Source organism: Furipterus horrens, unplaced genomic scaffold (assembly GCF_987537825.1).
Source record: "Furipterus horrens unplaced genomic scaffold, mFurHor1.1.pri manual_scaffold_5, whole genome shotgun sequence".
Taxonomy (NCBI): Eukaryota; Metazoa; Chordata; class Mammalia; order Chiroptera; family Furipteridae; genus Furipterus; species Furipterus horrens.
Genome location: NW_028327175.1, coordinates 93,091,301 through 93,203,087, shown reverse-complemented (window position 1 = coordinate 93,203,087; position 111,787 = coordinate 93,091,301). Strand labels below are relative to the sequence as shown.

General features: G+C 39.3%; 1 protein-coding gene, 1 non-coding gene and 1 pseudogene across 2 annotated transcripts; all 3 read right to left on the bottom strand.

Annotated features, from left to right (window-relative positions):
- Nucleotides 1-37,028: 37,028 nt before the first annotated feature.
- Nucleotides 37,029-79,732, bottom strand: LOC150008970 (cytochrome P450 3A12-like). The gene is made up of 13 exons (XM_090276690.1): nucleotides 79,557-79,732; nucleotides 69,904-69,997; nucleotides 67,904-67,956; nucleotides 66,306-66,405; nucleotides 59,951-60,064; nucleotides 59,603-59,691; nucleotides 57,849-57,997; nucleotides 49,926-50,053; nucleotides 48,314-48,380; nucleotides 45,166-45,326; nucleotides 42,179-42,405; nucleotides 39,569-39,731; nucleotides 37,029-37,349 (listed from the first exon to the last, which is right to left on the bottom strand). Exons 1-13 carry the CDS (start codon nucleotides 79,625-79,627, stop codon nucleotides 37,266-37,268), a joined length of 1,500 nt encoding a protein of 499 aa, XP_090132816.1. The 5' UTR covers nucleotides 79,628-79,732; the 3' UTR covers nucleotides 37,029-37,265.
- On the bottom strand, nucleotides 40,486-40,626 carry LOC150008971 (U4 spliceosomal RNA). The gene has a single exon (XR_016511524.1). It is a non-coding gene; the product is annotated as a U4 spliceosomal RNA (small nuclear RNA).
- Nucleotides 79,733-93,129: 13,397 nt separating the features above from the next.
- Nucleotides 93,130-93,471, bottom strand: LOC150008969 (eukaryotic translation initiation factor 1 pseudogene; annotated as a pseudogene).
- Nucleotides 93,472-111,787: the final 18,316 nt, after the last annotated feature.

Below are 111,787 nucleotides of genomic sequence, written 5' to 3'. Positions count from 1 at the left end.
GGTCTTACTTTTAAAAAAAATTTAGCCTGTCAGTTTTTAACTATTATTCTTAAATCATTTACCTTTAAGTTCATTGTTTGTATAGCTGTATTAAAATATACTCTCTTGCTAGCTATTTTCTATTGGTTTCATTTCTTCTGTTTCTTTTTCCCTTCTCTAGTTTTATTGAGCCTTTTAAAAAAATTTGTTTTATATCCTGTATTTATTATTTAAACTTCTTTTAAAAAATTTTTCAGTCATTCTCATAAGGTTTACAATACACACTTTGAAAACTATGAATCTACCTTCAAATAATGTCACTTTATGTGGTGAAAGACTTTAACACAATATGACCTTGATTCCCAGTTGTTTCATTGTCACACATTTCACTTTTACATATGCAATAAATATCAACACATTGTTACTATTGATACTTTAAACACGTTTGCTTTAAACATCTGGTATTGATACAGAGAGATCTGATTAGATCACTGGGGAGAAGCAGGGAGGGGCAATAGGAAGAGTTTGACAAGACGATGGCAAACAGCCTAGGATGGGATTGGCTGAGAAGCTGAATGCCTCCAGAATTCATGGAATTACAGGCAAGAAGATTTGAAATAAAAGAAGCGCTCTCAGGCTCTTGGACGGGTACTGGTGGGCTGGTACTGGCTCTCTGACTCTTCCTCGAGGATGCCTGGATGATTGTTCTGCAGCTGCCTGCATTTCCCAACGAATGGTATTTTGGATGGGAAGAAACTCTGAGTGCAGCCTAGCAAGGGTCAGGCTGGCCTGGCAGAATGTGGTAGGGTTATTCTTCTTTGGGTTTTCTAGAGCGGATGACCTCTTAGGCAGAAGCCTGTCATTCTTCCAAACTTGTGTAGCTTTTGTATCTTATGTTGTTTTATTTTGTAAACTAACCCTATAGAAATAATTAAAACTAATGGGGGGAGGGGGGAAAAATGCTAGGAGAACTCAGGTGTTAAGAGTTTAGCCTTAATTGATAGGCTTAAGTGACTAATGCATGTGGAAAGCTGTTATTCCAAAATTGTGAAGAAAAGCTGTAAGAGGATCCAAGATGGCAGAGGAGTAAGTGGAAGCTACACTAACCTCCTCCCAGCACCAATCTGGAATCACAACTAAACTGGAGAGAAATCATCCAAAATAACCAACTAAACATTAGCTGGAAAGAAGCCTTATAACCATGGACAGACAGAAGAAACCACTTCACCACAACGTGACAAGTAGGGAGTGTGGAGGAAGAACAGGAGGGCTAGCTGGGATCTCATGGGTGGCAGCTGAAGTTCCAGAGGGTTTTCATTGGCCGGAGGGTTCCCCCTGAGAAGTGTAGGGTCTAAACCCCAAGCTGGGCTCCCCAGCCTACAGCACCAGAGCTAGAAAGAAACCCAGATAACATCCAGCTTTGAAAAGCAGCAAGGTTTCTGTCTGCCAAGGAGAAATAGCTGGAAACGCAAAGAGCTTCTTAAAGGGCCAATCCACAAAATCTCATTTGCAGCCACTTACCCTGGGCTCTGGCAAAGGCAAGGCAGAGTGGACTAGAGATGCTTGAGGAGAGTTTGGGGTTGGTGGTTCTGGGAGAGAACTGAAGGAAGAGCCACCAGGATCCCTGTGCTGAGTCATTTCCCATACTGCAGGAGTTGTTTCTATCAGGCAGAGCATTCCTCTCAAAGTGGCATCAGCCTGAGGGGAAACAATACCCCCCCCCCCCGCCCCCACCTCACAGGAATTACTCCATCCCACCCCATAGTGCTTAAGTCCAGCTGCTGATTACAGTTTCATTAGATTAAAAACTGATCAGTTTAACCACTGATTAGGTTCAAAAGTAAGGCTGAAAATACAAAGAAGCAGCCAAAATGGGAAGACAAAGAAACAGACCCCAAATGAAAGAACAGGAGAATCCTCCAGATGAACTAGATGAAATGGGAGCAAGCAATTTAACAGAGAGTTGAGAGTAATGATTATAAAGATACTCAACAGCATGAAAAAAGACATAGAAACCATAAAAAAGGACCAGTCAGAAACAAGAATGCAATATCTGAAATAAAGAATACACTGGAAGGAATAAACAGTAAGTTAAAATAAGCAGAGGACTGAATCAGTATTTTGGAAGACAAAGTAGGAAAAAACACCAAGGCAGAGCAGCAAAAGGAGAAAAGAGTTTTACAAAATGAGGAGAGCTTAAGAAACATTTTGGACAACATGAAATGTAACAACTATCACAACATGGATGGACCTAGAGGGTATTATGCGAAGCAAAATAAATCGGAGGAGTAAGACAAATACCAAAATGAAATAAAGAAACAAAATAGACTCATAGATACAAAGAACAGACTGATGATTTCCAGAGGGGAGAGTGTTGGGGGACTGCGTGAAAAAGGTGAAGGGATTAAAAAGTACAAATTGATAGTTTCAATATGGTCCTGGGGATGTAAAGTACAGCATAGAGGATAGAGTCAGTAATATTCTAATAACTATGGTGCCAGAGGGTACTGGAAACATGGTGGGGGGAATCAGTTTGTAAAAAAGTATATGATTTAGGGGGGAGGGGGGAGGGAGAGAAGTGAGATAAGTAAGGGAAGGGTTTAGTCAAGGAACATGTATAAATGACTCATGGACATGGACAACGGGGAGGGATATGATTGTGGGAGAAGGGGTGGGCTGGGTGGGGGGGAGCAATGGGGGGGATATGGGACAACTGTAATTGAAAAACCAAAAAAAAAAAAAAAAAATTCAAAGTACAGGTATTCCCCACTGCCCCCCCCCAACACACACACACACACGCAAAGTATAAACCTGGCTGCTGTGGCTCAGTGGATTGAGCGTCGGCTTGCGAACCAAGTGTCGCTGGTTCGATTCCCAGTCAGGGCACATGACTAGGTTGCACGTCAGGTCCCCAGTTGGGGGCATGAGTGAGAGGCAACCACACAGTGATGTTTCTCTCCCTCTCTTTCTCCTTTCCCCTCTCTCTAAAAATAAAATAAATAAACAAATAATTTTTTTTAAAAAAGTATTTGATTGTCTGACTACTATGCTGTATGCCTGAAACTAAAACAAAATAATAATGAATGTAAATTGTAATTGAAAAAATAAAATTTAAAGTAATTTAAAAATAAAATCTGCCTTTTTTTCTACTTTCCTTTTCGTTTTTTTTTTTTTAGTTAATATAATATTTCAAATTTTTATTTTATTTTGTCTATTAGATCTTTAAAGAGCTGATCCTCTTTTGAAAACTAATTTTAAATTTGACATTTTGGTCAACTCTCCTTGACAAAGGTGCCAATAATGCACAATGGGAAAATTATAGGCTCTTCAATAAATAGTTTTTGAAAAACTGGCTATCCACATGCAAAAAAATAAAATTGTATCCTCATTTTACACCATAATCAACTTTAAATGGCTTAAAGAATTAAATGTTAAGACCTGAAACTATAAAACTCCTAGAAGGAAACGTAAAATAAAAACTTCCTGACGTTTGCATTGGAAATTATCTCCTGGATATGACACCAAAAGCACAGGCATGAAAAGCAAAAACAAGTGGGATTACATCAAGCTGCACAGCAAAGGAAATGATTAACAAAATAAAAAGATAATATATGGAATGAGAGAAAATATCTGCAAACGATGATCTGATAAAGAATTGTTAACCAAAATATGTAAGGAATTTCTACAGCTCAACATAAAAATGAAATAACCCAATAAAAACAGGGCAAAGGATCTAAATAGAAATTTCTCCAGAGAAGACATACAACTAGCCAACAGGTACATGAAAAGGTGCTCAACATGACTAATCATTAGGGAAATACAAATCAAAACCACAATGAGATATTTCTTCACACTTGTTTAGATGGCTATGATCAAGAAAGCAAAAGATTATGGCAAACAATATGGAGGTTCCTTAAAAAATTGAAAAATAAAATTTCCATTTATGACTATATCTAGAAGACTTGGAATAGGTATCTCAAAGAAATAACCACACTCTTTGCCCTGGCTGGTGTGGTTCAGTTGGTTGGAGCATAGTCGCATAAACTGAAAGGTCACGGATTTGATTCCTGATCAGGACACATACCTAGGTTGTGGGTTCAGTCCCAGGTTGGGATGCATGCAAGAAGCAACCAATTAATATTTCTTTGTTACATCAATGTTTCTCTCCCTCTCTAAAATCAATAAGCATATCCTCTGGTGAGGGAAAAAAAGAGATAACCACAGTCCAATGTTCATTGCAACATTTTTCACAATGGCCAAGACATGGAAGAAACTGAAATGTCCATAATTAGATGACTGGATAAATAAAATGTAAGCATATACAGTAGAATAGTATTCAGCCTTAAAAAAGAAAATGCCACCATTGTGAAAACATGGCTAAACCTGGTGGACAATAGCTAAGTGAAGTAACCACACACAGAAAGACATATTACATATCACTTATATAAGGAATCTAAAATAGTCAAACTCAGAAGCAGAGATTAGAATGGTGGTTGCAAGGGGCTGGGGAGGGAAAAAAGAGGAGGTATTAGTCAAACAGTATGAAGTTTTAGTTTTACAAGAAAAATATGTCCTAGAGATTTACTATACAGCATAGATCCTATAGTTAACAATGTTGCATTGTGCACTTAAAATTTTGCTAACAGGGATATTTTATGTCACTTGTTCTTACCACCAAATAATAATAATAGTAAATATAATAAATAGCAAGAATAAACATGTATGACAATCATAAAGTGGTTTTTAAAAAACAAAACAAAATACTTTATTTCTCTCTTGATTTCTCCTTTGATACCAGTTATTCAGTTTCCAGATATTTGAGATTTTTCAGGAGATCTTTTTGCTACAATTTCCAATTCTTTTGTGTTCTGAGAAAAATACTTTGTATGAATTAAGTTCCTTTTAAAAATGTGTCTACTAGAAAATTATATATATATAATATATATTAAAGTATGTTTTATTGATTATGTTGTTACAGTAGTTCCAATTTTTTCCCCTTTGCCCTCCAGCAATCCACCCCCCTTAGTTCATGTCCATGGGTTGTGCATATAAGTTCTTTGGCTTCATCCTTTCCTATATTATTCTTAACTTCCCCTGTCTATTTTGTACCAACGAATTATGCTTCTTAGTTCCTGCACCATTTCCCCATTTCTCCCCCTCACCCCTCCCCGCTGATAACCCTGCAAATGATCCCAATACCTATGATTCTGTTCCTATCCTGGTTTTCTTAGTTGAATTTTGTTTTTATTTTTTAGATTCAGTTGTTTATAGTTGTGAGTTTGTTGTCATTTTAGTGTTCATAGTTTTGATCTTGTTTTTCTTTAGTAAGTCCCTTTGCCATTCCATATAATAATGGCTTGGTGATGATGAGCTCCTTTAGCTTCATCTTGTCTGGGAAGCACTTCATCTGCCCTTCCATTCCAAATGATAGCTTTGCTGGATAGAGTAATCCTGGTTGCAGGTTGCCTTTCATCACATTGAATACTGCTTGCCAGTCCCTTCCTGCCTGCAAAGTGTCCTCTGAGAAATCAGCTGATATAGGTACCCCTCTGTAGGTAACTCTCCGTCTCTCTCCTGCTGCCCCGAGGACTCTTTTTATCTTTCACCTTTGGCATCTCAATCATGATGCGTCCTGGTGTGGTCCCCTCCGGGTCCAGCTCACCCAGGACACTCCGTGATTCATAGACCTGTATGTCCATCTCCTTCACAAAATTTGGGAAGTTTTCCTCATTTTTTTCAATTGTTGCTTCCTCATTCTGTACTGGTTGACTGTTTATTTTTCTTCCTTATGTTCCAAATCATTGATTCGAACCCTGGTTTCCTTCCCTTCACCATTGGTTTTGTGTGGATTTTCCTTCATTTCACTTAGCATGACCTTCACTTCTTCTCTTACGCATCTGCCATACTTAAGCATACCTGTCAAGCCTGTGAGCATCTTTATCACCAGTGTTTTGAATTCTGTGCCTGTTAGGTTGCCTATCTCCTCATCTGTTAGGTTGGCTATCTCCTCACCGCTTAGTTCTCCCACAGGAACCTTGATCCACTTCCCCTTTTGGGCCATACTTCTCTGTCTCCTCATTCTGACAGGCTCCTATGTTTTTTGCCTCTGCATCCCAGGTAGAGCTGTCACTCCTGTTACGTTGTAAGGGGCGGAGCCTTAGGGGTTCGTCAGTACAGGGCGACCTGTTTTACCACGTTGTGGCGCTGTATGTGGGGGAGGGTCTGAGAGGGAAAAATGCCGCCTGCCCAGCACTCGCCCCTTTTCCAGGTGCCTCTCCCACTTCCGCAGTGGACTGGTGCCCCTCTAGCTGCTGCCCTGGCCGTTGTTCCCAGAGTGGGTGGGTCTGCAGACGTTCTAGGATCATGGGGGCCCTTTCAACAAGTGGACTCTCCTGAGACCTGCAGTTTCTGCCTTCACCCCAACCCCTACTGGTCTGCACAGCCAGAAGCAATGAGGCTTGACCTTTCCTGGTGCTGGGCCCGTGAGCTGCGATGTTGCAGGAACTCAGATCTCTGGGTAGGGGCATGTTTACATGCACCTCCGTCCAGGTGTCCTGTGACTCAGGAGATGAGCTGGCCTTGTCTCTGCCTTCGGCTTTAGGCTGTTGAGGCCACTGGTCATGGAATCCTGAGAACAAAGAGGCCTGTTAAGTACTCCATCTGCCTCCTTGTAGATAAAGTCTTTAATTGGAGCTGGCCTTGAGGATCAGTGGGTCTGCTTTGTATCTTTGAGAGGTGCTATCTAAACCATAAGTTACCCTGGCTGTATTTTACACGTTAATGATACATTGTAAAAATTCTTTCACTATTGGCTGTAAAGCTCCCCCCCCCCGCCATGTTCTATTTTTTGTAACTTTTGAAATCCTAATAAAAGGTGAGTGAGGCTTCTTGCTCTTTGCTGACTGCCAGAGTGTGCTGTGCCCCCCCCGATCGTTTTTTTTTCATTCTGCTTGCTGGAATTATCTCCACGTCCAGGATCACAATTAAAACTACACTGCAATGTCCGGTGAGGAGCTGGGAACGCTTCCCAGGTGTCCCTCCTGACTTTTTAAAACATGTGACTGGGCTTTCTTCTGGCCTGCCTGCTGCTGCCACTGCTGCCACCACAACACCATGTCCTCTCCACCTCCGCTCTGCCCCTCCTACCTTTCCAGATATTTCTTCTTTATATCTTTGTTTGCTGGACTTCCATGCAGTTTGATTTTCTGGAACTTTTGGTTGTTTCTAGTTTTGAGGTAGTTGTATTCCTTCTTAGTTGTGGAGGAAGATGCAGTGTGTCTGTCTATGCCGCCATCTTGGCTGGAAGTCTATATTTTTGTTTTTATTTTTAAAGTATATTTTATCTATATGCTGTTGTAGTTGTCCCAATTTTTTCCCTTTTGCTCCCCTCTGCCCAGTACCTCCCTTCCCTCCAGCATCACCCCAACCCGTAGTTCATGTACATGGGTTGAGCATGTAAGTTCTTTGGCTTCCCCATTTGCTTTACTGTTCTTAATGTTCCCCTGTCTATTTTGTACCTACTAGTTATGCTTCTTGATTTCTGCACCGTTTCCCCAATTCTCCCTCTTCCTGCTCCCTGCTGATAACCCTCCATATGAACTCCATACCTAGGATTCTGATCCTGTTCTAGTTGTTTGCTTAGTTTGTTTTTGTTTGTTTGCTTTAGATTCATTTGTTGATAGCTGTGAGTTTTTGTCATTTTACTGTTCATAGTTTTTATCTTCTTCTTTTTCTTAAATAAGCCCCTTTAATATTTCATACAATAATGGCCTGGTGATGATGTACTCCTTTAGCTTTACCTTGTATGGGAAGCACTTTATCTGCCCTCCCATTCTAAATAATAGCTTTGCTGGGTAGATTAATCTGGGTTGTAGGTACTTGCTTTTCATCACTTTGAATACTTCTTGCCGGTCCCTCCATTTTTAAAAAAAGTATATTTTATTGATTATGTTGTTACAGTAGTCCCAATTTGTTTCCCCTTTGCTCCCCTCTGCCCAATAACCCCCTTTCCTGCAGCAATCCCACCCCACCCCCCTTAATTTATGGCCGTGAGTTGTGCATATAAATTCTTTGGCTTCACATTTCCTGTATTATTCTTAACTTCCCCCTGTCTATTTTGTATTAACCAGTTATACTTCTTAATCGCCACACCATTTCCCCATTTCTCCTCCTTCCCCCTCCCAGCTGATAACCCTCCAAATGATCCCCATACCTATGATTTCATTCCTATTCTAATTTACTTAGTTGGATTTTGTTTTTATTTTTTTAGATTCGGTTGTTGATAGTTGTGAGTTTGTTGTCATTTTATTTTTATTTTTATTTTTATTTATTTTTTTTAATGTTTTTTATTGATTATATTGTTACAACAGTTCCAATTTTCTCCCCCTTGTTCCCCTCCACCCAGCACCCCCCTCCCCCAGCAATCCCCCCCAAGTCCATACCCCTGGTTCGTAAAAATTAACTATCCCCCCCCTCTCAAATATTAGGACCCTTTGTAATCTTGTAAAGGACAATGGGCGAAGGTCTCAAGCTCCTCTAGCTGCTTCAAGCTGGACTTGGTCGTCGTCCTACCTACCCTTGGGTCCAGAAAACCCTAATAAGAGTGGGGGTGTGGAGGGGAGGGTGGCCTTCCCACATGGGGAAGGATCGTGCAGACTCCAGGTCAGTTGGCTGTCTCCGGTCAACGGCGTGCTTGGTTTAACAGGCTGGTGTCCTTGTGTTCTGGGGGCAACAGATTTGGCAAAAAGGGTTAAGAGACATCATTCAATCCATAACTACTAGATGACAAAAGGCAGGGATTAATTTTTCAATGTTCCATATTAGGGAAAAAAAAAAAAAAAAAAAAAGCTTCTTTGTAAGAAGGTGTGCTAGGCACATCTCACCTGTCCAAAACCCTTTTGCACATTATACTTAGTTTGGGCTGAGGTAAATAGTTTAGGTTTTTCCCCCTCTCAGACCTCTGGGCCTTTTCTGTCCAAGCCATTAGGACAGAAAAGAGAAACCCGTTTTAAAGTGAAGCCCACAGACCACCCCATTCTTCCCCAACCCAGCCATTTAGTTCAGCCAAACCGTTGAGTCTCAGGAGGCAGCGCTGCAGAGAGGATTAAGTGAGGCTTATGCGTACAGATAATCACTCAGGTAATGCGATCATTGGCTTATGTCCTTTGAAAACAAAAAACACGTGTTAATTTATGTAACATAACCCGCAAACAAGTCTCTAAATCTGGAGAAGAAACTTTTAAGACGGTTAGTTGCCCTGTTTTATACTCTACTACTGATCATTGTGATTTTCCTTGAATAATAATTTTTCTCCCTAAGGTTACCCTCCTTGTCTTTAAAGGGACTACATTAAGTCCATTTTTAATTTATCCTGTTCGTTTGCATAAACATAACAAGAGCAGCAAATGATCACTTAAGATCTTTAGTTCTGCTTTGCTGGATCTTACCCAAGGAATATTTGGGGTGACCTTCAGTCTGTTCTTCAGGGCACAGAAGCTGTGCCACATATCTGGCATTCATCCTTGCCTGTACACACCTGTTTTTTCCAAGTCTTTCTGGTCTTTCCTTGTGCCTTAAGGTCCCTTCTAGCCATCTTTCAGGAAAACAACCTTCGTTCCTTCCCTGGAAAGATTGCTGTGGACCGCACAACCAACCATGGTACCAGGCCTTTTATCTCACGGGCTTTTATTACCTTTGAAAGTCATTCCCAGTTCCTCAGGGCTTTCTGGTAACAATCTGAGCCCAAGTATGTTTCCTTTAGGCTTGACATTCCAGTCAAAGACTTGGTCAAAAAAAAAAAAAAAGAAAAGAAAAAAAAGAACCTCTGTTGACAACTGGTCTTATTAGTTCTATGCAAAGGAACTTATGTCTTTACTTACTTGTTTAGAATGCCAAACTCTGGAGGGATCAAATAGGGAGAAAAATATACAACGTGAAGGAAAATCTTTGTCCTAATATTCACTGAACTGGCATTTCCATTCTTCATATTTTCATTTTTCCCCCACTAAAAAATTTTTGTTTGTTTTTCCATTACAGTTGTTTCACTTTTTTAGCCCTCTTGTTTCCCTGCACCCTGTCCCTCCCCTCCCCCACATTTAGTCCCCACTCAGTTGCACCTCTCTGTGGGTCATTCATATATATATATATTTTTTAACTTGACCCATCCCCTTACACCTTTCTTTTCCTCCCCCCCGCCCCCCTTGTTACTGTTAGTCTACTTCTTGTTTACATACCTCTGGTTCAATTTTGCTCATTTGTTTGTGTTGTTCATTAGTTTCCTGTAATAGGTGACAGCATAAGGTATTTTTCTTTTGTTGCCTGGCTTATTTCACTAAGCATAATTTTCTCTAGTTCCATCCATGTTGTTGCAAATGGTAGAAGTTCCTTCTTTCTTTCTGCTACATAGAATTCCATTGTGTAAATGTACCACAGTTTTTTGATCCACTCATCTACAGATGGGCATTTAGGTTGTTTCCAGCACTTGGCTATTGTAAATAGTGCTGCTATGAACATAGGGGTGCATAGGTTCTTTTGAACTGGTGTTTCGGGATTTTTTGGATATAATCCTAGCAATGGAATTGCTGGTTCAAAAGGCAGTTCCATTTTTAGTTTTTTAAGGAAATTCCAAACTGTTTTCCACAGTGGCTGCACCAATCTGCATTCCCACCAGCAATGCACCAGGGTTCCCTTTTCTCTGCATCCTCTCCAGCACAAGTTGTTTGTTGATTTGTTGATGATTGCCATTTTGACTGGTGTGAGGTGGTATCTCATTGTGGTTTTAATTTGCATCTCTCTGATGGCTAGTGATGTTGAGCTTACTTTCATATGTCTATGGGCCCTCTGTATGTCTTCTTTGGGTAAGTGTTTGTTCAGGTCCTTTGCCCATTTTTTAATTGGGTTGTCTGTCTTCTTGGTGTTGAGTCGTATAAGTTCTTTATATATTTTGGAGATCAATCCCTTGTCTGAGATGTCATTGGCGAATATATTTTCCCATATGGTTGGTTTCCTTTGCATCTTGCTGATGTTTTCTTTAGCTGAGCAGAAACTTTTTAGTTTGATGTAGTCCCATTTGTTTATTCTTTCCTTTATTTCCCTTGCCTTAGGAGATATATCAGTGAAAATGTTGCTACGTGGGATATCTGAAATTTTCCTGCCTATTTTTTCCTCTAGGACTTTTATGGTGTCACGGCTTACATTTAAGTCTTTGATTCATTTTGAGTTTATTCTGGTGTATGGTGTGAGCTGGTGGTCTAGTTTCATTTTTTTGCATGTCCCTGTCCAGTTCTCCCAACACCATTTGTTGAAGAGGCTCTTTTCACTCCATTTGATGTTCTTTCCCCCTTTGTCAAATATTAGTTGACCATATGAACCTGGGCTTATTTCTGGGCTCTCTATTCTGTTCCATTGATCTATATGTCTGTTTTTATGCCAGTACCAGACTGTTTTGATTACCGTGGCCTTGTAGTATAGTTTGATATCGGGTATTGTGATTCCTCCTACTGTGTTCTGCCTTAAAATTGATGTGGCTATTCGGGCTCTTTTTTGGTTCCATATAAATTTTTGAAGTATTTGTTCTAGGTCTGTGAAATATGTTGCTGGTATTTTAATAGGGATTGCATTGAATTTATAAATTGCTTTGGGTAGTATGGACATTTTAATGATGTTGATTCTTCCCATCCATGAGCATGGTATACGCTTCCATTTATTTGTATCTTCTTTAATTTCTTTCTTCAGTGTTATGTAGTTTTCTGTGTACAGGTCTTTTACCTCTTTGGTTAAGTTTATTCCTAGGTATTTTATTTTTCTTGTTGCTATGGTAAATGGGATTTTTCTTTCAGTTTCTATCTCTGAGTTTTTATTGTTGGTGTATAAAAATGCCTTCGATTTCTTAATATTGACTTTGTATCCTGCTATTTTGCCGAATTCACTTATTAGATTGAGTAGTTTTTTTGTGGAGTCTAAAGGATTTTCTATGTACACTATCTTGTCATCTGCAAATAATGACAGTTTTACTTCCTCTTTTCCAATTTGGATGCCTTTTATTTCTCTTTCTTGTCTGATTGCTGTGGCTAGAACTTCCAAGACTATGTTGAATAGGAGTGGAGAGAGCGGACATCCTTGTCTTGTTCCTGATCTCAGGGGGAATGCTCTCAGTTTTTGCCCATTGAGTATGATGTTGGCTTCAGGTTTCTCATATATGGCCTTTATTATGTTGAGGTATGCTCCCTCTATTCCCATTTTGCTGAGAGTTTTTATCATAAATGGGTGTTGTACTTTATCAAATGCTTTTTCCGCATCTATTGATATGATCATGTGGTTTTTGTCTTTCATTTTGTTTATGTGGTGTATCACGTTTATTGACTTGCGAATATTGAACCATCCTTGCATCCCTGGGATGAATCCTACTTGATCGTGGTGTATGATCTTTCTAATGTGTTGCTGGATCCGGTTTGCCAATATTTTGTTGAGGATTTTAGCATCTATGTTCATCAGCGATATTGGTCTGTAGTTTTCTTTCTTTGTTGTGTCTTGACATGGTTTTGGAATTAGGGTTATACTGGCTTCATAGAACGAGTTTGGGAGTCTTCCCTCTTCTTGTATCTTTTGGAATAGTCTGAGGAGGATAGGAGTTAGTTCTTTCCTAAATGTTTTGTAGAATTCACTTGTGAAGTCATCTGGTCCTGGGCTTTTGTGTGCTGGGAGTTTTTTGATTACTGCTTCAATTTCACTAGCTGTTATTGGTCTATTCAGACTTTCTGCTTCTTCTTGATTCAGTTTGGGCAGACTATAGTTTTCCAGGAATCTGTCCATTTCCTCTAGGTTGTCAAATTTCTTGCCATACAGTTGTTCATAATAATTTCTTATAATTCTTTGTATTTCTGTGGTATCAGTTGTGATTTCTCCTCTTTCATTTCTGATTTTATTTATTTGGGTTCTCTCTCTTTTTTTCTTGATGAGCCTGGCTAAAGGCTTGTCAATTTTGTTTATCTTTTCAAAGAACCAGCTCCTACTTTTGTTGATCTTTTGAATTGTTACTTTAGACTCTATGTCATTTAATTCTGCTCTGATCTTGATGATTTCCTTCCTTCTACTTGATCTGGGTTTTGCTTGTTGTTCTTCCTCTAGTTCTTGTAGCTGTAGGGTTAAATTTTTTATTAGAGATTCTTCTAGCTTTTTTAGGTAGGCTTGTATTGCTATGAACTTTCCTCTTAAGACTGCTTTTGCTGTATCCCATAGGTTTTGGGTTGTTGTGTGTTCATTATCATTGGTTTCCAGGAACTTTTTGATTTCTTCCTTGATGTCATTGTTAACCCATTCATTATTTAATAGCATGTTATTCATTCTCCATGAGTTTGAATGTTTTTGAGTTTTTTCCTTGAGGTTGATTTCCAATTTTAAGGCATTGTGATCTGAGAAGATGCTTGATATAATTTCAATTTTCTTGAATTTATTGAGGCTTGTTTTGTGTCCTACCTTGTGGTCTATCTTTGAAAATGTTCCATGTGCACTTGAGAAATATGTATATTTTGCTTCTTTGGGGTGTAAACTTCTATATATATCGACTAAGTCCATTTGATCTAAAGTGTTGTTCAGTGCCTCAATATCTTTGGTGTTTCTTTGCTTTGAAGATCTGTCCATTGTTGACAATGGGGTGTTAAAGTCCCCTACGATGAGTGTGTTGCTGCCTATATCTTTCTTGGAGTCTTTCAAAATTTTCCTTACATATTTGGGTGCTCCTAAGTTGGGTGCATATATATTTATAAGGGTTATATCTTCTTGATGGATTTTTCCCTTAAGTATTATGAAATGCCCTTCTTTGTCTCTTTTTATGGACTTTGCTGTGAAATCTGTTTTGTCTGATATAAGTATTGCTACCCCGGCTTTTTTTTCATGTCCATTTGCTGGGAATACATTTTTCCATCCCTTTACTTTCAGTCTGTGTAGATCTTTTGTTCTAAGGTGGGTCTCTTGTAGACAGCATATATGTGGGTCATTCTTTCTAATCCATTCAGCTACCCTATGTCTTTTAATTGGAGCGTTTAATCCATTTACGTTTAAGGTTATTACTGATAAGTACTTATTCATTGTCATTTTCCCCCTTTGTACTCGGGTTCTTCTCTGTTTCTCTCTGTTTCTTTATCTTCTTAGAGCAGACCCTTTAGCATCTCTTGCATTGCTGGTTTGGTGGAGATGTATTCTTTTAGTCTTCCTTTGTCTGAGAAACTCCTTATTTCGCCTTCCATTTTGAATGAGAGCCTTGCTGGGTAGAGTATTCTTGGTTGTAGGCCTTTGTTTTTCATTGCTTGGAATATTTTTTGCCATTCCCTTCTTGCTTGTAGTGTTTCTGCTGAGAAATCTGAGGATAGCCTTATTGGAGCTCCCTTGTATGTTATTAGTTGTTTCCCTCTTGCTGCTTTTAGGATTCTCTCTTTGTCTTTGGATGTTGCCATTTTAATTATGATGTGTCTTGAGGTGGGCCTGTTGGGGTTCATCTTCATTGGGACCCTCTGTGCCTCCTGGATTTGCGTGACTCTTTCTCTCCTCATGTGAGGGAAGTTTTCTGTCATTAGTTTTTCAAAGAGGTTTTCTATCCCTTGCTCTTCTTCTTCTCCTTCTGGAATTCCAATGATACGGATATTGTTACGTTTCATGTTGTCCTGCAGCTGTCTTAGAACCTCTTCAGTCTTGTTCAGTCTTTTTTCATTTTGTTGCATTGTCTGGGAGTTTTTGTGTACGTTGTCCTCCAGCTCGCTGATCCGATCTTCTGCTTCCTCTAGCCTGCTTTTAATTCCTTCTACTGTGTTCTTCAATTCAGAGATTGTATTCTTCATTTCCTCCTGGCTCTTATTGATAGCTTCCATGTCCTTTTTGATGCTGGTATAATTCTCAGTAAGTTCCTTATAGTTCTTCTGGAGTTCACTGTAGTTTTTCTGGAGTTCTTTGTAGTTTCCGCTGAGCTCATTTAGCTTCTCCATAATCCATGTTTTAAATTCTGTATCTGATATTTTGCTCCCCTCTATTTCATTTAGCACTCTTTCTGGGGATTCTACCTTTCCTTTTGATGGGGGGTTGTTTCTCTGTCTCCCCATTTTTGTGATTCCTTTTGTTTGTTGGTGCTTCTTGGAATGATCAGTTCTTCCTGGATCTGCCTCTGGTAGCGTCAGATCATGTACCAGACTGGCCCTAGGCAGCCTGTTGGAGACTTCCAGGGATCTACTGCCTTTGTCTCTCTTCTTTAGTTGTTACTATACTCAATCTGTGATCAGCCGTCAGGCTTAAGGACTGTGGGTGTGGCAACTTAATTCCTGTAGGCAGGGCTTTTATTTCCCCTTAGTATGACACCACTTGGAGGGGGATGGTCTGTCTGCTGTACTGGGGCTGAGTCAGCACTGGCTGGTCCTGGGAGGGGGTTAGTGTAGCTTCCACTTACTCCTCCGCCCTCCTGGATCTCCGTCTGTATTGTCCTTGATGATATTTCTTTAATCTGTCTGGTTGTATTTCAGCTACTTTTTGGTGGATCTTTTTCTCTGGTTAGTTGATTGAGAGTCACTCTGCCCACCTTGTCTTGAGATCTTTTGTGAAGGTGCTGCTAAAACATAATTACACAACCCAGGCAAGAAACCCACACCCTCCAATGTCTCCCCCAAATACAATCCCACTATAGGCTGCAAATGAGCCCGTGTTAATATACTTGTGGAGATACTGGGACTCTTATTTCGTAGGAGAAACAGAAAGGAGTTGTTTTAAATGAAGGAAGGGTAATTTTTGAGCTGGAAGTTGATAGAGTATTAATATTAGCAATTGGGATCAAGGTTATGTAAGAGAGCAATTAACACTTGCACTGTCTGTTTGAAAAGGAGGGGAGGGTTACAGTGTGGAGAGAGAAAGTGGAAGTGTATAGTATTAGGATTATATAATCGGTACATACTATATGATTAGCGTGGGAGGTAGGGCAGACACAACAGACATCCAGGTAGACAGACAGCCAGAAATTGAAAGAGAGGGCTGGGGAGGTTAGAAGGTAGGAAATAGATTGAGAGAGAATTTTTTAAGGATAAAAATACAGAGTAGAAAATAGCAAGACAGGAAGGGAGAGAGGAAAGAGAGAGAGAAAGTAGAGAAGAGAAGGGTAGGAGAGAGAACAAAAGAAGAAGGGGAGGTAGAAGAGAGGGAACTGGATTAAAATTCTTTTTTAAATTATATGTTATAAAAAAGATTAGGAGATTAAAACATGATATAAAGTTGCAAGATAGAGAGAAAAGGTGAATATAGAGAGAGAGGAATAGGAGATAGGAAAGCAAGAGGATTTGGGAGGAAAAGAGCTCAGAGGAGAGAAGGAAATCAGGAGGAAGAGGAGATATTAGGGAGGGGAGGATTGAAATTGAAGAGTTGGCAAAAGATAGGATGAAGGAGAGAAATACAAGAGGTAGGGAAAGAAGTGGGGGGATGGGGTAGAAAAAGAGAAGGGGTAAGAATGGGAGAGTAAAGGGAGAGGGGGATAGATTAGAATTATAATTTGAATATTAAGAGATTAGAATATAAAGTGTAATAGGGAGAGAGAGAGATTATGTATAGGGAGAGAAGGAAAATAAGGACAAGAGATGAAAGAAAAATGAATGTAGACTGAAGGGGGACAAAATAAAGAAAGAAATTTAATAAAGTTGAAGGTGCGTAGCGCAGAGAAAGGAGAGGGTGAGAAAGGGAGAGAACTTAAAATTATAAAATTAACTGAGAATAGGATGCAGGGGAGAATGCTAAGGGGAGAGAAGGGAGGGAAGGGGAGGGGAGAAAAGGAGCGAGAATAAGAAGGGACTGACGGTAGGGGTAGTTAGAGAGAGAGTGAGAGATAAAAGAATGAGGATTTTAACTCAATTCAACTTTTATGCACAGTCTCTGGGTATTTTTGGTTTGTTTGTTTTTTGGTTTTTCCTTGCTTCCTTCCTGAGTCTGCTCCTATTCAAAATTCCATGAGTTTCAAATCTTTTCTGGTTGGTTGGCTGGCTGTGGGAGGGTTCTGCTTGATTCTGGGGTTGCTAGTCTTTTTTGGGGGGGCCTACCACCGCTCTGCTGTGAGCTGCCTTTAGTTGTTCCCTCCTGAGGCAGCCTCAGCCCTCCTCAGGCTTGTCCAGCTACGCCTTTCCACTGTTGGACCAGCCTGCGCCTGCCAGCAATGCCCGCCCTGCCTCCAGTCGTGTCTCTATTCCCGGGCTACAGCTTCTGCTCGCTTCCCTGTCTATATGCCTGCGTGGGCTACCTCTCTCCCTGTCCCAAGACCGCCCCTTTGTTCTGCAGGACTCTGGCACAGTCGGTCAAAGCGCTGGGCCCAATGGCGCTCTCCTGTCCAGGACCTCTCCCCTAGTCTGGAGCTTTGCAGTGGCTTTCCTGCCTGTGCTCTTCCCCTTGCCCCAAAACTTTCTCTATTCCGAGCTACCGCTTCCGCTGGCTTCCCTGTCTATCGGCCTGCGCGCTCTATCTTTCTTCCCGCCACAGCACCGTCCCTTTGTTCTGTGGGACTCTAGCACTCTCCTTCCCCGGAGCTCTCTGCCAGTCTGGAGCTTCGCAGCAGTCCTTCCCTGCGGCCCCTTCTCCTTGCCCTAAAACTGTCTCCCCTCCAGAACCTCCGCCTCCGCTCTCTTCCCTACTTACACACCCTGCACGTCCTATTTCTCTCTTAGCCCCAAACCTGCCTTTTGTTCTGTGGGATTCTAGCGCGACTAAAGAGCAAACACTGATTTCAAGAACACAGTTCTCCCCCGGTCCAGAGTTCCGTAGCAGCTTTTCTGTGCGGCCCGTCTCCTAGCCCCAAAACTGCTCCTTTGTTCTGTAGGGCCCTAGCGCAAGTGCTGGGCGCGCCCGGGATGCCGAGCTTTCTGTCGGAGGTTGCAGTTGAGGATGTTTCTCTCTAGACACAGGTCACACAGTTTTTCCCAGTCCTGGTTGTTCACTGTTCTCTCCATCCTCTGGCTTTTTCGGCCAAATCCTCTCCCTAGCTCCCTACAAGAATTCACTCCTGGCTAGTGAGCTCTCCGGCTTGATACTGCAAACGCACGGAGTCTCAGAATGACTCAGCCTGCAGTTTGTGATAAACCCCTCCACCCCCCTCCACGCTGCTCCCACGATCTCCTCCCCATTCACGTTATCAGATATTCCCACTCACTCAGTCATTCCTCCCCGAGTTTGTTCCTCCTGGATTGTCTCCTTAACAGGAGCGAGCTGAGAACACTGTTCCTACTCCGCGGCCATCTTGGTCCCCCCCCCCCCGAGTTTGTTGTCATTTTAGTGTTCATAGTTTTGATCTTCTTTTTCTTAAGTAAGTTCCTTTGACATTTCATATAATAATGGCTTGGTGATGATGAACTCCTTTAGCTTTACCTTGTCTGGGAAGTACGTTCTCTGCCCTTCCATTCTAAATGGTAGCTTTGCTGGGTAGAGTAGAGTAATCTTGGTTGTAGGTCCTTGCTTTTCATCACTTTGAATACTTCTTGCCAGTCCCTTCTTGCCTGCAAAATTTCTTTTGAGAAATCAGCTGATAGTCTTATAGGTACCCCTTTGTAGGTAACTCTCTTCTTTTCTCTTGATGTTTTTAGATTCTATCTTTATCTTTAACCTTTGTCATTTTGATTATGATGTGTCTTGGTGTGGTCCTCTTTGGGTCTAGCTTGTTTGGGACTCTCTGCTTCCTGGACTTGTATGTCTATTTCTTTTGCCAAATTTGGGAAGTTTTTCTTCATTATTTTTTCACATGTATTTTCAATTTCTTGCTCTTCCCCTTCTCCTTCTAGCACCCATATGATTCAGATGTTGACACGTTTAAAGTTGTCCCAGAGGTTCCTAAGCCTCTCCTCATTTTTTTTTAAAATTCTTGTTTACTCCTTCTGTACTGACTATTTATTATTTATGTTCCAATTAACTGATTTGAACCCCAGCTTCGTTCTCTTCACTATTGGTTCCAGTCAGATTTTTTTTTTCATTTCACTTAGTGTAGCCTTCACTTCTTACCTTATGCATTTGCTGTACTCAATCATTTCTCTGAGCATAATTATCACCAGTGTTTTGAACTCTTCATCTGTTAGGTTGGCTATCTCCTCCTCGCTTAGTTCTCCCTCTGGAATCTTGATATGCTCCTTCTTTTGGGCCATACTTCTTCGTCTTCTCAACTTGATAGCCTCCTGTGTTTGCCTTAGTCTACAGTATCCCTCACTTATCTCGGGTATTACGTTCCAGACCCCCCTGTGAAGTAGGAACCTTAAATTTATTCTACACTCTTAAACCTACTTAACTTTAGCAACATACGTATATAGTACCACAAAGTCCCATGATATAGAGGAAAACCCACGATAAATAAGTATAATATTTTTTAAAATCCCGCAATACAGTGAGGCCACGATAAGTGAACCGCGATATAGTAAGGGACTGCTGTATTAGGTAGAGCTGCCACACCTGTTATGTTGTAAGGGCAGAGCCTTAGGTATTCTTCAGTGCTGGGTGATCCATTTCACTGCCTTGTGGCACTGTATATGGGGGAGGGGTCAGAGAGGGAACAATACCGCTTGCTCGGCACTTGTCCCTTTTCCAGTTCACCTGTTTCCTGGCTTCCTGTATGTGACTGGCATCCCTCTAGCTGTTGCCCTGCTGATGGTTACCAGGGTGGGTAGGTTTGCATATGTTCTAGTACTTTGGGGGCCTCTAAGTGAACTCTCCTGAAAGAAGGGCAGGTTCTTCCACTGCCCCAACCCCCACTGGTTTTCACAGTTAGAAGCAATGAGGCTTTATTTTCCTGGTGCTGGAACCATGAGCTGTGCAGTCTAACCTGGGACTGGGATTGCTCCTTAGGTGTCCATTCTAGCTTTTATAATGCATTACCACTAGCTCTGCCAGCTGGCCGCAGTTACTGCCTTGCTGCTTACTCTGCTGCCACTACCACCACACCACATCACATCCCCTCTGCCCAAGCTTGCTGTCTCCACCCCTCCTATCCATCTGGATGAGTGTTAGTTTTTTAAATCTTTATTTGTTGGACTTTCATGCAGTTCAATTTTCTGGCAGTTTGGGTTGTTTTTTGTTTTGAGGTAGATGTAATTCTGCTTATGATTGTGCAAGGAGGTGAAGCGTGTCTACCTATGCCTCCATGTTGACCGGAAGCCTCTTGACTTAAATTCTTTTAAAATTTATTGATACTTTTATTATGGCCCAGAATGTGGTCAATATTGATAAATGTTTCATATACACTTTTTATTTTTGAGTGAAGTGTTCTGTGTCAATTAGGTTTAGTTATTGAATAGTATCCTATTATTTCTTCAAATATTTTTTTGTACCTTCTGTCTCTTCCCTTTCAGGATTCCAATTATACATATATTAGGCTGTTTGAGGTTGTCCTAAAACTGATAGATGCTCTGTTCATTATTTTTTAAGACTTTCCCCCTATCTGGTTTCATTTTTAATGGTTTCTAGTTTCTGTCTTTATGTATGAATATTTTATTTTACAGTATGAAATATGCTGCTAATTCTTCTAATGTGTTTTTCATTTCAGACATTGTAGTTTTCAGTTATAGAAAAGTGCATATGTGTGTTATCTTTCTTGTCTCTACTAACATGTTATACTTTCCTCTAGCATTTTGACTCTATGCAATACAGTTATAATGTGTTTTAATGTCCTTGTCTGCTAATTCTGTCTGATCTAACCAACATAATCAGTATTAAATCAGTCTATTGTGTACCAGTTCTGGGTTGGTTTCAAGTCACAGGTTTTTAAAATTCATTGTGGGTAATATTTTCTTGTTTCTTTGCATGCCTGGTAATTTTATATTGGATGCTAGACATTGTTAATTTTACTTCATTGTGCTGGATATTTTTGTATTCCTACATATATGCTTGAGCTTTGTTCTGGAATGCAGTTAAGTTATTGGGAATCTGACTCTCTTGGATTTGATTTTAGGATTTATTGGCAGAACCATAACAGGGTTTAATCTAAGTTTAATTATTCCTCACAATGGAGGCAAGCCTTTCTGAATATAGCACCCAGTACTTCAAAACTTGTTTTGGCTGATGGGGACGGGCACTGTTCCTGGCCTGGTCCAGGTTCAAGCACTGTTCACTCAATATTTTCAGGTACTTCTTTTTTCCAGTCTTTTGTGGTTTCATCAAGCAAATGTGCTGGTCAATTCTATGCTAAATACATGGAGAAGAGCTCATGCTCAACTCTGTTTCTTTCTCTGTGAAGCTTTCTTTTCTCCAGTAAGCTTGGAATTTGCAGACTCTTAACTATCTTCTCAACTCAGGGAACTGGTTCCACATGGTTTCTTCCTCCCAGAACTGCAGCCTGGGAACTCTCAAGGCAAAAATCATATCCTTTCTCTTTCCTCTCCCCCTCCCCTCCCCTCCCCCTCATTTTCTTCTTTTTTTGTCTGATGTCCCAGTCTTAAACTGTTGTTTCATACATTTGCACAACTTTTTAGTTGTTTCAGGCAGAAAGAAAAATCCCACCTATGTCACTCCATTTTGGTCAGAAACAGAAGTCCCTAGAAGTATGTTTTAAGCAATTAGAAAATAATTCATTTCTCACATCTAAACCATCTCTTTCCCTCTTATATTTAAATTTTATTTCTTAATTACAGTTTATATTCAATATTATTTTGTATTACTTTCAGGTTACAGCATAGCGGTCTGACAATCACAAAGTGCTTCCCTGGTATTTCCAGTACCAACCTGGCACTGTACATAGTTATTAAAATATTATTGACTATATTCTCTATGCTGTATTTTATATCCCCATCACTATTTTGAAATTATCAATTTGTACTTTTAATCCCTTCACCTTTTTCACACAGTCCCCCAACATTCTCCCCTCTGGAAACCATCAGTCTGTTCTCTGTATCTATGAGTCTATTTTGATTATTTCATTATTTATATTTCCACATGTAAGTGAAATCATATGGTATTTGTCTTTCTCCATCAGACTTATCTCAGCATAATACAGTCTAGGTCCACTCATGCTGTTGCAAATGGTAAGATTTCATTTGTTTTTCTGGTGGAGTAATATTCCATTGTATATATATATGTACCACTACATTTTTATTCACTTGTCTATTAAATGGCACTTGGGTTGCTGCCATACAAGGGGGGGACCCAAAAAAAACCCCAGAAATTATTTATTTAAATATTGTGTGCCCTGGCTGGTGTGGCTCAGTGAATTGAGTGCTGGCCTGTGAATCAAAGGGCCACTGGTTCAATTCCCAGTCAGGGCACATGCCTGGGTTGCAGGTGGATCCCCAAATGGGGGCACAGGAGAGGCAATGACACATTGATGATTCTCTCCCTCTCTTTCTTCCTCCTTTCCCTTCTCTCTAAGAACAAATAAATAAAATCTTTTTAAAATGGTGTATTTAGTTTTATATGACTAAACTTAAGTCACCTTCAAAGTACTCTCCATTTGATGCAAGACACCTATCAAGATGTTTTTTTCACCGCTCAAAACAGTTCTTGAACTCCGTATTTTGATGCCTGTTAGTGCTTTGACATATTTTGTTTCACCCTTTCCACCTTGCCACATGTTTCCCTTTGAGAATTTTTTCATCCATGGAAACAAAAAAATGTTGCTTGGGGTGAGGTTGGGTGAATAGGGAGGGTGGGGCATGGGGAACATGCCTTTTTTGGTCAAAAACTACTTAACAATCAGCATGGTGTGGGCAGGTATGCTGGTGAATTACCCATCATGAAATGGGCAAACATATTAAATGAGTCTTCAAAATAAATTTACTGAGGCCAAATGCAGCCTCTCACAACAATGCCAGCTGGTACACTGATACATATAGGTTTCTAGAACACTCACCTAGCTGGCGAAGCCAGAAAATAATTGTGGATTTTTTGGGAGTACCCCTTTGTGTACTGGCTATTGTAAGTAATGCTGCAATGAACATAGAGGTGCGTATATTTTTTTGACTTAATGTTTTGGATTTTATTGAATATGTATGCAGAAGTGGAATCACTAGGTAATAAGGCAGTTCTATTTTTAATTTTTTGAGGACCCTCTATAATGTTTTCCATAGTGGCTGCACCAATCTGCATTCCTACCAGCAGTACATTCTCACCAGCACTTGCTTGTTCTTTGTTAATTTATTGATGGTAGCAATTCTGACAAGTGTAAGAAGATATCTCCTTGTGATTTTTTCCAGAAGTTTAAATATTTTATTGTTGTTCTATTACAGTTGTCCAATTTTTCCCCCTTTGCCCTCCTCCACCCAATCCACATCCCGCTCCCACTGCCAGTCTCCACACTGTTGTTCATGTCCATGAGTCATTCACCATGTTCTTTGATTAGTCCCTTCCCCTTCTTTCCGCTAATATCCCCCTCCCCACTCCCCTCTGGTTACTGTCAGACTGTTCCTTGTTTCCATGCCTCTGGTTCTATTTGCTCATTAGGTTCCTGTAATATGTGAGATCATATGGTATTTGTCTCTCACCACCAGGCTTATTTCACTAGTCATAATACTCTCCAGTTCCGTCAATGCTATTGCAAAAAGTAGGAGTTCCATCTTTCCTTCTGCTGCGTAGGATTTCATTGTGTAAATGTATCACAGTTTTTTGATCCACTCATTTATTTATGGGCACTTAGGCTGTTTCCAGCATTTGGCTATTGTAAGTAATGCTGCTATGAACATAGGGGTGCGTGGGTTCTTTTGATTGGTGCTTCAGAATTCTTAGGGTATTATCCAGGCAGTGGAATTGCTGGGTCAAAAGGCAGTTCCATTTTTTTTTTTTTTTTTTTTTTTAGGAAACTCCATACTCTTTTTCACAGTGGCTGCACCAGTCTGCATTCCCACCAACAGTGCACTAGGGTTCCCTTTTCTCAGCATTCTCATCAACACTTATTGTTTGTTGGTTTGTTAGTGATGGCCATTCTGACTGGTGTGAGGTGGTATCTCATTGTAGTTCTAATTTGCATCTCTATGATGGCTAGTGATGTTGAGCATCTTTTCATATGCCTATGGGCCCTCTGTATGTCCTCCTTGGTGGAGTGTCTGTTCAGGTCTTTTGCCCGTTTTTTTTTTTTTTTTTTTTTACTGGATTGTTTGTCTTTCTGGTGTTGAGTCGTATGAGTTCTTGATATATTTTGGAAATCAAACTCTTGTTGGAGGTATCATTGGCAAATATATTTTCCCATCGATTGGTTCCCTTTTCATCTTGCTGATGTTTCTTTTGCTGAGCAGAAAATTTTTGTTTTGATGTAGTCCCATTTGTTTATTTTTCCCCTTTATCTCCCTTGACCTAGGAGATATATCAGTGAAAATATTGCTGTGTGAGATACCAGAAATTTTACTGCCTATGTATTCCTCTAGGACTTTTATGGTATCATGACTTATATTTAAGTCTTTTATCCATCTTGAGTTTATTCTTGTGTATGGTGTAATTTGGTGATTCAGTTTCATTTTTTTTGCATGTTCCTGTCCAGCTCTCCCAACACCCTTTATCGAAGAGGCTATTTTTACTCCATTTTATGCTCCTGTTTCTTTGTTAAATATTAATTGACCACAGAAAACTGGGTTTATTTCTGGGCTCTCTATTCTGTTTCATTGATATATGTTTGTTCTTATGCCAGTACCAGACTGTTTGATTACTGTGGCCTTGTAATATGGTTTGATATCAGGTATTATGATTTCTTCTACTTTGTTCTTCTTTCTCAAGTTTGCTGAGGCTATTTGGGTCATTTTGGGTGCCATATAAATTTTTGAAATATTTGTTCCTGACCTGTGAAATATGTCATTGGTATTTTAATAGAGATTGCATCGAATCTATCGATTGCTTTGGGTAGTATGGACATTTAAATGATGTTAATTCTTCCAATCCATGAACACTGTTTACGCTTCCATTTATTTGTATCTTTCTAAATTTCTTTCTTCAGTGTTCTATAGTTTTTCTGAGTACATGTCTTTTACCTCCTTGGTTAAATTTACTCCTAAGCACTTTATTTTTCTTGTTATTATAGTAAATGGGATTTTTCCCTAGTTCGTTTCTAATATTTCATTGTTGGTGTACAAAACTGCCACCAATTTCTGAATATTGGTTTAGTATCCCACTATTTTGCCAAATTTACTTATTAGGTCAGGTAGTTTTTTGGTGGAGGCTATAGGGTTTCCTTTGTACACTATCATGTCATTTTCAAATACTGATAATTTTACTTCCTCATGTCCAATTTGGGTGCCTTTTATTTCTTTTTCTTGTCTGATCACTGTGGTTAAAAATTCCAATATGATGTTGAATAAAAGTGGTGAAAGCGCACACCCGGTCTTGTTCCTGATCTGAAGAGAAAGCTTTTAGTTTTTACCCATTGAGTTTGATATTGGCTGTAAGTTTCTTGTATATGGCCTTTATTATGTTGAGGTATGCTCCCTCTATTATCATGTTGCTGAGTGTTTTTATCATAAATTGATACTGTATTTTATCAAATGTTTCTTAAGCACCTATTGATATGAGCATGTGATTTTTGTCTTTAATTTTGCTTATGTGGTGTATTAAATTATTGATATCCATATACTGTACCATCTGTGCATCCCTGGGATGAATCCTAGTTGATCATGGTGCATGATCTTTTTAATGTATTGCTGGATCCTGATTTCCAATATTTTGTTGAGGCTTTTAACATCTATGTTCATGAGAGGTATTGGCCTATAGTTTTCTTTCTCTGTTGTGTCCTTACCTGGTTTTGGAATTAGGATAATACTGGCCTCATAGGAAGAGTTTAGGAGTCTCCCTTCTTCTTGTATTTTTTGGAATAGTCTGAAAATAAGAGTTTGTTCTTCTTTAAATGTTTGGTAAAATTTGCCTGCGAAGCTGTCTGGTTTAGGGCTTTTGTGTGCCAGGAGTTTTTAAATTACTGCTTCTATTTCACTAGTTGTCATTGGTTTATTCAGGCTTTCTGCTTCTTCTTGATTCAGTTTGGAAGCTTGTATGTTTCTAGAAATTTTTCCATTTCACCCAGGTTGTCCAATGTCTTGGCATATAGTTGTTTGTAGTAATTTCTTAACCCTGGCTGGTTTGGCTCAGTGGATTGAGCGTCGGCCTGTGAGCTAAGTGTCGCTGGTTCGATCTTCCAGTCAGGGCACATCAGAGAAGGAAAACTCTGACTCCAAAAAACCTCCGCTGCCTTGCGGCATACCTCTTCAGGAGAAAGGCTAAGGGAGTAAACCCCGACAGAAAATCCGGAGCCGGAGTCCCTAAGGCGGTTTGACGCTGTAGTCAACACCGGCAACTCCTGCGGTGCACCTGAAGCCAAGCTGTATTGACTCCGTCTTTCCCTTGGACCCTTCAGCTGTGAAGAGAGGGGGGGTCTGCTGCATGGGCAACAGCAGACCCTCCATATCACTCTGCCCAGGCTCTGTAGCTTCAGCTTCACTGGAGAGGACACTCCAGCATCATCGCAGGATGTCGATTCAACACGGGAGGAGACAGATACCGTGTCACTCCCGAGTTGGACTGCACAGCCATTCTCGGCGGTGCAGATGGACTCTTAAGAAGCTACACCATCGTCTCTCGAGACGGACGGCTGCCGACGACGAGTAATTTCTTACAATCCTTTGTATTTCTGTGATATCAGTTGTAACTTCTCCTTTTTCATTTATGATTTTATTTGTTTGGGTCCTTTCTCTTTTTCTTGATGAGTCTGGCTAAAGGCTTGCCAATTTTGTTCATTTTTTCAAAGAACCGCTCCTGGATTTATTGATCCTCTGATTTTTTTTTTTTTTTTTAGTCTTTATGTTACTTAATTGTACTCTGATCTTGATTATTTCCTTCCTTGTACTTGCTCTGGGCATTGTTTGTTGTTGTTCCTCTAGTTATTATTGATGTAGGGTTAGGTTGTGCATTTGAAATTTTTCTGTCTTCTTTAGGTAGGCCTGTATTGCTATGAACTTCCCTCTCAGGACTGCCTTCACTGTATTCCATAGGTTTTGGGCTGCTGTGTGTTCATTTTCATTTGTTTCCAGAAACTTTTTGATTTATTCCTGATCTCACTGTTAACTCATTCATTATTTAATAGTATGTTATTCAGTCTCTATGTGTTTGAATGTTTTTGAGTTTTTTTCTTGAGGTTGTTTCATAGTTTCAAACCATTGTTATCCAAGAAGAAGCTTGATGTGATTTCAATTTTCTTGAATTTGTTGAGATTTGTTTTGTGTCCTACCATGTGGTTTACCTTTAAAAACCTTTCATGTGCATTTGAAAAGAATGTATATTCTGCTTCTTTTGGGTGAGAGGTTCTGTATATATCAATTAAGTCCATTTGATCTGCAGTGTTGTTCAATGCCACAATATCCTTGTTGATTCTTTACTTAGAAGATCAGTCCATTGTTGACAATGGGGTGTTAAAATCCTCTCCAATGAGTGTGTTGCTGTCGATATCTTTCTTGAAGTCCTCCAAGATTCTTCTTATATATTTAGGTCCTTCTATGTTGGGTGCATACATCTTTACAATGGTTATATCTTCTTGATGGGTTATTCCCTTAAGTATTATGTAGTGTCCTTCTTTGTTTCTTTTTATGGCCTGATTTTTGAAATCTATTTTGTACGATATAAGTATTGCTACCCTGGCTTTTTTTTCTTCATATCCATTTTCTTGGAATATTTTTTTTCCATTCCTTCACTTTTAGTCTGTGTATATCTTGTTCTGAGGTGTTTCTCTTGTAGACAGCATATATGCAGGTCATGTGTTCTTATCCATTCAGATACTCTATGTCTCTTGCTTAGAGCATTTAATCTATTTACATTTAAGGTTATTATTGATAGGTTTGTTCATTGCCATTTTCCTTTTGTACCTGTGTACCCCCACTTTCTCTCTCTCTCTCTCTCTCTCTCTCTCTCTCTCTGTGTGTGTTTGTCTGTCTCTCTCTTTTCATCTTCTTAAACCAGACCCTTTAGCATCTCTTGCAGTGCTGGTTTGGTGGAGATGTATTCTTTTAGCCTTCTTTTGTCTGGTAAACTCCTTATTTCACCTTCCGTTTTAAATGAGAGCCTTGCTTGGTAAGTAGTCTTGGTTGCAGGCCTTTGCTTTTCATTGCTTGGACTATTTCTTATCACTCCCTCTGACTTGTAAATGTTTCTGTTGAGAAATCAACTGATAGCTTTATCAAAGCTCCCTTGTATGTTACTAGCTGTTTCTCCCTTGCTGCCTTTAAAACAAGTCTTTAAATTTTGCCATTTATTTATGTGTCTTGGAGTGGGACCCTCTGTGCTTCCTGGATTTGCATGACTTTTTCTCTCATCAAGTTAGGGAAGTTTTGTCAATACTTTTCAAACAGGTTTTCTATCATTTGCTACTCTTCTCCTTCTGGTGTCCCTATGATATGAATATGATTACATTTCATGTTGTCAGTGCCATTAAGCCCTCTTTGTTCTTTTAGAGTCTTTTTTCATTTTGTTACTCTATCTGGGATTTTTTTCTTTTTTGTACCTTGTTTCCAGCTCATTGATTCAATCCTCTGCTTCATCTAGCCTGCTCTTAATTTCTTCTAATGTATTCTCATTTCAGTTATTGTATTCCTCATTTCCTCTTGGCTCTTATTGATAGTTTCTATGTCCTTTTTCATGCTGGTGTAGTTCCCAGTAAGTTCTTTGTAGCTTTCATGTAATTCCTTATAGTGTTCACTGAGCTCCTTGAGCATTCTTATAACCATTATTTTGAACTCAATGTCTGATAGTTTGCTTGCCTCAATTTCATTAGCACTCTTTCTGGGGATTCTTCCTTTCCTTTCTATTTTTTTTTAATCTCCCCATTTTAAGCGACTCTTCTTGTTTGTTTCTGTGTATTAGATTGATCTGTTTTAGCACCCTATCTTTGTGGTGTGACCTTCTGTGGTAGGAGACCTGTGGGACTCAGTGTTGCAGTCTCCTTGATTTCCTGAGCTGGATACTCTTGGTATGTCCTTTATGCTGTTTATGTGAGCACTCTGGTGTAACTGGGTTTTGGTTGTTGAGTTATTGTTAGGTGGATTGTTTCCTCCAGCTGGCCGAACAAGAGTCACACCACCCACCACATCTTCTATGCTGTTGCATGGGTGCTCTTGCATCCTCAGTAAACTTTACTAAAGTGCGCATTTTACTAAAATCTCTCAAAGGTCTTCCAGTCCCTGGAAGGCGGCAGTTGGCCTTGTCATACCCATGGTATTTTTCTAACTGGTGCCACACCTGGAACTGGTGCCAAGTCTGAATCTGCATTAACTTGATGAACAACACTCAACCCACACTGGTGACTCCCTGAGAGCTCGTCTCACTCAACTCTCATACCACCTGAGTCTCTTTCAATCTCTCCTTGTGATTTTAATTTGCATTTCTCTGATGATTAGTGATGTTGAGCATCTATTCATATGTCTATCTGCCATCTCTATGTCCTCTTTGAAGAAGTGTCTATTTATATCCTCTGCCCACTTTTTAATTGATGTTGTTGTTGAGTTGTATGACTTCCTTATAACATTGGGCATTAACCCCTTATCAGATGTATCATTGTTGAATATCTTCTTCCATTCAGTAGGTTTTCTTCTTGTTTTGTAGGTGAGTTCTTTTGTTATGCAAAACCTTTTTAGTCTGATGTAGTCCCATTTGTTCATTTTTGCCCTTGCCTGAGGAGATACATCAGAAAAAATCTTACTAAGAGAGATGCCAGAGATTTTACTGCTTAGGTTTTCTTCTAGGAATTTTATGGTTTTGAGTCTTATGTTTAAGCCTTTAATCCATTTTAAATTTTCTTGTACATGGTGCAAGAAGGTGGTCTAAGTTCATTTTTTGCATGTATCTTTCAAAATATCCCAGCACCATTTATTGGATAGACTGTCTTTATCCCATTGTATGTTCTTGAAGTAAGCCTTTAATGAGTCCCATAGATTTGGGGTTGCTTTCTTTTTATCCTCAATATTTTCACTTGTCTCAAGATATCTTTTGATTTTTTTCCTTGATCTCATTGTTATACTATTCATTGCTTGGTAACATGTATTTTAGCCTCCATGTGTATGTGGGATTTCAGTTTTTTTCCTTGTAATTGATTTCTGGTTTCATATCATTGTGTCCAGAGAAGATGCTTGATATTCCCTCTTGTTTTGATTCTATTTTCACTGGACAATGTTTTATTTAACTGAAGTTTTTGAGTACATTAACATGTGTCATATTTTAATGAAACTATGTATCTTTAATGTGTAATGTACATTGTAAACTGAATTCCAATGTGGATGTGTCATCAGAGAAATTTAAACAGATGTGTTAAAATTTTTTATTTTCTAACTAATCTTGACAATGTGGTTATATAAAATTGTCTGTGATCAGAAAATTTAAATCTTGCTTTAATATTCAGCATGTGTCAATGAAGAAAATGAACATATCACTTACCCTCATAGAGCTTACATTCTACTGGATAATAATGGCTTATACTTACATAGCACTTATTATGCAATAGGCACTATGGCACTATTCTGTGTGTTTTAAATATGTTAACTTATTGAATTCTCATGAAACCCTATGAAGTATATATTATTTTACCATAATTTTTAAAGAAGAAATAAGCATAGAAATAGCTTGTCTGAGATCATATTGCCAATAAGTAGTAAAATTGGGATTTGAACTCATTGTCTCTGGTCCCATAATCCTGTACTTAATCGTTACACTGCCCAGGTTCTTTCAGTAAGCCAATAAGAGCTATCTTATTGGTTATGTTGGTTAGATATCTCTTTTTTCCTTCATTTTTTACTTCTATTTGTCCTGTAATCTTTCTTAACTGAAAGAGATGAATTAAAATTTTGTTCCTTCAGTGAGTTTCTCTTTCTTTTCTTTTTTTTTTGGACCCCTTCCCCCTCTTTCTTCTTTTTTTAATTTATATAATTTGCTCTATAAAAAGTTGCTGCTATGTCAGTGCTTACATTTTCAAAAGTACTAGGCCTTCATTACATATTGCACCCATTTTTATAATCTTTTACAGATTTTAGTTTCAATGTTATATACACTTCAGAGAATACCCATTGATATGACAATGTTTTCTTTGTCTTTCATGCTTTTGGAGTTGAATTCCAATTTTTTAGATGATAAAATCTTTATTTTCTAAAATTTTCATTTTTCTGCCCATTCTATTACTCTTATTTTCTGAAATACTTTTTTAAAGAGACACATTCTTTTAAGAGACACAGTCTGATTTTGCTTGGTTACTTAATTTGAAAATCCTTTTCTGTGGGTAACTGAGTTAGGTCAAGTAATAGCCCAGGTATTTTTGTCCTGAATTCTGTCACACTGTATTTATATATTTTCTCTTATTTTTAAATCTTTGTACATATATCTATTTTCTTTGCTCTTTAAAATAGTTCTAAAATTTAGGAAAGTTGTATATTTTTGTCCTAGTAGTTTCCTTCATAATTAACTTTACACGATACCTTAACCCTTTGTTTTTAAAGCACTTTTATTAGTTTCCTATTATGAGGTTCCCTTATGCTCAACTCTCCACATTAAATCAGTCATAGGTTATGTTAATGAGACATCTTTAAATATCTTGAAATTATTCATTGCTACAATCTTAGTCTAAAGCACGATTATCTTTTTCTTAAAATAGAGCAATAGACTCATAATTGGCCACACTGCCTCTATTTTTACATTACAGATCCACCCTTCTACCACCTCTACTGTGAGCATAACAACACATAAGTTTTATATTGATACTCCTTTGCTCAAAATTTTTCTAAGACCTCACGTTCTACTTTGAATAAAACCTACTAAGGCTTGTTTGCTTTTTGGACTTATGCTTACATTTCTGCTGTTATCTTCTATTTCTCTCCTCATTGCAGCTACTGTCATGTCGGCTATTTTTTTTTCCAGCTTCTCAAATACATGAATTTTCTCAACTCTTGGATTTTGTACATCTTTGACTTTATCTAGACCTCTTTTTGCCTTTTATCAATATTACCTGGCTACTCCTTACCTCAATTTAGAGCGTTGATCTAGATGCCATGTCTTTAAAGAGACTTTCTCTTAAGACTAGTGTAATAGTATAATATATACTATTAACATTATTATTTATACTATTAACATATATTATGATGGAGTATGATGTGTGCTGATGGAGTTCAAAATGTGAGCACAGATTGCAAGAACATTACAGGATTACACATACTGTATATATGTACTCCTGATGATCCTCTGTCACTAGGATAATTAGTGTGCACAGTGGTTACTCTGTGTGGACAATATCTCCTATGCCATTCCATCATTATATATAATGTATTACATGTAATATAATAATATTACATTAATATAACAATTATTGTAATATAAAAGTATTATAATTTTATGTTACACATTATGTCATAACTTTATTAAGTTATATCATTGTATTAAATTTATTACATCAGATTATATTTATTAACTATTAATAAATTAAATGTTATATTAAATGGTATTATAATTTTATATTCTATATTATAATAATTATTATAATATAAAATTGGAGTATGACAAACAGGTAGGTGGGATATACTAGTGGTAATTGCCTGCCTCCATTCTTTGAATTCTTTTTTACAGATATGGCACATGGGAAAACCCTCAAAAATGTTGTGTGGACATTTGAGATCTTTTACAGACTATTCTCAAAAGGGTGGATAGAGAGGGGCTAAAGAAATGTGGGTTCCAAGATGAAAAATAAGCCAGAAGACCCTAGGGACTTTCTGTCCAAAGTTAATTGGCCCTGAGTGATAATAGTGCCATGTTCTCTTTAAAGCCATACTTCCCAAAATATCTCATTCCCCTGACTCCTACAAACCAACTCCAAACAAAGCCCTTTGGAAATGCTTATCTCAATACATACAGCATGCCTAATTGGCATTTTGAGAAATGATCCAGAAGAGATTCAGGATGTGTCCCCTGGATTGGAATCCCTGATGCCATATATTTCATGTCCTCAATTTGCCTCAGCTGGTATCTCAGGTGCTCAGGGTTAGGGTTAGAAATGTTTTATTTCTCACTGATGGTACTCCTCCTCCTTCATGATTGCTCATGTCAGGCCAAATGTGTCCTCATTCTAATCCCCATCATTGCTGCTGAAGAAATATTCAGGAAGGGGGTTAGTCTAAAACACCAATGCTAAAGCCAGATTCATATTTTATTAAGTAGGGAAGGAGGTGCAAAGCTAAGACAACAGTGCCTTGACTGATCCAAAGTGGCAGAAAATCCAAAACAGATTTTCTTTCAATTCTGGATTCACTGATGATTAAACTGGTATTAAATTTAGCTTCTTAATCAGGTAACATTAATGGAAATTCTTATTGCTCAAGCTCTCATTGCCATTTTGGAATGGAGAAGCAGCTCATATATATGTTTAGAGGCAGAGAAAGTATTTGTATGACTCAAACGACAAATAATAGAGGTTAAAGAAGTTCATTTACTTCATTTGCCCTGATGTGTGCTGATGGAGTTTGAAGTGTGAACACAGATTGCAAGAACATTACAGAACTACATGTACTCCTGATGATGCTCTGTCGCTAGGATAATTAGTGTAAACAGTGATGACTCTGTATGGACAATATCTTCTGTGCCATTCCACCAGTAAATGGAGATTTCCAGGGTCAGAGAAGGAAGAGTGATGAGCACTTTCTCATTAGTAGCCAATGTGTGAGTCAGTGTGGGCTTATCCTGTCCTTTCCATTTCATTTATATACTTGTTCTGCCTACAAGTCTCTGCAGAGAAAATTTCAAGTAAGATCATATTGGGGGGGGGGTGATGTATCCAGGAACTAGATTAGAAACTAGGGTATTCTTTGGCATTGTCAGCTTATTTCCCCATCCTTTAAGGCATGGGGTGATGTTTGAACAGTCCATGAGGAAAGCCTTCTGAGAAGGCAGAGGAAAAAAGTCACCTGAGAGTCACAAATCAGAATGGGAAATTATTGGAAAAGTTACTTAAGGAAGGAAGAGACTTGAATCAGATGATGAACAATTTTACTCTATGGAAATTTACAGAGAGAGAGATGGAAAATAATGAGGAAAGAGGGAAGTGTATGGATACCTAACTAAAAGGGAAATGTGGGGATGTCTTGCTGGGTTGGCCATTGGGAATGTTGGGCTGCTAGTCCACAAGAAGCTGAGTTTGAAATAACTGTGAGGTGACAGCCAAAAAAAAATGAGATACTAGGTTGCATTAATAGGGAGAGAGGTAGTAAATGTGACCTTTTTCTTAATGCAAATTATACTTTGAAGAATACATTTAGTTCTGAGTTTTTTGCTTCCAAAAGTAAGTAGGTAATCTAGAATGCATACAGATCTAGAATGAAGTTTGGGAGGAAAAACACAAAGAGGGATAGGGTGGATATTTTGGGGATTGATTTAAATTGTTACTATTTTTTTTTTGGCTTCACCATAGAGACCAAGCTCTCATTCTGATCAGTATTCATGTGAGAATTAAATAGCTGATTGGAAAATTTGACTAATTAAATGTTATAATCCCAGTTTTAGCAGACTGGTCTATAATTTGAAGGTTCTCAGGACTATCCAAAACATCTCTCTTGATGGTTTCCAAGTACATAAGTATTGTAGATTTGTTATGTGTAAACTTGGCATCCATATGCATCTCTTTAAACCATACTTAATCTTTAAACAAAGACAATATGAAATTATCCTTCCAGCTATCACAATATCCCATATACAGCCCGAAACATGTTAACATTTTCTCAGGAAGAGGAATAAAACACACCAACTCTTCCCCTACAAGAAGATATAAATCCCATTTTCTGTCTTTCTGAAATTCATTCTATGCCTATCTGCTTCATATTCCCCATTTTATACCCTGTAGCTTAAATACTGGCAGTAACTTGTCAACAAAAGAAAGCTCAAGTCCACTGAGAAAACATACAGATTATGACTGAAACATATTTATATCCATGAGATGGGGGAAAGAGTATAAAATCTATTCACTGGGTTATGACATTAACTATATATTTTTAAATTAAATTTATTGTGGTGACATTGGTTAAAAAGATTATGCAGGTTTCAAGTGTATATTTCAATGATAATGATCTATATATTGCATTTTGTGCCCACCACCTAAAGTTAAATGACTTTCTATTACCATATATTTGACCCCTTACTCCTTACTACACCCCACCCCACTTCTCTCGGATAACCATCCTACTGTTGTCTGTGTCTAAGAGTTTTTGTTTGTTGTTTTCTCTTGTTTGTATAAAATCTATCTCAGAGGTGTTACTGAGTTCTTTTCATTGTGTCACATCAGGTAATGCAGGATTAGTTCATCTTATTCTTGATGATGCTCACTCGGATTACTTGATTAAGGGAGTGTCTGCAAGTGTTCTCCACTGTGAAGCTACCCTTTCCCCTTTGTAATTAATGGGTATTTTGAGCAATAGTATTTGAAATTGTGTAAATATCCTCACCCAGTTGCAATTTATCCATTTATTTATATATGGCTGTATGTACTCCTTTTCCTGCTTTATTCAATGTATTATAATTTCTTACCATCATTATTTATTTTGATGCTCAAATCATCCCTGGCTTGGTCAGTGAAAGCCCCTCAGTCTGGCTTCTATGTCCTTTTGACATGCCTCCCCTCAGGGTTTAGCATTTCCTTGCTTTCTAGCACAAGATGTTCCAGGCTCATCTTGTACTTTCTCAAACCTGGCCTTCAAATCAGCTATTTTTCCAAGGAGCCTGATCCCTTTAGGTGGAAAATAGTATTTACAAACAAAGACCTGGGCATGAGGTGTACTCATTGCTATAAAGTTTTTAAGTTCTGTCAATGGAGAGAAGTAGAGAATATGTGTTTTTGTACACAGCATACACACAAATATCTATATCTGTCTATGTATTAATATCTATGTAGCTATCTATCTGTATAGAAAAGCATACATTTATACAATCCATTCAGTTCCAATCTCTGAATCCATAGGGTTCACTATGTTTTTTTTTCTCTTTCTGAATCAGTGACTCCCTTCTCCAACAGTGAGAAATCTGGTTTTCATTATCTTTAATATGTTTACTTCTTTGATCAGTCCTCTTTTATGTAGCCAATATTCACTTTATCCCTTTCCATTAATGGGTGCCCCTCTGCACAGTCACATTTCTCATCTGGATTCCCACACTCATACCAGGCTGCCCCCACATGTGGATACCCTCCAACCCTGCTCAGTCTCCAAGTTGGAACCACTGTGACTATCTTCTCTGCCCCTACGATGTGTGTCTATCCACAAGGCTGTGCCCCCCCTGTTGGCTTTAGAACTGAATTATTCAGGAAGTAAAGGGAAGGGAAAGGGATGCAAAAGAAGGGAATGGAAGGGCAAAGAAAGGAAAGGAAAAAAGGGGAACTAAAGAGGAAGGGTGGGGCAGAGAAAGAAAAGGAAGAACGCTGTGCACTTCTGACACTGATGAGTGCTTGTAGCCTTTCTGCCCAATCAATTGACCAATCAACTTTTATTCCATGTTTATGCTGTTAAGACAGTTGGGAGTTGAGGATGACATACAAAGAATATAAGAAAACATGTTTCCTGTCTTCCAGAATCATCAGGTGAGGTGAGAGATGAAACATTAAATCGAAACTAATAATATAATAAGTGCCTCAACTGAGTGTTACAAAATAAGTGCTCAAAAAAATGTAGAGTTAAAATATGAATGTGCTTTCTAAACAATGGGAAAATCACAGTGGATTAACTCTCATCCATCTTAATATATCAAATTGGAGTTCTGAAAAAGGCCCCAGCCAACCAGTGATTGTGATGGTCAAAAACACTTAGTCACTGGCTCCCACTGATTTGGTTCTATAGGTTCCACCTACAGTGCAGGAAAGCATTAGATAATACTATTGTGAAGAGGTGTTTATTGAGTTGCTATATAACACAAAATACAGAATATTCAAAATGAAACGTGATGAAAATGTCACTACTGCTATTACTACAATTAATTCTTGTTTTCATTAGTTTGTTGATAAAATTGTAGAGAAATTTGTATTCTTGATTAGTGCTAAGGAAGAGTTAATAGTACTAAGTGGGGGTGGATGAATACAGTATAATAAGAACCCGATAAGCCAGGCCTCCATATCTGGCATTTATTTAGTCACCTTCTTTATATTACACAATATAAAATACTCTGTATAGACACTGAGAAAGCTAAATGAATGTACAGAATCCCTAGTTATTTATCAAGCACAGGAGGTTACGCCCATCTTCATTTCCGGGTTTTATTCACAAAGCACACTGAGATCGCTGGTGTGAGGGGATACAGCTCCCTTGAGAACAGGGTGTAAGTCCTTAGGGAAACTCAGGCTCCACTTACAGTCCATCTCTCAACTCAGCCATTAGAACAATGGGTTTTTGTGGTTGAATAATTCCTTGAGCCACTATTTTCAGAGGGATCTGCAAATGTTAAACAAGTATATGAAAACCAGTTAATGAAGCACTGTCAACAACAGAAGCAAAGTAGATGAGGTACACTGAGGACAATAATGCTTTACAAACATATGAAAGTTACTTTTAGCATAATATATCTTTGATTCTTTGTACTTATATGGTAAGCTGTCTCAAGACTGGTCATTCAAGAAAATATCAGTACAGCACCTATTCTGTACCAGGCCAGAGACAAAATCATTTTAGTTTATGTTTGTTTTTGGTTTAAATGTTAAGCAAAATAGTGGATTTTTAAAAATTTAAACCAGATTCTTAGGCATATGGCAAACTATTTGGAAAAACCATACAGTATAAATTTTGTGCATGCTGAAACTTGCAAGGTCATCCTGAATATATATTATACATTTTAATTATTTGAATCATCCTTGACTTCTAAAGAGTCAGTTACCTCTCCCAGTGGAATCCTTTCAGTTCAATATGGGAAAAGCTCTTTGTGAAGCATTGTGCCTGTTTTTTAACATCTCCTGGCTTCCAAGTGTAGTATAAATGGTGAACTTTTGAATACCTATATAGTGTTTTGACTAATTTTTTAGCTCTATTCTCATGCAGTCACTACCTCAGTGTTGGGGGAGCCACCAGCATGGTAACCTTCTGATCTTATTTGACTGAAGATGCACAAAAATTGCCACGAAGGGTGAGAAGCATGAGCCATCGATGACTGGGAGCTCGCAGGGAGTGTCTGCCCCACCCCAGGTGTGCCTGAGGCCCACTGCCCTTTAGGGCTGAGTCCCCTATTTGTATACACCTATAGGACTGCTACACAGTTGTCCAAAGCCACAAATAAGATGAAAACCATCTCCATCCTTCTCTTCTTCTCTGACAGAGCCTACTGAGGAAAGGATCTGCCTAATAAATGTATGAGTCCAAGAAATAAGCCGCTTTATAGGGTTTTGCCTGACATGAGTCAATGGAAACTATTCTATATGTTCTTCACAGGTGGCAACTATGGTCCTCAGGAGAGATTCCAGACCTTTCTACTAATGTAAAATCTTTCTATTTTATAATTTCAAATGGAAAGTATATATTTCTCCTGTACACAGACCAACACACATAGAAAATACACACTGCAAATGTTATCTGTTAATCTTTCAGATTAAATCACTTAAGATTTGTATCCAAATCTCCAAACCAACTGCAAAAAACAAAAATCCTTTAAGCATTTCCTGCATGGGAATGTATAAAAGGAATTAAATGAGGTGCTGGAGTTAAAGACATTCTTAGGTACAAAGAAAACGCAAAGAACCAAGCTGGATAGTTTAATGAGAAAGAATTAGGTTAGATGGTATGGCTGATGATACCAGCCTGCAATAGCAACAGTAGAGCAGAGGAAAGAATGGGCTCTGGACTGCATGGGGAAGGCTTCTGGAGGGGTTTTCAGTGTGAATTAGGACTCAAAGGATGAGAACAGAATGGGGAGGAGAGCAGGAACATCACAGAGCTCTTATTAATGTGTAAACAACCCCAACATGATTGCAGCAGGGCTCCCAGAAGTAGGGTTCAAGTAGCCAGATGGCCCTGGACTGTCAAGAGTTCTCCACATCAGGCAAAAATGCTTTAATCATTGATTCTCAACCTCAGCTGCACATGAGAACCAAAGGGGTGCTTTTAAAGCCACACAGGATGGATTATTTTAGAATCTGAGATGATCTAGGCATAGAATTTTTTAAAGCTCCCTGCTGATTTCATTGTACAGCCAGGGAGTGAGACCACTATCACAAGAGCTTCTGTAACTTCTGGTGGAGAAGAGCAGTGTTCAGAAGTCATGACCCACTATTATCATTGCACTCATGGCTGTACACAGTGCTTTCCCTTCCTTCCAGTGGACTTGAGATCAAATTTAAAACTTTTCTCAAAGGACTCTCCATCATCATGTCACACTAATTGCATTAACTCTAGACGGCCTTTTTAGTTGGGTATTTATAAATCACAGACTTAGCGCTCCAGACTAATGGGATCTTAAAGGTCACAGGTGATTCCAAACAGATTCTCTGGCCAACAGAACAAATTATTAAACAATGAATGAGCACACTCATGTATTATATATGTGTGTGTATATATATGTACATATACATATATTGAATATACATGTATACATATATATCTCAATTTAGTAAAAACTCTTAGTCAAGCATTATTTATGCAGAGTGGTAATGGGTTAAGTATCTTACCTGTGTTTCTTTGCAAGGTTTGAAGGAGAAGTTTTGCAGGACTCTGACGATAGCAACTTTCATGTTTATGAGAGCAAACCTCATGCCAATGCAGTTTCGGGGTCCACTTCCAAAGGGCATGTATATGTAAGGATTTATGCTGTCCTTGTTCGTCTTACTGAACCTGGTTCCAAGAGAGTAGGTGAAAACAATTATTGAAACATAAACACCACAGAGCTACATGTTGGAAGTTCTCACTTAGGGCCCTCAACCAGTAGTATACAGGCTACTTCTGTGGGCTAGGCAGTGAGATCCTGCTATGGTTATTTGCTGTGAGAGGTGTAAACTACAGATACTCTCCATTCCCCTTGCCCTGTAGGAGATTTCAGTCTGATTGAAGAGATGACATGAATGCTGTTTAAAGGAAAATTTATCTTTAAACACTAAATTACATTCAGGGTGCTGGGATGTTCACATTCTGAAAGGCAATAGGAAATGAGTAATTAAAGGAAAAGTAGGCTCCTGCCTTCATCAAACTCATGTTGGTCACATGCTCATGTGGGAAGGAAGCAGGAGTCATATCTTCCATTAGTTAAATTTTTATTTTTTCCTTCCCTTTCCTTCCCTTTCCTTTCTCCCCCCCCTTTACCTCCCCTCCTCTTCTCTCAACTCTCCTCTTACGTCCCTCTCTGTCCCGTTGAATGGCTTAAATCAGATGACTTACATGGATTTTGATGCCCCTCTACTCTAGTGTAATCACTGGTTTCCTCGTATATCAGTTCCACTAGGCTATAAATTACTTGAAGGTTAGATCTGTATTTTAATCAAATTTGATTTATCAACATTTGATTATATTAAGGAAAGAAATGAGTATTTGGAAAAGTGATTACGACATTGTGTTTTATTTATTTATTTATTTATTTATTTATTTAATTCAGTCTCCATAGAGATTGTCAAAAATTGCCAGTGCTGACTGTATTTCAAATCGTCATGGCAGGGTACTGGGAAATGTTTTCAGTTAGCAATAATCTTGTCTCGGCTAAAGCTCATTGGCTATGACACTGCCATTGTGAAAAGCTGATTATGTATTTTTAAAAGATTCTTATATTTTGGAGAACATTGGAATATTTATAGATGGTGTGCCTTAAAATAATATGGGAGTCAGGCAAATGGGAGAAGGGGCATGTGGATGGGGCAGTGAATGTAGGTTGATGGCTGTAAGGCAGGTGATGGGTACACATAGATGCATTAGAAGTATTCCATGGACACAAGTATTTGTCATATTTTTACATGACATATAAAAATGCTTTTTATATGTCAAATACACAAGTATTTGTGTAAATGTCAAACATTCTACTTAATAGGCATTTTTAACATTTGGATTTCTAACTGCCCTGCCCACTTCCTAAAACAGTAAGCACTTACTGTCTGGTGATGACTGAGCAATCAAAGAGAAATACAGCCAGTGATCTCTGGTTTCATGCTCATGAGGGTACAGGGGGGAAACTGCTGAGCTTGGCGGAACCACAGAGGCCCCTGGTCCAGAAAACGGAGGATTTGGTCATCTCTAATTTCTTCCTACAAGTACTGTATGTAGACATTAAACTAGAACTAAGAACATTGTGGCAAATGAGACAAGGTCCCTAGCATGAGGGACATTATAGTGAGGGTAATGAAAGTCTAGATCCCAGCTACGGCTCCCAATAGTTCATTTCAATTCTGCTTACCAATACAATACATGGGAAACATCAGCTCTTTCCAGAGTTCAGGCTGTGCACAAAGCCAGAACCTGGATCTGAATTTCCAAAAGAACATGCTAACAACCACCTTAGGGGGAGTATCTCAGATGTCAAGAGAGCAGATGACTTCCTTTGGAAGTCACCAAATCCTGAGAGTAGAAGGAAGCTGACACAGGACTGCAGCCAAAGACGGCACCAGGGACCTGTGTTCAACTCTGTCCTCGGTGAGGTTGCTTAAACCATCAGGGATGAAAACCTCTCAGGTTGTCAGCCTGCACTTTCCCAATAATGTTAAAGGAATAGCAGCTAATGAGAAATAAACAGAATATGGGAACATTGGTGGTAGATTCAGACAGCTAAAGAAAACAGAAAAACTTAAAGAAATTTTTAAAAGCCTGTATTTCTAAAATCAGATAATGGTTAAGTAGTTTATGGTATATGCATACAGTCATATATATACATACACATATATTATATATATATATATAGTATATGTGTGTGTGTATATATACTATATATGATGGTTATATATAATAGAACATTGTTTATAGTTTACTGTTAAATAAAGCAGTTCAAAATAAAAATATATTACTTTAGTTTTAAAAAATCTATATGTGCTTAGAAAAATGTTAATGATATACATCACATTATTAATGAAACCTATCATAAGGTATTAGGACTATGGGCAAACACAATTTTCTTGAGTCTGAATTTGTAAAATTTTGACAACGAACAATGATCACTCTTGTAATAAGAAAAACAAATATCTAAAAATAAAGATGTACATATAAATGATTATATGACCATACATTTGTCATCTGTACTAACAGACATTAGAATATCCCCACCCAGCCTGGATCAGGGAGGGTTCCCTTTCCCAGGGGCCCAGTACCTTTCAGGACGGAACTCCTCTGGCTCTGACCAGTACTCTGGGTCTCGGTGAAGAACAAAATTTGGCACCATCACCACTGTCCCTTTGGGAAAGAACACCCCATTGATTTCCACATCCTTCTTACAGGCCCTCTCAATTCTACCAGCAATGGGAAATAATCTGAGAGATTCATTCAACACCATGTCAAGATACTCCATCTGGACCAGGCCATCATAGGTGGGAGGTGCCTGGGAAGAAAGAAACAAGTTTGATAGATTAAGATTTGGTATCAACTTTTGATTCAGTCTATGCAGTTCTACAGGAACATTAGAAGCCCCAAAGAATATCTTATTTTGGTAAAGGGCCTTAGGATTTACAGTCATTTTAATATCTGTCATGTCCCTTGACCTGCTTAATGGCCCATTGAGTTGTGTGGAGTAGTTATGTCTATATTTGGGCAATTCTCTTAACAGGACCTGAAATCCCTCACATTACCATGTAGTAATTTTTCCACCTCATGTGAACAAATGTGACTAGAGGCTTTGACCCTTAGTCTTAACTAAAATATGCCAAAGTCAACATACCCTTCAAAAGAGAGGCCACACTTCTGTACCAAGGAAAGAGAATGTGTAAAAGAGCAAAATCCCTATCTGACAAAGTTTTTTAGTTGAAAAATCCTGCTTGCTAACTCTTTAGATTTTATATGTAAAATTTGGAGATAAACACTATATTGTATAGAAAGTATGAATAATTTGGAAAGAAACAAGTTCCTTTCTAAACTAAATATGGCAAAAGAAGGGTAGAACTGGATGCTAGCTACCAGGGCACACAATTTCATTCTAGTGAAAGTTATAAAAAGGTGGAACCCCACTCAGCCCTTGCTGCTTGCTGGAATAGTCTCCTCATTGTTGCCTCAGGGGTTGACTGGAAGCTGTGAAGACCTCAAACAAGACTCTCCAGCACCAGAGGCCAGTCTCTTCATACCACAAAGAATTCCAGTTTTGTCAGATATTTGAAAACTGTGTGGGCAATATGTAGTTATCACTTGATGTTATACTGAAGAGGCAATATTGTAGAGGTTAAAGGTTTGGCAAGTGGCTTCTTCATCACTAGCTATATGACTAGTGTATGAAAGTTATTTCACCTCTCCATAACTCAGTTTTTCTGATATGCTACATGGAGATAATTAGAGTTGACACTTCTTAGGATTGTGTGGCAGAGATATTCACTGCTCACCCAATACCCATGTAGTCCCCACATCTCCCAGCCCATCTGAAGTTAGAGAAAATCTGCTTCAAGAATGGGCTGTGAACTGAATTGACATATGTCAGTTCAGGGTCAAAACATATGAATATCTAGTGAGCAACACTCTAGCTCTTCATTCCTCAATGACATGAAGGCCTTGTGTTCCAGAGAGTGAAGTTATAAGAATGTGGAGCCTTTTTAGCTTATATTTTCAAGCAACTACGTGGAGGATAGACTCCCACTCCCATCCTCCTCTTACAATCTGTTGTTGTACATATTTAATGCCACTTGGAAATAATCCTTTGCTATGTTAAGCCACCGAGAATTGGGGACTAATCTGTAGCTGTGGCATGACTTAACTTTGTCCTAATACATACTTTTAAAAATTAAATTTACTGCATGATATTGCTTAATGAAATTATGTAGGTTTCAGGTGTATAATTCTATAATATAGCATCTGTATATTTTATTGTTTGTGGACCACCCCAAGTCCAGTCTCCTTCCATCACCATTTACTGCCCCTATAATGCCTTCTACCTCTCCCACTCCCCCTTGCCCTCCAGTAATCACCATGCTGTTGTCTGTGTGTATGAAGTTTTTTTTTCTTAATTGCTTTACCTTTTTCACTCAGACCCCCAACTCCCCTCCCCTCTAACAGCTGCCAGTCTGTTCTCTAAGAGTCTGTTTCTATTTTTAATATGTAATACTTTAAAATATTAAACTCATTTATAAATATAAATTTATAAGGCACAGTAAGAAGTATATAGCTATAGTGTTGTTGCTGCTATCATTGTAATTATTATTATAAAAAGGGGAGAACATAATGCTTTCGCTAGTCTCTGTCTCTTAGTGACCTTTTCATCTTCCTGCAATAAAATGAATCCCAATATAGGCTTACCCAGAGAAAAAAGATAATCTAATTTAGTTGGACTCTAAAATGCATCTTTTGCCTTATATCTGAAGGACCTATAACACAGAAACGTCTTAAGACCTGTCCAAAACCACAGTCTGGACCCAAACTCATGTCTTCCATTCCCTACCCTATGTTCTTTCCTGTATACTTGGCTTCTCCTACAATGCAAAGTTTCCTCAGAGTGGTAGATTGCAGTAATGGTGCCAGTTATCCACCTCAACCTGTGTCCATGACCTTAGTCATCTAATTTTGTCCTCTCACATTATGATGCTGGGGTTGGCCATCTGGCATGCGTTGAACCAGTGGAATGTGGCTAAGTGTGATGCAAGCAGAGTTTCAAAAGGCACCCATATAGTTGGGCTTCTTGCTCTTTCCTTCTGCCATCACCTGAGAAGAACACACTCATGCTAGTTGTCTGGAGTAGGGGAGACATATGGAGAATGCGTGGAGCTAAATCAGTCCAACTGGCTTAGCTATGGCCATTCTAGATCAGCCAAGAGCCAGACCAAAGTAAGTCCAGCCAATATCAATAGAGATAACTATCCAGACACTTGAACAATAAGTGTTTATTGTTAATTGCCACTAGAGTTTTTGATTTTCACTTGGCATTATTGTGATAACAGATAACTGACATAGCAGGAGCAATGCTTTTTTCAAAGATCTTATATACCTGTGAATGGCACACATTACCTATATTTCTTTGTTTTTGTCTCTTTACATCCTTCCTAGATAGCACTGGTAAAAGAATTGGTGCTTATGCTCTTTGCAAAAATTCTCCTAGGAAGTGGTGAGGAGGCATTCTTGCTAAGGTTTCACTTTCTCCCTACTGCTCCAGGTGTCACCCACTCACCTTATTGGGAAATGTGGCATCAATCTCCTCCTGCAGTTTCTGCTGCACATCAGGGTGACTGGCCAATAGATACATAAGGAAGGAGAGAGAAGTGCTAGTGGTCTCATATCCAGCAAAAATAAAGATAATAGATTGTGCCACAAGTTCCAGATCAGACAGAGCTAAAAGGAGAAAAAAAGATATTTTATAAAGAAGGTCAATGTACAACATCACAGTTTAGATAATGAGAGGTCCAAATAAAACTCCCAAACCCCTATGAAAAAAATTGGAATAGCAATTCAACTTTATTGGAAGTGTTTTGCACTCTGATGTGTATGTTACACAGCCAGAAAAAGGCAAAAAAAATTTTAACCTAGTTTTTCACAAGGTCTATACTATTCTTGACCATATGCATCTGGCTATGCCACCCTCTCCACACATTGCTGTGTAATTTCAAGATACAGTATTTCTGTGAATGTGCACAGTTCCATTAGCATGTTTGTTGCAGAATCCTAAAAACAGTTTAGCTATAAGTAATTTGGGATAGGATCCTACCCCCAGGAAAAATTTAAATTACTCTAGATAAAATAAACCTGGAAAAATTTTGAGAGACTTTAAACTAAGGGTTATGCAGGGGAAAATTAAAGGATCTTTCATCCAAACATGTTTACAGAAACTGAAGAGAACAATATTGGGCTACACATAAAATATGGTTACTCTATGTATCATCATGTACCAGCACCATCAGCAGTATCTGAAAGGTTATTAGAAATGCAGAACTTCAAATCCCACCTGAAACTACTGAATCACAATATGGACTGTCAAGAGATGTAATGATTTGCAGAACTAGAACAAAAAATCCAAAAATTTACATGAAACCATAAAAGACCCCGAATAGCCACAGCAATCTTGGGAAACAACAAAGTTGGAGGGGAAACAATAAAGTTGGAGGTATCACACTACCTAATATCAAACTATACTACAAGACTATAGTAATTAAAATAGCATGGTGCTGGCATAAAAACAGACACATAGATCAGTGGACCTAAACAGGGAGCCTACCTTCTGCAACAGCATGGATGGAAATGAAGAATATTATACTAAGAGAAACAAGCCAGTTGGTGAGAAACAGATACTATATGATCTCACCTATAACAGGAATCTAATGAACAAAATAGACTAACAAACAAAATAGAACAGGCAAGGAAACATGGGTCAGACTGAAAAAAACCAGAGGGGCTGGAGGAGGAGGATAATGGTAGAAAGAAGGGGAAGGGACTAGAAAAGAACATGTATGAATGACCCACAAACATGAACAACAGCGTGGGAATTGACTGTGGGAGTTGGGGGTGGGATGGGTGGAGGAGGGCAAAGGGGAAAAAATTGAGACAACTGTAATAGAATAACAATAAAAATGATTTAAAAATTTAAAAAATGGTTATTGAACATCCTAAAAAGTAAGATTAACCATAATGGCATTATTTATATTATGGAAATAAATTATAAGTCAGAATTTTGAGAGAGAAAGAGTTGGGGAGAGAATATAATTACATCACTGGTCTGGTTATGGGTATATATAGAAATATTTAGTTTATCAGACCTCTGTAAATATATTGATGTTCTTAGGTTTGTCCACTAAGTTGATCTAGAAGCAAAATAACCCTAATAGGAATGAGCACTCCAAGATCACAGATGTTGGTTTCTAAATATCACTTATCACTAAAATAAACCAAGGCTCCTTGAGAAATGACTGATTTGAGGGCTGATCAGGGGAAATAGAGAAACCTAGAATTCTCTTTCACCAGAAAGCAAGGATGTGCACACACACAAAGATAGGTAAAAATGATGCAGGATACTCTGTATACTATAATGGTTGGTATATGTCATTATTCATTTGTCAGAACCCTAGAATGTATAACACCAAGAGTGAACCTTAATGTAAACTATGGATTTTGTGTGATAATCATGTCTTAATTCAGGTTCACTGATTGTAATAAATGATCCACACCTGTGAGGGACTTTGATAGTCTGGTAAACTGTGTATAGGTAGGGGGAGGAGGTATATTGAAAATCTCTGTGCCATCCACCCAGTTCTGCTGTGAACCTAAAACTATCCTAAAAAAAATAGTCTATTGGAAAAATTAAAAATTAAAAAGAAAGAAGTAACCCAGAGTCCACTTAAAAGGACTCCAATGGACAAATCTGAGAAAATTTGACCATCAAAAAAGAAAAAGAATTATTTAAGAGAGTAAATTTGTGCCCTGGCTGGTGTGGCTCAGTGGATTGAGAACTGACCTGCAAACTAAAGGGTTACCGCTTCGATTCCCAGTCAGGGCACATGCCTGGGTTGCACGCCAGGTCCCCAGTTGGGGGCGTGCAAGAGGCAAACACACATTGATGCTTCTCTCTGTCTTTTTCTCTATCCTTTCCCCTCTATTTAAAAATAAAAAGAATCTTAAAAAGGGAGAGAGAGTAAATTTGTAATATATGAGTTCATGTTGATATAAATAAATAAGAATGGTATGCTCTTCCTTACAATGAAACATCAATTCATAAATGTAGAATAAATGATGGAATTAGAAAGTCATCATTTTACAACCATCAGTAATAATGATTTCAGTCAAAATCCAATAATGGATAATAAAACTAGTAGGTGGACGTTTGAAGAGGAACAGAATATTTAATCTCAAAGGCTTCTGAAAAGTTATTAATTCAAGGGAAAAATAAAAACTTGACAATTAAGCTAGTGAGCACAATTTCAATGAAGTATTCCAAGTTAAGGTTACCCACACTGGAGCAATGTGCTTCCTAATGTGATAAAGTCTTAATGCAAATTTCCAGGCAGAAATTCTGAGTCAGGGGGTATGGTGAGGCCATAGAACAGACATTGGAAACAAGCTCTCTGGAGGTTCTGATGTAAATGATCCACAGACCACAGACTGACTTCTGGGTAAAAAATTCTTGTTTATGGTGCCCTTAAAGCTTTGAACAAATTTGTGCCCCTATGCTTCTAGAAAGTGCCTCTGTCTACCATTTATATCTGAGCATTTGTCATTTTTCAATTTGGCAGAAATTCTTATCTGCATAGAAAACTTTATGCACATTTTCAGAACCAATGCCTATGCCTGAACCTTCCTATTACTGGCCTTCTGAAGCAGAATTTGTTTACCTTTATGGGAATCTGTTTCTTTGGAATTCTGGGAGTTAATCATCAGCTGAAGAAAATCCATTCGGTGCTGGAAGCCAAGGAGAAATTTCAATGTTAGAAATAAATCAAGAGTGCAGTACTAAATTTCTTTCCTGATAATGTGGCTCCCTTAAATCCAGAAGTATGACTAGTGCTACCTGAGTCACCAGTGAACACAAACATCCAGTTACAACTTGGAGAGCAGGGTGTTTCCCTGAGAGAAATCCGGCCCTCATGTCCAACTGCTTTTTTGGTCCTCACTCTATCTTATCTTCAGCTTCTTTCACTTTTGAACACAGCTTCCTGGTTAAAAGTTGCCTGCTCCCCCTCTTGTCACACCTGCTTGATTGCAAGGAAGCCCATGACATTAATCTTTTTCCCCCTCAACCCTTAATTCTTAATGAATGGCCACATAGGTTAATCTCCCAACACTTGAAGAGTTTATTGACATTTGTCCTGTGATTAACTTCAAATCCCCCACCGTCCCAGAACTTTCCACAATGTTCAGTGCAACCCTGGGTTAACTAGCCCTATTGCCAAGACATTCTTGTGCTGGCCTCCAGGTCCATGAACGCAAAGCTGGGTTGGCCAGCTTGTAACCTTAAGGCCCAGAGAAGACTCCTGCCCTCTTGGTCTCTGAGCAGGCTCAAATTTAACACAGAGTGCACTCCATCAGGTGCCTCATGGGGCCTTCAATTGTAGAATGTGTAAAGTGACAGGCTTGGAAGTGATGTGCTTCTCTGCCAATTTAAGATCTGGGGAATTATGATACCAGGAAAATAATTTTTAAAAAAGATTTTATTTATTTATTTTAGAGAGAGGGGAAGGGAGGGAGAAAGAGAGGGAGAGAAACATCAATGTGTGGTTGTCTCTTGTGTACCCCCAACTGGGGACCTGACCTGCAACCCAGGCATGTGCCCTGACTGGGAATTGAACCTGCAACCCTTTGGTTCTCAGGGTGGTGCTCAATCCACTGAGCCACACCAGCCAGGGCAGAAAATAATTTTTAAACAGTAATTTTTATACTTTGATAATTTGTTGAAGGGAACTGGTAAGCTTTTTATCTCAATAATATTCATGCAGTGATATACTAAGCTTTGTGCTTATTATTACATTTTAATCAATGTCTTTCTGATGAGACTGTCTTTGAATAAACCAGAACAGAGTGTGATACTTTAATAAATCACACTGTTCAAGCAATAGTAGTCAGATGCACATGCATTGAATTGATAGAATGAGACACCAAAATGTCAGCAATTATCGTATCTGATAGTTTATTTATAGGTGAGTCTTATTTCTTCTTTATCATTGAAAAAAATTCTGAAAAATCTATAAGAAATATACATTGTATAACAATATAAATATTAACCAAAATATATTAAAAAAAAGAATTTGTCAGAATAGAAATAATACAGTGTGTGCCTTTCAATCACTGACTCCACCTTCTTCATTTCCTACAGAATGTCACAACTTTCCTCCTGTTAACCAAAAGTCTCTACCTACCTAAAATAAGATAAGTGTACAAATCATATGTATACAGCTCAATAAATTGACAAAAACTAAACAAACTCATGTAACCACCACCAAATTTTACCTTTTGTTTTTCTTGGAGGCGACTTTCTTTCATCCTTTTTACAGATTTTTTGAAAAAATCAGTGACATTTTTTGGAAACAGATGAATATTTAATACATCAAAAACTGGGGCAAGGAATGGAAAGAGTGCTGTAAGAAAAAAAGAAAGCACAATGAAAATATGAAATGTACCTGGAGCAATTATAATGTTCTCTACCAATCAGAGGAGTAAAAGACACCAGGCTTCCTAACAGGGAGCCATTCTCTCTATGACCTTTGCTCATACTTTTAAGCCCATGGTTGAACGTCCACATGTAGGGCCATGACTATAGCAGTGAGATCAGTGGCCCCTTCCTTGTCTTTTGAGTGACTAAAGGAACAGGATTACACTCCTGAATGGCTTTGCCTTCTATCTGTTAAATGAAACTGTCTTTGAATAAACCAGAACAGAGTGTGATACTTTAATAAATCACACTGTTCAAGAAATAGTAGTCAGATGCACATGCATTGATAGAACATGAGACACCAAAATGTTAACAATTATCGTATCTGAGAGTTTAATTATAGGTGAGTCTTATTTCTTCTTTATCATTGAAAAAAATTCTGAAAAATTTATAAGAAATGTACTTTGTAAAATAATATATTAACCAAAAAATATTTTTAAAAAAGAATTTGTAGTCAGAATAGAAATAATATAGTGTATGCTTTTCAACCACAATGCAATAAAATTAGAAATTAAAGAGAGAAAGAAAACTGGGAAACTCACAAATATGTGGAAATTTAAAAATACCTTCTTAAATAACCCATGGATCTTATAAGAAATAAAAAAGGCAATTAGAAATTACTTTGAGATGAATAAATGAAGAGACAATATATCAAAATTTATGGATGTAGCAAAAACAGCACTCAGAGAAAAATTTATGGCTATAAATGTATACATTTAAAAAGAACAAAACATATAAAAAACTTTATGACTCAACACCAAGAAGACAGATAAACCAATTAAAATATGGGCAAAGGATCTGAACAAAGACTTCTCCAAAGAGGATATACAGAGGGTCCATAGGCATATGAAGGGATGCTCAACATCACTAGCGACCAGAGAGATGCAAATTAAAACCACAATGAGAAACCACTTCACACTGGTCAGAATGGCCATCATAAACAAATCAACAAACAACATGCGCTGGTGAGGATGTGGAGAAAAGGGAACCCTAGTGCACTGTTGGTGGGAATGTAGACTGGTGTAGCCACTGTGGAAAACACTATGGAATTTCCTCAAAAAACTAAAAATGGAACTGCCTTTTGACCCAGCAAATCCATTGTTAGGATTATACCCAAATAATTCTGGAAACACCAATTTAGAAGCACCTATGTGCCCCTATGTTCATATCAGCGCTATTTACATAGCCAAGTGCTGGAAACAGCCTAAGTGCCAATCAGTAGATGAAAGGATTAAAAAAACTGGTACATTTACACAATGGAATACTATGCAGCAGAAAGAAAGAAGGAACTCCTACCATTTGTGGCAACATGGATGGGACTAGAGAGAATTATGCTTAGCAAAATAAGCCAGGCAGCAAAAGACAAATACCATATGTTATCACCTGATACAGGAAACTAATGAACAACACAAACAAACAAGCAAAATAGAACCAGAGGCATGTAAACAAGGAGCAGACTGACAGAGACCAGCGGGGAGGGGGCAGTAAAAATGACCATGGACATGGACAACAGGGTGGGGTGGAATTGGGGGGGAGCAATGGGGGGAAATAGTGAGACAACTATAATAGAAAAACAGTAAATAAATTTTTAAAAAAGAACGAAGATCTAAAATCAATAACCAAAATGAAAAAAAAAAAGGGCAAACAAAATCAAAAGCAGGAGGAAGAAAATAATACAGATGAGAGAAGAAACTAATAAAATAAAGAATAGAAACTGATAAAGATGGTCAATGAAGTCAAAAGATGATTCTTTGAAGACATTTAAATAATTAACCAAGAATAAAAGAAGACTCAAACTACTGGCATCAGAAATGAAGAATGAGAGATTACTACTGATATTAAAAAAACTATAAAGGAATATTATGAACAACTGTATGCCAATAAATTAGAAAACTTAAATGAAACGGACAAATTTCTAGAAAGATGCACTATAGAAGCTGATTCAAAAAGAAACAATCTGAAAAGACCTGTAACAAGAAAAATGACTGAATTAGTCATCAAGAAACTACATACAGAAAAAACCTCAGGTCCAGATGGCTTCAAAGGTAAATTCTACCAAATATTTAAAGAAGAGAAACAATTTTTCACAAATTGTTACACAAAATAGAAAAGAAGAGAATACTTCCAAACTCATTGTACAAGGCCATCATTACCCTGATACTAAAACCAGGCAAAGATATTACAGGAAAATAAAGCTACGGACCAATATATCTTATGAACATGGATGCACTAATTCTTAACAAAATACTAGTAAACTCAATCCAGAAACATATAAAAGGAATTGTATACCATAACCAAATAGGGCTTATCCCAGGAATGCAAGGTTGTGTAATATGCTATACCAATAGAATAAAATACAAAAACCACATGATTATCTCAATAGATGCAGAAAAAGCATTTGACAAAATTCAACAGCTTTTTGTGATAGAAACACTCAACAACCTAGGAACAGAAAGAAACTTTCTCAGCCTGATGAAGGACATCTATGAAAAACCCATAGCTAACACCATACTTAATAGTGAAAGCCTGTATGATTTCACCTAGATTTAGAAACAAGACAAGGATGCCTCTCTCACCACTTCTATTCAACACTATACTAAAGGTCCTATCAAGGAGAAACAGATTTAAAAAAAAAAACAAATAAAAGGTATTGATATAGGAAATGAGGGAAAAAATGATCTCTGTTTTTGGATAACATAGTCTTGTATAGAGAAAATCCTTAAAAATCTACTAAAAACCTATTAGAACTAATAAACAAGTACAATATGGTTTCAGGATACAAGATAAATATACAGGATCAACTGTATTTTTATAAATTGCAATAAACAATTCAAAAGTGAAATTAAGAAATAGCATTGCAATAACATTTAGAGAATACTTAGAAATAAATTTAACCAAAGAAGTGTAAAACTTACGGTCAGAAAACTACAAAACATCGTTGAAGTAAATTAAAAGTAGATCTAAGTAAATGGGAAAACATCCATGTTCATAGATCATAAAGTTTCATATTGTTAAGATGGCAATACCCCTAAGTTGATCTGTGGATTTCACACATTCTCTATCAGACTTCTAGCTTTTTTATTTTAATAGAAATTGACAAGCTATTTTAAAAATTTATATAAATTTGGTAGAAGACTTCTGGCTAAGGTGGAGGCCTAGACTGACACGCTCCGTCTCCCTCCACAACTAAAGAGGAGTACATCTACCGCAACACCAGAAATAACCAGAAGTTCCAGAAAATAAAGCTACATGGAAGTCCAACGTATGAAGTTATAAAGAAGTGGTGCTCATCTGGACGGGTAGGAGGGATGAAGCTGGAGTGGAGAGATCAAGCTGTGCTGGTGGCAGTGGCAGCAGTGGCGGGATGGCAGTAAGCACAGACACCCGTATTTAAGGGGAGGCGAGACGGGTCTGGGGAGCACCCATGGCTGCAGACTAAACCCGTCAGCTCGTGATTCCAATGCCAGGGAAGGCAGACCCCCATTGCTTCAGACTGTGAGGGCTGGAGGGCTTGGGGACAGAGGAGAAGGCTCCCACTCTCTCAGCAGAGAGTGAATAACAGGAATCCATCTTGGACCCCCGCCCCCACACAAAGCGCCACAGAGCGGTGAGAAGGGTCACCAGGTAGTGATGAGTGCAGGGGCTCTGCTCCCTATAGTGTAGGAGGTGTGACAGCCTCATCCAGGAAGCAAAGGTAAACACAAAACTGTAAGGATGGCACAGGTCATGATAGAGATCCCGGTGATGCAGCTGACCAGACAGCAAATATCTAATCTAACAGCTCAGCAGATAGGAAATCTTCCTGAGGCACAGTTCAGAGCTTTGGTTATACGAATGCTTATAGGCCTGACAGCAGATCTTAAACAAGACAGAGAAGGAATGAAGGCTAGTCCTGCTGAAATGATTGAAAACACATGCAAAACTAGTGGTGAAGGCAAGAAAACCAGGGATCAAATTAACAAATCAGAACATAGGGAAAGAACAAATAGTCAACCAGTGCAGAAAGAGGAAACAAGAAGTGAGGAAAATGAGGAGAGGCTCAGAAACCTATGGGACAGGTATAGACGGGCCAACATCTGAATCATAGGGTTGCCAGAAGAAGAACTAGAACTTGAAAAATTATGTGAAAAGATAATGAAGCAGAACTTCCCTAACTTGGGAAAGGAAATAGACTTCTAGGTCCAGGAAGCATGGAGAGTTCCAAAAAATTGGATACAGGGAAAAAAACCACACCAAGACACATTATAATCAAAATATCAAAAATTAAGGATAAAGAGAGAATTTTAAAATCAGCAAGATAGAAGAGAATTACATACAAAAAGGTTCCAATAAGACTATCAGCTGATTTCTCAAAAGAAACTCTGCAGGCAAGAAGGGACCAGCAAGAAATATTCAAAGTAATGAAAAGCAAAAATCTACAGCTATGATTACTCTATCCAGTGAAGCTGTCATTCAGAATAGAAGGGCAGAGAAAGTGCTTCCAGGACAAAGTAAAACTGAAGGAGTTTATCAGCTCCAAACCACTGTTATATGAAATGTTAAAGGGACTTGCTTAGGAGAAAGAGGATCAAAACTATGAACATTAAAATGAAAACTGCATCACAACAACCAACAACAGAAGCTAGGGAGTTGAAACAAAGGCAAATTAAATAGGCAATGAGAGTGGGGAAAGAATTGTAGGTATGGGGAACATATTGTGGGGAGGTCAGCGGGGAGGGGGAAGGGGGCAAGGGGAGGGAGACGGTACAGAAATTAAGAAGCATAGTAGGAGGGAGTGGAGTAGATAGGAAAATGTTGAGAAGAACTATATGCACAACCAATGGGCATGGACTAAGTGTGGGAGGACAACTGGAGGGAGGGGTGTCACTGGGTGGAGGGGAACAAAGGGAAAAGAAATTGGGACAACTGTAACAGCATAATTGATAAAGCATATTTAAACTTTTTTTTTTTTTTTAAATTGGCCCTGGCTGGTGTGGCTCAGTGGATTGAGCGCCGGTTTGTGAACCAAGTGTCGCCGGTTCGATTTCTAGTCAGGGCACATGCCTCAGTTGCAGGCCCCCAGTTGGGGGCATGCAAGAGGCAGCCACACATTGATGTTTCTCTTCCTCGCTTTCTCTTCCCTTCCCCTCTCTCTCTAAAAATAAGTAAATAAAATATATTAAAAATAAAAATAAAAATTTTTATAAATTACGAAGTACCCAGGATAGCCAAATCTGGAAAAAATAAAAAAGAACTTGTAGAACTCACAATTCCCAATTTAAAAACTTACCACAAAGCTATAATAATTAGGGCAATGTTGTACTGGCATAAGGATAGACATACTGATCAATAGAATAGTATTTAAGAGTCCAAAATAAACTCATGTGTCTAAGGTCAACTAAATTTTTAAAAAGTTAATTTTTAATTACAGTTGCGATACAATGTTATATTAGTTTTAGGTGATTGATACAGTGATTAGACATGTATACACAGATATCTTAAAATGATCACCCTGATAAGTCTGTTACCCATCTGACAGCACACATACTTATTATAATACTATTGACTATATTTTCTATACAGTACTGTATATCCCCATGACTATTTTTTATAACTGGCAATTTGTACTTATTAATTTCTTTCACTTACACTCTTTCCCCCAACCCCTTACCATTTGTCAACCATCAATTTCTATTCTGTATTTATAAGTTTTTTGTTTGTTTTTGGTTTTTAGATCCTGCATGGAAGTGGAATCATATGTTATTTGTCTTTCTCTGTCTGACTTACTTCACTTAGAGTAATACTTTCTAGGTTCATTCATATTGTCACAAATGTCAAGATTTCATTTTTTTTTTTTATGGCTAACATTCCATTGTATACATGTACCACAACTTTTTAACTCAATTGTCTGTTGATGGAAACTTAGGTTGCTTTGTATCTTGGCTATTGTAAATAATATTGCAATGAACATAAGGGGTGCATATATCTTTTTGAATTAGTGTTTTGTATTTCTTTGGATAAATGCCTGAAAGTGGAATTACTAGGTCATATGGCAGTTCCATTTTTTAGTTTTTGAGGAACCTCCATACTGTTTTCCATAGTGTCGGCACTAATTTACAATCCCACCAACAGTGCATGAGGGTTCCTTTTTCTCCACATCCTCATTTGTTTGTTGATTTATTGATAATAGCCATTCTGATTAGAGATGTTGAGCATCTTTTCATATGTCCATTGGCCATCTGTATGTCCTCTCTAGAGAAGTGTTTATTCAGGTTAAGGGCAGCTGAATTTTGAGAAATGTTCTAAGTCCATTCAATGGGGGAAAAAATAGGCTTTTTAATAAATGGTGCTGGGACAACTGGATACTCATATACAGAAGAATGAAGCTGGACTCTTACAAAAACAAAATAAAAAATGGATCAAAGAACAGAACACAAAAGCTAAAACTCTATACTCTCAGAAGAAAACCTAAGGGTAACTATGATATATTTGGCAATGAATCTTAGACATGATACCAAAAACACAGGCAATAAAAGAAAAAAAATACATAAATTGTAGAACATCAAAATAAAAAAAATTGTGCTTCAAAGGATTCTATCAAGAAAAAAAAGACACCTACAGCCACTGTGGAAAACAGTATGGAATTTCCTCAAAAAACTAAAAATGGAACTGCCTTTTGATCTAGTGATCCCACTGCTGGGATTATACCCTAAGCATTCTGAAACACCAGTTCAAAAGAACTTGTGCACCCCAATGTTCACAGCAGCATTATTTACAAGAACCAAGTGCTGGAAACAGCCTAAGTGCCCATCGGTAAAAGAGTGGATCGAAAACTGTGGTGCATTTACACAATGGAATTCTATGCAGCAGAAAGAAGGAACTCCTACCCTTTGGGATAGCATTGATGGAACTGGAGAGTATTATGCTAACTGAAATAAGCCAAGTACCATATGATCTCACCTATAAGGGGAACCTAATGAAGAAAACAAACAAATGAGCAAAATAGAACAAGACATGGAAATAAGGAACAAACTGACAGTGACCAGAGGGGAAGTCAGAGAGGGAGAAGGGGGAAAAGAAGGGGAAGGGTCTAGTCAAGGAACAAGTATAAAGGACCCATGGATGTGGATAAAAGGGTGGGGATTGAATGTGGCAGTAGGGGTTGGGGAGGCAGGGAGAGTAATGGTGGAAAAATTGGGACAACTGTAATTGAACAACAATAAAATAAAATAAAAAAGAATCTACACTCTTGTTTATCTTGTAACTGAAAATTTGCACCTTTTGACCATCTTCAGCTATAGCTCCCACTCTCAACTTCTGCCTCTATTAATCACAAGTCATTTTTTTCTATGAGTTTAAGTATTTTTTTTAGATTCCACATATAAGTGAGATCATACAGTATTTGTCTTTCTCTGTGTGATTTATTTCACTTAGCATAATGCCCTCAAGATCCATCCATGTTGTCATAAATGGCAGGATTTTCTTCCTTTTTATGGCTAAATAGTATCCAATCTATCTATCTATCGGTCATATCTATCTATCTATGCTACATTTTTATTTATTTATCTGTTGACAGATACTAGGTTGTAAAATTGATAGAATTGTACATTCTTAAATGGAGGAATTATACAATATGTAAATTATATCTAAAAAAATCTTTTATAGAAAGAGGTGGGGTGGAGAGAGAGAAAAGGGGACAGGAGAGGTGGAAGAAAGAAAAAGAAATACAATAGTCTACATACTTAGGGAGAGAATTAATGGATCAAGGAAATTAAATTTTAAGAGCTGCTGGATTTTTTCCACAAAGGGGTCTTGTGGGTTGTTGAGGGAATCGATGTTCACTCCAAATGATGTGCTAGTAATCACATCCATGCTGTAGGCTCCAAAGAAGCTGAGTAGAGAAACAAAGACATGGAAAATTAAAATCAGCAACTCTTTACTATTCTTATCTAACACATATAACAGAAAGGACATGCAAACTCATACACCTAGGCAAAGACAGGTAAAGTGGCATACAATTGTCAAAACCTTCAGCTGGATCATCTGAAAAATCTATGCTCCTGTCACACTCAATCATGAGGTGTTTATCAGGTGCTAGTGATACAGCTGGCCCTGTGCTGGGATTATGGGGACACCAGGGCAAGTTAGACCCACCTGTGAGTGCAAGGAGATCAGTCAGAGGGATGGAGACCCAAAATCAGACAAACTACAGTCATGTGTTTTGAGTCTGGACAATCGTAGCTATACTGTGTTTGAGCAGGACAAAGGATAGATAAGGAGCTCTTCCTAGTGGAAGCAAGAAAGGTGACGCTGACCTGGGTCTTGCCTCACTACAGTATCTATGCTCAGAGCTGATTTCTCTTCAGCACATTATGGAACAGCAGCACCCTGGTCTGGGTTGCCAGAAATGTCATACCTCCTTTACTACACTCCTGCTAAAACTGAAAGACCCACTTGCCTCAACTCCAGCGATCTGAGGTTGCCCCAAAGGTGGACTCATTTCTGTGAAATGTAAGAACTAAAAATGTTCCTGGTTTAGAAGGCAGATGAATCTTAGATAATGTCTGTTAATTACTGTAAACTAGGTGGTAATCTCAGTTGCAGTTATGCTTCAGATCTAATGTCTTTACTGGAGCAATCTCTGGCACCTGATATGAAGCTATTGCTTAGGAAATGTCTATTTTTTTTATCTTACTATGCAAGAACTTCAAGAGGCAGTTATTTTTCCAATTTTTGTCTGTTTGTTTTACTCCTTAAACCTAGTTAACAATTTATATCTAGTTAATTTTTATATTAAAATACCTTTTTAGATTAAAAAAAGTTTCTAGTATAAAAATAATTTTCAAAAATCACTCCAAAATCCATCTGGGGGAATCTCGTAGGTAAGTAAGCATACAAGCCCAGTTTTCCTAGATTAGTCCCAGTTTACATCAGTTGTTCCTGCATAATTAAAAAATGTCTTACTTTAGACAATTAAATGATACGGTCATCCTATCCGTAGTCTGTACAGGACCTTCTCTCTTTTGAGACTAAAGAAAGGAGAAGTGGTGGTAAGATTTAATATTTAGTTTTTGCTAGTGTCCTCACCAAAGTCATGAAGTTGTTCCAAGTTCCACATTGTACCTTCCCTGCCCCACTCACTACTCACCAATATGTACCAGCACCTTCCCCTGCCACTATTTCACACTGTCTGCACTGAAACCTTTGGTACAATCATGTTTCTTCTTTCTGAAAGATGAATCTTTGTCTTCCAGAATATCCAAGGTGACAATCAAAGTGGACACATTAATTCTGGTTTACGTACATTTCCCTCCTAGCTGCCCTGCCTTTTGGGGTGAGCCACATCTTCTTGGGTAGTCCATTGCAGTTCTAACACCACACACTACTTCTATTTGGTCACTAGGGTAACTCAACACTGGGAATTTCGGCTCTGTGGCAGGCAGCTGGAGGGTCTTGGGGCAGAGCCCAGAATCTCAGCATCTGGACTCCTACTCACGTTTTCAAGGTGATGGGTTTGCCTTTTTCTGCTTCCTTCTTCAGGTTCCTCACCAACACATCTCCATACTGGCCAATGATGGGGAACATCTAGACACAAAATATAACACCACCTGAAGTTAAATGTGAAGACCCAAGTCCTAGAAGGATCTGGCTTTCACAATCATGGAGCAGTAAGTGATATTTTATAATAAATCTTATGATGTCACTCCTCAGACATAAAGATAAAAGACTATTTTTAGGAAGTTCATATTCAGCAGCTTACCCTTGGAAAGAAACTATCTTATTTTCTACTCGTCCCAAAATTCATTCTTTACAGTTCAAATTAAATGTCCTCTTATATTCCTACCTCCTTGAGCTTTCCACTTGTGAAAGTTGGTGACAGCAATGTTCGTATTCTCTTCCAAGTTTCATCCTCAGCCAGAGATATGGCACTTTTCATAAATCCCACTGGACCAAAAGACTAGGATTGAAAGCAAAAGACATTTTTCCCTATATATGTCTCAACAGTTGTAGAAAATTTGTTAAATGGGCATCAATTTTTTAACAAATATTTAATGACTGTCTACTTAGTATCAGGCCTTATGCTAGATACTCAATAAATACTTACCCCAAATGTCTAGCATCCTGTGAGGGTGGAGGAGATATCCAGCTACCTGATGTGGTTTCCAGTCTTTATTCCAATCTCTTTTTTAAGGTAAATGATCCATGTGTTTGGGAAAGAGCTATTCCAGGGGAATAGATAGAAATAAGACCTGGTACATCCTCCAGGGCTGTGCAGGATTGAAAGGGATTCTTGACTGATACCAAGACAGCCTTGGCAAACTGTATGCTGCTTCAGACCAGTTCTATTTTTGCTTATATCTACAGCATGAGCAACTTGAAAAAAGGATGTCTTGATATGGTGATTTTGAAAATATATATATAGCTAATACTTAAAAGATTAGGAGTCTATTTGCTATTATTTAAAAAAGATACAATTACAGGGAAGTCCTTTTCTCTTACATTTTCTACCAGAGATAGAAGAAAAGAGAAAGAGGTAATTCTATTTCTTAGGTTGGGAATGGCCTATCAGGCCAAACTGCTTGAGACATTCTTCCCACTTTTAACACTATATGTTGTTTTAAAATGAACATCTCCAATACACATTCATGATAAAAACTCACCAACTAGGAAGAAAGGGAAACTTTCTCAACTTGATAAAAAGCATCTACAAAAAAATGTACATCACATCTAATAGTGAAAACCTGGAGTAACAGCAGCAAGATGGCAAAGTTAGAGACTCTAGCATCTGTTGCCTCACAAAGAACAATTAGACAGCTATTCACAAACAAAAATAGGTCTAGAAGAGTTCAGTAGGTTCGCTCAAGCAGCTTCAGCAACAGAGTGAATACAAAAACCCTGAGAATATCTGTACAAAATGGATAGGGAGAATAATTTCATTTTGCCTGTATCATCTCATCCCCCAGGCTAGCACTGCCCAGTGCTGGGAGGGAACCCCCTAGCCTGAGACTTGCCCTTGCTGAGGAAAGAACAACAGGGGAGTAGCAATTTTCTCTAACCTTTTGGGGCACTGTTCAAATGTCCTGCTTTGGTTTCACTATGCTCACTATAATGGCATAAATGAAAAATCTAGTGGCAGCAAAGAACAAAGAAAAAGAGTAAGAACTGCTAGTGTTAGTCATTTGTCAGAAGCTATCATGATTTCCCATGTCCTGCTCTGCAGAAGACCCCAACAGACTCTGCTGCTGAGGAAACCAATACCTAGCATAGCCACTGTGAACACCCCACTGATTTTGGTGCTGATAACTCCACAGGTTTTCACATTTGCAGATTCTAGCAGCCTGAGTCCTGCCTTAACACCCTCCACACCCACCAGTGCTGCCCCAAATTGTGCTACCATCCTGAGTCATGGGATCCACTCCAGCAGCCAGCCCTGGCATGTATGGCTGGGTGGGTGCATAATACCAGCCCAGTTCCCTGCAGCTGTTTGGAGACCTGGAGTTAGCCCTGACTCCTGTCAGTGGACTAAACCACATTTGCCCACAGCTAATGCTTGCATCTGCACATCTGCACACTGTCCGCCTCAACTCTAGTCACTGCAGTACATGTGCCTGCAACCTGCTCATGTCACCATGTGAGTGCACACTGACAGCCCAGACACTCTAAGCTAATTCTGTGGTCACAGTTGGCCCCAGTTCCTGCCACTGGTCGTGGCCCTTACCATTGGGCATATGCCTGCAGTTAGCCCACACTGATAAGTGTTTCATACCAGCAACTTTGGCCACTATTACTCCTGACAGAGTCCCTTGCCACAGGCCCTGTTGATGCTGTTGAATATTCCAACAGCCCTTGCAGATACTGTGGAACCTCAATAGTTCATGCTGCTAAGGATCATGCAGTTGATGATATGAATTCTAAGTGAATTGTCAGGCAGAGAAGGACATATATTGCATGATCTCACTTGTATATGGAACAAAAAGAGAAGTCAACCTAAGAGTAACAGAATAGAATGATGATTATGAGAACCTGGGAGTGTGGAAGAAAGATACTAATCAAAGGGTGCAAACTTAGTTATAAGATAAATAAGTTATAGAGATCTAATGTACAATATGGTGACTTTAATTGGTAATACTGTATTGTATACTTGAAATTCACTGAGACAGTAGATCTTAAGTGTTCTTATCACACATTGATGGATATGTTAATTCATTTGTGATAATCATTTTACAATGTATGCATATATCAAAATATCACATTGTATACTATCTTAAATATATACACTTTATTTGTTGCAAATAAATGTATAAATTAAAAATGGCAAAAACTAGAATGCTTTTCCCTAACATCAGGAACAAGACAAAAATGTTCACTCACACCACTCTTGTATTATATCATACTGAAAGTTCTAGCTAGTGCAGTAAGACAAAAAGAAGTAAAAGGCATACTAGAATGGAAAGGAAAAAATAAAGTGTTCCTATTTTCAGGTGACATAATTGTTAATGTGGAAAATCTCCAGGAATATTAAAAGAAAACTCTAGAACTAATAAATGAGCCCAGCAAGGTTGTAGAATATATGACCAACAAACAAAAATCAACCACATTTTTATGTAATAACCATGAATATTTGAAAACACAATACCACTCCAAAGAAAATAAAATAGTTTAAGTGAAAAATTTAGCAAAACATGTATAGGATTTCTATGCTAAGAACTACAAAATATTGGTAAAAGGAACAAAAGAATACCTAAATAAATGGAGAGACATACATACTGTGTTTATGAATTGAAAGACTTGAGCTAGTAGCAATGATAAATTTTCTCCAAATTGATCTATATGATTATTTTCAATTCTTATCAAAATCTCAATAATTTTTTGTACTATATATAAGCTTATTCTAAATTTGTATGGATAAGTAAAAGATATAGAATAGCTAAAACAATTCTGAAAAAAAAAAGTGGAAGGAACCATTTTACATGCTAAGAATTACCATGCAGCTATTGTAATCAAGACTGTGTGGTACAGGTGGACAATAGATACATAGATCAATGAACAGAACAGAGAATGAGAAGTAGATTCACTCAAATAGGCCCGACAGCTCAAAAGCTATTGAAGAAGGAAGGATAACCTTTACACAAATGGTGCTGCAGCAATGAGACATCCATAGAGGAGAAAAAGAACATTGACTTACATTCCACACCTTATACAAATATTAGAACAAAATGGATTATATATTTAAATGTAAAACATAAACCTATATAACATTTAGAGAAATATAAGAAAATCTTTGGTACCTAGGGCTAAGTGAAGAGTTTTCAGAGTTGGAACTGAAGGCACAACCTGAAGGTGGAGGCATAGGTAAACATGCTCACCTCTTCACACAATCACATCAAAATTACAACTAAACTACAGACCAGTGGTCACTCAGAATGCTCGGAACTCAAGTTGAATGGAAATTGAAGAATTATGGAACTAAAGAAACCACATCAATCCAGAGGGTAGGAGACACAGGGACCCAGAATGGGCAGGTCCCACATCCATGTGCAGTAGATAAAAATTCAGGAGGGATGTCTCCAGAGCAAGGGGTCCCAGCCCCACACTAGACCCCCCAGCCCAAGGTACAAGTGCCAGGAAGACAAGTCCCCATAACTTCTCACTGTAAAAGCCAGTGGGATTGGAGTCAGTGAAAAAAACTAATGGACTCCCTGGCAGTTCCTCCTAAAGGGCCTGCACCAAACTTACACAGATGGGCTCTCTCTGAGCTCCAGCAGCTTCAAAGGCAATAGTGGGATAAGGAGAGGAACCGAAGTGTCAGGGCAAGAGCTTGGGGACAGCTCTCTACCAGAGAGAAAGGTGGGCAGAGAACATTGTGCCTTTTCTGAGCTCTCCTCCAACAAGCCCACAGCTCCAGCAGCTAAGAACCATATATGAGACTCCATCAACTTGGCTTACACTGTTTCCCCCACCCTGGTGTTTACTTGAGGCTCTGCCCCACCCAACTTATGGGCCCACCCCCAGCCCTGTACCTCTGGCTAAGTGGCCCTAGGCCTGGCACCAGCAGAAGTCAGCTTTGGACCATAGTTTGGCTCCACCTGAGAACCTTCAAGCCCAACACAAGAAGCAGTTAACTGCAGATTGCTTTTTAGCTTGCACAGGGTGGCCCCAGGTGGAACACAGGTGATGGTTGACCCTGACCTGAACCACCTGGGAAACCCCAGAGCCTGCACACCCAGTGGACAGCTACAGACCATGTTGGAGAACCATCACCCTGCCCCTGCACAGCTGATCCTCCAAAGAGGGCAGAGGTTGGTGGTCAGTGGTCACAGCCAATCCTTGCAGCTTACTGGCCTGGGTAAATCCCTCCCATTGACCTGCCAACAGCAGTCAAGGCTCAACTACAAGAGGAGGGTATACTCAGTCCACATGAAAGGCACATCTCAAGCACCCAGCTTGGGTGATAGGGAAGACAGTGGTACTAGTCCCTACCAGCCATGCTACCAAGACAGGGGGTCATAGAGCTCTACCTAATACACAAGGAGGCTGCCAAAATGAGGAGACAAAGTAACATGGCCCAAATGAAAGAACAGATCAAAATTCCAAAAAAATAACTAAACAAAATGGAGATGAGCAATCTATCAGATGCAGAATTCAAAATACTGGATATAAGGATGCTAAAGGAACTCAGTGAATACTTCAACAGTTAAATAGAGCCAGGTAGAAATGAAGGATATACTAATGGAAATGAATAATTTACAGGGAATCAACAATGGAGTGGATGAAGCTAAGAATCAAAACAATAATAAGAAAACACAAGGAAACAAACAAACAAAAAACAACCATGCAGAGCAACGAGAAGAAAAAGGAATCCCCCCCACCTCCAGAAAACAAAAACAAAACAAAAAACCAGTAGAATGCAAGGAGCCTCTGGGACAACTTCAAGCAAACCAACATTCTCATCATAGGGGTGCTAGAAGGAGAAGAGAAAGCAAGAAATTGGAAATCTATTCAAAAAAATAATGAAAGAAAACTTCCCTAATTTGGTGAAGGAAATAGACATGCAAGTCCACGAAGAACAGAGAGTCTCTAACAAGGCGGAGGCAAACAGGTCCACACCAAGACACATCATAATTAAAATGCCAGAGGTAAAAGATACAGAGAGAATCTTAAAAGCATCAAGAGAAAAGCAACAGGGCCTGGCTGCTGTGGCTCAGTGGATTGAGCATTGGCCTGCGAGCCAGGTGTTGCTGGTTTGATTCCCAGTCAGGGCACATGACTAGTAGGTTGCACATCAGGTCCCCAGTTGGGGGGCGCGAGTGAGAGGCAACCACACAGTGATGTTTTTCTCCCTCTCTTTCTCCTTTCCCCTCTCTCTAAAAATAAAATAAATAATAATATAAAAAATAATAGACAGGGGGAAGTTAAGAATAATATAGGAAAGGGTGAAGCCAAAGAACTTATATGCACAATCAATGGACATGAGCTAAGAGGGGTGGGATTGCTGGAAGAAAGGGGCATATCAGGTGGAGGGGAGCAAAGGGAAAAGAAATTGGGACAACTGTAACAGCATAATTAATAAAATATACCTTTAAAAAAAAAGAGAAAAGCAACAGTTATCTACAGGGAAGTTCCCATAAGGCCGTCAGCCGATTTCTCAAAAGAAACTTTGCAGGCTAGAAGGGATTGGCAAGAAATACTTCAAGTCATGAAAAGCAGGGACTTACAGCCAAGATTATTCTTAATAAAATATCTTTTAAAAAGATACAACCTATTACAAAACTGATAAACTGGCTTCATCAATATTTAAAAAAATATTTGCTCTGGTTAAGACCCTGATAAAAAGAAAAGACAAGCTGCTACACATTGTACTTATGAAAGAATAATAGAAGGGAGACTTATGGTGATGGAACAGTTCTGTATACTGATTGTGGTAATAGTTACATAAATATACATATATAATAAAATTTTTATAAGCAACACATATACAAATGAGTGCACATAAAACTGATGTAATCTGATTAAGCTCTGTGGATAGTACCAATGTCAATTTCCTGCTTTGATATTGTACTGTAGTTATACAAGTAAAAGATATTACTACCCAAGGAAACAAAATAATTTTTTTGGTAACTTCCTGTTAATCTATTGTTGTTTCAATATTAAAGTTAAAAATAAATAATAAAGTAATTTAAACAAAAATGGATACCAACCCGCCGATTTGTGAAGACAGAATAACATTCTTTCACTAGCACTGCTTTGATCAGGTCTGGATCAGTGATAGCCAATACAGGCTGTCGACCATCATAAAACCTGTGTCAGGGAAAACAGAGCTGATTAAATTAACAAGCTAGTTTCTGCAGCTGGAGCCACTCCTGGATGTCCAGACTTTCATTCTGATGTTACATAACCCATATTCCTAGTGATCGTTGTTAGGAATTACATTAGAACTTTTAAACTGAGGTGGTGTACATGGGTATTTCCTATACCATTCTTTATCATTTTTTTGTGTGCTTAAATTATTTCCTTATCAAAAAGGAAATTAGTGAGTAGATAAAGGCAAGTAAATTATCTGAGAACATAAAAAATAAGGAGAACCTATCCACTCGGTCACTTAAAAAATGCACTTTTGGTAATGGAAAAAATACAATAGAAAGTAAAAAAAAAAAAAAAAAAAAAAACACCTTTGAAGATATATCAAAAACATAAAAATGCATATGACAGACTATTTGATGAAAAGTGTAGACAAACTTATCACAAATATGTAAAAATGTGTCTGCAAATATAAAAGACTTGGAATGCTCAAAAAGATATAGCAGGAGTATTAATGATTTCTTTGCCCTATTTTCTAAAATTTGATTAGTAGTTTACAGTTGCCTAAAGGAGATATTTTAACAATTAAAATAGAAGTCCTGGGTAGAATCAAGTTAAGAGATATTTAAAACAAAGGACAAAGAGAATTAAAAATACAGAGGAGAATGTACAATTCATTTAAAATATTTTCTTTTCATTACTTATAATTATTCTACATATGGGTCCTAAGTGGGCCTCAGGCTCCACGTAGGTGACATCTGTGAGCAGCAGCGCAATCCCTCTCCTGCCTCTCTCACCACCCCTCCAGCGGCTCCAAACAGGAACGGCTGCTGCAACTGGCTGGGGCCACTTTACAAAATTCTCCAGTCCATCAGCATACCAGGGAACAATGTGGTTTAGAAATAGTCTACATATCTTCCAAGTTAGTAGATCAGGGTAGACAAAGCAATAATTATATAAACTAAACCTCCACTGAGAAGTCCTGGCTTAAAATGCTTTTTAAAACCCAAACTCCATATTTGCAGAGAAGGTAAAAAAGAAAAAGCTGAAAAGATATGGTTTCCCATTCTTCTTACTTATACCCACAGTCCTTTTTCCAAAGGACATAACAAATCCAAATTTAAAAGTAAGAATTGTGGCTTTTAATTAATAGTCAACTGTGTGGGAAAGGAGTTATAACAGGCATATATTAGAAGGTCTGAAATAATGCATTCCATCCAATGAAAGGAGACCTAAGGGAGGAAAAATGGAGAAGAGGGGGGTAATGAGACACTGAACAGAAAGTTATGCCAGAAGTCTCTAGGCCATCGAGGTCTGGAGAGTAATGACAACCTGAAACTCAGACCTGGCCACCTGGTGACATCTGAGATTCCCTGGTAGGACAAGCCTTCAAAAGCTTTACAACAGGTAAGAGGCTCTGGGCTGAGATTGCCACCCACACCATGGAGCCCTCATCAGAGCAACAAGTCTATCCAATGGGAGTCTCCCGAATACTCACCCCCATATTTTCCCATACTTTTTAAAACATCTTTGGTCAAAATCCACAAAACCCTGCAAGGAAAAAACAAAATCAGATTATTAATCTGAATGTACAGACCTCTACCTCTAACTGGAACCAAAAGGACTCAAATCCCATGAACTCAGGCTTACAGTATTTCACTGGCTGATGGAGGGAAGCTCTTATTCAGTGGTGCCTTGGGGGAACAGAGAGAAAATAGAGGAGATATTTGAAATGGAGAACTTAAAATCACTCTTGAATTTTCTCCAAGTAGTGTGGGTACTTGATTTACCCTTGTCTATGTTACGAAGTTACTCCTTGTCTTTTGGAAGGGCTTTTGTTGTGCCTGTGTCGTCTTTAAAAATCTCATAACCCCCAGAATTATTACCTCCATAGACTCCAGAGCTAAAGCCAAGAGAGAGTAAGAGTGGCCTGTGTACTCCTTGATCTCCTGGTTAAGTATCTTTTCATTTTACTCATGAGCCCTCTCTGGAATTCTAACAGAATGTGGAAGTTTAAGACACCAGTGACCTCTTGTAGTCTAGCAGATTTAAGTAAGTATGAGGTGTGTTGGTTGACTGAGAAAGTGAGTGAGTGAATGAATGAATGGCAAAGTGACTGACTTCCCAGTTTTCCAGATCAACACAGAAAAGATGGAGAGATGCCAGCACTCCACAGGGGAGAGCAAATTAAAACACTTTCTCTGAGTTTTCACTTCTGTAATTAACAAAAAACAAAAAACAAAAAACCCACATCTTCCTATTGCTGATTTCAGCTGTGATATATGATCTTTTAACTAAGCAAAAAAAGTTCCAGAAATGTGGGTCTCCAGGGGCATCTATAAGGAGTTGATCTGGGAAAGGTGTAAAGGAAACTATTGCCTTATCGGAGGCAAAAAGTATGGGAAGTTCTTAGATTAAGAGAGGCATTGAGACCTCAGCCAGGAGCATTAGAATCTGAGAAACAAGCCTCTTCCTTGCAGGAAAGAAAATCGGAGGCAGAGAGCAGCCTGCACACAGGCTCTGCCTGCTGACCCAGTGAATGAGAGCTCATAGCTTTCCATCCAAGGGTCAGGCCCTGGGCGAAGCATCAGGACTAAATGAACCACAGCGACTTTACCAAAATTCACAGTCCATGCGTCACTGAGTTCATTCCATTCAGATAAACTAAATTTTTAATAACTTTGTCAAATCATCTTCTTTCTATTGGCTTTGTGTAAGTAACTCTGCTTCTATTTTTTTTAAACCCACAGAACTCATTTAGAGGTTAAATATCTAAAGTTGATAGACAAGCACCGTCTTACTTCAGTCATACCCACTCCCTCTCAGACTCAGCAATAAGGTGCCTCCTTTGAGCACAGAGAAGTAAAGCAGAAAGCTCTTGTTCCATCTCTCAAGTCCCACAAAGACATCTTGGGAACTAAAGGGTGAGTTAGAGCCATGGAAATAACAACAGGGATTTAGCCATTCTTGAGAGAATTCCAGGACATATATGCAAATTACCCAATGGTGAATGCTTGGACTGCCTCATACACTGAAGTTTTGCAGCTGTCCAGGAGGAAGCAAAAACAAAAAACAAAAAGGCTACCCAGAGGATATCCTATGAACAGGAAAGTCTGACTCTAGCATATCCAGCTTCATGAGGCACCCCAGGCACTCTTTCATGCTTTTCTCCTAATACTAAGTATGATGATATCTTCCTGGGAACCTGTACTTCAAAGAAAGAAAATGTTACTCTGGATGCTCACAAGTTGGAACATTAAGTCATGTCCTGAATCAGCCAGAGAGCTCTGCTGCCCAACTGAGGCAAAACCTGAGGCTCCAAACAGCTGACCTAGAGCCCTGGGGTAAATCTGGCCCTGCAAAGCATGAGGCCTATGGTGCCCTTTCTGGAAAGTGTGAAACCTCAGAACCTCCTCTCAAGGATGGCCCTTTTATTGTGGAACTCAGCTGCAATTTGCAATCATGAGAAGCAGAAGAGGAAGCTCAAACAACACTTACATTACGGTAGCTCAGAACAGTTCCCGCAAAGGGCAGGGGTGTTGGCCCAGGAATTCCCAGCTTCTTAAAAGTTCCATGTGTATAGGTCCCATATCTTTAAAATTAAGGAGAAAACCAGGTTATGGAATTAATGGAATAGATGCTGAGGCTGACTCAGAACTGGAACAGTCAAGCCAGGGAATGAACATGTAGGCAATTGATAATAACAGCAACTCCAACAGCAATAATTACATTCACTTGTCATCTCTTTTCCTATTTCCACTATGAAACCCACAAAAAGTAATGATAATTAGAAAAAAGCAGCTGAAGTTTCATGGACCCAATCCCAGAGTGAATACTTGATAAATGTTTCCAAATGTGAGTGTCCCTGAAAGGTTCAGGTTGGAATATTTCTAAAAAATTCAGTCATTTTTTTTAGTAAGGTGACTCTGTAATGACTTTGAGATTCTAATCCTATGTACACACAAAAAAAAATTCTGCTCCAGTGATGATATTTTGCTTAACTGCATCCACTCAAAAGCAGAGTTACTATGAGCCTACCAAGACATTGTCCTTACAGTTTGCTCAGTGACTTTTAAGCTTTACTTCCCTTTATGACCTGACCCTGTTTTACGATCTAGCTCTTCTTAAATAGTTGTATACCATTATAAAAGGTCTTGTAATAGCTCCAGTGATATTACCTACAGAATGAAAACTATTCAAAGCTTCCACTGGCCTTGTAGAAATATGAGTACCTTTCAGCTACACCCAAGTCTCTGTTGTGAGACAATTTGATTGACTTGAGCTCTAGAGAAGAGTGATTGACCAATATTTTTCCTGACTGAAACTGTGTAAAGGGACCAATGAGTAAAGAGTCCATTTCCAGACCATTCTTCTCCTCGTGGTATCTGGTCCTTCAGCCTGTAATGCTCACCTGCTAAGCTAAGTGCCAGGTTCATTCATTTTTTCAAGATGGCCAGTCAGAAAGCAGTTAGTTTACTGCTTCAGTGTGTCAACTATCTCAAAATCCCATTCAGGCTGGTGCTTCCCATGGTATGCTTGCCTGCAACTCCTCTTTCATGTGTCATGTGTAGGGTTTCACACCTGGGGGTTCTAAATCCTTGCAAGGCATCCCACTCCAGTGTTACTGAGTGATTTAAGAGTGGAAAACAAAGAAAGGCTGAGGAAAGAGGCTGCTGGAAACCATTTTAAGGATGAATTTGCTAGGCCTATAAGACTCACCCCATGGAGGCAAATCAGAAAAATGTGGCTAAAAAGTAGGTTCTTCATAATGGTTGAACATGCCCAACAAGCACTTTCAGCTAAAAGGGACCTTCCAAACTTCTGTACCATCCTATTCATAGCAAAATATGTGCTATATAACATAAAATATGTTTCAGAAATTTAAATTAAAACTTTGTCTCTTCGGAGCTTTGGGCAATTGAAAGAGCAAAGCATCCTGGAGGGTTTGGGTGGCTGGCGGCGATGGTGAGAGATGAGATCAGTGTCTAACCCAGAGCCTTGCTGCATGGCGTTGGTGGTATAGTGGTGAGCATGGCTGCCTTCTAAACAGTTGACCAGAATTTGATTCCTGTCCAACGCAAAGGGCTGAACTTTTGTGGGGCTCTGGGGGTCCTTGCATCTGGTGCGCGTGTGGGTGCTGCTGGACCCTGGGACCTGCGACCTGAGCCCTAGACACTGGGACCTAAAGACCCTCACAATCTCTTTTCAAGAATGAAGGTGTGGAAGACAGAGGCCTAGACAGACATGCTGCATCTCCCTTCACAACTAGGAAGGAATGCAACTGCCTTGGGGCTGGAGACAACCAAAAGTTCCAGAAGGTCAAGCTGCATGGAAATCCAATGGACAAAGGTATGAGGAAGAGATGCTCAACCAGACAGGTGGGAGGGGTGGAGCCGGGGCAGAGAGGATGCAGTGGGTTGGCAGCAGCAGTAGCGAGTGGCAGTGGGCTGGCAGAAAGCGCAGTCACGTTTTAAAAAGTAGGGAGGGACACCTGGGGACTGCTCACAACAACAGATCAGACTGAGCAGCTCACTGTCCCAGAGCTGGGGAAAATAAAGCCTCATTGCTTCTGACTGTGCAAAACAGTGGGGGTTGGGGTGGAGGAAGGGACTGCCGATCTTTCAGCACAGTCCACTTGTTTAAGGGGCCCCCATGGTCCTAGAATGTCTGCAGACCCACCAACTCTGGGAACGACGGCCAGGGCAGCAGCTGGAGAGGCACCTGTCCCATATGGAGATGGGAGAGGTGGCTGGAGAAGGGGCAAGTGTTGGGCAGGCAGCATTGTCCCCTCTCGAACCCCTCCTCCACATACAGAACCACAGCATGGTGAAATGGGTTGCCCTGTACTGACGAATACCTAAGGCTCTACCCCTCACAATGTAACAGATACAACAGCTCTACCTAAGACATAGAGACAAATACAGGAGCTTGTCAAGATGAGGAGACAGAGAAATATGGCCCAGATAGAGGAATGGATCAAGGTTATAGTGGGAGAAATAAGCGACGAGGAGATAGCCAACCTCACAGATGAGGAGATAGCCAACCTAGCAGATGCAGAGTTCAAAACACTGGTGATAAAGATACTCATAGACTTGACAAGTATGCTTGAGTATGGCAAACACGTAAGGGAAGAAGCGAAGTCTATGCTAAATGAAACAAAGGAAAATCCATACAAAACCAGTGGCGAAGGAAAAGAACCCAGGGTTCAAATCAATGATTTGGAACACAAGGAAGAAAAAAAACAGGCAACCAGTAAATAATGAAGGAACAAGAATTGAAAAAAATGAGGAGAGGCTTAAGAACCTCTGGGACAACTTTAAATGTGCCAACATCCAAGCCATAGGGGTGCCGGAAGAAGAGGAATAGCAAGAAATCAAAAGCCTATGTGAGAAAATAATGAAATAAAACTTCCCAAATTTGGCAAAGGAAATAGACATACAAGTCCAGAAAGCACAGAGAGCCCCAAAAAAGCTAGACCCAAAAAGGACCACACCAAGACACATAATAATTAAAATGCCAAACATTAAAGAAAAAGAGATACAGTAGTCCCTCACTATATTGTGGTTCACTTATCATGGCCTCACTGTATCCCTGGATTTTTAAAAATTTTATATTTAATTATTTATCGTGGATTTTTTTGCTATATCGCGGGATTTCGCAGTACTGTATACGTATGTTGTCAAAGTTACATAGGTTTAAGAGTGTCGAATAAATTTAAGGTTCCTATTTCACGGGGGGTGGGGGGTGTCTGGAATGTAATACCCATGATAAGTGAGGGAATACTGTAATCGTAAAAGCAGCAAGAGAAAAACAGAGTTACCTACAAAGGGGTGCATAAGACTATCAGCTAATGTCTCAAAAGCAACTTTGCAGGCAAGAAGGGGCTGGCAAGAAGTATTCAAAGTGATGAAAAGCAAGGACTTACAACCACAATTACTCTATCCAGAAAAGCTATCATTTAGAATGGAAGGGCAGATAAAGTGCTTCCCAGACAAGGTAAAGCTAAAAGAGTTCATCACTACCAAGCTATTATTATATGAAATGTCAAAGGAACTTACTTAAGAAAAAGAAAATCAAAATTATGAACCTTAAAATGACAAACTCACAACTATCAACAACTGAATCTAAAAAATAAAAACAAAATCCAACTAAGCAAACCAGAATAGGAACAGAATCAAAGGTATGGGGATCATTTGGAGGGTTGTCAGCTGGGAGGGGGAAGGAGGAGAAATGGGGAAATGGTGCAGGGATGAAGAAGTATAATTGTTTGGTACAAAATAGACAGGGGGAAGTTAAGAATAATATAAGAAATGGTGAAGCCAAAGAACTTACATGCAGAACTCATGAACATGAACTAAGGGGGGGTGGGACTGCTGGAGGGAAGGGGTGTACTGGGCATAGGGGAGCAAAGGGGAAAAATTGGGACTACTGTAACAACATCATCAATAAAATATACTTAAAAAAAAAAAGAATGAAAGTGTGGCTTCTGTCCAAGATGGAGGTATAGGTAGACATGCTTTGTCTCCTCGCACAACCATAAGGATTACAACTACCTCAAGACAAAACACACACACACACACACACACACAAAACAGAACTGCCAGAAAATCAAACTGTATGGAAGCCCAACAACCAAAGATTTAAAGAAGTAATATTTATCCAGACACGTAAAAGGGGTGGAGACAGGGAGCTGGGGCAGAGAGGATGCAGTGTGGCAGCAGTGGTGGCAAGGCAGCAGCTGTAGCCAGCTGGTGGAAGATGCAGTCATACATTATATAAGCTGGGAGGGACACCTGAGGTGCGATCCCTGCCCCAGGCCAGGCCATACAGCTCACAGTTCTAGCATCAGTAAAATAAAGACTCCTAGCTTCTGGCTGTAAAACCAGTGGGGGTTGGGGTGGTGAAAGAAACTTCCCATCTCTGAGGAGAGTCTGTTTAGAGGACTCTCTTGGTCCTAGAATGTAAGCAAACCCACCCACTCTGGGAACCATCACTTCTGGGAAGAAGTGAAGACTACACTAAGTGAAATGAAGAAAAATCCACACTGAACCAATAGTGAAGGCAAGGAAACCAGGGTTGAAATCAATGTATTGGAACATAAAGAATAAATAAGCAGTCAACCAGTACAGAATGAAGAAACAAGAATTGAAAAAAATGAAGAGAGAGACTTCCAGCCAAGATGGAGGCCTAGACAGACACGCTCTGTCTCCGTCCACAATTAAGAAGGAATACAACTACCACAAAACCAGAAATAACCAGAAGCTCCAGAAAATAAATGGAAATCCAACGTATGAAGTTATAAAGAAGTGGTGCTCATCTGGACGAGTAGGAGGGGAAAAGCTGGGGCGGAGAGGTCAAGTTGTGCTGGTGGTGGCAGCAGTGGTGATGGTGGTGGGATGGTGGTAAGCACAGACACCCGTATTTAAGGGGAGGTGAGAAGCACCTGGGGAGCATCCCCGGTTGCAGACCAGACCAATCAGCTTGTGATTCCAATGCTGGGGAAGGCAGACCCCCATTGCCTTGGACTGTGAGGCCCAGAGTGGGTGGGGGCGGCGGAGGAGGCTCCTCATCTCTCAGCAGAGAGTGAATGGCAGAAATCCGTCTTGACCCCTACCCCTGCAGAAAACCCCACAGTGCAGTGAGAAGGGTCACCTGGTTGTGATGAGTGCACGGTGCTCCACCCCTTATAATGTAGGAGGTGTGACAGCCCTGCCCAGGAAGCAAAGGTAAACACAAAACTGTCAGGATGGCACATATCAATGACAGAGGTCCCAGTAACGCAGCTGACCAGACAGCAAATATCTAATCTAAGAGCTCAGCAGGTAGGAAATCTTCCTGAGGCACAGTTCAGAGCTTTGGTTATAAAAATGCTTACAGATCTAACAGCAGATCTTAAACAAGACAGGGAAGGAATGAAGGCTAGTCCTGCTGAAATCAACAAAAATACATATGAAACTAGTTGTGACGGCAAGAAAACCAGGGATCAACTCAACAAATGAAACACAGGGAAGGAACAAACAGTCAACCAGTGCAGAAAGAGGAAACAAAAAGTGAGGAAAATGAGGAGAGACTCAGAAACCTATGGGACAGCTATAAGCAGGCCAACATCTGAATCATAGGGTTGCCAGAAGGTGAAGAAGAAAAACTAGAAACTGAAAAATTATGTGGAAAAAATAATGAAGCAGAACTTCCCTAACTTGGGGAAGAAAATAGACTTACAGGTCCAGGAAGCACAGAGAGTTCCAAATAAACTGGACCCAGGGAGAAGCACACCAAGACACATTATAATCAAAATATCAGAAATTAAGGATAAAGAGAGAATCTTAAAAGCAGTAAGAGAGAAGAGAATTATGTACAAAGGGGCCCCAATAAGACTATCAGCTGATTTCTCAAAAGAAACTCTGCAGGCAAGAAGGGACCAGCAAGAAATATTCAAAGTAATGAAAAGCAAAAGCCTACAACCACGATTATTCTATCCAGTGAAACTGTCATTTAGAATAGAAGGGCAGAGAAAGTGCTTCCAGGACAAAGTAAAACTAAAGGAGTTCATCAGATCCAAACCACTGTTACATGAAACGTTAAAGGGACTTGTTTAGGAGAAAGAAGATCAAAACTATAAACATTAAAATGAAAACTGTATCACACAATCAACAACAGAAGCTAAGGAACTGAAACAAAGGCAAATTAGGCAGTGAGAGTGCGAAAAGAATTATAGGCATGGGGAACATATTGTGGGGAGGTCAGCAGGGAGTGGGAAGGGGGGAAAGGGAGGGAGATGGTATAGAAATTAAGAAGCATAGTAGGAGGGAGTGGAGTAGACAGGAAGTTGTTGAGAAGAACTATATGCACAACCAATGGGCATGGACTAAGCGGGGGGGGGACAACTGGAGGGAGGGGTGTCACTGGGTGGAGGGGAACAAAGGGAAAAGAAATTGGGACAACTGTAACAGCATAATCAATCAAGCATATTTAAAAAAAAAGAAAAAAAGGAGAGGTTTAGGAACCTCTAGGACAACTTTAAACATACAAACCTCCAAATCATAGAGGTTCCAGAAGAAGAGGAAGAGCAAGAAATTAAAAATTTATTTGAAAAAATAATGAAGGAAACCTTCCCAAATTCGACAAAGGAAATAGACATACAAGTCCAGGAAGCACAGAGAATCCCAAACAAGTTGGACCCGAAGAGGACCACACCAAGACATATAATTAAAATGCCAAAGGTTAAAGATAAGGAGAGACTCTTAAGCAGCAAGAGAAGAGAGTTACCTACAAAGGAACTCCCATAAGACTTTCAGCTGATTTCTCAAAAGAAACTTTGCAGACAAGAAGGGACTAGCAAGTATTTAAATTGATGAAAAGCAAGGACCTACAACCAGGATTACTCTATCCAGCAAAGCTATTATTTAGAATGGAAGGGCAGATAAAGTGCTTCCAGACAAGGTAAAGCTAAAGGAGTTCATCATCACCAAGCCCTTATCATATGAAATGTTAAAGGGACTTATTTAATAAAAAGAAGATCAAAACTATGAACATTAAAATGACAACAAATTCACAACTAACTATCAACAAATGAATCTAAAGCAAACAAGCAAACAACAAATTAAGCAAACAACTAGAACAGGAACAGAAGCAGAGATAAGGAGATCATAAGAAGGGTTATCAGCTGGGAGGGGAAAGAAGGGGAATGGGGGAAAGGTGCAAGGAATAAGAACCATAACTGGTAGGTACAAAATAGACAGGGGAACATTAAGAATAATAAAGGAAATGGAGAAGCCAAAGAACTTATATGCACAACTCATGGACATGAACTAAAAGGGGGACATTACTGGAGAGAAGGGGGGGACTGGGTGGAGGGGGACAAAGGGGACAAAATTGAGACAACTGTAATAGCATAGTCAAGAAATATACTTAAAAAAAAAACTTTGTCTTCTCTTCTTTGGAAGTTAGTCTTTAAGGCAGTACAGGTCCCAAAATATTTTGTACAACTCCAGCAAATCTTTTATTACATGATAAAATAAACCCAGAAAACTTGCATAAAAGGACTTGTGCTCAAAGACAGCAGAGGCACCTGAGCCAAGCCCAGGTGGGTGTTTGGGTCCTTCCTCCAGAAAGTTGGTGAAATTGTGTGCACCGACTCTCAAGATCTGGGGTACCCTTGGTTAATCCTTCCTTTCCCATGACAACCATGGCAAATCAATTAAACCCATTTCTGCTTCTGAACTTTCAACATGTTACATGAACTCTCAAGTGAAACCAAGCACTTAAGTGAATGTATCAGCAACAATGACTTCCTCAAGTGATTTGGTCTGATGTCTAAACTCACATGGTTCCATAACAAGGCAGAGGGTGGGCAGGGTGAATTCCATGGTTTCTTTCCAGCTTCCCTCTTTCTGGTAAAGTAATTCTGTTTTTGGTGTAATTGAAGGGGATAACAATGAAAGGCAATCATTTGTACTGCATTTACATGGTGTTGCCATAAGGTGGCACTGTCTCTCTACAGCTATTGACTCAAGGCTGTACCAGTGTCTAAGACTACAGAGTTGTTTTTCCAGCAGTGACAGTATCTAGTGACAGGCCCACTGCCACACAGACCACACAATTTAACTTAGATGGTATCCCTATCCCCAGGTTTCAAGCAGATGAGATGCCTACCCTCCTGCCCTGTGAGACCAGAGTATCTGGGAGAAATATCCTCGCAATCCTACCAGACTGCTACCTGGATGCCTCTTTTATCACTGGCTCACAATTTCACTTATGTACCTGCACTGTGAGATTAAAATAACTGGCTGAGCAGATATATTTTAAAAAGCAGATATACAATCTAGGTCATAGATCTATATATTTGTACAATGTACTCATATTCCTGATATCATTCTAGAAGTCTGAGGTTATTTGCACACCTTTGTAAACCAACAACCCTTTTTTATCCATCAGAAAGAACATGCTAGAAAGAGTCTTATCTTAGTAAAAAAGAAATCTAATATTAAATTGAATGAAATTAAACACTATCAACAAATTTTAAAATGTCACCAGACAGTAAACATGTTGACACAATACCTGTATTCATATTTCTTTCATAGAATTGAAACAAAGTTAATATTTTCTATATTCATGTCATCATGATTACTACTCTTAATGAAAGATAAATTGAGATAGAGGTCAAATGGGACATATAGAGGGCTTTCCCTACCCACATGTTCAAAATACCTCCTCTTCCAACTTGCTCCATGATGCCAGGAATCCCACCCTTGAAAGGAATTTCTCTGCTAGATGGTTTGATTCACCCTCCTGTACTGTAACTTAATGGAAAAATATTTAAATCCAAATGGACTTTTGGCCTCATGTCTGTGCAGGCAGTTATCAGATTTCATATTGGAGAAAAATAAATCTATATGATGATGGCAACCCTCCCCAAAGACTAGAAGATAAAGGTGAAGCAAAGGAATACAATTTCAAGATTTCTGTCAAGCTTCTGCTCTGAAGCTTTCTCATGTAGGGAGAATAGTTCAATAGTTCTGCCTATTATTGGGTGATGGAACTGAGTCTGAGGAGGGGAGTGTCAGGGGAGAGACACTGAATAGAGGGAAGAGCTAGTATGAAAGGAAAGGGGGCAGTCTGGGGTACGCCCTGGCACATGGTGTAAATTATGCCAGGCAGTGGGAGAGGGGAACAGGAACAATTCCAATGACACAGGGCCAATCCTTGCACAAATCTCTTGCAGCAGACACTGAACTCGGAAGGTGAAGATAATGAAACAAACCCTAGGCCACTCCTTTCTGCCTCCAGGATCCCCAGAGCTGGAAAAGGGGTGAGAATCCCACTGCTCAGAAGTCCATTGTTTTTAATCTGCCTCTGCTGAACTCTGGTTAATTAGTCTAGGCCTACCCAGACTGGCAGTCAATCAGAAAATCAGAAAATCATCCCACAGAGCAAATGTCACCAAACCCTACGGGCTACAGAAATTGGGAGTTGGGGGCAGATGGGGTATTACTGCTTCAAAAGATCAGGGTAAGATCAATAAAAACCCCTTTGGTGTTTGTAGCCCACAACACTTAAGCAACTTCCCCTTTAAAACAGTTAAGGGAAAGGAGGGCCTGATGAGCTCCCCAAGTTCATGATTACAGAGAACATGAGCCTGGTCAGTTACTTACAAATAGATGAGCACCAGGCTGGTAACCAGGAGAATCCAGGTTTCTGTGGAAAAGCTTGGGATTAGGTCCATGGCCACTTTCCTCCAAGATTCTCTCCTCTGTTTTCCTTGTAGCAAAGTGTGCTCTTCTTAGCAGGCCTGTGTGCACAGAATCTCTGTCCCCACCCAGTGGATATTCAGTGAGGCTGACTGTTTATATACTGGGAGAGGGGGTGGAGCCAAAACTGCAACCAGTAGTAAGGCCATCTGTGCTTGAACTGCAAGTGACCTCTCAGCTTGACAGCTGGCAAAGCATCATAGAAACTCCCACTTCCACCGCCCTTGAGTTCATACTCTGGTAAATCAATAAACAACTCGCTCAGTTTTATCATTAAGTCCAAAGGTTACAGAAACTCATGTAAAGCACTGGCCTTAAATCTCTAACCTGCCCTTGACTCCATGGCTACCTGCAGTAAGAAATACTTGAAATCCTTCAAACAAGCTAGGTCTCAAGATCTTTACCCATGCAGTTTCCTCAGCCAAGAAATGTCTCTGCGCCCTAGAAGACCCCTACTCATCCTTCAAAACTCCACTCAGACAGAACCCTTTCTTTTGGAGTCTTTCCTAAACAGCTTTCTTGAACAAATATAACTGCTCCCTCCTCCAGGCAACTTAAAAATTTTTAATTAAATTTATTGGGGTGATATTGGTTAATAGGATCATATAGGCTTCAAGTATACATTTCTATGATACATGATCTGTATGTTGCACTGTATGCCCACCACCTAAAATCAAATCATCTCCTGTCACCACTGGGCAGCTTTTATTCTTTGCAAACAATTTTATTAGTATCCTTATAATCCACCCAACCATTCTTTTAACGTTGTTTCTGTAAACGCTGACCTGTAAATTCACATGTAGCTATGGATAAACAGCCTGTTTGTTTAAAGGATTCTAGGAGGAAAGGAAGCAGACTTCAGGTATTTCAGCTCCAGAAGATTTGCTCACCTTCGATTGTAAAACCAGGATGGTGAAAACTGGACCATCACTTGCCTGGCTCTGAGATGGTTATTGAGCAGACTGCTGGCTCACACATAGCACCCTCAACAGAGAACTCACAACCCCCGACCTCCCTTTGGTTTCCTTTGTTCTGCCTTCTCCTTCCCCGCTCATAAAAACCCCAGCCTGCACTGAGATGTTAAGATGGTCTTTGTGACATTAGTCCATCATCTTCACAGGCTGCTGGCTCTTAAATAAACCAACTTTCCTTGGCTCTCAATTTTTGGCTTTCAGGCAGCAGGCATCCAAACCTGGATTCAGTACCATCCTCTCTACCATCCAGCACCACTGTTGGTTTCTACATCAAGTTCCCTTACCAGATAAGAGCTTTTCAAGGGCAAAGTCTGGGTATTAGTCACCATTATGTCCCTAGTACCTAGTAGAACACTTGATGCATAGTGGGCATTGAGAAAAATTGGTGTTGATAGAAAATTGGTAGAAGTGATATTGTTGGGTCCCCTGTATGTCCCTTCCCTGTGGCTCTTCTGTGATCACTCCATTTTTCTGAACTGTTAATTCAACAAGAGGGCCTGACTGTGCCTTGGTCATCATTTCTGCATGTTCAGGCTAATCATTTAGTGTTTTGTTGACAAGGGCCTCCCGACTGTGGGGCAGGACATGGACAAGTTGGTGATGGTTACACCAAGCTTATCAATTCATCCTGCTTTCTGTCCCACCCCTCAGAGTGTCCTACAGTAGACAAGCAGTTAGGCAGGTTCATGACCAAAGAAAGCTCCCTCTCTCTGGATAGATTGCAAGTCCAAGAACAATGAGAGTGAAGAGGACACAGCAGCCTAGAGTGCCAAGTGAATCCTGAACACCTTAGCCTCCATTAACATGGCAAATGTCACTCTGGGCAACACACATAGCACATAGGACTCCAGAAACTGACACGATCTTTATTTTGGGGGGTGGGGGTAGGGGAGAGAGAGTTAGAGAGGATGGCTTCCTTGTTTTTTGACCAATAGGGGACTTTCTAATGGGCTGTGAAGAGCTGGTAGGAGGAGGGCTGTAATAGCAGTCAGTGTCACCTGTGACCTTTCTGCCACATTCTTGATGGGAGAGGTTCAAGCACTGAGGGTCTGGACATTCCACTGGCTCACTACCATCACTCAGACCCATGTTCTGCATCTGCTTGGCATGAGAAACTGTGGATTATATAAAAAATGAAACCTTGACAGTTCTTTTTTTAAAATTAATTAATTAATTTATTTATTTTGGGGTGGGACCCCCACTCTGTAACAATTCTCCCCTCTCAGACTTAAGACCCTTTATAATCTTATAAAGGACAATGGTCAAAGGTCTTGAGCTCTTCTAGATGCTTCAAGTTGGACATGGTTGTTGTCCTACCTACCCTTGTGTCCAGAAATCCCTAATAAGTGTGGGGGTGTAGAGGGGAGGGTGGCCTTCCCACATGGGGAAGGATCTTGCAGACTCCAGGTCAGTTGGCTGTCTCTGTGCAATGGCATGCTTTGTTTAACAAGCTGGCAACAGGTTGGCAACAGGGTTAAAAGGCATCATTAAAACCATAACCACTAGATGACAAAGGGAAGGGATTAATTTTTGATGTCCCACATTAGGAAAAGAAAAGAAAAGGCTTCTTTGGAGGAAGGTGTGCAAGGCACCTCACACCTGTCCAAAGCCCTTTTGTCCACTATACTTAGTTTGGACTGAGGGGAATATTTTAGGTTTCACCCCTCAGACCTCTGGGCCCTTTCTGTCCAGGCCATTAGGGTAGAAAAGAGAAACCAGTTTTAAAGTGAAGCCCACAGACCACCCCATACTTTACCAACCCAACTACTTAGTTCAGCCAAACTGTTGAGTCTCAGGAGGCAGCGCTGCAGGCAGGATTAAGTGAGGCCTATGCGTACAGACAATCACTCAGGTAATGAGATCATAGGCTTATGTCCTATGATAAAAAACACACATATTAATTTACACAACATAACCCACAAACCAGTCTCTAGATCTGCAAGACTGTCTTATTGGGAAGACATCCAGCTGCAAGGCATTTGATATTCTTCTTGCCTGTAAATTAAGCATCTTTGATAATGTCACAGACCTAATTTAACTTACAAATGAAAACAAACTTTAAATGAAAATAAACTTTAAAGACAGATGCACTAGTTTATAGTCTTTCACTGAGTATTGTGATTTTCCTTGAATCACAATTTTTCTCCTTAAGATTACCCTCCTTGTCATTAAAGGAACTGCATTAAGTCCAGTTTTAATTTATCCTGTTCATTTGCATAAACACAACAAGAGCAGCAAATTATCGCATATAATCTTTAAGTCTGCTTTGCTGGAACTTACACAAGGAACCTTTAAGGTGACCTTCAGTTTGCCCTTCAGAGCACAGAAGCTGAGCCACGTACCTGCCATTCAGTCTTGCTTGTAAACACCTGTCTTTTCCAAGTCCTTTGACTGTTCTTAAAACACAAAGAAACAGGAAATATTTAAGCTGTGTTTGTGTACTTCTTTCTCTCTTTATCTTTCACATGTTCAGCACTCCTGCAGAAAGTGATACTCACCTGTTGCCAATTCTTTAGGTCTCTCTGGTCAGAAATTCTCCAATGTTGCATGAAACTAGACTGAGTATGTGTTTGTCTCATTGGTAAAATGCATAAAGTCCCAACTATCTTGCCCAATTCCTTTTATTTATTATACTTGGAAGCTTGTCATGCAGCCTAAAATTTCTACCATCAAAGTTTGTCATTCTTGTGTTAAGAATTTCTCCAAGAGGCATCTTTTAAATTCTATAGCTGCCACTGGGAAGTGTAATGCATAAATACATTTATTCATATGTGCATTTAGTAAATGTTATGTGTAATTATCTCACCAGGCTGAGGGCCAAAAGGCATACAGTCCCCATCCTTGGAACCAGCCTCCTGGTGAAGGAGGGAGAACCATAACTTCCCAGAATGTGAAGTACTTCTGGAAGATCTAGGATAATGGAGCCCTACAGAGAGGGAAGTAGAAGAGACTGCAAGCTTGAATACCAACAAAGGATGGGCACACAAAGTTAAAAGCTGATTCACAGGAAAAGTCACATAGAAAGTCTCAGGAATTCCATTTAGTCTGCCCTATTTTGCTGCCCACCCCTTGGCAATGCTAAACAGGATTATGCTAGTATCTCCAGTTTATAGATGTAAAAACTGAGGCTCAGTAATTATAAGTGGCTTTATAAAAGCTATTGATCACAACAACATATTAGAAATACACTAAAATGAATGGAAACTGAAAAGTCTTCTGTTGCTCCTAAAAGCTAATATTCAACTCTTACCATTGCCTAATAAGGGTCACTACTGGAAATAGTGAGACCCAAGGCTGCAATGACAATTGGTTAAAATTCTGGTTTTCCATGGTGACCCCCACAGTAGCATCCCCATGGGTCTTCCAGAAGAAAGAACTCCAACTCATCTCAGCAGGAACAAAGACAGATGCAAGTTATGACTACTAAGGGTAATGTTGGTTAGGATCTCCCGTCTATGCTCCCAACAAGAAAAGTACACAGAATACATCCAAATAAGGAAAGAGTAGTGTTCATCTGATAACTATTAACAACTTAATTCACTCACCTAAACACGAAGCCTTTATTATTCTTTTCAGAAAAAAAAAAAAAAAACTTTTGTGGAAACTAATGTGTTTCATTCTTCCTCTAAAATAACACTTAGCTGCTTTTATTTCATAACTAAGCCTAATATGACCACCCACTGGCCCTATTCACCTTAGGGACTGGTCCAGCAGGTTGGAATATATACCAACAGCCATAGGCTACTCATTTCCTTGGGACTAAAATGTAGCTAGAACCTACACCTAGGCAATGCGAAGGGCTTTGCTCCTCAAGGGGAAATAATAGAAGACATGATCTTTGTGCCCCTTCATCCCACAGAAGGAAACATCTAACAAGGAAAGACTCACAGAACATATACAGGGAGGAGGAAGATGGTGTCAGAGTAGCTAGCAGTCCCATCCACTTGCTCCCACCTGGACTGGACTTGAAGTAAAAACGCAGAGCAGAGAGTGAGTGAGAACATATGTGAGTGAATGTGAACATGAATGCAGGAGTGGGCAAGAACCAGACCATCTGCAGGGCTCCAAGGAGCCAGTGGCCCACATTTTCTAAGCAGAGCCACCACAGTTGCCTAGCCCAGTGATTCTGGCTGAACAGTGTAGAGGCAGCTGCAGATTTGCTCAGGAGCCATGAGCTACCAGGACAGAGAGAGAAGGCCTGGGAGGTGCAGGTCCCAGAAACTGTGGTGGGAACAGGGCCTGCCCGAGGCTGAAGATCTCTGGATGGAGCAGGGTCAAAACTTCACCACTGCCCTGTGCTACTGTATAGCTGTAGGGCTCTTCCTGGCACCATCTGGGAAGAATCCAGTAAGAAACTTTGTATGAAACTGTCAGAGGCTTCAGAAGGCAGTGGCCAGCACTGACTGTGAGAGATTGTGTGATTTGGGGGGCAGGGGAGCACATGGAGAACAGGGCCCCCAGGGACCAGTGCTGCAGTGTGGGGGCCACACAAATACTCTTTTAAAGGGAGGGCTGAGGCGATCAATACCTGAGACTTGGCAGGGACCAGGACTCACATGCCTGTGCATGTGGGCACAGTGACTGTGCTAAACAAAAACTCAGAGGGATAGAGTGCACTGCAGGACCAGTGGGACCCGACCCACCATGGCTCTGTGCAGAAGGCTGTTCAAAGTGAAGAGTTCAGCCAAGCCTCCAGTGAGAGAGCAGTGGGCTCAGGACTGGGAGGCAGAAGTTGGATGCCTGAGATTTGCTGCAGCCAGCTAGATCCCCTCACAGACAGGTGAACCCAACCCCCACCTGCAGGATTCCAGGCTCTGCAGATCAGCGAGTCCAGGCTTAGGAGTATCCTGCTGGAAATATTTACACAGGGTAAATAAGAAAAAGCTCAGATAAGGCCCTTCATCAGACACCAGGAGCTACACAGTTTCTTGGGCCCTGATATACTAACCCAGCAGAGCAGACAGAATAGAGACAGGTGCAACAAGGCACTAACTACTCTCCTGCATACCTTCTTAACATTCATATCTTGCCCTTCAAGTTTGGGCCTAATACATCACCAGATTTTATATTAGAATTTATTTCAAGTCTCATATATCACTCTTCCCTTCTCTTAATCCATTTTACCTTCTTCCTTTCTTTTCTTATTTTAAATTTAAACTCTATTTTCTCTCTTGCTACAACTTGTTTGTATTCTGCACTCTTACTATTTCTCCCCACTCTAGCCTCTCAAAACCATTTGTGATTGTTATTAGCCATCTCAGTTTCTTTTTCCCTATTCTTAAAATACCCTTATTTTCTCTCAATCTTTATCAATCTTTGCTTGTTAGTTGCAGATAAGGTAGTTGTTGAAGCATTTCTTCAATCTTATATTTAGATAGTCAGTATTTTTGTATTTCAAGTCTCAAATTTTACTGTTCCCATCTCCTACTCCATTTTGCCTTCCTCCTGCCCTTTCTATTTTTTATTTTAAATGTTAAATTTTCCCCGTCTTAGCCTGATTTCATTCCTTACTCTCAGTATTCCTTCTCCCTCTATCCCCTCTTCCCTCTTATTCCCAGCCCACCTATATAAATCTTAGTTCATTTGTTGTTGATAGCTCAGGAACTCAAAGGGACTGCACCACTGAGTCCCATGGATCTCCTAACACTGAAGGTCACACCATGTAGACAGGGAAGCAACAGACCTATCTAATATGGAGAAACAAACAAGAGTCACCTAAAATGGGGAAACAGAGAAACAATCCCAATCAAAAGGAAAGGAGGAATCCCCATAAAGGCTACTAAATGAAATTGAGGAAAGCAAACTATCAGACATTGAATTCAAAATAATGGTTATAAGGATGCTCAAGGAGCTCAGTAAGGACTACAAAGAACTCCAGGGAAGTTACAAGAAACTTATTTCAAACTACACTAGCATGAAAAGGGAAATAGAAACTATCAATAAGAGCCAGGAATAAATGAAATATAAAATATCTGAAGTAAATAATACAGGAGAAAAAAATTTAAAAGCATGCTAGAGGAAGCAGAGGATCAAGTCAGCAAGCTAGAGGACAAAGCAGAAAAAAATTCCCAGACAGAGCAACAAAAAGAAAAAAGGCTCAAAAAGAAGGAGGAGGGGTTAAGGGAGCTGCAGGACAACATAAAAAGTAATAATACCCATATAATAGGGGTACCAAAAGGACAAGAAGAGGAGCAAAAGATGAAAAAATGGTATGAAAAAATAATGACAGAAAACTTCCTTAACTTGATGAGAGAAAAAGGTCATGCAAGTTCAGAAAGCACAAAGGGTCCCATCACATAAACCCAAAGAGGCCTTTTGCAAGACACATCGTAATAAAAATGTCAAAATTCAAAGACAAAGAGACAATCTTGAAAGCAGCAAGGGGAAACAGCTAATAACCTACAAAGGAGCTCTGATAAAGCTATCAGCTGATTTCTCAAAAGAAACACTACAAGCCAGAAGGGGATGGCAAAAAATATTCCAAGTAATAAAAAGCACAGGACTGCAACCAAGCAAGACTTTCATTAAAAATGGAAGATGAAATAAGGACTTTTCCAGAAAAAAAAAAGAAGACTGAAGAATTCATATCCACCAAACCAGCATTGCATGACATGCTAAAGGGACTGCTTTAATAAGATGGGGAGAGAGAGAGAGAGAGAGAGAGAGATACAAAGGGAAAAGTGGCAATGAATAGTACCTATCAATAATAACCTTAGATGTAAATGAATTAAATGCTCCAATCAAAAGATAGAGTAGCTGAATGAGTAAGAAAACAAGACCCACATATATGCTGTCTACAAGAAACCCACCTCAGAACAAAAGATCAAATGGATTAAAAGTGAAGGGATGGAAAAAAATATTCCAAGCAAATGGACAGGAAAATAAATCCGGGGCATTAATACTTATATCACACAAAATAGATTTCAAAACAAAAACCATAGAAAGAGACAGAGAAGGACACTTCATAATACTTAAGGGAGGAATACATCAAGAAGACATAATCATTGTAAACATATATGCACCCAACATAGGAGCACCCAAATATATAAGGAAAATCTTGGAGGTCTTCAAGAAAGATATAGATAGCAACACACTTATAGTAGGGAATTTTCACACCTCATGTCAACAATGGATAGATCTTCCAAACAAAGAATCAACAAGGATACAGTAAAATTGAACAACACTCTAAGTCAAATGGATTAATTGATATAAACAGAACCTTCCACCCTAAAGAAGCAGAATTGCATTCTTTTCAAATGCACGTGAAACATTCTCAAAAGAAGACAACATAGTAGGACACAAAAAACGTTCAACAAATTCAAAAAAATTGAAATAATATTAAGCATTCTCTTAGATCGCAATGGCTTGAAATGACACCAACCTCAAGAAAAATTCAAAAACATTCAAATTCATGGAGACTGAATAACATGCTATTAAATAATGAATGGATTAACAATGAGATCAAGAAGAAATCAAAAGTTTCTGGAAACAAATGAAAATAAACACACAATAGCCCCAAATCTATGGAACACAGCAAAGGTAGTCATGAGAGGGAAGTTCACAGCAATTCAGGCCTACCTAAAAAAGATAGAAAAATCTCAAAAACACTGCCTAACCCTACATCTACGAGAACTAGAGGAACAGCAACAAAAAAAAGCACAGACAAGTAGAAGGAGAGAAGTAATCAAGATCAGAGCAGAATCAAAAGAACAATTCAAAGAATCAATAAATCCAGAATCTGGTCCTTTGAAAAGAAACAAAATCGACAAGCCGTTAACCACACTCATCTAGAAGAAAAGAGACCAGTCCCAAATAAATATAATCAGAAATGAAGAGGAGAAATTACAATTGATACCACAGAAATACAAAGGATTGTCAGAAATCACTATGAACAACTATATGCCAAGAAATTGGGCAACCTGGGTGAAATGGACAAATTTCTAGAAACACAAGCTACCCAAACTGAATCAAGAAGAAGCAGAAAGCCTGAAGAGACCAATAACAACTAGTGAAATTACAGCAGTAATCAAAAAACTCCCAGAACAGAAAATCCCTGGACCAGACAGCTTCACAGGCAAATTTTACCAAGCATTTAAAGAAGAACTCCCATCCTTCTCAAACTATTCCAAAAAATTCAAGAAGAAGGAAGACACCTAAACTCTTTCTATGAGGCCAGTATTATCCTAATTCCAAAACCAGGTAAAGACACAAGAAAGAAAGAAAACTACAGGCCAGTGTTGCTGATGGACATAGATGCTAAAATCCTCAACAAAATATTGGCAATCAGGATCCAGGAATACATTAAAAAGGTCATACACTACGATCAAGTGAGATTCATCCCAGAGATGCAAGGATGGTACAATATTTGAAAATCAGTAAGTGTAATACATCACATAAACAAAATGAGAGACAAAAATCACACGATCACATCAATGATACTGAAAAAGCATTTGATAAAGTGCAGTACCCTTTTATGAGAAAAACACTCAGCAAAGTGGTAGTAGAGGGAGCACACCTCAACATAATTAAAGCCATATATGAGAAACCTATAGCCAACAACATACTCAATGGGCAAAAATGAAAAACTTTCTCCCTAAGATAAGGAATAATACAAGCTTTCAGCACTTTTATTCAACATAGTATAGGAAGTTTTAGGTACAGCTATCAGCAAGAAACAAAAGGCATCCAGACTGGAAGGAGAAAGTAAAATTATCACTGTTTGCAGGTGACATGATAGTATATATAAAAAACCCTATAGTCTCCACCAAAAAACTACTCAACCTAATAAGTGAATTTGGCAAAATAGCAGGACACAAAGTTAATATTCAGAAAAATCAGGCATTTTTGTACAACAACAATGAAATATCAGAAACAGAAATTAGGAAAAACCTCACTTATTATAGCAACAACAAAAAAATAAAGTATCTAGGAATAAACTTAACCAAGGAGGTAAAAGACATGTACTCAGAAAACTACAGAACACTGAAGAAAGAAATTAAGGAAGACACAAATAAATGGAAGCATATACTATGTTCATGGACTGGAAGAATTAACATCATTACAATGTCCATACTACCCAAAGCAATTTATAGATTCAATGCAATACCTATTAAAATACCAATGGCACATTTCACAGATATAGAACAAATATTTCAAGAATTTATATGGAACTCAAAATGACCCAAATAGCCTCAGCAAACTTGACAAAGAACAAAGTAGGAGGGCTCACAATACCTGATATCAAACTATACTAGAGGGGCACTGTAATCAAAACAGTCTTCTACCAGCATAAGACCAGACAAACAGATCAATGGAACAAAATAGAGAGCCTAGAAATAAACCCAGGTCTCTATGTCAATTAATTTGACAAAGGGAGCAGAGGCATAAAGTGGAGTAAAAATAGCCTCTTCAATAAATGGTGTTGGAAGATCTGGTACATGCAAAAACTGAAACTATATCACCAGCTCACACCATACACCAGAATACACTCAAAATGAATAAAACTTAAACATAAATCATGACACCATAAAAGTCCTAGAGGAAAATACAGGCAGTAAAATATCAGATATCCCACACAGCAATATTTTCACTGATATATTTCCTAGGGCAAGGGATATAAAGGAAAGAATAAACAAATGGGACTACATGAAACTAAAAAGTTTCTGCATGGCCAAAGAAAACATCAACAAAGTGAAAAGGGAACCAACAGTATGGGAGAACATATTTGCCAATGATACCCCTAACAAGGGTTTGATCTCCAAAATATATGAAGAACTCAAACTACTCAACACCACAAAGACAGACAATCCAATTAAAAAGTGGGCAAAAAACCTGAACAGACACCTCCAAGGAGGACATACAGAAGGCCCATAGGCATATGAAAGGATGCCCAACATCACTAGCCATCAGAGATATGCAAATTAAAACCACAATGAGATACCACCATACACCAGTCAGAATGGCCATCATCAATAAATCAACAATCAACAAGTGCTGACAAGGATGCTGAGAAAAGGGAACCCCAGTGCACTGTTAATCAGAATGCAGACTGGTACAACCACTGTGGAAAACAGTATGGAATTTCCTCAAAAAACTAAAAATGGAATGACCTTTTAACCCAGTAATTCCACTGCCGGGAATATACCCTAAGAATCCTTAAACACCAATTAAAAGAACCTACATACCCCTATGTTCATAGCAGCATTATTTAAAATAGCCAAGTGCTGGAAACAGCCTAAGTGCCCATCAGTAAATGAGTGGATCAAAATACTGTGGTACATTGCCCTAGCTAGGGTGGTTCAGTGGATTGAGTGCTGGCCTGAGAACTGAAGTGTTGCCAGTTCGATTCCCAGTCAGGGCACATGCCTGGGTTGTGGGCTAGGTCCCCAGTTGGGAGTGTGTGAGAGGCAACACATTGATGTGTCTCTCACATATTGCTGTTTCTCTCCCTCTCTTTCTACCTCCCTTTCCCTCTCTCTAAAAAATAAGTAAAATATTAAAAAAAAAAATACTGTGGTACATTTACACAATGGAATACTATGCAGCAGAAAGAAAGAAAGAATTCCTACATATCATGACAGCATGAATGGAACTGGAGAGTATTATGCTAAGTGAAATAAGCCAGACAGCAAAAGACAAATACCATATGATCTCACCTGTTACAGAAACCTAATGAACAAAACAAACAAATGAGCAAAATAGAACCAGAGACATGGAAATAAGGAACAAACAGACCGTGACTAGAGGGGAGGCGGGAGGGGTATAATGGGGGAAAGAAGGGGAAGAGGCTAGTCAAGGAACAAGTATAAAGGGCCATGGACATGGACAGCAGGGTGGGGACTGACTGTGGGGGTGGGGGCAGAGCACAGAATTGGGGGAAAAATTGGGACAACTATAACTGAACAACAATAAAATTTTTTAAGAAAGGAAAGACTTACATACCAAGAAACGTGAAAAAATACACTGTTGGAAGAACAGCCCATAAAACCTATGCTCTCATCTACTCATTCGTGTATGGAGGTTCTCATCACCTACTTTCCGAACTTTGCTCTAAACACTTAGGGTACAATGTGACTAAGACCCAGACATTATTCAGGTTGATATAGAGACAAATTAACAGATAATTATAGTACAATCAAGGTAAAGTGATTATACAGGTTGAGAAACATAATGTCCTCATCAACAGAGAATGGCTTATCTACTTTCTCAGTCTCATTAACAGTCAAAGTTGAGTCACAAATAACATTCAGGGAAGGATTAGGCTCAGATATCAGTATAATAAGACAAGTTGTTAGGGACTCCGTGATGCAAGTAGTACCATTAGTGTGATACTCCTGTCCTTTTATAATGTTAGCCAAAGTGGCATCTCTTCTGGAAAGCCCATCCTGACATCCACTGACCAAGAGACTTGCTCACAGTATGAGGAAGCAGCATTATTCTGAAATGATTAGCTTCAACTTTTACAGGTCATAATCTTGAGTGTGCAAAAAATGAAAGCAAGATTATGTGTCTTTAACTTGGCTCTCAAGCAAACATACTTCTCAGTTGGGTAAAATTTTGATTTTGCCAATTCACAGTAACTAGTTGGTATCTAAATTTTAATGGCTGGGCCTGTGGTTGGTGGAGAAGTTGATTGGGCAGTCCATGTTGATTGGGTTCTATGCCAGCTGTGTTCAGTCCATGTGCCAAGACTGAATATGAGTCAGGATCCTTCCCCATATGAAGGCAAGATGGGTTTTGACAATAAACAATTAACCACATAAATAAATATTGAATTATAAATCTGGACACATGCTATGAAGTCATAGTATTTTGCACAGTGGACCTTTCTTTCCTTAAACTACCTTTTCCTTTGAAAGATATGAAGACAACAGAATCAACCAGATTTGATGCATTGAAAGTGTGTGACCTTGGACATGTCTGCACTTGTTTCCTCACCTGTCTGTAAGGGAAATTACCTAGAACTGACCTAAAAGGACCTTATCCCAAGCACAAGGCCTCTTCACTGCCTGCTTCTCTCAGGTTCTGTGTCCCTCTAAGATTTTCTAGACCCTCCCTTCTCTTCTCTTATTCTCCTCCCTGTCATTTAGGGTCCCTAAGTCCCCCAGCCCAGTCAGGAACCAAGAGTACCTGATGACAAGTTGGAGAGAAAAGATGAAATAGGATAGAGCTGGGGGAAGACAAATGCCCTTTTAAGTCCTGAGCTGTTAATTCTTGACTGTTTCACAACTGGGACTGCAACAAAGGGACACCCCCACACATATACACACACCCACACATACATGCACATGTGCATGTGCACACACATACAACCTTAGAAAACAATTTTTTTTGTTCTTTTCAGTTTATTGCATGAAGGAGCTACACTAGTCCAAGTTAAAAGCAGACCCCAAATGGTTACATTATGCAAGCTGTGAGGTTTTTAAACTTGTGACAAGGGACAGAAGGGAAATTCTACTCATTGCAAGAAAATCCTCACTTAAGCTTCAGTGAGCCAAAAGCACTTAAAACCCATGAATCTTCAGCTGGTCATCCTTAGCCAGTCCAGTCTCTACAATGAAGTGGCATATGTTCTTGTGCTGGTCACCCTGTAGCTGAATTACTTCTCCATATTCTGGATGCTCAATTACAGTACCATTGCAGGCAAATTTCTTCTTAAATGCCTTCACTAGTTTCTTTTTATCGTAATCATCAGTGATCCCTTGGACAGTTGTAAGGGTCTTCCTGCCGTTTCTTTGTTGAATTCTTATATGGGTATAATCCTTAGTGCCAACAGGAAGCAGATCATCACCCTTACTTGCATCAGCAAAGGGGTCGAAAGAGTGGATGTTATGGATAATGGACATACCATACGATTCCTTTTCCTCAGTGGAGATGGCCTGTGGAAGGCTGCAGTGGGGGAAGGTGGGTAGGGGAAATGGAGCGTAGGGAAGCAAGGGGAGCTCAAGGGGAATGTTGCTGAGTCCTTGGTGGCAGCTCAGCGACTGGGGCCAGAAAACAATATTTAATATCTATTGTTCTGAGTAATTGGTTGCATTAACCAATTCAATCCACCTAAAAATCCTATGACATAGGTATTGTTATAATCTCTGTTTTATAGATAAGCCAACTGTGGGCAGAAAGGTTAAGTGACCATACAGGACTCATCACTAATTACTAGTAGAACTGGAATTCAAATTTTAGAGTCCAAGGTCTTAAATTTAACGAGGCTCAGCCTTACCTAATAATTAATAGAATGACTAGAACTGGAGCCCAGTCATTCTGAGAGGATTGTGACCAGCACTCTAGCCCAACAGAGACAAAGCGAGGTACCCTAGCAAACCAATCAAGAAGAGCAGGGATGAGTCAAGGGTATGTCTTTTTTATTCACACACACTGCACCAAGCAGAAATTCCTCCTTGCCCCACAATAGAAGCACTTCCATAAACTTAAAACAGAAAAGGAAAGAGGAGGAAGAGGACTCCTCATGGCTGCTTACTTTCTGCTCCATCCCTCAGTGTCTCTCTCATCATTAACATATCACTAACATCTCTACCACTATGTACAGTTTAATAAGTTATTTCATGTCTCTTTTAAATGACCCTATGACAAGTCTGTGAGATAAGCAGTGTTGGGATTACTTTAATTCCCACTTTACAGATGTGGAAACACAAGCTCAAGATGGAGGAGAGTATTTTCCAAGCAATTAAACCATGAATCCTGGGCATGGAGCCCAAATTTATCATCCCAGATTGTACCTGCAGCATGCTTGCTTTGATTCCAAGGGACCTCTGAAAATAACTTGGTAGATTGTTAGCCTCACGTAGGATAAACCTTTCCTTCTATACCGCCCAGCACACTGTAGTTGAAAAACACTATAGACCTGGTTGTGACCCAAAAAATGACATGCACCTTCTTATATCCATTACTAAACTGTGTATTCACTGAACTCATGGTTTCAGCAGGAAAGGGATGTTGCAACCAGTTCTGACATAATGCAACCAGAATAATTTAGGTTTCCAGGAAAGCAGGAAGTAGAAGGTGGTGAAACCAAAGAGTGAAAGAGGAATTAGAGAATTGTGGGAAAATTTCAGAAGACCACTTGAAAGGCAATTAAATAAACAAAAGGTATGATGAAGCAAATGATAATCATCTTGGGGTATGCTGCAGAAGAGGGACAAAGCCTTCACTGTGAAACCTCATTGTTGATATAACCTCCTAACGGGTTTTGTCTCTCCATAGCTGGCATCATCCAGGAAAACCTCTACTAGGCCACCAGAAGGAGCCTGGTAAAGTGTAGATCTTGTAACATTTCTCCATTTCTCAAATCCCTCCAATAGCTCCCATTATCCACAGAATAAAATCTGTATGCCTCAGAGTGCTAACACAAGATACTTGTCATATGGCCATAGCTGCTTCTTTAGTCTTCTCTCAGACCACTTTCCATATGTACACAATGTTTTAAGAAAATAGTTAGATTTGCCACTCCCCAAGTTCTCCAAATAAGACATGGTTGTATCTCCTTGTGGTCACACAAACTGTTCTTCTGCCTCGAATGGGCCTAAGCCATTTTCCATCTGAAGAACTCTTAGCCACCCTCCAGGAATCAACCAGGGCATCATTCCACTGCCTCAGCAGGTAGGTGGTGGGTAGTGTCCCCATGTCTGTACACTTACAGTTCCTACAGTGGGACAAGTTGTGACTCATCCCAGGATGCTATGGAGAGCAGAACTAATAAAATGACATTGGTCTGGTCAAGATAGGATAAAGTTTATAAGACAAAATGGTGTCACTCACATCAACCAAGATAATTGCCAACCAGTCATTACACTTTGGCTCAAGAAGAAAACTAACTAAGTCGCATCAGACACATTGGGCAAGGAAGCACACCTAAGATATCTGCACACATGATCAGAACAGCCATGTCTGTAGAGAAGGACCACCCACAGAGAGGCTCCTGAGGAAATTCCCTACTTGCTCTCACAGGTGCCAAGACACTTATCAAGAGACCCACAAGGGTGGAGTATAGCACCCTCAAGGGTATAACTGAGTCAGGCTTCAGAGCCACCACCAAGACAGCAAATCTCTACACACCAAGGTGCTGCTCCATGTTGTGCTGATCTCCTGATTGCCGTGCTGCCAGAGGCTCTGCCCTGCTGGGCCAAGAACTTCATTTGCCCTGCCGCCAACATAGCTCCAGAGTTTCTGCCTTGTAAGATGCTGATGGCTCTCTCCTGCCTACAGTGCTATCTCCTGGAAGCACAGACCAAGACTCGGGACTCGGGTTCATTATCCACCCCCCATCCCGTTGTGTGATATTATTGCTAATTGTTACTCAGTGATTATTATTGTTATTAGGTTAGTATAAATTTGGACTGAATCTGCATTAATAAAAGCTGAATGAACCTGCATTAATAAAAGCTGAGTGAATAGCATAGTCACCTGTGCTGACTCCCTGTTATTTGTTGGTGCTGGAGTCATCTGGAGGACTGATGGTCATAGAGGTGACCCAGTGCTTTCATTTTTTAAGGCCTGGATCAGATCACCTTAGCAGAACTGAAAGCTGGCTTATAGGAAACACTATATCACAAAACACGTGCTCGTGACAAATGCTCATTACAACCCATGAGGATGGGAGCTTTAAAAAATATGGACACTAGTTCTGGTCAAGATTAAAACATAGGTAGAAACACTACATCTCCCTTCAAAACTAAGAAGGAATACAACTCCCTCAAAACTGGAGACAACCAGAAGTTTCAGAAAATCAAGCTGCATGGAAGCCCAACAAACAAAGATATAAAGAAGAAATACTCATCCAGACAGGTAGGAGGGGTGGAGCCAGGGAAGAGAGGACATGGTGTGGTGGCAGCAACAGCTGAAGGCTGGCAAAAAGTGCAGTAACACCTTTTAAAAACTAGGGCAGGACACTTGGGGAGTGCTCCCAGTACTAGACCAGACCATGGAGCTCATGGTTCCAGTGCCAGGGAAAGTAAAGCCTCATTGCTTCTAACTGTGAAAACCAATGAGGGTTGGGGTCGAGGAAGAAACTACTGGTCTCTCAGCAGAGTCTGCTTGATTAGAGGGCCCCCACAATCCTAGAATGTCTGCAACCAGGGCCACAGTTAGAGAAGTGCCAGTCCCATACAGGAAGTGGGAGAAGTGCTTGGAAAAGGGGCGAGTGCTGAGCAAGTGGCATTGTTCCCTCTCAGACCCCTGTCCTACACACAGTGCCACAATGTGGTGAAATGGGTCGCACTGTACTGACAAATACCTAAGGCTCCACTCCTTATAACATAACAGTTGCGACAGCTCTACCTACGACACAGAGGCAAACACAGGAGCCTGTCAAGATGAGGAGACAGAGAAGTATGGCCCAAAAGAAGGAATAGATCAAGGTCCCAGTGCTAGGACTAAGTAATGAAGAGATGGCGAACCTAACAAATGAGGAGATAGCCAACCTAACAGACACAGAGTTCAAAATACTAATGATAAAGATGCTCAAAGACTTGACAGATATGCTTAAGTACAGCAAATGCATAAGAGAAAAAGTGAAGGCTATGCTAAGTGAAACAAACAAACAAAAAAATCCACACAAAACCAATGGTGAAGGGAAGAAAACCAGGGTTCAAGTCAATGATTTGGAATATAAGGAAGAAAAAAACAATCGACTAGTACAAAATGAGAAAACAAGAATTGAAAAAAATGAGGAGGGGCTTAGAAACCTTTGGAACAACTTTAAATGTGTCAACATCTGAATCAGAGGGGTGCCAGAAGGAAGAGCAAGAAATTGAAAACTTATGTGAAAAAATGAAGGAGGAAAACTTCCCAAATTTGGCAAAGGAAATAGACATACAAGTTCAGGAAGCACAGAGAGTCCCAAACAAGCTAGACCCAAGGAGGACCACACCAAGACACATCACAATTAAAATGCCAAATGCTAAAGATAAAGAGGTAATCTTAAAAGCAGCAAGAGAAAAGCAGAGAGTTTCCTACAAAGGGGTTACCTATAAGACTATCAGCTGATTTCTCAAAAGAAACTTTGCAGGAAAGAAGGAACTGGCAAAGTGATGAAAAGAGAGGACCTACAACCAAGATTACTCTATCCAGCAAAGCTATCATTTAGGATGGAAGGGCAGATAAAGTGTTTCCCAGAAAAGGTAAAGCTAAAGGAGTACATCATCACCCAGCTGTTATTATATGAAATGTTAAAGGGACTTATTTAATAAAAAGAAGATCAAAACTATGAACATTAAAATGACAACAAACTCATGCTCTGTGGGACTTCCAGCCAAGATGAAGGCGTAGAGACATGCTGCATCTCCCTCCACAACTAAGAAGGAATACAACTACCTCAAAACTAGAAACAACCAGAAGTTCCAGAAAATCAAACTACATGGAAGTCAAACAAACAAAGATATAAAGAAATACTCATCCAGACAGGTAGGAGGGGCAGAGCCGGGGCAGAGAGGACTCGGTGTGGTGGTGGCAGGAGCAGCAACAGCAGCAGGCCAAAGGAAAGTGCAGTTACACATTTTAAAAGTCAGGAGGGACACCTGGGGAGCGTTCCCAGCCCCTCACCAGACCGTGTAGCTCAATATCCCAGCGCCGGAGAAAATCAAGCTCCATTGCTTTTGACTGTGCAAACCAGTGGGGGTTGGAATAAAGGCAGAAACTGCCAGTCTCTCAGCAGAGTCCGCTTGTTTAAAGGGCCCCCATGGACCTAGAACATCCACAGACCCACCCACTCTGGGAACAACGGCCAGGGCAGCAGCTAGAGAGGTGCCAGTCTGGTGCGGAAGTGGGAGAAATGCCTGAAAAATGGGCAAGTGCTGGGCAAGTGACATTGTTCCTTCTCAGACCCCTCCCCCACATACGCCACCACAACGTGGTAAAACAGGTCACCTGTTACTGACGAATCCCTAAGGCTCCACCTTTTACAATGTAGTAGGAGCAACAGCTCTCCCTGGGACATGGAAGCGAACAAACACAGGAGACTTCTGGCCAAGATGGAGGCCTAGACTGACACGCTCTGTCTCCCTCCACAACTAAGAAGGAATACAACTACCGCAAAACTAGAAATAACCAGAAGTTCCAGAAAATAAATGGAAGTCCAACATATGAAGTTATAAAGAAGTGGTGCTCGTCCGGACAGGTAGGAGTGGCGAAGCCAGGGAGAAGAGTACAAGTTGTGCTGTCCATGGCAGCAGCAGCAACAGAGGCAGAACAGCAGTAAGCACAGACATTCGTATTTACAGGGAGGAGAGAAGCGCTGGGGGAGTACCCCTGGCTGCAGACCAGACCTGTCAGCTTGTGATTCCAAAGCTGGGTAAGGCAGAACCCCATTGCCTTGGACTGTGAGGGCCGGAGCAGGTGCAGATGGAGGAGGAGGCTCCTGGTCTCTCAGCGAAGAATGAATGTCAGGAAACCATCTTGGACTCCCACCCCCGCAGAAAACGCCACAGCGTGAGGAGATGGGTAACCCGGCTGTGATGAGTGCACAGGGCTCTGCCCCCTATAGCATAGGAGGTGTGACAGCCCTGCCCAGGAAGAAAAGGTAAACACAAAACTGTCAGGATGGCACAGATCATGATAGAGATACCAGTAACACAGCTGACCAGACAGCAAATATCTAATCTAACAGCTCAGCAGATAGGAAATCTTCCTGAGGCACAGTTCAGAGCTTTGGTTATACAAATGCTTACAGACCTAACAGCAGATCTTAAACAAGATGGGGAAGGAATGAAGGCTAGTCCTGCTGAAATGAACAAAAACACATACAAAACTAGTGGTGAGGGAAAGAAAACCAGGGACCAAACCAACAAATTGGAACATAGGGAAGGAACAAACAGTCAACCAGTGCAGAAAGAGGAAACAAAAAGTGAGGAAAATGAGGAGAGGCTCAGAAACTTATCGAACAGCTATAAGTGAGCCAGCATCTGAATCATAGGGTTGCCAGAAGGTGAAGAAGAAAAACTAGAACTTGAAAAATTATGTGAAAAGATAATGAAGCAGAACTTCCCTAACTTGGGGAAGAAAATAAACTTATAGGTCCAGGAAGCACAGAACGTTCCAAATAAACTGGACCCAGAAAGAACCACACCAAGACACATTATAATCAAAATGTCAAAAATTAAGGATAAAGGGAGAAGATGATGGAGGAGTAAGGAGAGGTTGTGCTTTCAGGCTCCTGAGACCCATCTGTAGTTTGGACTAATTGCAGACAGAACATTTCAGTGAGCAGCTGGACACTGGCAGAAGTTGAGCCTTGGCACTGCTGGATTAGAGAAAAACCATCTGGGAACAACCTGTTTAGTGAGGATAGCGGAGGAGAAAGGGACAAGACGGGATTTTTGACTGGGGTGGCTACCCGAGCAGTGGCTGGAAGTACACAAAGGCTTTTTGGCAACCACAGGCTTCCCCAGAGAGGAATCGGGAGGAGAGTCAATCTCTGCCCACTGGCAGAGACAGGACTCGACCAGGTGGCATTGGCGCTAAAAGACAAGAGACAGCGTACTGCTGTGCATGTGAGAACAAAATTTTCCTTTATATTTTTCTCTTGTGAACTGCAGAGAGGGGAGGAAAGTTTGGGGGTGATAGGACATTCTTGAGGAGCACAGGCGCAGAAGTGGGCTTGCCCACTTCCCAACCCTCCCCTTGGGTCACGTGGGTGCGCATAGGGAAGTGCCCTCATTCACTGGCCCAGGTGCATGGGGCCGCGCGTCCAGGTGCCCCTCGGACACACCCCAACAGACATAAGATCAGTGCCCCAACGGGCGCAGGGAGGGCCCATTGGACATGCAGAGGACTGTGTGCAGACACCCCTGGCCAGCTCCAGTGGGAACCAGGCCGGAGCGCAGACCACTTGCTCAGGCTCTGCTCGTGCCTGCCCAGGCAGGTGCAGGAACGACAGGCGGCTGCAGCGCAGGAACAGCTGGCGGCAGTGACTCAGACGCTCACTTCCACTGTGCACAAGTGTCCGGGGCCCCACCCTATGAGGCGAGAGACCAACTCCTGGAGCGCAGCTTGGCAGGCCTGAGGCTAGCTCTCAGGCCACCTTGGCCAGCTCCAGCAGGTGCCAAAGGAACGCACTGTGCTGGTCACCGCAGGAGCACACTGCTGCTGCAAGGAACAGGAATCTCTGGCCCACCTCATTAGACCAGCTGTGGACGCAGAAAAAGAAGACGACACACAAAGGCTGAACTGAGTAAAAACATTCCTTTTATATACTTTTTAAATTTCTATTTCTATCTTAGTTTTTTTATTTGTATTTTATTTTACTTTAAAATTGCTTTAATTTCTTATTTTTAATTCTAAATTTAATTTTAATTATAATTCTTACTTTTTTCCTTAAAAATAACTATATCTTTAATTTGTTTCATAAATCTCTCCTTCTCATCCTTCCTCTTTAATTTTTGTTTATTTGTGCATCTAGTTTAGCCTCCCTTTCACTCTAAATAAATAGAATAAAACTACTATATAAATCCAATACTATACAATCTCACTTTCTTACTATATTCTGCATTCTTCCCTCCTTTTCTTCTATTGTTATTAACATACAATGTAAATATTACCTACTGTCTTGCACAGTCTCAACTATTATTAATCTATCATCCGCTCTCTCAAAAATCATATTTTTCCTCCCTAAAAACAACTCTTATCTATTCTTCCTATAGTATAAAAGCTCTAATCTCTCTACATTTATGTTAATACTGGCTCGTTGGCTGACGATAGCAGAATAGAGGGTGGGGGATATTTTTGAGGGTGTGGGTCTCCTGCCAGGGCTGTGTGTTTATGTTTTTAACAGCATATCCACAAAAGAACTCAAGACAAAATGGACAGAGTGACTCTCAATCAACTAGCCAGAAGGAAGATCCTACCAAAAAGCATCTGAAATATAACCAGACAGCATAAACAAATGACATAAAGGGTACCCCAAGAACATCAGGCTCAGGAGATCAAAGAGACTGCACCACTGAAACCTCCAGGTCTCCTATAAAGAATCTCATACCACAAAGGTTGGAAGTCAAAGCAGACAAATCCAAAAAAACAAAAACAAACAAGAAGAATCCAACATGGTAAGATGCAGAAACAACCTCTCAATGAAAAGAAAAGAGGAATCCCCAGAAAGAGAGGTAGATGGAATAGACATAGCCCAAATGTCAGACATGGAATTCAAAACAATGGTGGTGAAGAAGCTCAACATACTTGACAACCTCAAAAACAACTATGACAACCTCCAAGGAAGTTACCAACAGCTCCAAGAAAATTACAGGAACTTGCAGAGAACTACACCAGCATAAAAAAAGACATAGAAACTATTAACAAGAACCAGGAAGAAATGGAGAATTCAATCTCTGAACTGAAAAACACAATAGAATCAGTCAAAAGCAGACTAAACAAAGTAGAGGATTGAATTAGTGAGCTAGAAGATAATGTAGAAAAAAATTCCCAGACAATACAACAAAATAAAAAAATATTGAAAAAGTACGAAGAAGATGTAAGGGAATTACAGGATAGCATGAGGAAAAACAACATCAGAGTCATTGGAATTAAAGAGGGAGAAAAGGAACAAGGAATAGAAAAACTGTTAGGAGAAATAGTGACAGAAAATTTTCCCAACCTGATGAGAGAAAAAGTTACGCAAGTTCAGGAAGCACAGAGAGTTCCAATGAAGAGGAACAAAAAAAAAAAAAAAAAAAAAAAAAAACCCACTCCAAGGCACATCATAATTAAAATGGAAACATTCAAAGACAAAGAGAGAATCCTGAAAGCAGCAAGAGAAAAACAGCAAATAACATACAAGGGAGCTCCGATAAGCTATCGACTGATTTCTCAACAGAAACACTACAAGCCAGAAGGGAATGGTCAAAAATATTTCAAGCAATGAAAAACAAAGGCCTACAACCAAGAATACTCTACCCAGCGAGGCTCTCATTCAAAATGAAAGGTGAAATAAGGAGTTTCTCAGACAAAGGAAGACTAAAAGAATACATCTCCACCAAAGCAGCATTGCAAGAGATGCTAAAGGGAATGTTATCAGAAAAAAGAAGAAAAAAAGAGGAGAGGAACAGAGGTACAAAGGGAAATGAATAAATACATGTCAATAATAACCTTAAATGTAAATGGATTAAATGCTTCAATTGAAAGACATAGGGTAATGGAATGGATAAGAAAACAGGACCCACATATTTTCTGTCTACAAGAAACACACCTCAAAACAAACGATTTACATAGACTGAAAGTAAAGGGATATAAAAAAATTTCCAAGCAAACGGACCTGAAAAAAAAAGCCAGGGTAGCAGTCCGCATATCAGACAAAACGGATTTCAAAGCAAGGGCAATAAAAAGAGACAAGAAGGACATTTCATAATACTTAAAGGAACAATCCATCAAGAAGAAATAACACTGATAAACATATATGCACCCAACATAGGAGCAACCAAATACATAAAGAAAATACTAGAAGACCACAAGAAGGATATTAACAACAACACACTCATAGTAGGGAACTTCAACACTCCATTATCAACAATAGACAGATCATCGAAGCAAAGAAACACCAAGGATATACAGGCATTGAACAACACACTAAACCACATGGACGTAACTGATATATATATATATATATATAGAACTTTTCACCCCAAAGAAGCAAAATATACATTCTTTTCAAATGCACATGGGACATTTTCAAAGATAGACCACATGATAGGACACAAAACAAACCTCAACAAATTCAAGAAAATTGAAATCATATCAAGCATCTTTTCAGACCACAATGCCTTGAAACTAAAAATCAACCTCAGAGAAAAAAATCAAAGACACCCAAACTCATGGAGAATAAATAACACACTATTAAATAATGAATGGGTTAACAATGACATCAAAGAAGAAATCAAGAAATTTCTAGAAACTAATGACAATGAACATACAACAGCCCAAAACCTATGGGACACAGCAAAAGCAGTCCTAAGAGTAAAGTTCATAGCAATACAGGCATATCTGAAAAGGATAGAAGAATCTCAAATAAAAAAATCTAACCCTAAAGCTACAAGAACTAGAACAACAACAACAAACAAAGCTTAGGGCAAGAAGAAGGAAGGAAATCATCAAGATCAGAGCAGAATTCAATGACATAGAGACCAAACAAACAATTCAAAAGATCAACGAAAATAGGAGCTGGTTCTTCAAAAAAATAAACAAAATCGATAAGCCTCTAGCCAGGTTCATCAAGAAAAAAAGAAAGAAGACCCAAATAAACAAAATCAGAAATGAAAGAGGAGAAATCACGACTGATACCACAGAAATACAAACGATTGTAAGAAACTACTACAAACAACTATATGGCAAGAAATTTGACAACCTAGAAGAAATGGACAAATTTCTAGAAACATATAACCTTCCAAAACTGAATCAAGAAGAAGTAGAAAGTCTCAACAGACCAATAACAAAGAAGGAAATTGAAACAGTAATCAAAAATCTCCCTGCACACAAAAGCCCTGGACTGGATGGCTTCACAGGCGAACTTTACAAAACATTTAGGGAAGAACTAACTCCTACCCTCCTCAAACTATTCCAAAAAATCCAAGAAGAAGGGAAAATCCCAAACTCTTTCTATGAAGCCAGTGTTACCCTAATCCCAAAACCAGGTCAAGACACAACAAAGAAAGAAAACTACAGGCCAATATCACTGATGAACATAGATGCTAAAATCCTCAATAAAATATTGGCAAACAGGATCCAGCAATACATCAAAAAGATCATACACCACGATCAAGTGGGATTCATCCCAGGGATGCAAGGATGGTTTAATATTCACAAATCAATAAATATAATACATCACCTTAACAAAATGAAAGACCAAAATCACATGATCATATCAATAGATGCAGAAAAAGCATTCGGTAAAGTACAAAACTCATTTATGTTGAAAACACTCAGCAAAATGGGAATAGAGGGAGCATACCTTAATATAATTAAGGCTATATATGAGAAGCCTGAAGCCAACATCATACTCAATGGACAAAAACTGAAAGCATCCCCCCTGAAATCAGGAACTAGACAAGGCTGTCCACTCTCTCCACTTCTATTCAACATAGTGTTGGAAGTCCTAGCCACAGCAATGAGACAAGACAAAGAAATAAAAGGCATCCAAATTGGAAAAGAAGAAGTAAAACTATCATTATATGCAGATGACATGATAGTATACCTAGAAAACCCTATAAACTCCACTAAAAGACTACTCGATATAATAAGTGAACTTGGCAAAATAGCAGGGTACAAAATAAATATACAGAAATCTAAGGCATTTCTGTACACCAACAATAAAATATCAGAGACAGAGACAAAAAAGAAAATACCATTTACTATAGCAACAAGAAAAATAAAGTACATAGGAGTAAACTTAACCAAAGAGATAAAAGACCTGTACTCTGAAAATTACGTAACATTGAAGAAAGAAATTAAGGAAGATACAAATAAATGGAAGCAAATACCATGTTCTTGGATGGGAAGAATCAACATCATCAAAATGGCCATACAACCCAAAGCAATTTCCAGATTCAATGCAATCCCTATTAAAATACCAATAACATATTTCACAGACCTAGAACAAATACTCCGAAAATCCATATGGAACCAAAAAAGACCTCGAATAGCAAAAGCAATCTTGAGACAGAAGAACACAGCAGGAGGCATCAAAATGACAGACATCAAACAATACTACAAAGCCACTGTGATCAAAACAGTCTGGTACTGGCATAAGAACAGACATATAGATCAGTGGAACAGAATAGAGTCCAGAAATAAACCCAGGCCTCTATGGCCAACTAATATTTGATAAAGGAGAAAGGAACATAAAATGGAGTGAGAAGAGCCTCTTTAACAAATGGTGCTGGGAGAAATGGACAGGGACGTGCAAAAAAATGAAACTAGACCACCAACTTACACCACACATGAGAATAAACTCAACATGGATCAAAGACTTAAATGTAAGCCATGACACCATAAAAGTCCTAGAGGAAGACATAAGCAGGAAAATTTCAGATATCCCACATAACAATATCTTCACGGATACATCTCCTAAGGCAAGATAAATAAAGGAAAAAATAAACAAATGGGACTACATCAAACTAAAGAGTTTCTGCTCAGCAAAAGAAAACATCAGCAAGATGAAAAAGAAACCAACCATATGGGAAAACATATTTGCCAATGACATCACAGACAGGTGACTGAGCTCCAAAATATATAAAGAGCTTATACAACTCAACATCAAGAAAACAGACAACCCAATTAAAAAATGAGTAAAGGACCCGAAAAAAAACTTCTCTGAAGAGGACATACAGAAGGTCCATAGACACATGAAAAAATGCTCAACATCATTAGCCATCAGAGAGATGCAAATAAAAACCACAATGAGATACCACTTTACACCAATCAGAATGGCCATCATCAACAAATCAACAAATAACAAGTGCTGGCGAGAATGCGGAGAAACGGGAACCCTACTGCACTGTTGGTCGGAATGCAGACTGGTGCAGCCACTATGGAAAACAGTATGGAATTACCTCAAAAAACTAAAAATGGAACTGCCTTTTGAACCAGTGATTCCACTACTAGGATTATACCCAAAAAATCCTAAAACACTAATTCAAAAGAACTTATGCACCCCTATGTTCATAGCAGCACTGTTTACAATAGCTAAGTGCTGGAAACAGTCTAAATGCCCATCTGTAGATGAGTGGATCAAAAAACTGTGGTACATTTACACAATGGAATACTATGTAGCAGAAAGAAAGAAGGAACTCCTGCCATTTGCAACAACATGGATGGAACTAGAGAGAATTATGCTTAGTGAAATAAACCAGGCAAAGAAAGAAAAATACCGTATGGTATCACCTAATGCAGGAAACTAAAGAACAACATAAACAAATGAACTAAATAGGACAAAGAGCAGAATAGCAGTCAATAGGGGGGAGGGGGGAAGGAGAGAAGGGGGATAAGTAAGGGAAGGGTTTAGTCAAGGAACATGTATAAATGACTCATGGACATGGACAACGGAGAAGGATATGATTGTGGGAGAAGGGGTGGGCTGGGTGGGGGAGAGCAATGGAGGAAAAATGGGACAACTGTTATTGAAAAACCAAAAAATAAAAGAAAAAAATATTAAGGATAGAGAATCTTAAAAGCAGCAAGAGAGAAGAAGAGAATTACGTACAAAGGCATCCCAGTAAGACTATCAGCTGATTTCTCAAAAGAAACTCTGCAGGCAAGAAGGCACTGGCAAGAAATATTCAAAGTAATGAAAATCAAAAACCTACAACCACGATTACTCTATCCAGTGAAGCTGTCATTCAGAATAGAAGGGCAGAGAAAGTGCTTCCAGGACAAAGTAAAACTGAAGGAGTTCATCAGATCCAAACTACTGTTATATGAAATGTTAAAGGGACTTGCTTAGGAGAAAGAGGATCAAAACTATGAACATTAAAACGAAAACTATATCACAGCAACCAACAACAGAAGCTAGGGAACCAAAACAAAGACAAACTAAGTAGGCAACGAGAGTGTGAACAGAATTATAGGCATGGGGAAAATTATGGGGGGAGGTCAGCAAGGAGGAGGAAGGAGGGAAAGGGAGGGAGATGGTACGGGAATTAAGAAGCATAGTAGGAGCGAGTGGAGTAGACAGGAAGATGTTGAGAAGAACTACATGCACAACCAATGGCATGGGATAACGAGGGAGTGGGGTCACTGGGTGGAGGGAAACAACGGGAAAAGAAATTGGGACAACTGTAACAGCATAATCAATAAAGCATGTATACATAAAAAAAGATTGTAAATTAGTACAGCCACTATGAAAAACAGTATAAAATTTTCTCAAAAAATAAAAACAGAATTACCACATGACCCAGAAATCCCACTTTGGGGTATTTACACAAAGAAATTCAAAACACTAATTTGTAAAGATATATGCACCCTTATGTTTATTGCATCATTATTTAGAATAGCCAAGATATAAAAGCAACCTAAGTGTCCACTGATAGACAAATGGATATGGAAGATGTGGTACATATATACAATGGAATATTACTCGGCCATAAAAAGAATAAAATTTGCTATTTGTAACAATATAGATGGACCTACAGGGTGTTATGCTAAGTGACATAAGTCAGGGAGAGAAAGACTAATACCATATGATTTCACTTATATGTGGAATATATAAAAATAAGTGAACAAACAGAAGAGAAACAAACTAATAGATATTTTGATTGTTACAGGTAGGTGGGGGTTTGGTGGTGTGGGTGAAAAACAGGAAGGGATTAAGAAGTACAAGTTGCCAGTTATAAAAATAAGTCATAGGGATATAAAGTACAGCACAAGAAATATAGTCAATAATATTGAGATAACTATGTATGGTGACAAATGAGTACAGGACTTATTTGGGGTGATCACTTGGTAAGTTATATAAATGCCTAATCAGTATGTTGTACAACTGAAACTAATATAATACTGTATGTCAGCTGTAATATAAAATAAATGAAATTAAATATATAAATCATACAATTGTCTTAATAGATGCAAAAAAATATTTGACATAATACAACATTCATTTTTTATAAAAACACTCAATAAAATTGGTATAGAAGAAAAGTACCTCAACATAATAGAGGCCATACATGATGGTCCCTCAGCTAAAATTATATGCAACAGAAAAAAACTGAAAACTTTTCCTCTAAGTTCAGGAATGACACAAGGATGTGCACTGTCACCACTCTTGCTCAGCATAGTACTGGAAGATCTAGCCAGAGAAATCAGGTAAGGAAATAAAATAAAATGCATACAAATTGGGAAGGAAAAAGTAAAACTGTCACTATCTTCAGATGATATGATTTTTTATATAGAAAACCCTAAAGACTCTACCAAAAATCTATTAGAAGCAATAAAGACATGCAGTGAAATTTTGGGATATAAAATCAATATACAAAAATCTGTTGTGTTTGTATATATTAACAACAAAATATCAGAAAGAGAAACAAAGAAAACAATCCCATTTACAATAACAACAAAAAGAATAAAATACCTAAGAATAAACTTAACAAAGAGCATGAAAGGCCTGTGCACTGAAAACAACAAGACATTGTTAAAAGAAATTGAAGAAGATACAAAGAAATGGAAAGATATTCCCTGTTCATGAATTGAAAGAATTAACTTTTTTAAAATGTTCATATTAACTAAAGCAATCTACAGACTTAATGCAATTCCTAGCAAAATCCCAGTGGAAATAGAACAAAAATCCTAAATTTGTATGGAACCACAAAATATGCTAAAGAGCCAAAGTAACCCTGAGGGAAAAAAAAGAACAAACCTGGAGGTATCATTCCCTGACTTCAAACTATACTACAAAGCTACAGTAATCAAAACAGTATAATCTTGGTAAAAGAACAGACACACAGACCAATGGAACAGAACTGAGTGCCCAGAAATAAACCCACATATGTACAGACAACAAATTTTTGACAAACAAACCAAGACTATTCGATGGTGAAAGGAGCATCTCGGAAATAAATGATGTTGGGAAAATTGAAAGCTATATGCAAAAGAATGAAACTAGACTATTATCTTACGCCATACACAAATTAACTCAAAAATGGATTGAAGACAAACACAAGACCTGAAACGATAAAATACAAAGAAGAAAACATAGGTACTAAATTTATAAACCTTGGTCTCAGAGGGGTTTTTGTAAACTTAGCTCCAAAGGCAAGGGAAGTAAAAGCAAAAATAAATGAATGGGACTACATCAAACAAAAAAGCTTCTCCAGAGCAAAAAAAACCAACAAAACAAAATGCAACCAACTGAATGGGAGAAGATATTTGCAAACCATACCTCCAACAAATAGCTAATATCCGAAGTATGTGAGGAATTTAAACATAATCTGACTTAAATAATGGGCAGATGACCTAGGTAGACACTTTTCCAAGGAAGACATACAGATGACCAACAGACATACAAAAAAGTTTATAGTTTTCTCAAAAAATTAAGAATTGAATTACCATATAATCCAGTAATTTCTTTTCTTGGAAAGAAAACACTTATTTATAAAGACATGTGTACCCCTATTAACTACAGTATTATTTCCCAAGCTGACATGGAAAGAACCTAAGTGTCCACTGACAGAAGATTAAAAAAATAAGTAGTAGTACACATATACAATGGAATATTACTCAGCCATAAAGAAGATAAAGTATTATTATTTGTGACACTATGAATGGATCTGGAGGGTTTTATGCTAAGTGAAATAAGTTAGATGAAAAAGAACAAAAACCATAAAATTTTATTCATATGTAAAATATAAAACAAAAAATAACCAAACAATAAAAACTAGACTTATAATATGGTGGTTACTAGAGGGGAATGGGTAGGGGTAAATGAGTTCAAATATATGGTATTGGAATGAAACTATACTTTGAGTGTGGAATATGCAACAGAGTACACAGATGTCAAATTATAATCTTGTACACCTGAAAATTATATAATGTTATTAATTAATTTTACCCAAATAAATTTAATTTAAAATAAATAAGATAAAAGGCTTTGTTTCTTTTTTTGAACACTTGCTGTGTGAGAAGCCACTGAACTCATAAATGTTTAGAGCCTTATTTCCTGGATTTCTAATTAAGGCTGGTAGTGTTTGTCCAGCTGTGTGAACACAGGGCTCAGAGCAAGTCCACCACACCCCACCTTTCTTCCACCTTTTTGGAATCATAAAGCCCCCTTCAGCTGAAGTCCCTCTGACCCTCCTCAGGTGGTGCATAATTTGTTTCTAAACAGTTCCCAAAGCTGTACACTTTACAGGTCAAAAAAAAAAAAAAGGCAAAACCCAAAGGAACCATAGAAAGGAGTAGGAAGAGCTCATTCTCTTCTCACCAACATGGAAATTTATAAAATTCAGTGGGACGTCCAGTCAGGACAAGAATAGGAGCGGAAAAAAGGAGGCTTTCTACTTGAGCACAAATGTATCAAGTATCCCAATAATCATTAATTCATATTTTAAAAATCAACAATGCCAAATAAATGAGAAACAAATTTTCAGAATTTTAAATAAAGGCAAGATTAGTAGGTTAATTTTATTTACACACCAAGATTCATCTAGGTAATTACACATTTGCTGCAAGAATGAAGTGTTCTCGTTCTGCAACTTACACTGAAATGCATCAAAAAATAAAGTGAGTTGATGCATAAATGGAAGGGTGGATAGATAGGCGATAAACAAAATAAAAAAACAGTAATTATAAAACCTAGGTGGTGTATACATGAGCATTTACTATAATTTTTTTTCATCATTTTGTTCAAATTTTCTGTATTTGAAAATTATTTATATAATGGGGAAGTTAATACTAGCAGTATTTATTAAGAGTCTAAACATCTTTTAAATGTCCCCCATTTCACTTCCCATGCCCCCACCCTTGTCAGACCCTCTTTATCTCTGACCAAGACTAACCAGAGCCTCCTGGCTGATGTTCTTTCAGAGGGCAACCTTTGCACAGCTAATCAGGGTGTGCCCAGGATTGACTCTCCCACATCAGACACAGCCAGCACCTCATCCAGGTGAGAGGTGACTGCCCCAGGTGTGGTCCCAGTTCTTCTCCTCAGGTCTCAGGCTACATCAGAGCAGGATCTTTGCAGGTCCCTGCACACCCCTGCTACCTCACACCTTCATACTTTTTGCTCATACTGCTCCACCTATCTTATTCTTTCCCAATAGCTTCATCTTTAAGATTCCTCTCAGAAACTTGAACATGGTGGTTAAACACATGCATTTACCTCCGAAGCCTCCAAAAGCCCCATGAAACGCACTAAAGGGTTTTCTTAGAAGCCACAAATCCCCAGGGACAAAGGCAACCAGAGGAAAGAACTGTCAACAAACATTTGAACCTAGAAATAGAGTAGCCAAGAGTCATCACATGCTCTTCATGCCAGACTCCGTTCTAAGCACTCCCCTTACTCCTCAGAATAACTGTATGCAACAGGTATTCTTATTATCAACCCCCTTTCACAAATGAACAAATTGAGGCACAGAGAAGTTAAGTCATTTGTACAAGGTAACATAGCCACAGAGCCAGGATTTAAACCCAGATTATCTGGCTCCAGAGTCTTGCCCAATGATCACTGTATATCTGCCA

Coding starts and splice junctions, on each gene's coding strand:
- LOC150008970 (XM_090276690.1), bottom strand. CDS start 79,627: ATGGACCTAATCCCAAGCTTTTCCACAGAAACCTGGATTCTCCTGGTT. Junction 59,692..59,950: donor CAAGTGGAAAGCTCAAGGAG/GTAGGAATATAA, acceptor TTTTGTGTCTAG/ATGTTCCCCATCATTGGCCA. Junction 37,350..39,568: donor AACCTTGCAAAGAAACACAG/GTAAGATACTTA, acceptor TAACATTTGCAG/ATCCCTCTGAAAATAGTGGC.